General features: G+C 49.3%; 1 protein-coding gene and 2 non-coding genes across 3 annotated transcripts; 2 read left to right on the forward strand and 1 right to left on the reverse strand.

Moving 5' to 3' along the window:
• The first annotated feature begins 5,451 nt into the window (after positions 1-5,451).
• On the forward strand, positions 5,452-76,811 carry RCSD1 (RCSD domain containing 1). The gene is made up of 9 exons (XM_075540932.1): positions 5,452-5,469; positions 6,232-6,286; positions 6,661-6,809; positions 59,690-59,791; positions 60,832-60,921; positions 66,904-66,975; positions 71,435-71,638; positions 72,294-73,001; positions 76,779-76,811. Exons 1-9 carry the CDS (start codon positions 5,452-5,454, stop codon positions 76,809-76,811), a joined length of 1,431 nt encoding a protein of 476 aa, XP_075397047.1.
• Positions 76,812-93,903: 17,092 nt separating this feature from the next.
• TRNAP-CGG (transfer RNA proline (anticodon CGG)) lies at positions 93,904-93,975 on the forward strand. Its single transcript has one exon. It is a non-coding gene; the product is annotated as a tRNA-Pro (tRNA).
• Positions 93,976-94,844: 869 nt separating this feature from the next.
• On the reverse strand, positions 94,845-94,916 carry TRNAP-AGG (transfer RNA proline (anticodon AGG)). Its single transcript has one exon. It is a non-coding gene; the product is annotated as a tRNA-Pro (tRNA).
• Positions 94,917-111,560: the final 16,644 nt, after the last annotated feature.

The raw sequence follows: 111,560 nt of genomic DNA on the forward strand, positions 1-111,560 counted from the left end.
GGCAGAGCAACACTGTCTGATAGCCTGTTGGAAGATGAGTCCCGCAGGTTGGGACGCACTCAGAATAAGGCTGGGGAAGTGCTGCCTCTTCAAAGTAGAGTTGGCCTTAACTTTCAGGACCCTCATTTACTGAAGTGGCATGACTCACAATGAGAAGAAACTGCTGTGAGCATCCATTAATCATCAGAAGATAGAATATATAAAGTATGACTCAACGAATATTAGAAATTGTCAGAATGAAAGGGAGCACTTAAAGATCAATACCTCTGTCATTTAGATTTTATGTCAACTTGAACCTGGATGAAAGTGTCAGGGCGGAGTCCAACCTATCCATCAGGTCACAGCCGGATGATGTTTCATTGGGGATGTAGTCTCGTATGAGAGACAACGGGAAGCTCTCTTTTTGCCCTTCACCTTCCTCCTTGTTTAGATTCTGTGGCTGCTTCCAGGAGTGGTGTGTTAGTCTTGTTTGACTAGAGAAACAAATTCATAGACACTCATAGGTGTATAAGAAATAGTTTTATATACAAGAGCAGTTGAATATTGAGTAAACCTCCCAGCTCAGTGCAGATCAAGTCCGTAAGTCTGATATTAGCCCATATGTCTGATACCAATTTATAAAGTCCTCTTCAGACTCACGAAACACATGCAATGATGGCGAATGCAGGAAGATCACAGGCTAGTGAGTGGAAGGTCTTGTGGATCCAGTGGCTGTGTGAGACTCTCAGCGCTGGCAGGGGTCTCCACATGGCTCCTCCGGCTCCAGGGCTCTAGTGTAGCTTCACGTGTCTTGTCAACAGAAATGTCTCACAGGGAATAAGCGTGTGTTCTGCCTCCAGCGAACTATTTCTCTCTGTAGTGCCTCCAAATGAGGTCATGAAGTTACGACCGGATTTACAAGAATAGACTCCACCTCTCCACTATTAAGTCTCAAATTGACAACAGATTCTGTAACTACCACAGGTGGCCCCATGTGGGCTGTCAATCCTGGGAGCCATTGGCACCCTGCCATATTTCCACGGACCTTGGATCAATGGGACTCTGCACCCTGGCCTATGATCTTATCTCCCTGCTTCCTACTTCTGCTTCATCAGCCTGCAGCTATGAGACCCAGAAGAGGGCTCTGGCTAGCATCAAACTCATGGACTTGAGTTGGACAGGGTTGGGATGCGACCTCGATATAAAGTTCTTTCTTGATATAAAGTTCTTTCTTATGCATACATTTATGAGCGTCACTGTTTTTATTTCTCTAGACAACCCAGCCTAACACAAGATCCTAAGCATTACTAAGCTGGAGTAGACTGGTATTGGTCATTTGATTTGGACAATTATACAAATAACTCCCACTCCAATCCAACACCACAGGGTCCATTCTGAGCCTCCCCCTTCGTAGGTATGTACCTCCCTTTCCGAGCAGTGAAAAGTCGGCCTTCACTGTGCTCAACATGTTGATTTATTTGCTCGGTTCCCTGTATAGTCAGTCTCCCGATTGCTGCAGGTTACTACCCCCAAGGCTCTGAGGATAGGCTTTCTCATAAGTTCTCCAACCCTGTTGGGTGACTTCTGAGTGCAGTGCCCATTGTGTTCTTACTGCCTTCTTCCTTTGTTGGCTATCCACGTGTTCAACGAGGTAGCGCTTTGCTCTGGGTCACCTTTCACTGTGGTCCCTTAAACCCCTAGGGCACACCAGAGTTTGTGTTTTTTATGTCCGCGCCTCATCGCTGTTTCTCAATGACAGTCACTTGTGGTAGAATGAGGTGTGTGTTTTATTTTTAAAGGTTTTCTGATTTTTGCCACATACCTAGGATATAGGACTGAAGCATACATATTGTAAAGTGAGCATTTGTAGTCATGAACGAAGGTTTTCTTCTGGCTCTTAATGCCACTTATTTACTTGCTTTTATTTGGGAAGCAAACGAACAGCAACAGTGTGGCTGTGCAGGACAAGATGGTCAGTTGGTGATCTTGGGTAGTTCTGCTCGAAGATGGTGTTAGTTCAGGTGACAAGAGAAACAAATTCAGAGACATTCATAGTGTATAAGAAAGAGCTCTATATAAAAGAGCAATTGTCCCCTCGCAGAGTGGTCTAGGGGCGGAAATCAGTCAGGGTGCGATGTAGTACCGATGAAGAATACAGCTCTCCTCCAGTTCCTAAATGCTTCCTCCCCACCCAGAACTACCACAATCCGAATTCTACCTTGCAAGTCTGGATAGAGCAGAGGATGTACGCTGGTGCAGATAGGAGCTGGAGGCACAGGGAATCCAGGGCGGATGATCCCTTCAGGACCAGGGGTGTGAGGGGTGATACTGGGAGGGTAGAGGGTGAGTGGGTTGGAAAGAGGGAACTGATTACAAGGATCTACATGTGACCTCCTCCCTGGGGGATGGACAACAGAAAAGGGGGTGAAGGGAGATGCCGGACAGGGCAAGATATGACAAAATAATAAACTATAAATTATCAAGGGCTCATGAGGGAGGGGGGAGAGGGGAAGGAGGGGAAAAAGAGGACTTGATGCAAAGGGCTTAAGTGGAGAGCAAATGCTGTGAAAATGATGAGGGCAAAGAATGTACAAATGTGCTTTATACAATTGATGTATGTATGGATTCTGATAAGAGTTGTATGAGTCCCTAATAAAACGTTTTAAAATAATAAAAGAGCAATTGTATATTAAGAAAACATCCCAGCTCAGTCCAGATCAGATCAAGTCCATAAATCTGATATTAGCCCATATGTCTGATATCGTCCATAAAACCTTCTTTAGACTCATGCAGCACATACAATGATGCTGAATGCAGGAAGGTCACAGGCCGGTGGGTAGGAGGTGGCTCCAGTAGCAGTGGAAGCATCTCAGTGCTGGCACTATGTTCGCTCCCAGCTGTCTGCGGGTCTCGGCAGCAGGAAAGGAAAGCAGAGAGAGTGGGTCTGACCTACAGTGAGCTATTTATCTCTGTTGCACCTCCAAAAGAGGTCATCAAACTGCCATGTGACCTACCTGATTGACAGGCTAGCCTCCACCTCATTGCTCAAGTTGACAGATTATGTAAGTGCCATAAAAAACTAAGGAACTACTTACCATATGGCCGACTTTGATGGTCTTTTCTACCAAAGCGTCTTTTCAGCCACTGGAGCCTTGGATTTGACAAGAAGCCCTGTGGCATAGTGGGCTAAGTGCTAGACTAAGCACAGGGTCAGCGTTTAAACCCACCCTACGCTCTCTGGGAGAAAGTTAAGGCTGACTACTCCCATAGAGATTCAGCACCTTGGACACTCTCGAGCAGGTCCACTCTCTCCGAAAGGGGCACCATGCGGGCAGAATTGACTCAATGGCACTTGGATTGGTAGGCTGGTTCGTTAAAGGTATTATTGTTGTTGTTCGGTCCCTGGCATTGGTTCCAACCCAGAGTGACCCTGTGCACAACCGAGCAAAACCCTGCCTGGTTCTGGGCCATCCTCACAATTGTTCCTATGCCTGAGTCCATTGCTGCAGCCCTGGAGTCGATCCGTCTCATTGAGGTCTTCCTCCTGTTCACTACCCCTCCACTTTACCAAGCATGATGTCCTTCTCCAGGGACTGGTCTCTGCTGCCAAGATGTCCAAAGTAGGTAAGGCAAAGTCTCCCCACCCTTGCCTCTAAGGAGTGCACTGGCCGTACTTCTTCGAAGGCAGATCTGTTTGTCTTTTCAGCGATCCATGGTGCCTTCAACAGTCTTCACACTTCCAAACCATCAATTATTCTTCAGTCTTCCTTATTCAATGTCCAGCTTGTGGTGGAAGTGATTTTGCCGCAGGGTACCTCAGGCACTTCAATAAACATTTGGATGATTTAAAGGTATAGCTACAATTAATTTGCTTCATCAAAATAGTCTTCTACCATTTGTTCATCCACAAAATATTTATTGAAGGCCAACAAGCACCTGGGTCCCCAGACTATGAGGTACCAGGGTACTCCATGGTGACAGCGGATCCTCCACAAATCCCTCCCTGGTCCAGGCTGGGTCTCATGTGTTCCTCATTCTTTGCTCTGTGATGACCTCTATTTATTTCTTGGTCGGTTCTAACTACTGGGGTGTGTGTAGGGGGCGACCCAGGGTGAGAGTAAAGGAAATGGATCCTTGCAGACCAGTCAGCCCCCCCAGAAGATTAGGGGAACCAGCCACTTTCCCTTCCCCTTGGGCTATCAGTTCCTCCCAGCCAGGCACCCAGAAAATACAGGCATTTTCCCTCAGGGTTCCTGCCAATCTGAAGGGCGGGAGGGGAACATAAAGGGAGCCCACACCTGCTTATGGTTGCTCCTTTCTTCCTCTCCTTCTTCCCATTTCCTATCCCTTCTTCTCTGTGAGGTTCCGCCCACGGCCCAAAGAACTGTGTCACTGGCCCTAGCTCTGCAGGCCTTAACTCCTGGGTGAGCGCCAACAGAGTGCAGGCCAGGGCTCAAGGGTATGGCAGAGATAGGGCCTGCTTGCTTTGTGGGTCATCTGCTCTCAGCCAAGGGAAGGGCCTGGGCCGGGCGGGGCAGGGGCGGTGGGGAGCAGCTGCGTGTCACCTTGGGTGACTGTGATGCTATCTGGGCCTAACGGTTTCCTCTGGGTAGCCACTCCCACCTGCCTGGTGGTAAAGCCAGAAGCCTGCTCTGCGGCAAGCTCACTCAGCAGAAAGGGCTTAGGGAGAGAGGGGAAGGGCAAGCCTGAAGTGCGGGGTGAAAGGAGATGCTAAGGATGATGCTTTCATGGCCAGCTCAGTCCCATATCTTAATAAAAAAATCATTAAGTCATTAAAAAATATCAAGTTTGCATTGCAGGGTACCAGGAAACTGACGTTCACACTTCCAGCCCTCCCCTCGTGTTGTCACCTTTGTGGTTCTGTGGCTGGAATGGGAGGGGACTCCCCATTTTCACCTGGACCCCAGTGTGCCAAGCTCTAAACCAAAGAAATATCAGAGCCTCCAGTTATCTACAACTTGTACACGAAGCTGAAAACACCAAACTCAAAGCCACTGAGCCGATTCCGACTCATGCGCACGACCCTGTAGGACAGGGTAGAATGCCGCTGTGAGCTTAGGAGACTGTTGTTCTTTATGGGAGTAGAAAGCCCCGCCTGGCTCCCGAGATGAAGCTAAGCACGTCAAAACACCCACTTTAACCAGCGTGCCTGCTTCCACTTTATAGGTGAGGAAAATGAGGATCAGAGAGGCTAGGTGACTTGTCTAAAGCAACACAGCTGAAGGGTATCAGAGCTGAATTGCAACCTTCAGTCTGTCTGCTGTTGAAGTCCAGGGGTTGCTCCTATTTTCAGCTAAATTAACGGTGCTAGAAGCCACTCTGGTACTAGGGCTGCTTTTTAAAAGTTGTTATTAAAAGGCAAATAAAGCTTGAAGAGAAAAATCAAGTTGGGCCATAGAAGATTCTATGACAGGAAGAGTCATGTCTCCAAGGCTCCTAAGTAGAGCAGCCATGGCTGGATATCTACAGGTAGTGTTGGGCCAGTCTCCACTAATGGGAGCAAACTTGAAAATTGTTTCCTTTGCCTGGTTCCTCCATGGCTCCCTCTGGAGCACCAGCCACCTCTCATTCTAACCCTCCCTGCTGGTGAGAACTCTCCCTTCCTGGGGCTGCGAGTGGGGATGGAAGTGGTAGGGGAAAGGTACAGAGCTACACAGACCTGCCAGCCCACCCTTCCAGTCCCTGAGCTCAGAGCTCCGGCAGTGGCACATGGAACCTGCAGGCTGAGAAAGGAGGTGGACCTACTGCAGTCCCACATTCCTCCCAGGAGTCCCCTCTTCTGCAGCCTCTTGGTGCCCAGAGGGCTGGGATGGCCCCAGGGGAGGGTTGTTATGCTGAGCCTTATGGGAATCGGATGTTCAGGATCTTGCCCTTGACTCTAGTTAATAGGAACAGAGAAAGGCAAGGGTTGGAGCTGAAATTCTCATTCTCAAGTGCACCGATCAAATCCGGGGGAGAGGGGCAGATCAGCTTCTGCCGGGAGCCTGTAAAGCTTAGCTTGACGTTTTTCCAGATGAAACAGGAATGATCGTGGATGGCAGCCTGAGAGTGGTGTCCCGAAAATGTGCGGCTGGAAAGGGCTAGCGAGAACGAAGAGACAGTGAAGGGAAAGTGGGTCTGTTCCACGCAGAGCGCGTGGAAGCTTCATCCGAACAGCTGTGGGGACGGGAGAAAAGACAGAGGCAGAGGACCAGGTGGGAGTCCTCTTCGCCTCCCACCCAAACACTGCAGGACAACCAGGTCGACTTCAATGTGCTTTTCCGGAGGGAAGTGGCCTTGGAAAGCAGTAAGGCTGCAAAGTAAAAGGAGGGGGGACTCCGAATGCAAGGACCCCTCTCATTTGGGGGGCAATAAAAAGCGAGAAGGCACGTGGCACGAGGGAACGGCGAAGAGCTGAAAACGGAGCAAAGACCAGGGTCCTGCGGAAACTTAGAAAGAGGGGCAAGGCGGCTGTCCCATCCCCATGTTTGGGCATATTAATGGCGTCGCGGCTCCCTCTCTGAGTCCTGCCCTGGGAGGGACAGTATCTGTTTAGATTTGTGTCTAAATTTAAACCCTGATCGCCTGCCTCCTTCTCCTCGTCCCCACCCCTCCCCTCCCCTCCCTCCTCCCACCTCCTCCTTCCTCGTTCTCTCGAGCTGGGCCCCTGCACCCGGGCAGTCCCGCCGCCGCCCACTCGCCCGGTGCCGGTGCCCGGAGCCCGCCGCAGCCCGCGCCTGCCCGGGCGGAAGGAGCTGACCGCAGGCGTCGAGCGCGGGCCGGAGCGGGCGGCCGCGGCCGCGGGGGAGCCGGCACCTGGAGCCATGGAGGTACAGCACCAGGGCTGGGGCGCGGGGCGCGCGGCTCAGCGGACCGGCGGGGGCGGCCGCGCGGGTTCAAGGGCGTCCCCTCCTAGGCAGCCTCCCTGGCTCGTTGAAGGGGGGAGCCCGCGGCGCGTGGCCGCTGCCCAGGGGAAGGGCGACTGCCCGCTGCCCGACGCCCTCCTTTCTCCAATTCCTGGACATCGGCTCTGCCAGGGAGAACCATGGGCAGGCAGGGGGTGCCCGGGGAAGGACACAGAGGGAGAGGAGAGGGCCCAGGTACTCTGTCTGGGGACTTTAGTGCTTCACAAAGACCAGCTCTGCCTATGTTCGAAACTGCCCAGTCCGTACGTGGGCAAACGGGTGAGCACAAACTGGCGGCAAGCAGAAGCTGCCGGGCCGGAGAGAAGGGGATTGAAAACGCACCAGCTCTGGAAGCGGAGGGCCTGCCCGTGTGGGCGTGCGCGTTCCCTTTGGGCTAGCAGGTTGCCCTTTACCAAGTCCAGCGTCCTGTCCTCTTACTTCGGAGGCCCCTCATCTCGCAAAACTTTCTGAAAAGTGTCCCCTCCCCCATCACAGTCAGAAGGACCCTGTTCCCTAGAGATTGCCCTAGATGCCCCTGCCCTCTGAGAGGGTGTGTTGTGTTGGGGTGTGCTGGCCACTTCTGGGGATGCTCCCGGGGCAGGGCTGCCAGTTACAGGCTGCTGAGCGGAGTGTGTGGGGGTGGGGGGATGGGGTGGGGATTTCTGTGGCTGTCCTGCGACCTTCGGCTAGATATGTTTCCCACACTGCGCCCTGCTCCATGCTTCCTTAGAGGTCCCTTTTGACACTGGGAGGGGACGGTTAGCTCTAAGGCAGTTCGCACAGGCCCTGGGGGCTTTTGCAAGGCCTCTAAAAGAAAGCGGCACACGGTAGGGATGGTGATCCCCGCCATGATTCAAAGGGAAACTGAAGCTCCTCACTAGGCTGCGGTCAGCAAGAAGCAGAAACAAGCACCCACCCAGCTCTCTTCCCAGCGGCAGGCTCCCCTTGGTCCTGTCCTCTCTTCTAAGCCACACCAGCTGCCTGGCCTGTGAGGCTCTCTGGCTCCTCTGCAGGGGCCGTTAGTGTGGCCTGAGCAGCTCTATTCAGGCTACCTGCAAGGAACCAGAATCATCTTGGGGAAACTTGTGAAGTATGGAGGAAGCATGGGGCCCCTTAAAGTCTGAGATGGACCCCCTTTAGAATCTTGAAAGTTTACCCAGATTGAGGCTGGGGGGGAGGTGGTGTTGTGTTGTACCATTAGGGTGACTGCAACTCCTGGGTACACACGTGGGAAACCTCACGGGGTGGTGTCCCCAGTCTACCCTCAGGATGGATCTCAAAGGTGACTGAAGCACGAAACAATGGGAATATCTCAGAACTGGCTAGAGTTTCAGGCCAGCCATGGGTGATGGCTCAAGGGATGCCCGGTTTGCCAGATTGGGTGATGGGTCTACAGTGGATTCCCCTTGCTGAGAGAGTGCAGGGTGCCTTGGGCCTCCCGCTAGAGGCTCCATCTGATTTATAAGCTGCTTAATCTCCTGCAGAAACAGGTAGGAGACAGGAGGAAAAAAGTTTAGACTTAAAAGCAAGTCCCTGCTTGAGGTCCAAGTGCAAGTTTGAATTTTATTTTAAGAAGACACATACATCCTGTGTTTCTTCTCCCTCCTTTGAGGAAGGAACAGAATGTGGTAGAGGCCCTGAGTGGATCACTGGAGCAACTTCCTGTGGGGCTTGGGGGAGGCCCAGGGAAAGAGGAGGCCCTGTATAAGTAATTGGTATGGGATTCCACTAAGGGATCAAAATCAGCCTCATGCTGGGAGGGGAGGAGCAACTGAGGAGGGGACCCTCAGGACCTAGATCTGTTGGTCACCAGTGGCTGCTTCTAGAATCTCTTTGTCAAAAAGCCAGAAAAAAAAAGAAAGAAAAAGCAAAACAAAAAACGACAACTGCTAGCGTGGGTGAAGGAAATGAAGAGGAAACGAGGGGACTGAGAGCAGATGGCTTATAGCAGGAAGTAGGCTTTTGATGGGGCTGGGGTAGGGGGTTGGGCATGATACTCAGGGAGCAGGAGTGGGGAATTCCAGAAAAATCTCAGCATCACACCCTCTTTTAATAGATATGAAGGAACAGTGACATTGGAGAAGAAACTGAGTCACTTTCAAAGCAGACTCACAAGGCTTGCTGGACACTTGTTCTCTAGAACCCACTTAGCTGATGGAAGTCAGTGGAAAGTTTCCTTGTAAATCATCAAGACCACCGTTAACAACATCACTCTTTGCTTTAGGCCTCCTTAAGCCCCCTGGACCAAACATGGCAAAGATGCCACCTGACCCTGGCCTCTTAAAGGCTCTTGGTTCAATAGGGAGAATGAGGCTAGCAATTCTTTGTTCTGGTGTAATTCTCAAATGCCTCAGATCCAAATGAATGGCTGGTGCAGAATACAATCCTACAGGAGTTTGGAGTAGAGATTCCAAACAAGCCTTGAAGGACAGACAGGTAGATGACAAGGACGGGGTGCGTAAGCAAGTGGGCACAGGGCAGGCATGTCAACTTTGTTCAGAACAGTGGTCCGATGGACTGGAGAGGAGGGAGGGAGGAAGGAGGGAGATAAATGGAAGTAGTCAGACCCACCCATCCGAGTATAGTAGATGCTTGGCCAAGTGGATGAGTGAAGCCGACCTCCAGGCCAACAGGTGAGGTGACTCTCCTCATGCAGTGGCCACTTGCCTAGCTGTGTCCCCAATGGGGTGTGCTTTTCTAATTCATTCAGAGACCAGCTGCAGCCCTCAAAGGCCAGTTCATAGGTACCCTTGGATTCTGTTCCATGGGCAGAAGGAAGCTGCGGATGGTCTTAAGTTGGCAGCCGAGAGGCCGCAGGGATGCCATGGCAGACGTGAACACTTCTAGAGTGAGCAGCATGCCAGGTTTGGGACCTCCCTTGAGAGGCTAGCTGTGTCCACGTGTGTTCTGACTCCAAGAAGCAATAAGAAGGGGAAGCTTGAAAAACCTGAAGACCAGGCAGGTGTTGGAGGAGGCGTGAGAAATCACTTTCTGTGTTTGAGATCACTCGGTACCCATAGAGGGGCATTCTGTATGTAGTTGGGGAGGATGGAGGTGCCAGTGATACACCTCATCTAAGCCTTTTATAGATAGCGATCATTGGCTTCATCTTTAAGTCTCCAGGGATTCGCACAATACATAGCTTATATTCATGTCATCTCTCAATTAGATGGCTGTAATCGAGGAGTTGATAAATGAATGAACAGAAATTGGAAATCCCTTCCCTACTCCATCTGTAGCCCAACTGTCTCTGCCTACAAAAGATTCCCAGATGCCTCTCCATGCTTTGTGGTGCAAAGGGAGCACTTTGTTCAAACATCCATTAGAATACCAGGCAGCTAACCCCCCTCTTAGAGGAGCCAACAGTTCAAAACCACTAACCACTCCTTGAGAGAAGGAAGCAGCTTTCTAGTCACACAAAGAGTCCTGGAATCTCACAGGGGCAGTTCTACTCTGCCCCATGGGGTCACCCTGAGCGAGAGTCAAGTCGCTGGCATGGATTTGGGCCTCTTTCTGAAGCTCTTCAAGGGCAGGGACCATCTCATATTCAGAGGGTCTGATGGACACTCAACAAATGCTTGTTGAATGAGTGACCAGACTGTTGAAGATGAGAGAAAGATCAGATTTATAAACATCGTTGTTGAGTATGGTCTTAGTTCTCTAGCAGTACTACAGCAGACATGCCAGAAATGGGTGGGTGTAGCAGACATTTATTTTCTTGTTGCTTATGAGGCAAGACGTTTGAAGCATTATTGTCAATAGATGAATCAAGCATCTCAAAGTTGTGGTTAGATGTCATTGAGTTGATTTTGTGGGATCGAAGTCCCATGTGACAGAGTAGAACGGCTCATCAAGCTTTATGAGCTATGACTTTTAAGGGGGTGAGTCATCAGGTCTTGCTCGCTCACAGAGACTGGGTGGTTTCGAACCACCCACCTTTCGGCTGGCAGCCAAGCTCTTCGCCATCACACAACCAGGGCTCCTTATTTTGAAACCATGTGGACACCGTCAGTGAGCCCTTCTCTCTGCGGTAACTGTAAGATCTTTCCAGACACCGAGTGCCTTTTAAAAGTTCCCAGGGGCAAGAAAGAATGGAAAGATCATGGGAATTTCTCACCACCTTTAAAAAAAAATCATTTTATTGGGGGCTCCTACAGCTCTTATCACAATCCATACATCAATTGTATCAAGCATGTTTATACATATGTTGCCATCATCATTTTTGAAACATTTACTTTCTATTTGAGCCCTTGGTCTCAGCTCCTCTTTTTTACCTCCCTTCCCACCCTCCCACCCACATGACCCCTTGATGATTTATAAATTATTATTATTATTTTCATATCTTACATCGTCCGCTGTCTCCCTTCACCCACATTTCTGTTGTTCTTCCACCTGGGAGGGGGAGGGGGCCTGCAGTGGACTATTCGTGAATCATTGCAATCGGTTCCCTTGTCCTGTCCTTCCTGCCCCCCCCCCCCCACTTTCCTGGTTCGCGATTCCCATTTCTGTTCCTGAGGGGTTTCTCTGACCTGGACCCACCCTCTTTGTGAAGCCCCTCATATTGTTTGCCACTAACCCACTTGCTCAGCATTTAGTGTGCACTTACTAGATACCAGGTCATGTCATGGTAGTGCTAATGAAAAGTTTCAGAGTAGTGCACAGTAGAGAAACAGATCACTAGCATTAAGCCTCCCAAGTATTATTTTAAGATCACACCACATAGCCTGGGTAGAAGCCCCAGCAGCCCTTGCTGTTTCACCCCACCCTCCCATTAAACCATATGCTGGAGCTTGTGGGTCAGAGTTAGGGATTGAATGACCACTGGAAGCTGGGCTTTGGCTCGGGCGCTTGAATGTGTAGGCATGTCTGAATACCGCCACCAACCGCTCTCTGGCTCTCAGTGGGCCCTTGAGACCCTCGCACTGACACTTGGCCCCCATGTAGCAGACACCTCTGCTGGCTGGGCTGCGATGACAGGAGGAATTGCAAGCAGTCAGGCCTAGGGCCCCCACCTGAAGCCCCTCCAGGCCCAGGCCTATCAAGGGAGGGTGTGCGTGCATTCCTGGACTGGCGTCAGGTTTCAGAGCCTGATCCACAGCTCCGCTCCTTGTTGCGAGCCCAGCCAGAGCCTGGGCACAGTCAGTCCGTGGGAAATCTGAACGCTGGCAGCTCACGGGCTGGTAATCTTATCAGCACCGCAAGAAAAAGCATTTTGGTTCCAGAAAAATCCAAAGACGGTTCTCAGCCTTTCTCCGGGAAGAATGCTTGCAGTTCGCAGAGAGAGGCAGCCAGACCACCTAGCTCAGCTCACTGGGATCTAACAGGTCTCTCAGTGGGTGGGTTGAAACAATCTCTAAGTATCTCGGGAGCAAACCAAGGGAGAGACGCGCCTGGGGCCTGCCTGCGAGGTTGACACCGTGGGGTCTGTGGACAGTCCGGAGCCTACGCTATTTCTCTTACTTGGGGAGCAGGACAACAGTAAGCCTTGAGCAATAAGACAAAGAGGTTCCTTCTCCTGTCATCAAATTCCACCGCAAAAGCAATATCTAGTGCGTGGCTGAGCTTCCAGAGGAGCCTGCTGGCACGGAGGGGTTACGTTCTGGGCTGCTAACTGCCAGCTCAGCAGTTTGAAACCACCAGCCGCTCCGAGGGAGAGAGACAAGGCTTTCTACTCCCATGTAGAGTTTCAGTCTCAGAAACTCACAGTGGGCAGTTTTGCCATGGCCTTCAGGAGTCGACATCAACTCGATGGCAGTGGGTTATTTTGTTTTGTTTTGTTTTGGTCTGGGTCTTCAGGGCTTAGGTAGACTTTTTTTTTTTTTAATCTCTGTATGAAAGAGAATGCCGTGCAATTGCCAACGTGGCACAAAGCCTGCCACCAGCCTCCACGTCGTTGCTCTGACCCCCCAGAAGCCTGACAGCAGAGTGGGCTTGCCTGACTCGAGCCACAGAGAACACTGACCTTGTCCCTTGCCCTTGTTCTCTGACGCTTGGTCGTTTGGTCAGTGAGCTTTTCTCTCTTTCTCTCACTTTTTCACTTTTCGGTTTCCTGAATTCTTCTCTCTCTAGGAATTGTGGGGAATGACCCCTGAGTCTTCGAGGCTCACTCGGTAAAGGCATGTGGCTGGTTGGGTCCACTTCTGCAGGAGGAGGCCTCGGCCACTGCAATCCCAGATCCCGGCAGGCTCCTGGGAGCGGCAAGGTGGGCATGCAGGGGCTGTGGGGTGGTTTGTCCTGAGAAGCCATCAGAGCCTATCCTTAGTGGACAGGCTTAGGGGCCCCGTGCTGGAGGTTCTTGGATGGGAGCCTTGAGAAGGACTCTGGAGCTAGGTAACCAACCAGCCAAGAAAGGGCGGCCTGCTGGTATAGTCGTTACACATTGGGCTGTTAGCCACAAGGTCAGCTGTTCGAAACCACCTTTCACTATGAGGGAGGACAGTGAGGCTTTCTACTCCTGTAAAGGGTAACAGTCTCAGAACCCCATAGGGGCAGCTCTACCCTGTCCCATAGGGTCACTATGAGTCAGAGTGGACTCAATCGCAGTGAGTTTGGGTTGGCTTTGTGGGGCATCCAGCCCTTTGTTTTGAGCCTGTCTGCACCACATTGGTGCCACCCTCCTGCAGGACACCCATCACAACTCTTTCTGTGTTCAGCCAGCAACACTTCCCAGCTCCTCAAGTACCAGCTCTTTAATTAGGCTCAACCAGCATGCACTGAGCCCCCACTGCTTGTCAGGCACTGGGGACAGGAGAAGGAATGTGTCACCTTGTGGGTCCTTGAAGAACTCAAAGTCTAGGAGGAGAGACAGGAGCCTATGCAGATGACTGCAGGATGTGGAATGTGGAATGAGAGCGCCCTCTCCACCTCCACCCCCCCACCCCGGGAAGAACCGCTGTCCCCAGCCTGGGAGTCTGGGGATGTTTGCCATTAAGTGACTTCTGATTGAGTCTGAGGAAGCTCAGACAATTGGGGGTGGGGTGGGGAGACATCCCAAGCAGAGGGAATGACAAGAGGCAGCCCAGTATGTGCAGGGAGCTACCAGCCGCTCATTCCTGGAGGCTAAAAGAGGAGGAGGGCATTGGAGGATGGGGACTACATGGGGGTGGGGAGGACAAAGGACTCTAGGCTGCAGTTTCTGCCATAAAGAGAGCACCTTCCTATCTTCAGAAACAAGATGTAACACATGACAAGACATTGCAAACATGTACAGTACGTGATAAGCTCTACAGCGTGTGGGAGTTCAAAGACAGCTTCTCTTATGGGAGCTAGAAAGACTTCCTTCCACTGCTGGGGATACCCCACAAATGCCACTCTCCCTGGGCGCCCTGGAAGCCCCGGGGGTGCACTGCAGATGGCAACCTGATGCTGGCCACACACCCACCTGGTGCCCACACCCCAAGGCTCCTACAGAGGAGCTCCATTAGAAACAGACTCTGTGTCGCAGGGGGAGTGCCTTTGGCAAAGCTCCCCCAAAGCCACCCCCAAGGGCTTCTTCGTAGTCCCTGGGGCCACATCAGTCAGCACTGACTCTATAATGACTAACACCAACAGGGCCTTCTCAGAATCCCTGGAGGGTGCAGCGAACACTCGAGGCTATTAGCCAAAAGGATAGAGTTTTGAATCTCCCACAGGTGACTCAGAAGCAAGTCCTGGAGAGCTCCTTCTTAGAACAGTCAGCCCCGGCAGCCGTGTGGAGCACAGTTCTCTGACACCAACTAGATGGCCGGCTGGGAGTCAGAATCAGTCCCTCAGCAGTCCCGCTGCTGTTGTTCAGGCTCTCTTATCTTCTTGACAGAAAGAGGCCTCTGGGCACCAACCCCCACCCCAACCCCCTGTCCACTCGCACTTCCACCGGCAACCCTGCTTATTCCCCCCACAGCGGCCACACATCCTGCACACGCTCTCTCGAAAGCCAGCACTGGTGAGAAGAGACGCAGAGCAGGGGAGAGCCAGCATTGGCCCGGGGCGGCAGCAGCCCCCAGGCGCAGCTGAGCAGTATGGCAGAAACAAGAAGCTGAGCCGTGTGGCTGCAGTTCACAGCCCAGGCAGCCGCGCCAGAAGTCACAAAGAAGTTCCATCTCTAGTTGCCGTAGCAGGCTTCCAACCTTCTCTAGAAACCCCAGTAGTTCGTTGCAAACCTTTAAGCTCCATGAGCTCCCCCACCTGCCTCAGCCCCTGAGAAGCATTCTCAGGCCTCAGGTCCTTGGCTTGTCTGGGTCTCCATCGAGGTTTTGATAGATGACAGGAATTCCTTTCTGAGCAGCTACTCAGTTGGCTGTGCGTGCGTGCTTGCTGCTTGCGAGTCAAGGAAGTGTTGGGGATGGGGGTGGCCAGGGGGGAGGACCTAAAGCTGTTATCATGGCAGTGGCCACCACTTGCTGAAGGCCTACTAGGCACCAGCTGTTCTGCAGATACTTAGTGTTTTCAACCCTCACAGCATCATCATCGGGCGTGAATAGTCGTCTCTGCCATTAGCTGAAGGTTGGCAGCGTGAACCCCGTGGCGCTGATGCAATGACTGGTTTTCTTAACCAGGGCATGTTCACAGGCTTTGTGGGTTAGGCCTTGGATGGCTCTTTTTGTGGGCAGTGGGGCACACCATTCCGTGAGTACAGCAGGCAACATGAGGCCAGGGCCTTGGGGATTGGCCAGGGAATGCCCGGCTATTAGGCCATCCTGGGAGAGCGCCCGCCCCACGGCGCTGCCCATTCATGAGCCACAGTTCTTCCGTGAGTACCTGGTGGGTAACTGACTTCCCGCCTCTTGGGTAACCCACCTCCATGGCTGTGTTCCTACTGATGTGGGTCTGCTTCGTGAGGGAAGGGGCTGCAAGGCGTCGTGGAGCATCCCAAGGGGCTGGGGTGGTGGTTCCGGCTGGCATGGTCCCTCTCGTGTGAAATCGCTGTAGTGCTAGCAGACTGTGAGGAGCTATTCTAGCTTTCCCAGGAAAACCCCTACCTTCAGAAGTGATTGCGCCTGCCCAAGCCCACTGCCGCTGGGTCGATTCCCACACAGTGACCCCAAAGGACAGGCTAGCACGTCTCTCCAGGCTTTCTGACGCTGCAAATGGTTACAGGAGCAGACAGCCTCACCTTCCGCCCTCGGAGCAGCTGCTGGGTTCGCACTGCTGCCCAGTGGTGAACAGGCCAACTCCTCCCTCAGTGCTCCACTAGGGCTCCTACCAAAATCATACAGTCACCCTCTACATGGCCTCGCTGACGCTCTGTTCCCACGTACGAGAAACACGAACCACCAGGCCTGCTATTTCAAATGTGGTTCCAACACCCTTGCCCTGGAATCACCCTTCCCATAGATCGCACCATCGGTGGAACAGTGTAGGGCCCCGATATCCGGTGGCTCTCAAGCTGGACCCTTGTGTGCGGGTGTAGAACTGTGCTCCATAGAGCTTTCAAAGACGGATTTTCCAGAAGATCGCCAAGCCTTCCGTGCAGGGCGCTTCTGTGTGAAAGGCAGCATTCAGCCTTTCGGTTCAGTGATAGTTTGCGACAAGCCGGGCATCCATGGTAACTGGCATCTGGAAGTCTCTCTGCTACTTGTCCTCCCAGCATGGCTGAGTGATCCACAGCTAGGACACGAGGGCTTCCGGACATAGCAAACAGGACATGTATTAAGTAACACATGTGCCGTTCTTTCCCATAAGCCTTTTGTGTCTAAGAAAGGGGTGTGGAAAACTAGCCTGCCAATAACATTAGAATTCTCACTCAGTGCCATCGAATCGATTCTGTCTCATCGTGGCCCTATAGGACAGACTAGAACTACCTTCGTGGGTTTCTGAGACGTTAAATCTTTATGGGAGAAGAAAGCCTCATCTTTGTCGCACAGAGCAGCTGGTGGTTTTGAACTGCAGATCTTACAGTCAGCGGTTCAATGTGTGATTCATTACACCACCAGTATTTATTAGGCAGTGGTATTTGAAGGAAATGGTGCAACACACTGCCCTCTGCCCTCCCCTCTGCAGACCCTGAAACCTGGGTGTCCGGACCGGGCCAATGTCTAGCTAGGCTTGTAATCCTGGCCGCTTCCTCCAGCTCTACAGTTGGCACTTGCTTTCCGCACCTGAAGGAGCGCTCGTGGTGCACTAGGCTGCTAAGCGAAAGGGCCAGTTGAACCCTCTCGTTGCTCGAAGGGAGAAAGATGGGGCAGCCTGCTCCAGAAAGACTCACAGCCTTGCAAACCCGGCGAGGCAGTTCTACTCTGCCCTGCAAGGGTGCTAGTTGGCACGCAGTGGGCCTGGTGTGGGGTTTACTCTCCTTATAGGACGCTTCTGAAAATACCACAAAGGGGGAAGCGGGGAAGGGTGGGGGGAGAGGACTTGATGCAAAGGGCTTAAGTGGAGCGCAAGTGTTTTGAAAATGATGAGGGCAAAGAATGTACAGATGTGCTTTACACAATTGATGTATGTATGGATTGTGATAAGAGTTCCTAATAAAATGTTTAAAAAAAAAAAAAGAAAGAAGAGTCCACAAAGTCACAGATGGGACACATGTGACGCAAGATAATCTTTCAAAACATATGGGACAAGAGTTTGACCATTCCACAAGCCGCTGAGGGCGCCATCACTGGTGTTTATTCACCGGGAATTGCTGCGCCAACGCCGAGTGCGTCTTCCGTAGGGAAGCGCTGCTGCTCTCTTGACCTGCTGCCAGCGCGAACTGGCAGAAGGGAGTGCAGCTACGGCGGCGTTGGTGAGCAAAATGAAAGCTTCTGCAGGGGCCCAAGAGGAAGTGCACAAGACTCAGAGCGCTGCCCTGCGAATAAGGAACCACTCACACTTCTACCACGCTTCATTTCAAGCCCCTTCTCATAAGCTCCAGTCGTCTGCTCGGATAGCCCTCACAGGCCTTGGTATCCCACACTGGACACAATAGGTACTCAACATACGCAACAACAGTACTCTTTTGAATGGAAACAGGAGCATAGGTAGGCTCGACGGTGCCTCGTGTAGAAGCAGGGCACACTGGCAGCCAGGTGGCTGTGTTTGAATATTGGTTCTGCTGTAGACTAGCTTGTGACCCCGTTATGCCTTGTTTTCCTATCGATACCATGAAAAGCATAATAGTGCCTACCTGACAGGGCTATTGTGAAAAGTAAACGAGTTGTTGTTTGTGTACAGCACTTAACACAGCGCCTGACACATATTAAGCCCAAACGCACTGCCATTGCCTCAATTCGGACTCACAGAGACCCTCCACAGGGTTTCTGAGACTTTGTAACTCTTTACAGCTTGAAGGGTGACAAAGGGCCGGGCTCTATCTGGCCAGTAAGCCTGGGCTTTTCTGTGACTTTGAGGGCTTCTCCATATTGTTCTCCCACTCTGTCCACACACCTTTATGGAAGCCAAAAGCCTCAATCCTCTCTCAAAGAGAAATGCTGGATTTGGGCCATTAGCCTTGCAGTTGGCAGTCACACCTGGCCAATAGCGACCAGGGCCTGCCACGGATGAGCTGTGATACTGCATGAGTAAGTCCATGTCTTGTAGTCGTTGAGGAGACAGCTGACATCCATGGTCTTGATGCCCTTCTAACCGGGTCATAGGATGGCTGAGATGCTCCAGGGTCTCCTTGTGGCCCTCTGGGGAGCAGTGGGGCACCTAGTGCAAAATGCAAGAGTCTTGTGGACCCAATGGCGTGTGGATGCATCTCCAGGTCTCTGGCAGGTCTCTGAGTGACTCCATGGCAGCAAGGTGAAGGCAGAGAGAGGGGTAGGTTCCCAGCTCCTTCCTTATGAGGAAGGTCACCTCACAAGGAGGCACCATCAGACTGTGACCTGATTGACAGGCTAGACTCCACCCCTTCACTTCAAGTTGACCCAAAATTAACTACCACAGAGGGTGAGAGGCCAATCATTTAAGCCAGAGCCCTGGCTGCTGGTCCAGCTGCCATCATCCTGTGGGTGTCAGGAGCTGAGCACTTTCCGTGACAACTCGGTCATTCAGAGTTTCTGGTCACAACATATGCAGCATGGAGAGGGGATGAATTCACAGCAGGTTGCGCTACCTCTCCCAAAGCATTCTGATCTGGAACTCCAGAGAGAAATCTCCAGGGGCAGGGCTGTGCTCTTGGCCCCGACTTGTTAAACATTTTTGTTAATGGCTCGGATGAGAAAGAGAAAGAATCCAGATGACCCACAGCTGGGAGAGTTAATGTGATACATGATATATTCAAGTTTGAGATGATTTATAGAGGATGGAACGCTGGGCCAAAACCAACATCGTGAAATTAAACAGGGATGACTGCAAAGCCCTCTGCTCAGCTTTAGAGAAATCTCACGTGCCAGGACAGAGCAGGACCGGCTTGGGAATACGCACGATGCCCTCATTCATCTCCCCGGTCAGTCCACCAGTATTTATTGGGCCTACTGAATGAAAACTGCTGCCTGGTTGCTCACGGGGAGGGGAATATGGAGAAGATATCTCGAGAAGCTGACAATGTAGTCGTGGTGGCGAGCAACGAGGCGCTGTAGCTCCAGATCAATACAGAGCAAGCCCACAGGGCCGGAGAACGAACATTCCCGATTTGGGCAGTGGGGGAAGGCGTGATGGGAGAGGGTGATCTGATCTCAGAGTGGGCCCTGAAAACTTGGGAGAACTGGTTCTTTATTATAGTTAGCAGCTTATTCATTCACTATATTTGATAACACACTTTGGCCACGTGTGTATGATTTGAAAATTTACAGAGCAAATTGGTTTCCACTCAGCCATTCATGCGCATTTTGTTTTGTGACATTGATGGCAGTCCCCACAACCTAGCAGCACTTTCCCCACTTCCTTCCTGTGCCATTTGTCCTTCCTCCCTCCCCCTCCACCAGCCCCCATCTTGAGAGCATTACCCCTGGGGAAAGGCTACCCCCTCTATCTCATGTGGTTGACTGTTCTGAGAAGAACATCTCCCTGGTGTTGTTATTCACATTATGGGCCTGTCCCGCCGTAGGCCGGAAGTTGAGCTACATACCAGTTGAGTTTAATACCAGGCTTGAGCCTGAAGGATGACTAAGGGCCAACCTCTCAGGGCTAGTTCCAGTCTCTGTCTGACCATTAAGCCTGGCCTTTCTTGTGATTTTGAGTCTTGTGTTTCTCCCACTCTGCGCAGGGCCTCCTACCAGAACAGCGAGCACTGGAAGCTGGGCATCATCTGGTTCTTTTGGTCTCTGGGGCCGTGGAGGCTGGGCTCCTCAGGTTTTCTCCACTCCTCTTAGCTCCAGATGGGGGACCAATAGTTGCACCTTAGAAGGCAGCGCATGAGCGCTTAAGATGCGACACTACTCACCCGAGTCAGATGGAGAGCATTGTCTTTGCGGGTTATATTATGCCGTCTCCCCCTAGATGCGGTCCTGAGTGCCCAGGTCCAGTGATTCATTCTCCCAATGGGTCTGGTTATGGCGCTGAAGTTGTCATAACTTTGCCAACTGTGTGCTCTACCATCTTCGTGGACGTCCCTGTAGCACGTCGAAAGACATCCTGTAGAAATATGCTCTGCCAAATCTATGTGTGTGGCCCGTTCTCCTGCCCACCCTGTGAAGCTTGTCTCTGTGTCCATTCGTACATGTGTGCTATTGCTGAGAGGGTGCGAGTGCGTGTGCAATTTACCTCTGTGACACCGTTAGCAGGTGGCAGTAAGGAAGGGGCAAAGAAGGTGTACGGGGGAAGGTCAGTGAAGGGTGCGGCTCTGCTGTGTGGGCCTGTGTCTACATGTGCGGCTGTTCTCATGGAGATGAGGAGTAGAGAGAAGCTGCCACGAACACAGGCTGGCACCAGACTGCGTGCCACCTCGAAACCCGGATTTGATGATCTGTGCTTTTCTTCAGTTGCTAATGAAGGCCCATGTGGAGGGGACCTTCGAGGTCAAGAGTGCTGCTGCACCGTGAGGCTGGCCCCAGTGTGTAGGACGAATGGGTGGGGAGGTCCAAAAGGCCAAAATGACTGTGGATGGGTGACAGCGCCAGTGAGAGGTGGATTTGGGGTTGGCAAGGCAAGCCCCAGTGAAGAAAGCTGGGGAAAGACTCCCCAGTATTTGACATCCAGCTGGAGACTGCCCTGGGGGCTTGGGCAAGGGGGAGAGCGTCTGGAGTAACTTTGCAGTTTCAGTCCTGGACACAGGCCAGAAACTGGGGCAGGTTTGTTGGGGGAGTGCCTGAACTCAGATGAAGGAAATTCCCTGTTGGAAATTTGGACCAGAAGCTAGCCGGGTCATTGGTGCAGGTATGGCTCCGTGGTCATCTCCATGGCAGGGGTCTTTGAAGCGTGGGAGGTGAGAGATCACTGTAAGCACAGGAGCATCCCGGCAGGGGCCGTGTGGAGCATCCTCACATTGAAGGAATGCCAGAGTCTGGAGGGCTGCTGAAGGACCACCTCAAGTGTTACGCCAAGTATTCAATCAGAAACTGACATCTGTCTGACATAAACCTACCCTTTATTTGAAAAAGGAGAAGTAGGAGCGGGTTCAGGCGTTAGCTCTGCACCCCACCAGTACAGGCGTTAGTCCCCATCCTGCCCAGACGTGCTCCCTATAGCGCTCTGCTCAGATGACTCTCCTTGTGCCCCGCTAGGGAGGTTTGGGATGTGTTCACCAGCTTGTCTTCTGGGGCCCCTGGAGAAACCCTTAGGGCCTCTGAGCACTGACTGGGAAGCTGGGCCGGCAGCAGCCCAGGTGGAGACTGTGAGTGGAGGTGACAGAATTGAGAATCCACTAGACAAATGGCTTGTACGTGCTTTGAGTTGCTACCAGCTCCGGTCCCACCTAAGACAGATGTGGGCATGATCGGGATGAGCACTCTCAGTTACTCCTGTGAAAACAGACACAGCCACAACCGGGACAAAAGAAAAGCCTTCCCAGAATCGCTAGAGCTGTGTCTTCAGGCTGTTTTCTTTTGTTTCCAGTCCCATTTGAGAATGTGTGTTATTATTCCATCCGTCTTAGACACTTCTAAGGGAAAATTGTCAAAACTCATCATCTGAGCACAACTAGTCTTGTTTCTTTGCACCCTCTGATCCTCAAATCGATCCCTTTTACCATTAAAAAATAGATATGGGGGAAGAAACCGTTTCATTTATTTTATCGGGAAAAAGCACATCCGGAGGAAGTAATAGAACACAATGCAGCACTGGGCGTCTTTACTCTTTTGAGCAAAGCGCTCACATCCTGGTGATGGATGCAGACACAACTCTCTCCTTGGGCTTCTCACTGGGCATTGTTTCCACGCCAGCATCCTTGTCCTACCTAGTCATGCTTTCATTTGAAATAGCTGCGCGATCTTTTATTGTACAAAGACAGAGAGATGCTGGAGATGCTAGCGAGATCGAGATCGATGAAAGATTTCCATCTTGTTTTTCTATTGGTGACGTGGCATTTGCTCTCATTTCATCTTTTATTATAAATAACATTGTATAAGCAGTCCCTGGCTCCTGTTTCCCCGCCTCTTGAATGATTTCTTTGCAATCAATTCTCGGGAGTGAGATTATTAGGACAAGCGATATGAATGTTTTATGGCTCTCCGTGAGCATTGCCAAATTGGCCCAGGCCTTCCTTCCTTCCTTCCCCATAGCTCCCTGGGTCTGATCTACACAAGTGGCAGGCTTGGCCCAAGGTGCCAGAAAGTGAGGGCGAATCGCAGGGAGAGAGACCCACGGAGCCTGGTTCCACAAAGAGCACCTTTCCCTAGAGCCTTTGACTGGGTGCATTCAATTAATGTGCAAAGGATTTGAGAGGCTTGATTAAAGTCAAGAAGATCCTATGGGGCCATTTTACCCTTTCCTATAGGGCCGCTGTGAGCTGCAGCCAACTCGTAGGCACAGGACAGCAGGTGCCTATTAAACTGCATATGAACCAAGACTCCCCCTCCCCCCCAAGCAAACAGAGTAGACTTAAGACTAAGACGGGGAGGGAAAGGGGTGCGGACACCTTGGGTAATCCTGCAATTATCAGGGTTTCTTGCTGGAGCAGCTGGGGAGTAGGGGAAATGATGAACCAGGGAAGGCAAAGGGGGAGAGGAGGTTGAGCCTGGAGTCCCCGGCACGGAAGAAAGGGTGCAGAGGGGCAGGGCTTGGGGCTGGCCTCAGGGGAACTAGGAACGTGTCCTCTAGGAAAGCCCTGTGGCCACGGACAAGAGTGGTGTGGGCTAGGGAGGAAACACTCACTGACGTTCACATGCCCGAGTAACTAGGTAGTAAGTGCCCACTGTGTCTGTCCCCCCATGGCCGGAAGTTTGGGCCCCAAAGGGAAGACAGCTTGGACCCTACCCTCAGGGCACGCACAGTCCTGAGAGGGAGTTAGAAGGATGGAAGGCAACAGGGAGGGGGAGACTGCGGGAAGGCGGGCTTCCCTAGGGAGGTGCTTCCTGAGGATGAGGAGGACACAGGCCGCTGAAGAGTGAAGATGCCCTCGTGCAGAAAGCACACTGAGTGTCCACCTGCAGCCCCAGGAGGGGAGGTATCGTGACGGCTAGGAGTTCAGGACTGGCCTCATTTCCATCACTAGATTGCCGCGGGGTCCTGATCCAATAGCACAATAACTGGGACCTTTCCTGGGATGAAAGTGCCATTCCTGTCTGGCTCACTGGGAAGAGTAAATGAGATAATGCATGTGGGGAAACTTGGAAAAGGTTTAAAGAACTCCACAGACGCGAGGTGTTGTCACCGCTCTGTTTTGGACAGCACAGGGAAATGGAAATAAGTCGTTCCCTCGGAGAGGAGCAGGCCCTCTGGAGCCAGGGGCTGTAGAGGAGGGTGGGCCAAGCTGCCAGGCCTGGCCTCTGTTTGGGCCGCTGCTTCCTGCTCTTCTGTTGCTTCCCTTTGAAGTTCAGAAGCAGCTGTTGGGGAGGAAAAGCCAGGTGGGGCCGGGCCAGATGACTGGCTCAGAAGCAGGGGCAGTGTTAGAAGCCACGAAGAGGAAACCAGGCAGGGGGTAGCAGGACTTCCTGACTCTCTGGTTCAAGTCTATGCTTCTGGTCTGATGCCCCAGGGTCCCTGGGACCAGGAGGCCCCGGGTCTGAGGGTCTTGCCATCCAGAAAGACCTCCCACCACCATCAGGAGCTCAGCTCCGGCCATGATCAAGGTCAAAGTCCAGGAGCTAAAGGGACACTTGTCCGTTCAGTGAAACACCCTGAATTTTAGAAACAAAAGTACCTGTCGTCGAGAGAGGAAGAGGGAATGATTGGCATTCCAGTTCCCGACGTGAAGAAGTTTTGAGTAGGGAAAAGGCGGGGTGCAAGGTGATTTTACTCTCACATGGTCTTCAGCCAGAGCGTGTGTCATACAGAGGAGGTGGGAAACCTTGGAGGTATCTTCTACAAGACCAGATTCAGGGCTCCCATACCCGGACCCCCGTGTTCATTGGAGAGTGAGACAAACAAATCCCAAAGGGGGTCATCGCTTCCAACCACAGCCGCAGAGGCATAAACGCTCAACCCATGCACCCACCCTTCCACCCACGTGGCTGGGTTCCACCTTTCACGCCAGACGTGGCTACTGCTGTGTTGCCTGTCCTTGGCTGCATTCTTGAAGGAGAACCGGGGAGCAGCTGCCACGGCCACTGCCAGTGTATATATTTTCAGCCAAGCAGCCTTGGTGGAGAGCTCAGCCATTGTCAGACTGGAACTAGCTCTTCTCATCCCCAGGCACCATTCCCATCACCTCTTTTTGCCAGACAGACGTGTGTTCCTTCTCCTACCAGCACAGAGGCAGGGCATTTTCCCAAAGGCTGCCCGAAGCTCCGTTCGGCTCCATCTTCCAGAGGAGCCAGCCCTTAGGTGGTGCGAATGCTAACGTGCTCAGCTGCCCACAGAAAGGTTACAGGTGCAAGCCCACCCAGAGGTCCCTCGGAAGAAAGGCCCCTGCTCTACTTGGGAAAAACCAACCACAGAAAACCCTCTGCAGTACACAGGGCAACTCTGAGGCATGTGGATTCCAAACGACTGGTGGGCGACTTCCTGGTTCTTGGTTTTGCTGTCACTCTGCCCGCAGCACCCATCCATCGTCCTGCCCTTTGGGAAGTCAGGCCTACCCAGGCAAGATACAGGAGAATTGAGTTCAAGGTGGGGGGTGGGAGTGGGGAGCAGGGGCAGGTAGCTCACTGAGTAGGCCCACCCTTATCTGCCCCTCCATGAGGGCGTGCAGGGCAGGTAGGAGGAGGCTGCAGCTTCCCACGGTTTCTCCCAGTTGTTCCCAAGGGGAAAGGTGTTCCTCTCCACTTCAGTTCTTATCGGGGGAAGGGGGGCTCCAGATGTTTCCTCTCCCCCAGACCGTCGCCCATGCCTTCTCTCCCAGGAGGGTGGTGCTCAGTGACCCGGGCCTGGGTGGAGAGAGCTTCGCCGGGCCCTGGCTCCTGTCTCTCCTCACGCCTCATTCCTCAGGGAGCCAGAGGCTCCGCTCTTATCATCCAGACCGGAGAGGGTGGGAGTTGAAAGGCGCTGGGCCCCTTTCAAGTGGAAAGCTCTCCGTGGCCAGATCCTTGAGTGCATTTTCAGCCACGGTCTCCGTGAAGAGCCCGGCACTTGTCAGACTGGAAGGAGGCCGGCTTGCTGCAGGGGGCAGTGGGGACCTGGCATTGTCGTCCCAACTGGGAGTGCAGGTTTCCCAAGGATGAGAAACACGAACAGCTTCTCAGCTAATACGCATGGAATCCCTTCCCCAGCCTTCAGAATTCACGTCCAGGTTCAGGTCACGTACGTTCGTCACCTGTGTTTTGCCACCACTGTGTACAAAGCGCTGTGAATTTGCCGATCACTTTTTGGAGTGGTTGTTCATGTATTACTCATGCTGACGCACACCGGCCCTGTAACCAGGCCAAAGTCACTGTCCTCGAGTTCACGCCAACCTTGGCAACCCTAAATGGGACAGGGTAGAACTGTCCCTGTGGGTTTCTGAGCTGGTAATTCTTTACAGGAGTGCAAAGCCTCATCTTTCTCCTGCAGAGCAGCTGGGGGTTTCAAACTGCTGCCCTTATAGTTAGCAGCCCAAGTTGTAACCACTGTGCCACCAAAGCTCCTCATGGCCCGATACAGGACTGGGTAAAACTGCTGCTTAAGTGTTCCCAGACTAAATCTGCCCCCCAGCCGAAAACCTCATCTTTCTCCGGAGAAGCGACTGGTGGGTTTGAACTGACTTGTGGTTAGCAAGCCCACACTTAACCCACTGTGCCACCAGTGTGCCTTTTCCATGTCTGGGTGCCGCAGAAACTGGTGATTTCCAACGAGAGCCTAATGTTCCACAGTCACTGTGCTCTGGCCCAGGGCTCGCTCCGCAAACTTGTGAGGAGGAAGAGGCAATCTTGTCTCTCACACCAATTTAAGAATGACTCGAGAGCCATAAATATAATTTCACTGACAAATGAAATCACCGTGATCTGAATAATATCCTTTAAACGTTTTCAATTCTACTTCAGAGCCACATGTACACGCCGAAGGGACCACATATGGCTCCTAGCCTCAGTTGGCCAAGCTCGTTTGGGAAGCAGTGTTTCCTCAAGGGAGTGATAGAGTGTTGGAACTATCCGGAAACCAAGCCAAACTCCCTGCCATCAAGCCGATGCCTATTTAGGGAGCCTATGGGACAGGGTAGGACCGCCCTGGGTTTCTGGGGCTGTAACTCTTTAAGGGAGTAGAGAGCTTTATCTGTCTTATGGCTGGGGGTTTAAACTGCTGATCTTGCAGTTAGCAGCCCAGTGTACAACCACTACACTACTGAGGCTCCTCAGAGCGATCAGCAGCTGCACAAGCAGACCCTACGTTTTCTCTTGGATTATGGGCTATTGTACAAATGCATTTAATACAGGGGGTCCCTGAGCCATTGTTTTTCTGCAAAGGGAATAGTAGGCTGATCGGTTTGGGAACCTATCATTTAACTACCTCTAGAACTGGATATTCAGATGGCTTCTAATTTTTCGCCCGCATGTAAGTAGCATCCCTATGACATTTTTGGTTAAACTGCAGTTTCTCCTCTGCTTCCATAGAGTGCATTTTTAAAATAGCATAAAGCATTTTTGAGCTCTTGTTACATAGTTCCAAATTATTTTTTCAAAAGAAGAAAGCATCGAGCTATAGGTAATGCAAACAGCCGTTTTTAAGGAAACACCTCTCTGCAGAACACTGGCGATCTTGATTTCATCCCTGTCGCTTTCTGCCAGGCTAGTCTTTGGCCAACGCCACCTTCAAGTTTATCTCCATTTTCTCAGTTACTGTCCATGTCCTGGGTCTTCTCAAGTCATACGTCTGGGCCCGTATTTTCTCTGCTGAGTTTGGAAGTTGATCTCCCCCAGTTGCTCTCTGGTGTCTAGCTTAGATTGTACATCTATAAACAGCTCCCCTGGAAACCCTTGCCTCCACTACCTCTTCTATAGATGAAAGCGATGGATCTGCAGCGGCCACATATTCGAATCATTTGGGGAGATGATTTTTCAGTGCCCAAACTTAGGCCCCACTAAAAGCAAAGGGGGTGGGGAGAAATGGAGCAGACTACTCATCCTTGGACAGATGGAGACCCCGAGGCTCCGTGGGCGCAGACAACAGATCAAGAACCCAGAGCCATCTTTACTCAATGGCTGATGTCTTTCAGCAGACAGGTAGCTATGGCTTACCTCCTGTGTGCTGGGTATTCTGCTAAGGACAGGAGAGGGCTGGTAGAACGGCTGGTTAAACCTCTGGCCTCTGCTTTCAAGGTGTGTCATGGTTGTCTCCTCTCGTTATACTTATCCAACCTGGATGCTTAGGAAGTAATCTGAGAAGCTGGACTATAGGACAATGAACTCAGCATCAAGACTAGAGGAAGGGTTATGATATGCAGGTGACACAACCTCGCTGGCTGAAAGGGGAGAGGACGCGAAGCACTTGTTGATGAAGATCAGGATGCAGCCTTCAGTGTGGACTACAGCTCAACCAGCATCTTGTCACCTCCTCCTTGGTAGAGAAAACCCAAGTCATCACAACTGGATCCATCGATTAACATCATGATCAATGGAGACCAGATGAAAGCGGTCAGGGACCTGCTCTTGCTTGCATTCACAGACGATGCTCATGGAAGCAGCAGTCAAGAGATCAATGTGTCACATTGGTTACAGCTGCTGCCCAAGACTGCTGTTCGTGTTGGAAACAAGGGTGCCACCTTGAGGACTGAGGTGCACCTGATACAAGCCAGGGCATTTTCAGTCGCCTCATGGGATTATGAAAGCTGGGCATTGAATAAGGAAGACAGTAGAAGGATCCATGCGTTTGAATTGTGGTGCTGGCGAAGATTATTGAAAGTATCATGGGCTGCAAAAGAACGAACAGATCTGCTTGGAAGAAGTACAACCACAATGCTCTTCAGAATCAAGGATAGTGAGACTCCACCTGATGTACTTTGAGCATGTTATCAGGTGCGACGAGTCCCTGGAGAAGGAAATCATGCTTGAGGGGCAGCGAGAAAGAGGAAGAGCCTTAACAAGGCGGATTGGCACAGTGTCTGCAGCGATGAGCTCAGACATAAGAACCATTGTGCAGATGGAGGGCAGTGTGTGTTCCATTTGGACATAGGGTCACTACACATCAGAACCGACTCGGTGGCACCTAACGACAACTGCCTTGAAGAGGGTCGGCCCCTGATCAGAAGGACAGACAGACAGTGCCATGCATTCAGTGAAGTCCATGGAGTTGCTGTGAGGACACAGATCCGGAGAGAGGCTCCGCAGAGGCTCCTTGGAGGAGGTAGCAAGATGCTGGCGCTTTGACAACTAAAAAAGAATTATCCAGGTACAGGGAATCAGGTGTTTGATGGAGATGAACGGTGTGTGCGCAAAAGCAAGGGGGCATGAGAGGACAGTACAGTCTGCTCTTTTGCTTTCACTGCTGTCCCTAGGAGTGCTGAGTTATAGTCAAGGCAGGACTCGCTGCTGTCCCTAAGAGTGCTGAGTTATTGTCAAGGCAGGACCAGCCTTGTTCAGCCTCAGCTGAGATCGTGCATTCTGGGTGACTCATCGTTCCTCCCACTCTGTGCATGTTAATGTCAGATGTCCACCAAAAAAGTGCTGCAAATATTGATTTGGGTGTTAGAAATAAACTTTAGTAAGAAAATTAGCAAATACAGGGCTCATAAATAACGAGGATCGATGCCTGTTCAGTGGGCTGCCAAGGGGTCCTTGGCGGAAGAGCAGGGGACTGGCGTCAGACTGCCAAGGCTGGTATCCCAGCTCCACAGCGTTCTCATCGTCAGCAAGGTGTTAGCTCCGGTCCCACCATCTGTCTTTCAGTGGGTTGGACTGTGGTGGCTCGCATGGTGTTACGATGCTGGAAGCTGTGCTGGCCGGTTTTCAAGGACCAGCAGGGCCACATGTGGTGGACATGCTTCCATGGAGCTTCCAGAGTGAGACAGACTAGGAAGGAAGGCCTATTCATCTCCTTCTGAGCATTAGCCAATGAAATCCTATGGCTCGCAATAGAACATTGTCCATAGAGTGCTGGGAGATGAGCCCCTGGGTTGAAAGACACAGAATACCCTGTGGCCACAACAACGATTGTGGAGACAATACCAGCCAGACATGGCTTCATTCTGTTATACATGGGTGTGCTAGTCTGGGTTGACTAGAGAAACAAACCCATAGACTCTCACATGTGTATAAGAAAGAGTTTTATATAAAAGAGCAATTGTATATTGAGAAAACATCCCAGCCCACTTCAGATCAAGTCCATAAGTCTGATATTAGCCCATATGTCTGATACCAGTCTGTAAATTCCTCTTCAGACAACACATACAGGAAGATCACAGGCCAGGGGGTGGAAAGTTTTGAGGATCCAGTGGCAGTGGAAGCATCTCAATGCTGGCATGGGTCTCCACGTGGCTCCTTCAGCTCCAGGGCTCTGGCTCCATCATCGTAGCTCCATGTAGCTTGTCCACAGGAAGTCAAAACTGAGAGAGAGTCTGGCCTCCAGTGAGCTACTTATCTCCCTCGTGCTTCCAAATAAGGTCATCAGGCTTCTACCTGGTTGACACCCCTTTGAATGTTGACAGATTATGTAACTACCAGTGTGAGTTGGAGCCTACTCAACAGTAGTATCCTCAACCAACTGTAATCCCGCCACACGCACACACACACACACACACACACACACACACACACACACTATGAGCATCAATATATCTCAGAAGGCACTTGTGAGGATCAAATGAGATGATATTTGCAAAGCATTTGGCACGTGTTAAGTGTTCAATGAGTGTTGGTTGTGGTTTTTGACTTAAGCGTGCCATTTGTGGAAGACAAGGTAGTCGAGCGGGAGCTTATCTTTTGCACTAAGACATTTTCATTATGTAGTAGGTACACCAAACAAAGAATTGATTGGGCTTATATGTTAGAAAGCTTGATTGGTCAGCAGAGGAAGAGTGAGCAAGGACAATAGCGGAAGCAAAGAAACCAGTTAGGTGACCACAATCTCTCCTACTTTAAGGGAGAGGGTGCTGTCTTGAACGGTAGGGGCCACAGGGAGGATGAACAGGCTGGAGGGGGAAGTGCTATAGATGGGATGATGTGGTGGTCTTTGGAGGTGGGAAGGCAGAGGAGAGAGTGGGATTTGATGGTTCCTGCTTGTGCTCTGCCAGATCCAGCCATCCCCTGCTTTGCAAGTGGGCCCCGTCGCCCCTGCTCTTCATGGAGCCTTCCTGGGGTTGGAATGATCCCAGAGGAAGAACACAAGCGCTTCTTGTTTCCAAAGCTGGGTGGATATGAGGCCTCTCCCCAGGGAAATGAGCTCAGCTTCCTCTACCCTCTCTTTTGCAGAAGAGATCTCCAGCTTGGAGATTGGGAACCTGCCTCCGAGACCCCTCACTGACAGCCCCCTCAGGCAGCCGGGGTCTTGGGCTGGTGGATGGAGCCTGTGGTCCAGGCCCATCTCTGCCTGGGGAGGGACATGCTTCGCAGAGAGGAAATGGCTCAAACCTGATATGGCTTTGTTTGTTTTCTTTGTGAAGAAAAGGGAGCATTTCATGTTCCCCTCATTTATTTTGTCCCCATCAGACAGATATTTTTAATTCCTCTAGTTTCCTGCTGTCTACAGGTGTTTCCTATGGTGTCGCCGTCAGAAGGCACAGAACCCAGGACATCATCAGCTTTGTTCCCGAGGTTTCCAAAAATGTCCCTTGTATTGACTTACATATGCTACTTCAATTTCTCTTGGGGACAGGTGGGGATAGATCCATTATCCACCCTCCACCCTTTGTAGGGCAAGGTGGGGCTCTGCCTGAATCCCAGCTGGCAGGAGGTCTGGGCGGGAGAGAAGGTCTTTGGCCTCTAGCCATACTGTGCGGTTGGTGAGTCCCTACCTCCTGGTGCATTGATGGCAAAGCCATTAGGGAAATCCACTAAAATGACAACACCCCCGCCCCCCACCATCTCTAACCAACTGCAACAGCCTGTAAACAGAGGGGGGGGCGTGCTTGTTACTAAAAAGGCAAAATACTCAAGCATTTTCATTAAAAAGATGTTATCTGTGAACTAAGACTTTGGTGGAAGGAGGGCCAAACATTATTTCCATGACCAAAATCAACCCCAATCCTGTTGCTGCCATCAGGTCAATTCCAACCTCTGGGACAGAGTCGAACGGCCTCCGAGGGCTTCTGAGGCAGGACACCTTTATGGGGGTCCTGGGCCCCTCTTTCTCCTGCCGAGCGGATGGTGGTTCACATTGTTCATGCAGCAGCGGAGCGCTTTGGCCCCGGAGCCGCCGGAGCTCCTTTCCGCGCACCAGGCAATGCATCCTGGGATAGCCCTTTACAAAGGACAGGGGCCAGCCACCTTCCACTGGCGGCTCTACAACACACAGGCCTTTATGGGCCGCACACCAAGCTCTGGTGGCCCATGAGGTTGTTGGTTGAAACCCATTCTGAGGCAGAAAGATGAGGCTTTCTGCTGCTCACATGAAGATTTACATCCTCCTAAACCCACAGGGACAGTTCTATCCTGTCACGGTGAGTTGGAATGAACTCGATGGCCGTGGGGAAATAAAGGTGGTGGGGTGGGGTGGGGGGGCACACATCTGCCCTTTAGAAGGAGTGGAATAAGTATTTATTGAATACTTTGATGATAGTTTAGCTTTTGAGAATCTCACAACTGCTTTCTGCGGTGGTCTTTACTGACGGGGAGATCAAGGCTGTGGGGGGCAGTGTCCACCAGGGCTGTCTGTGTCGCTGAGGAGGGCCAGAGCAAGGCTGGAGCCCAGGGCGTCTCTCTCCTCCGCCTGGGGGCCGACCTACCGCAGAATCTCCCTCAGAATGTCAGGCGGAGCTAACACACTCTGGGTGCTGTTTAATATGAAGAATAATGGTACAGTGGTGTTCATATAACAATCAAATAATGCATCAACCCCACAGAGACCTAGGCATGTCTAGGAAAACGGGCAGCCTATAAAACAAAGCATTGACCCATACCTTACAGGTAGCATGTTGCTTGCTATCTGGGCAGATGCGGTGGGCAGACTTTCTCTCTCTCTTCCTTTTATGTTAGCAGAGAGGAAAACCCAATTGATTGTATGTGAGAATGGGGGCTCTTACCTTCTCTTGATAAATCAGATCATCAGTGATGCTGGGCATTGAATGCTTTTTAAAAAATAGACCCAATATTGGACACAGGCAGACAGTGGACAGAACTGAGGAGAGTGGCACCTTCGATTTGCATGGGCATAGGTCACCACACCACACCTGAACACACACACACACACACACACACACCACACCACACCACACCCGAACACACACACACACACACACACACACCCGAACACACACACACGACACCACACCACACCACACCTGAACACACCCACGCCCACACACCACACCACACCCGAACACACACACACACCACACCACACCCGAACACACACACACACACCACACCCGAACACACACACACACGCACCACACCACACCACACCCGAACACACCCATGCCCACACACCACACCACACCCGAACACACACACACCACACCACACCCGAACACACACACACACACACCACACCCGAACCCACACACACACACACATGACACCACACCACACCTGAACACACCCACACCCACACACCACACCACACCCGAACACACACACACACCACACCACACCCGAACACACACACACACACCACACCCGAACACACACACACACGCACCACACCACACCACACCCGAACACACCCATGCCCACACACCACACCACACCCGAACACACACACACCACACCACACCCGAACACACACACACACACACCACACCCGAACCCACACACACACACACATGACACCACACCACACCTGAACACACCCACACCCACACACCACACCACACCCGAACACACACACCCACACCACACCACACCCGAACACACACACACCACACCACACCCGAACACACGCACCACACCCGAACACACCCACACCCACACACCCGAACACACACACACCACACCACACCCAAACACACCCCCCCACCCGAACACACACACACACACACACTCACACACACACTCCTTTTGCCCTGCCTGCCTGCCTGGCCTCTGGAGTCTTTCCACTTGGCTGGAGGTGTAGGTGGGGAGCCATGGGAACAGGCGACAAAGATTAGCCTGGGATCAGTGTGAGTCTTGCACACGGGGAGCTCTCCATCCCACAGGCTCTAAAAGGGGTCTCAGTACCCAAGTGTCATGCTCCCTCCTCAGGACAGCCGCCCCAGGGCTCGTCAGATCCCACAGAAGACAGGACGGTGCTGTCCTCATGTCACAGTGCTGCTGTCACAGAAACACCACCAGTGGGGGCCTCTGAAGAGCAGACATCTCTTTTCTTGCCCTCAGTTCTGGAGGTTAAAAAGCCTACTTCCGGTCTTCCCTGTGGATTTCCGCCTGGCGGTAAGTAGTGCTGGGCGTTCCCGTCTTCCGTGGCTTGTAGGCAGCCCTCTCTGGGCCTCTGTCTCTCCTGTACATGTTTGCCTCGGTGTCCCTCCTGCCATTTTCATAACGCGCGTGCTTAGATGGAGGACCTACCCGAGTGCAGATGCATTTGAATTCTGGTGCCACCAAGAGTGTTCTTGAACATGCAATGAGCAGACAGACCTGTCGTGGAAGAAGTACAGCCAGAATGCTCTTTAGAGGCAAGGAGGGTGAGACTTCGTCTCGAGTGCTTTGGACATGTCAGCAGAGGTTAGTCCCTGGAAAAAGACGTCACGCTTGGTAAAGTAGAGGGACAGTGAGGAAGAGGAAGGCTCTTGAGATGGATTGACCCAGTGGCTGCACCTGCGGACTCTAACATGGGAACAATAATGCGGATGGTGGAGGGCCAGGTGTGGTTGCCTTCTATTAGATATATATAGGATCACTAGGGCTCCGACCCACACCTAACACCATGGGTACCAGTTTGACCGCAGTCCACTGGCTGATGACATTACACTCCGGCACATCACTTTACGTAACAGCACAGACGTCGGCAGAGTACATTAGGCCGCCATCACAGGCACAGGGGCTAGGATTCCAGCGCAGGTTCTTAAAGGGCGGGCAGGAAACCATTCAAGCACAAGATGTCGTTAATTAAGAGACACTGGAGTCAAGTTTTATGCCCACTACGCTCAGTGTGTCAAAACTTTTCTCGAAATGGTCTGAAATTCAGGTGGGGTGTACTCAAGGTTGTATGTTGAAGGGTTCCTGAAGGCCCTGGTGGCATCCGAGGTCGTTCATTGGGCTACCCACGGACAGTAGTTCGAACCCACCAACCGCTCCAAAGAGAAAGATTAGGCTTTCTGGGCCCATAGCGAGTTGTAGCCTCAGAAACTCCAAGGGGCGGCTCTACCCAGTGAGTTTGAATCAACTTCATGGAAGTTTGGTTTTTTGGTGGGAAGTACACCTATATTTTCTACCTCTGGAGTTTAGTGAGAAACTACTATCCCACTTTTAACGTGTATTGCCATCTGGAGGGTGTGACTATGAAGAAACGAACCTCACCCCACCAGGTCCAGCTTCAGAGACTCTGTGGAATTTATGTGCCCCACTAATTATATCAAAATTCCATAAAATCTCAAAAAAATTTTCCATTTCATTCAATAGGCTTTCCATTAATAAAATTACCTGCTTCAATAATCATTCAAAGTAAAATAATTCCATCTTGAAAGGGTTAATTTTCATCAACTTGAACTTGAATTTGCATATGGAGTAACTAATGGTTTGGTCTGAAGTCAGCCCTTGGCCTTGTTCTGACCATGATTCTGGGCTTGTCGCTTCCCACAGATGTAGTTGTGTTGAGGCGCATGTGTTCCATTGGGCTAGGTCACATGTTTAGTCCCTGTTTATGTTGTTGAGAAAAAGGTATTTCCAATGAAAAGTCATTAGTCTTGTAAAATTCTGTCTTGCGATCTCCACCTTTGTTTCTGTCACCAAAGTCTTATTTTCTGACTACTGATCTCTTTGTTTCCAATTTCCACATTTCAATCACCAATAATTATTGATGCATCTTGATTACATATTTGATCAATTTCAGATTAAAAAAAAAGATTGGTCACAATCTTCAGTCCCTTCATCTTTGACATTAGCAGTTGGTAGATAAATTGGAACAAGAGTTGTAAGAACTGCTTTTCCTTGGAAGCATATGGATATTCTCTTATCACTGACAGCACTGTATGTCAGGAGAGATCTTAAACATGTTCTTGTTGACAATGAAGGTGACATCATTCCGTCTCCTTTAGCTACTGTACATGCAGAAGCCGGCCAGTGAAGAAGGAAGACTGAAGAGGAACAGATACATTTGAATCCTTGTGTTGGTGAAGAATACGGAATATACTGCGGGTGGCCAGAACGATCAGGTCTGTCCTGGAAGAAGGACAGCCAGAACACTTCTCGGAAGCAAGGATAGTGAGACTGTGTTTGGGTCCCGGTAGAAGGGTGCCATGCTTGGTAAACTAGCGGGTCAGTGGTAAAGAAGAAGGCCCTCTACAAGGTGGATTGGCCTAGTGACTGACATTGGGCTGAAACACCGCACCACTGGTGAGGGTGGCGCGGGACCAAGCAGTGCGTCATACTGTTAGACACAGGCTCCCCAACTACACAATCGTCCAGCATGAGACCATGGAAAGCTACTTCATCGCTATGCTTGTCACGCGGGACCAACAATATCCGCTGCCTCGGGCTGTCCAATGACATGTATCTGTAGTTCGCCTTTTAGAGAGTGGGCACTCAACCAAGGGGGGCTAATGTCCTCTGTCACCCTTTCAAGACAGATGACTCCATGGCCCCTGGTGCCATACAGACTACCGACCACCAGGGATGTGCAGGAGCCTTTGTGGAGATGCTAGCAACTTGGAAACATCAGTGGGTGGGGCTAGAGGATCCACTGCTGGTTCTTTCGTTTCTTTTTCTAGGGGTCAGATGGGAACACAGAGGATAAACAAGGGTTTATCCACTAGAACTTCACATGGATCTTGATAGAGCAGGGACAGGTTTTCAAAAACTGTTTGGGGCTGCTGCCAATGGGGCAAACTCGACTAGATCTAAGTATGCCTCGTACTTCCTGAAGGCTGCTTCAATGGGCATATATTTAAACTTAACAAAATATCTTTGTGGAATTATTAGTAACTTGCCCCACCCCCTCCTTCCTTCTGGGTTTATTTTGTGCCTTGTCCCAGGAACTCAGGGCCTGGTTTGGATCTTTGAAGGACACTGGGTTATTTGTTTCCCTGTTGGACCTTGACTTTCCCAAAAGGCTGAGGGGCAGGGGGGTGGGGCAGGGAGCAACACTTGGAACGCCCATTTCATTATTTTTTTTAATGCTTATTTAATGGTTTTCATTTTACATAGCTTGGCAACTTGCTTATTTTCCCTTAAATATAGACCATGGACGGCCCTATAAACAAGCTCTAGTTTGTTTGTACAGGTATCTGTCTTTGTGCTGGCCTCTGACCACCCCACCTCCAGTTTCCAGAACACTCCTCTATGTGCCCCTTTGTGTTGTGTGCTGTCGAGGTGATCTGCATCCCACGCTCTGACCCCAGATGACAGCGGACACCTTCTTCCCCAAGGGGTCCTCTAAATGGTCACCTTGACAGGAGCAGACAGCCACCTTTCTCCAGAGGAACCACTGGGTGGGTTGGATGCCCAGAATGAAGGGGAAGGAAGAAGTGAGACTATTAACAATGCTGTAAAGATACTTTATATCCTTTCATAAGATACTACGTATCACTAAAAGTTATAATGTGCACATTTGTATCTAAACACGCTCTCTGCATTTTCCTATCTCACATGGTTTTTTCCTGCAGTTTGGTGTGCTCTGATTCATTTTTGTTGATTTGCTAATAGCTCGTTCTGTGCACGGTACACAAACTATCTCCCTTTTTAGGATATTCCCTTTGTTACTCATATTTTACCACCACAAACAAGGCTGCAGGTAGCTTCCAGAGTCCTACACTGGTGCTTCGACGTCTACTGGGCAGATGCTCAGGAGCAGGCAGGGCCTGGCTCGAAGGACGTACATGATCTCACATAAGAAATGTTGCCACATTGTGTTTTAAAAGGCTACTAGATGGACCTTTTCCCCCTCTCCCCAGCTGTGACAGTTGCTCTCCTCCTCCCTGCGGGATAAGCAGACGGAGAAACCTCAGCTCATTGGTGTTGCATTTCCCTGGCAGCTAGTACATTTGAGCATCTTTTTTGTTGCTGAACTTTTTGAATTTGCTTTCCTATGAAATACCATGTGGTACCCTCGTTACGTATTGTCCCTGTCCTTCCTGAGCATGCTCTTTACAGCCTCCATGTTTTTTGTCATCTGTGTTTTTAAAAAAAAACAAACCACAACAAACAAGCACGTTTCCAGATCTGTTGTTTTCTGTTGAATTTATCAATAGCATTTTCCCCATAGAAAGTGTTGTTTTTATAATGGGAGTCACAGTGTTTCATTCTTTTGCTTTTATGACTTTTTATGACTTCTGGAATTTGTCTTACAGAAGGAAGCATTTCATTTGAACACCTTTTTTTTTTTTTTTAACTGATCCATCCCCGGCTGCCATTTTCTAAATTCCTGCTAAGTCTTCTCCATTTTCCGTCAAGATGCTGGGAACCCCAGGGCCAAGCATGGGGACTGAGCTTCCCTCAGACCACGTGTCTCCTTTCTGGCGAGATCCTATAGCTGATACCAGTCTGGAATGCGTCTGTCTCCACCTCTGAGCCTCAATCTTCATTTCATTCCCCCACAGTCTCCTTCCCCCATTTGCTCCTTAAATGGAAGTTTTCCTTCTATTTTCCCAGGTCTTTCTCGCCGTTGACCTTCCCTCTGGTAGGAAAGATGTGGAATGCCCCTAAACCCTTCACACCCCTGCTCCAGGGCTTCCAAAGGTCTCAGGGTCCTTCCGTGCCAGCATGGCTTGACAGCCCACCCTTCCCTGAAGAGCCTCCCCTCTCTGCTGAAGGATGTAGTCAGCACTGTGGGGGCTCCACCAGCCTCTTCTTCGGTGTCTTAGTTTGCATTGTAAAAATTCAGAAAAGGTGGTTTCCCTTAAGGAGTCCTGGTGACACAGTGATTAAGTGCTTGACTGCTAACTGGAAGGTTGACAGTTCGAACCCACAGACCGCTCTATGGGAGAAAAATGAGGCAGTCTGCTTCCTCCAACATTTACATTCTTCGATTCCCTTGGAGTAGTTCTGTCCTGATTTAGAGAGGCACTATGAGTTGGAATGTGCTGAAGGCAATGGGTTTATTTGTTTGGTGGTTGGTTGGTTTGATATGTTTGATTTCCCTTACCCCTGTTGCCTTCTTATCACCCCAGGATACATTACAAATACCTGGGCTTAAGCATAATAACAGCTTGTACTAGTTGGGCCACATTCCGTGTTTGATTCTTCCATGGGTCAATGACACAAATGTTAGCATCCATTTCACAGAGGAGCTGATCCTGGTCCATGGCAACCCCGTGTGAATCGGCCATGCCCCACAGGGTTTGTAGTGGTGGGTTTTTCAGAAGGAGGTCACCAGGCCTTCTGCTGAGGTAACAAGTGGACTTGAACCTCCAGCTTCTGGTTTGCAGCCAAGTGCATGAGCCATACCATCCAGAAATTTCACCTTACAGATAAAGAAAAAAATTACTGCCCGCTAGTGATAAAGTAATGCCGGCTCATAGTGACCCTAGAGGACGGGGTAGAACTGCCCCTGTGGGTTTCCAAGATTGTGCCTCTGTAGGGAAGTAGAAAGCCCCATCTTTACAGATAGGTCCCTGAATGTATAGGTCAAGTTACTTGTCTGAAGTCATGTAGAGTGGGGATGTGGGTCAGACACTCTCTCCAGAGCACTGACGTCACCACCCTCAGAGTCTGCCTTTCTTGCCCCTCACTTCTCTCTCATTGGTGAAGCCACACAACTGCTTGCAGGCTCCTTTAAGTGATAATCATGCACACTTTGGTACATCTTCCCTTATTGCCTTCTTAATCAGAGCTCCTATCTTTGTCTACCTTTGCTTCCCATTTCCCCCGCTGCACTGCAGGTTCCAACAATGCAGGGACCGTGCATGATTCCATATCTGCGTAATCTTCCCCCAGATGCTCATCAGAAGCGCTGGTGGTGCCTTGCTTAAAGGCTTAACTGATACCTGAAAAGCTGCAAGTTTGAACCCCCGATCTCTTCCCGGAGAGGGGTGGGCCGCTGCTTCTGTAAAGACTTGCAGCTTGGAAGCCCTGCAGGGCAGCGCTACCCTGTCCTATGTGGGCGCTGAGAGTTTGGTTTCGGCTGGGCGCTTGTTAATTGATTGGTTTGGGTTTTTCAGAACTTTTTTTCTGATCTCCACCTAAATGGAATTTAACCACGATTTCCATAGGACACTGAATCTTCTTCTTCTTTTTTTTGTATGTGATAAAAATAGATACAACAGCACACATGCCAACTCAACAGATTTTATATACACAGTTCTGTGACGTCGAGTGCAGTTGTCATGTGGGACGACCATCATCGCTAGCCTTTGCTTAATTGTTAGACATGCGATCTCCTTACATTTCACTCTGCCCCTGGGAGCCTTATGGCATTCTTGACTGTGGCACAGCTTAGAATCCCAAGAGGGATCAGCTCCGGGCTAATGAACAATGCATGCTGGTTTACAAGGCACTTCCTACTCGAATTAATTCCCTGGATCTTCACAAGGACCCCCTTTCACCAGAGGGAAATGAGAGGCAGGGCAGGGTCTACAGTCTCCCCTCACACTGCGTCCTTTCCAGGCCGGCCTTGGCCATTCCTAGCACACAGCAGTCTGCCCCACGATCAGCACCATGCTGGCTGGAGGCTGCGAATGGAACCCGTTGTATTCTCTGCTTTCTGGGGATCCTTTGGCCACCGAAGGCCCTCCCAGTGAAGTTGGCTGAAAGCACTGAGTGGAGCTCGGAGGTTCTGCAGAGAAAGCCCCCCGTCTTCAAAATGCCACACAGCCTGCGGGCTCCGAGGGTGTGTGTGTGTGTGTGTGTGTGTGTGTGTGTGTGTGTGTGTGTGTGTGTGTGTGTGTGTGTAGGGGGAGTGGAAAGCCAGGTGATAAAATAAATCACTCCCTGAACTGCTCGTGTTTCCAGTGTTGATAAAGAAACCAAATCATCTTGTGAATCATCTGCCCAAATACCTACCCCAGGGACAGCTTGGCCGGTGTCCAGAGAGAGGTAGCTCATGCAGCGAAGGACAGATTCCATGATGGCAGTGGAGCAGGAGGAGGCTGGTTTATCTGTATCCTTGATCTTGCACATGCTGCTTCTGGTGGTGGGGCCCCAGTAGCTATGAGGACTCTGTTGGGTCCTAGACGACACTTCTGGGATTTCCTGTGAGGGCATACCATGCAGAGGGCCCCTAGGCGGTGTCATATAGGCTAGCTTGTACTCAGAGCCTGTGAGTCCCCCAGGGGAAGCCTGATTCTAAGAGCTGCTCCCTAAGGGGGATAGCCAAGAGTCCTGGGGGGATTGTCTCCAAGTGCTTCCCATTCTCAGGCCCCCTGGTCCCCACCTCCCTGCCTCCAGCTCTAGAACCATGCCTCTCTAAGCGGGCAGAGAGATGAGCCTGTCCCTTTGATGTCGTCCCAGGCCTGGGCCCCTGAGTTGAATCTGAATGTGTGCCAGAGTGGAACTGCATTCTATGGGGGCTTCAGTGGCTGCGACCTTCCGGCAATAGAGCGTCAGACCTTTCTTCTAAGGTTTAAACTGAGTGGATTCAAACTGCCAATCTTTTGGTTTATAAGTAGCACTAACCCAAGGACTCCCTTTCTCTTAATATAGTGAACAGTAAAAAAGAAAGGATGTGCACAGAGGGAAAGACGAAGACCTGCCACCACACATTCTGAGTACTTCCCAGAGGAGGAAACCCACCGCACGGGGCCATCGGTTCCCAGCTGGGTGGGGAGACCCAGCTTGCTCTCTCTCTCTACATTTACAGTGCACTTCTGGCCTTGCCTTCCTGCTTGACCTATGTGTAGCCTGGCTCCTCTGGGCCACTACTCTTCTGTCCAGGATCCCTCCCACTTTCTGCTTGCTTTGCAGACCCCTCCGAGGTTCCTCAAACCTTGCCAGCCTTCGCTCCCTGACCCATCCTTTCCAGAATGCTGAGCCCAGGCTGCTAACGCAGAACAAAATCTGGAAAACAAAATGGCACATTTTGTTGCCAGTTTAAGAATAGGAGCAGGCTCCATCTCCTAGAGATTTCTCTGGAAGAAGGGAGAGACTGAGGAGGGGAGGGATTCTTCCCTTGTGAAGATGGCCGAGGGGAAGGCAGGTAGGCTGCATTGCCGCAGGGTTCTGCATTTTCCCTGGTCTGTTCCTGCTGGGACTGAACTCAGAGCTGCCCGCCTGTGCTCGGTGACACAGAAAGGTAACCAACTTTCCCCCAGTTTTCTTCACAGTGCTCTTAGAGTTGACGGGGAACAGAGAGAATGATGTGGGGGGGGGGGTGCGGTGGGTGGTCAGGGCAATAAAACAACCCTCCTAACTGCTGGGTCTGTGCCCCCCCCCCCCACAGCTCCTCCAACCCACAGCCCTGGGTGGCTCAGCTCAGCTCTTCTGGGGTTTCCCTTTTGACTCTGCAGGAGAGAACACATCTGCCCCGATACTTAACTCTTTATTCCCACTGCGCGCCCCATTTGGAGACAGGCGAGGTTGTCCTGGTCCAGCTTGGATGTGCAGGGCAGGCACAGTCCTCAAGCCGGGGCCACCCTCCACCCCCACCCCACCCCCAGAGAGTGGCCCTTCCCTCTGTCCTGCCGCAGTGAGAGGCTGGGGTGAGAGAAGAAACCCTCCCCCACTGGCAGAAGTCAGAGCAGCCTTCTCTCTGCCCGCTGGTCCCTGCTCTCTTTTCTCCCATGCCATGCCTCAAGACATACGAGGGCCCCCAGTCCATGAATGGCCAAGCTATGAGTTCAGACGCTAGCGGCTGGAGTCCAGAATCGGAGCACAGAGCCTGACTGGCAACCATCTGGGGTCCTTGGGAGGAGTGCAAGGGGACCAGCTCACACCTCCCAGGTGCCAGCCAGGGTCCTAGGAGATCAGCAGCCACAGTGCCAGCCACAGTGGGAGGGAGCATGTCCTGTGCCAGGCCTGGTGCTGGGCTTCTCTTGCATCCTCTCCTTTGGGCCTTTATAAAAGCTTCTAACACCGATTTCTGAGCGTTCAGTGCAATCATACACTTCACCTTACAAGTGGGGAAACTGAGGCTCGGCAAGGTCTTACGGATCTTGCCTAAGCTCACATGTGTACTAATAGGCTAGGCTCAGATTTGGACTCGAGATGCCTGTTGTGAGGTGTCGTCCAGTCAGTTCCAACTCATAAGAACCCTTGTACTACAGGACCAAACCCCGCCCGGCCCCATGCCGTCCTCACAGTTGTCCTTATGCTTGAGCCACAGCCGTTTAACCGGGCAATGTTTCGTATCACCCCCACCCTTCAAAAGAAAGAATCTATTGCCATCAAGTTCTGACTCAGAGTAACCCTTAAGAAAACCAAAAACTCACACTGCCGGTGAGTCAACTCTGACTCATGGTCCCCCATAAGGCAGGGTAGTGCTGCCCCTGTGGGCTTCTGGGTTTCTGAGACTGCACATCTCTATGGGAGCAGAGCGCCTTGTCTTTTGCCCGCAGAGCAGCTGGTGGTTTTAAACTGCTGACCTGGAGGCCAGCAACCCCAACATGCATCCTATACCACCAGGGCTCTGCAGAGCAACCCTTTGCGAACTATTGTTATCCCAGTTCACAGATGGCACTGCAGTTACCTCTTGTCCGAACTGCAGAGTGGGATTCACACCTGGCCTTGTCCCACTTCCGAATCCGTGTGTGTTTTTGCGAGGCCCGCTGGTGCTCTGGGCTGGACAGGACTACGTGGGGCCTGCTCCTGACCGGGGCTAGCAGCCGACAACTTCCTACAGAGTGCCAGCCCCTTCTTCAGTCTGCACCCTGGGGTCTTTGGGACTGGCTTCCTGGGACTGTGAGATGCCCCTCAGCTCTTGTTAATTGCCATGGAGTCAATTCTGACCGTGGGGACCTCCCGTGTGTAGAGCAGAGCTGCTCCTAGAGTTTCCAAGGTGATGACAGCCAGGCATTTCTTTCAGGGTGCCCGTGGGTGGACTAAACTGCCAACTTCTTGACTAGTAGTCCAGCACCTAATCATGTGTGCCGCCCGGGGACTCCCCCCACCTTGGGCAAATGAAAAGACGCCTCATGTATGTCAGCAGAGCGCTGCTCGACTTTTAAGAAAACCTTAAGAGCAATTAAAAATATTTTAAAAGTCAGTTATACGATGTAAACTTACATACAATAACATCCACCCATTTGAAGAAAACAACCAACGAGTGTTGACAAAAGGAATGTACAACCACAACTTAAAAGCACAGAACAGTCCCATCACACTTAGAAACTTCCCTGGTGCTTTTTATAGTCAGTTCTCCACTCCTGCTCCAGTTCCAGGCAATCACTAAACTGCTTCCTGTCACTATAACTTGGGTTTTTAATTTAAAAAATTTTTAAACATTTTATTGTGAATCAGGTGGAGGTAAACAAAGCAAGTCAGTTTTCCATTTAAGAATTCATGCACATTTTGTATAGTGACATTGTGGTCCCTCCAGTGTAGCTGCACCTCTTCCCACTTTCCCCCTATGCTTCCCATTTCCATCCTTCCTCCCATCCAGTCCCCTTCCTCCCTTTGCAATGCCCCTGTCGTTCCGCCTTTGTAAGAAGACCATGCTAAGGGGACTGTACTGTGTGTACTCCTGTGTCTGAATTTCTTCACTCAGCATGATGTTTTTGAGATTCACCTAAGTTGTGTATACCAGGACTTTGTTCCTCATTACTGCTGACATGTAGTTCATGGTATACAAATAGTGGATACAATTTGTGTATCCACTCCCCAGTACACTGCCAGAATGGAAATTTACTTTCTCAGGGGTTTGGAGGCTTAAAAGGAGCCCTGGTGGCACTGCGAGGTCAGAGTCAGGCTGCTAGCCACAGTTCTGCAGTTCAAACCCACCAGGTACTCCGCAGGAGGAAGATGAGGCAGTTTGCTATCATAAAGCTTTATTGCCTCAGAAGCCGTGGATAAGGGTGATTTGAGTCAGAACCAACTAGATAGCAGTAGGTTTCTGAGTTTGGAGGCTGAAAGTCCAAATAAGGGTCTTATTCGTCACAATTCCTTCCTGGTAGGTAGTCTTGCATCCTTGGCTGATGGAGTCCCCTCACGATGTCTGTCTTCTCCGGCGTGAGCAGTTTCTTCATCTAATCCACTCTATTTATAACTTGGAAGGGATGCGATTTAGAACCCACCCTCATCTGGCATGACCTAATCAATACACCAAAGAAAACCCGATTTCCAAATATCTATCACATGCACGGGCACACGGGCTATGTTGTTAGGACTAGAGTCAATGGTTTGGGGTGGGTGGGGGTAGGTGGGCGTGTGCAGTTGAGCAAGTAAGAGGGCTAGTAAGAATAAAATTCCTCTGGAGATTTGGTTCAAGTCTTCATGTGGACATCAGCTTCCCTTTCTCCTGAGTAAATACCTAAGAGTGGGATTGCCGCGCAGCGTCGTAGCGCTTCAGCCTTTCCGTAGTCCCACCAGTGTTTGATAGTGTCTGTTTATTTTGTCTTAGCCATCTGGCCGGGTGTCGTGGCGTGATGTCATAGTCTCGATTCACCCTTGCCCAATGATAAGGGTGTGCACTGTGTGGTTCTTGGTCTCACCCTCACGGTCACAGAGCCAAGCGTCGTCTGCTCCTGTGCCGTGCACATGCTTTATTGGCCATTCCTGTGCATTTTGGGGGGAAATGCCTGTTTAAATCTTGTGCCCATCACTCATTGGGCTGTTTCTGTTATTATTGAATTTGGGGAGCATTTTCTACACCCCTCCCCAACATGTTAACTCACAAGTGCTCCTACTGCTGAGGCAGTGGAACCCTGGGGTTAGGCGCCCCAGGCTACAGCAGACATCTGAACACAGAGCCCCGATCTACTCTGAATAGCTGTCAAAGTCCTAGAACAATGATTGGAATTTAGTATCAGTTTTCTAGTGGGTAAACTAGTGGCGATTATGGACCCCAGCCTAAGGAGGTGTTCTGCGGACTAAGTGGGAGAATCTCAGCACGGCCCCTGGTACAGTGGACCTGCGGTACAGGAGCGGATTTATTATTTGGGAGAGCAATGCATGAGAAGAAGCTACAGTTACTGATTTGAATACAGGTTCTAAAATTAAACATCTGAACAATGGCAGCAAGGGACCCCCGCCCTAGAGTGCACTCAGGCATCGCCAGGGGCTACCTGACTGTGAGTCAGCCCCAGGTCCTCAGGTGCCCAGCGGAAAGGTCAACTCTGAAGAGAGGTCTGTCCACCTACTTGCCTCCACTGTAGGACCAAGGCCAAATACTCATCTTTCCCTGCGCTCCTACTCACACCCTGGGATGAGCAGTTTTCTGTAAAACCCAATAGAATATTCTAGTGAAGTGACTCAGCTCAGGTGGGCAGTCTTCTGTCTTACTTTGTTCCCTTCTGTTTTAAGAAGAGGGCTCATGAGAAAAAAATGGGAAGCTGATTAACGAGAAATTAGTCCAATCAAACCCCCGTGCACCGTACCAACAGGCAGCCTTCAGGAGTGGGTACATCCAGTCACATCAGGAGTCAGGTTCCTGTCACTTGCTCTCTGAGGTCTTTACATCTGTAGCGTTGTTTGACCCCTAAGGGCAATATGCTGGGACTAAAACAATAGCAGCGGTTATTGAAGAGTTGTTTCCCTTGTCCTTTGCTGAGCCCCGAGCACCTCACACGGGACCTGGAGTGCAGGGGAAGGAATCCATCAGTCCATCAGCACATTCAAGATGCCAGGAAGCAACATGAAGGAGCGACCACTTCGGTCTGGGGAGGGATGAGTGGGTGGCGGCCCAGGGCTGCTCTAAGGAGGGTTTGCTGGAAGTGACCAGGATGGAAGCGGCTCAAAGAAAACATGTTGCTTGTTGTCAGGGGGCACCCAGTAGATTCCGACCCATGTCCACGCCCTTGGCAGAGTGGAACGGCCCCGTGGGCGTTTCTTGGGCTTGTTTGTTTGTGCCGTCCTCTTTCGTGTCTAGGTCTTTCTCTCATGGGCCACTGGGCAGGCTCAAGCTATCCACCTTTCCATTAGCAACCACGTACTTAGCCATTGTCCCACCAGCACTCCTGAAAGCTGGTGGTTAGGGGTCGGTCGGGTTTCCAAACTGTGTAGCCAGGGGCCCGAAGCGTCCGCGTGGAGTTTTGTGTCACGTTGTACAGGTGTACAGTCAGATAGGTTTCTGAGTTCAGTCACGAATGAAGACGTAAGATGTATTCCTCCAACATCCTGAGTCCGGTTTTTTGTCTTTTCCTCCAAATGAGAGGGCTCCCATCACCGTGTGGGGTGCGTTCTTGTTAAGAAGCATCAAGGGAGAAGGAAGTGACTGATGCCCAGGAGAAAGTGCCGGCACATTGGTTACCCCTCAGTTGACTCCGCGACTTCAAAATCTGGGGAACTCCTGGATTCCTGGGTTACAGGGCTTTGTTTCTGGACATTTCAAGCGGCCGAGAACAGATGATAATTAGCAACTTGATCAAGTGGCTCTGCTTTGGCGGCTCATCTGTGCCTTTATGGATTAACGAGGAAAACATGGGGTTGTGCCCCTTAGTCACACTTCAGGCCTGGAATTGTATTTGGTTCTCAGCCACAAAGGGAATCGAGTGGATGACGCTCTTTCCTTCCCCCTGCCTGGTGTGCCGTCCCCTTGATCCCAGAAGCCCAGTCTGCTGGCCTCTGCCTATGTTGGCTGCCCTGGGCTGCAACCTGGGCATGCTGGAACCTCCTGGCCTCTCTCAGAAGTCACCTGGCAGAGTCAGAGTCCCCTCTGTTCTTCAACATGGCCCTTACCTGTCTATCCCCTCTCTTCAGTCCACAAGAAATGATGCCTTTGTCAGGCAGACTGTTCTAGACAGCTACGATCTTCGAGTCACCCTGGCTGATGCAACTGCCTACAGCACACAAGGAGACCCTGCCCCTCCTGTGCCCTGTGCCCTCCCTGCGAGCAGCTGAAAACCAGATTGGTGTGATCCATAGGGTTCTCCCTGGCTGATTTTTGAAAGTAGATCACCAGGCTTCTCTTCCTAGTCTAGTTTTGTGGGGACACTCCATTGAAACCCGTTCAGCATCCTGAACACAAGCTGGGTGGCTGTGATCGAGGTGCATTGGATGAGAATCGAACTCTGGTCTCCTGCACAGAGGATGCGAATCCTACCTCTAAACCACCAATCCCATAATTCCAGAATGCTTCATTGTGCTTACGTGGAACCTGTCCATGGGTCACGATGTAGCTGTGTGGACAGAACAGGGGACACTGCATGGTTTAAAGTCAGGAAAGATGAGCAGCAGGGCTGTGTCCTCTCATCATCCTTACTCCTTCTGCACGCTGAGCAAGTCATCAGAGACACGGGATGACATGAAAAGGAAGCATCCGGATCAGAGGAAGGCCTATTAACAATTTGCCGTGCGCACATGACCCAACCTGGCTTGCCGAAAGTGAGAAGGCCTTGAAGCACTTGCTGAGGAAGATCAAAGATTGCAGCTCAAAGTAAAAACAAAAGAACACAAAGCTCACAACTGGGGTGTTTGCTTGATCACTGGGTTCTAATGTCCATTGCAATGGCTCCACTGAACTCACAAACAAAATTCATCCCAGGTTGACATGCCAGGGAGAACTGCTCAGGGTTGAGTTGTTATCAAGACTTGTTACAAAGCTCCTTCAGGTCTGCTAGTAAAGGGCCAAAGGGCCCCCGGCTGTAACCTCTACCTAACTAACGGCATTCAAGCACTCCGCTCCAGAAGCCAGCTCCCAGCACAAAACCACCAAGTCTTACTCGCTCCATGGAATGGGAGTCCATCGCTCTCTTCCATGCTCTGGCTCCTGGTTCTGCTGCTGCTCTTCTGATGGTATGGCTGTCTTCTAGAGTCCTGCCCCTTGCTAGTAATCATGTCCCCCTTCCTCCCTTTTCATTTTATACATAGCAGGATGGCACTCCAGGGAATCCTGTCCACAGCTATACAAAGGTGAATCCTGTGAGCATCTTTCTGCATCTTTTCACCAGACCCATGCAGGGAAAGGTCATTTGGCTAGAAGAACTATATTAAATAACGCACTTTCTTTGCATCTGGACTAGTAGGTAACATCATAAGAAACAGAGAAAAGATGGAAGTTGTCAAGAATTTCATCTTATCTGGATCTACAATCAATGCTATTGGAACCAGCAGCCAAGAGATCAAATGATGCATTGCATCGCGTAAATCAACTGCCCAAGAGCTCGCAAAAGTGTTGACAAGGAGGAATGATCCTTTGAGAACTAAGGTATGCCTCCATATGTATGTGAAAGTTGGGCGTTGAATAAGGAAGACTGAAGAATGATGCATTCGAATGATGGCGTTGACCAAGTACTGAAATACCTTGGGCTGCTGAAAGAACTAACCAATCTGTCTTTTGGAAGAAGTACAGCCAGAATACTCCTTGGAGGCCAAGATGGTGAGACTTCATATGTGTTAGTCCGGTTCGACTAGAGAAACAAATCCAGAGACACTCACATATGTGAGAATTTTATATCAAAGAGCAAGCCCAGTCCAGATCAAGTCCACAAGTCTGATATTAGCCCATATGTCCAATGCCAGTCTATAAATCCCTCTTCAGATTCACCCAACACATACAATGATGCCTGCCAAATGCAGGAAGATCTCAGGCCAGTGGGTGAGAAGTCATGTGGATCCAGTGGCGGTGAAAGCATCTCACTGCTGGTGTGGGTCTCCACGTGGTTCCTCCAGCTCCAGGGCCCTGGCTCCATCATCGTAGCTCCATGTGGCTTGTCAACAGCAATGTCTTGCAGGGAGAGAGTGTATCTGGACTCCAGTGAGCTACATGTCCTTCGCGCCTCCCAATGAGGTCATCAAGCTGTGACTTGATTGACAGGCTAGAGTCCACCCCCTCACAAGTTGACAGGAGATTATGTAATTGCCACATCATCTCAAATCCTTTGGACATGTTGTCAAGAGAAACCAATCCCCAAAGAAGGACATCATGTGCAGTAGAGCAGAGGGGCAGCGAGAAAGGAAGGCCCTGGACAAGCTGGACCGGCACAGTGGCTACTGCCCTGGGTTCCCACGGGAGGACAGTGTGTGAGTGTGTGGAGGGCACAGGACCTGGCAGTGTCTCGCTGGGTTGGAGGCACGGTCACTATGGTTGGAACTGACTAGATGGCACCCAACTGCAGCACCTGCCCCCCACCCCCCGCCCCCATGTCCCTGTGTAAGGCAGGGAGCTCTGACTGAGAAAATACCCAGAGGGTCGGCCCCTCCACCACCCACGGTCTTTGTCACTGAGAACTAGGTCCTGCATGTCGCTGCGCCTCTGTTTCTTCAGCCAAGGAACAACTCCCTCATAGGGTCGCATTACCATGTAAATAAGGCAACATTTGTGGAAGGCTTGGCTGAGGCAGGTGCTCAGGACACGGGAGGTGCTAGAATGACTGTCATTTCTTTCATGGGTAGATGACCCGGGTCCACAAGTCATCTGTGAAAATTGTCTTCCTTGACTTCCCCACTCACTCTCAGCTGCCCCCACTTAAACCGGGGCTGGGTCCCCACTTAAACCGGGGCTGGGCCCCACCCCGCTCTCGGGGTGTGCAGTTTCAGAGGTGCTCTGTGACAGCCACTGTGAGGGGCGGGGGAGGGGAGCCGCTGTAACAGGAGAGGGTGCAGCTGACTGGGAGGCTGGCCTGGGCCCTGGGCGACTTGTTCTAATCTTAGAAGGTGTGCCTCCGCTTCCTGCTGTGGCCCGAAGGACAAATGTCCCAGACCCCAGGGCAAGCACACACTGCTCCCTGACTCCCACTGGGGAAGCCAGAGTGGCCCGTAATGAGGGGTTCTTGTGTGGGGCCCCAGGGGGGTGTGGCATACCCCAGGGCTTGTGAGGGAGAACTGTGGGCCAACCCACCCTTCCTTCCCGGGGTCCCTAGGTGGAAACCAGGGAGTTTGTGCACTTTTTCCAGGAAGGGGATGGAACAGTCATGGGTTGGCATAGGGGAGTGAGCCCCAAGGCCAGCTACGAAGGGGCGCTTCCTTCACACTCTTCTGCTTGCCCCTAAACAGCAACAATAAACCAGCCAGAGTTGTTCCAGAGCTGCCGGTTGGGCTAGGCCTGCTCCTCGGGGTCCGCGCCCTCTCTGCTGGCAGCTGAGATGAGGAAAGAGCAGGGGGCACGCACTGGCAGAGTACAGCCTGCTTGGACTAAGGATGCTCACGTCCTCTGCACCACCTTCGCAGCCCTCTCTCACCCTGCCTGCCTCCCAGTAACTCTGCTGTCACCTTGGAACAGGGGCCAAGAGACAGCTCTAGGCGTGTCTGACGCCACTGTTCCCAAGCAAGGTGCTCCAGGCTCTCTCTGTCTACTCAGCCTTTCCAGCAGTCTTCTTCCAAGCTTGCCTTCTCTCAGTTAGCTCCCCTCTTTCCTGCCTTGGGCTCCCTCCCTCTCCCCCACCTACCCAGCCCCCAGAGTTAGAAATCTGGGCAGAATCTTGACTCTTCTCCGTAGCTCCTCACCAGTCACCAACTCCAGTCAGCCTTCCTCTTATATTGCCTTTGGCACAGCGTGACATGTGGCACTGCCAACGGCAAGGTCAGCAGTTTGGAACCACTGAGGCCTTCTGCTCCTGTCAAGATGAACAGCCTCGGAAACCCCGAGGTGCATGCCTGTTTTCCTCTGTGCTATGAGTCGGAATCGACTGAATGGAGGGAAGTGAGAATTGTCTACCTGTGGTTCAGCCTACCACTTCTCTAATATCTCAAACCCTCACAGTCTGTAAAATAATAGTTCCAATATCATAGCTAGAGTCATATCTAAGGTATCTGCTAATTCCCAAGAGAAGCTGTAACGAGCTCTCTGGGTGCTGTCAGGTTAGCCTTGCAATGCTAACCAAAATATCAGAGGTTCAAACCCACCAGCCATTCCAAGGGGAAAAGATGAGGCTGTGTGTTTCCATAGAGACTGACACCCATGGAAACACTGTATGGGGTCACTAATGAGTCACAGCGGTCTCCCTGGCAGGGGGCACTAATTCCCTGGAGGAGCCCTGGGGACGGATATGCTTTGGGTCACCAGGGGTCCCAGTTCTCTGTCTCTATCTCTGTCTCTGCCCCTGCCTCCTTGTTTCTCCGTTCTCCCCTAAGTCAGTTGGACCCAAGTACTGGGGAAATGGGAATTTCATTTCTGGTCCAATCTCAAAAATTATGGACACCTTTTTAAAAAATCATTTTATTGTGGGCTCATACAATTCTTATCACAATCCTTACATCCATCCATTGTGTCAAGCACATTTGTAGGTTTGTTGTATGGACAACTTTTTGTTTAGGCATCATGGCCATAGTCGTAGGAACCAGAGTGCCCAGAATGTGCATGTTGTTTGGAGCTGCCTGCATATCACGCTTCCATTCTAATAACTGTTCAGTTAGAGCGTCTGTTGGGAGCAAAAACTTTTGAGACTCAGAGAATCCCACACCCACTCTATGTCAAAAGTAATGCTGAATCCCAGATCTGACCTTGAATTGTTGCTCTTCCCACTTAAATCATGTCTCTATGCACTCCCAACCCACCAGAGATGCAAAATAATTCTTTTCTCATACAAGTTGCTATGTTTCATTGAAAGCTCCAATCCATTACCTCCAAGACTAGTGGCATTCACAGTAAGCATTTCCCTCCCATCCCTGTTGTGCTCCCTGGTTACCTGGGCCTCCTCCCAGACAGTGCCACCAACCTGCTCGCCTCCACTCAGAGGGACCTCAAAGGCACTGATTGGAGTAGACTGGTTTGAAGGGCCAGGAGGGAAAACAGGAAGTCCTTGGCGTGACAGAGGGACATAGGATGCACAGGTCAGTGTGTGAGTAGAGTACCGTAACTGGGTTTTCCCCGGGCAAAGCTTGCAGAGGCCAAGGATGTGTCATTTTGAGATCCTTAGAGCTTTTGTGTCAGTAGGAAATGAATATTTGGGACTTTTTGCATTGTGTGAAATATTTTATAATTTTCCACACACACTCTTCTCTAATTCTTTGGTTTAAAGAGTCCTGGTGGTGCAAATGGTGATGCCTTGGGCTACTCACAAGATTGGTACTTTGAACCCCCTGTGTTAGACTGGGCCGGCTAGAGAGACATGTCCCGAGACACTCCTATGTGTATAAGAAAGAGCTTTATAGCAATTGTATATTAAGAAAGCATCCCAGCTCAGTCCAGATCAAGTCTATAAGTCCGATATTGGCCATATGTCCAATACCAATCTAAAAATTCCTCTTCAGATTCATGCAACACATGCAAAGATGCCAAATGCAGGAAGATCTCAGGCCCATGGGTGGAAAGTCTTGTGGGCCAGTGGCAGTGGAAGCTTCTCAGTGCTGGTGTGGGTCTCTCCAGCTCCAGGGCTCGGGCTGCCATCAGCGTGGCTCCAGGTGGCTTCTCTACAGGAATATGAAGCAGAGAGAGAGAGTGTATGTCCCACCTCCAGGGAGGAAGAGAGGAAAACTCCCAGAATCCTCATGAGCAGCCCTTGCCCACAGAAAGGGATTACCAGGCTGTGATCTGATAATATCCTCAAGTTGACAGGTGATTATGTTGGGCACCATACTGCCTAGGGATTCGGTGGCCGAAAGGCCTGATCTACTTCCATAGATGAGAGCCAAGCACAGCGTATGGGCTAGTTCTGCACTGTCACCTTGGATCGCTCGGGGTCCGAAATGACCCACTGGCAACTAACATTCCTCTGCTTTATTCCCTTTTGTTGTTCATCTTATTCCCATTCCCCGCACCACCACAAACCCACCTCTAAACTCCGTGAGCACAGTTAATATTACCCCGATGCAGTCTGTCTGTAGATACTCAAAATCTGCTTGTTGAGTAAATCAGCATAGATGTGGACAGGATGTTCATTGTTCTAAGGGACTCTAGAATGTCTTAGCCTCTGTCACCTAAGCCCACGAAATCTACCCTGACCCATCTCATCTGCAACCTGGCCCAAGTGTCTTAGAGGTTCCCATTGAAATCACAGGTGTAGTCCGCTCAGCTCTGAAAATGAAAACCCGCTCAGTATTGGTCAGGAGGCGGCCCCGAATGCAGCCTTTGAGCCTCTTCTCGCCCTTACTGCAATTCCTCTGACGTTCTCCAGTCCCCCAGCTTCAAATACATCTGTAGCACCCACCGCCATCGAGTCAATTCTGACTCTGTAGGTCAGAGGGGAACTGCTTTCTAGGGTTCGTCTCTACGGCTGTAAAGCTTTACAGGAGCAGAACACGTCAGCTTTCTCCCATCGGAGCCGGATACATTCCAAATGCTGGCCTTGAGGTTCACAGCTCAGTGAGCAAGTGACGACACCCTCAGGACTCCTGCGTCTCTCACCGGGGACCCATTTTGTTTCCATCCTGGACCTGCTCTGTGAAGTCCAGGCTAGAATATACCTATTCAAGTCATTCTATCACATCTCCATTTGGATCTCACGGGCACTTCAAATGTTCATGACGGAGAGAGAGCTACTCGATCCCTACCCACCTCCACCCAAATCTTCCCACAGCAAGACAACGCTCCCCGACAAGAGTGAGTCCAAACCATCACTCCTCGGGTTCCAATTCATACATGCATGGATCTATTCCAGACAGAACCTCTGGACATATGTCTCTGGAGTCAGTGAGGCTGTCGACAAGTTCTCTCTGGAAGACACACGAGTCTCACTCTTCTCTGAGCGCCTTAAATGGTCCAACCACAACAGCGGTGTCCAAGGAGATCTGCTGAACCAGTTAAATCCAAGGCACTCAGATCAACTCAGAAAGTTATGCAGCTGCTTTAGGGATGCCCAAGGGGCACTCTTGGTAGAGCTTCTGGGAAGACACAGGAGCACTGGTGAGGAAAAGGCCAGGAAAGTTGCACAGAGGAATTATTTTTTCCATCACAGCAATGAACGTGCACATTCTCCGAGAGTCGCAAGGGCTGTCCTGTGAGAATTTCCCCCCAGAAACTTGACCTCATCCACCCTACAGCCCTGATCTTGCCCCCATCATCCCCACCTCTCAGACTTCTTTTTAGTGTCAAAACTCACCGAACGTCTCAAAGGAACACGGTTTGAATCCCTGAGGAGGTCCACCTTGAGTATCCATGTGGCGTCAGTCCGAGGGTGGGGAAGTCTCTGTGGAAGGGTCCGAGAGCGGGAGCCCGGTCTCCAGAAGCGTGTCAGCGTAGGCGGAGGATACGTTGATAAGGAATAGCTTCACATTTTGCCGATTTGGTTTCGTAAATGCTTCTGCGATTACATAACAATGCTTTCTTACATACCCTCATGTGTCCAGTGGTCCAAGTACAAACCCAGGAGTTCTGCTTGAGTTCCCTTACCCCATTTCTCCTATCGATCTCCCCACGTGTAATGCCTGTGTCCCCGTAGGTAACGCCGGCTCAAGTCCTACCCTGCCCTCCATCTCCCTGACACCCGCGGCCTCTTGCTGCATGCATAACTCCTATGGCATCTCTCCTTCTTTAACCCGCCCCATGCCCAGTGCCCTTCAGTGGTGACCATTTCACTCAGAATGAAATGCCAACCGTTCCCCAGGGTTCATGAGGCCCCATGAGCTTGGCCAGACCCCCTGCCCTTCTTGAGTCTCTGTGTACATTATGCCCCAGACACACGCCTCTCTTCCCGGCCTTTAACCTTTGGTCCTTCTGTGCTGTCTGCTGGGAGCCTTTGTCACAAACTGAAAGACTAGAGGTTCGAGGCTACCCAGAGTTGCCTCAGCTGAAATGCCCAATGGTCTACGTGTGGAAAATCAGCCATGGGAAACCCCATGATCTCGCTTGTCTTCTGGACACGCATGGGCTGACCATCATCCAGAGATGGTGTGACGGCAACCGGTCTGTTCACCAGAAACAGGCAAACGGAGCCAGCCCCTCCACAAGATGTAAGGTTTGGTTGCTCTTCAGAGCACCCATGGGTCCCCACACAGCTGTGCGAGGGGCCTGAACCTCTAGTCTTTCAGTTAGCAGACAAGCGTGCTAACCAGAGACTTCATGGGAAGCAGAGGACATTGCTTTGAACCCTGGACAAGGGCCCCCAGACAGAGACTTCTCATTGCCCCTTCTTCCAAGCTGCAGGCCAGAGGCATCTTGGGTGTCTTGTTTCTTAAAATGTGGCCCAGTCCTTGGACCAAGGAGCAGGGTAGCAAAACAGAGGGAGGCCCAGGATCGTAGATAGAGCCAATCCTGACATGGACACAAAGGTTCCGCTGTGTGGACGGTGGGCGGCCACCAAATGGTATTTACTCAGTGTGGCAACTGGAGGGGAAGGGAGGGGGCGCAGTTGCATGCCACCCAGACACAGGAGGCTCTGCAGCTCCTCGGTTCCCAGAAAAATGAAAAATAAACTCCAGAGGTGATTTTCTTCTGGGCTCAGCAAAGTCGGTCAGTCACCACAGCAGCGGTTGCCAGCGCTGGCTGGCAGAGCCAGGCTGGGGCTGGGAGGGCTTGGTGAGCAAGAGGGGGGCCCAAGAAGATGGAGGTGAAGTCTGCAATTTGATCTGTAGAGAGACACTTGAACTAAGCAGGGCCTGAAGAAAGACGAGCCCAGAAAAACCAGACTAAAGGCCAGGACACTGGGCCAGGAAGAAAGGACAAGCAAGTCAAAGCAGTGACAGTGACTGACTGGGAGCAGGCTGTGGAGGGCCTGGACGCTGGATGTGGCCTGAGGGCAAGAGCTGAAGGTACCTGTGAGCTCAGGGCGAAGGTGGCCTGACCCTGAGGCTGGTGGTCTGTGCTGGCTGAGGGTGGAGGAGTCCACCCTAGCGGACTGGGTGCTGAGCACCTTAGGGCTAAGTGAGGAAGAAAGAGAGAACACTATGCTCTGAGAAGACCGAGGGGACCCAGGAAAGGCTGGAGGCTGGTGGGGACACTGAAGTCCTTTTCAGAATGACCAGGGAGGGCACAGGACCTTGCCAAGGCAGCCTCGGGCCAAGAGAGAGCTGCAGAGGAAGGCTCCCTGCACCTCCTGGCTTGGGGGCTGAAGTGGCCCATGCTGAACCCAGCAGAGGGCATCCGTAGCCAGACCTGCTGGCACAGGAGAGCTGCTCACAGAAATCAGGGTGAACAAAGTCTGCCACTCTCTGAACTCCTGGCCCCTGTCCATTCCCAGGACCACTCCTCTTCCAGTCTGCCTGTGCAGCCCAGGGGCCAATAATTGATGGTTCTCAACACACCACTCACTCACAAGTTCTGCCAGAGTTGAGATCGAGAGGATCCCTCTTCTGCTTGCTTCTGCTGTGTGACTCTGGCTAAGTCACTGGTCTCTGGGCGCCAATGTACTGGCTGGCAGAAGGCAATGCTGGCGATCAGCACACCCACGCCCACCCCACCAGCACCACCTTAGGTGGTGAGTGAGTTTGCCAGATCTACAGAAACTACGGAGCCCTTGGACAGTCTGAAGGAAGCTCATTCACTGAGCTCCAGGCAGCAAATGCGCTTGAAACCTTCCCTCAGCCCCACCGAATGCTTCCAGAAGCCTCAGAGGGCTCTCTCTCTCTTTCTCTCTCTCTCACTCCTTGCCAAGCCTGGCTTCGAGACAGAGAGGCCAGGAGGCGTTTTGGACTCGCGGACAGCTCTATTTTTAGCTGTAATGTCTCTTTCGGTGCCACCGATGATTGGCGCCTCTGCAGCCGAGGTAAAGTGCGCCGTCATCAGGCCCCGGGCAATAAATAGCAGTGACGGATCAGTTAGGTGGGCAGGAAGTCGGGCAGATGGACAGACCCATCAGCGTGGCTCACTTACTCACACACCGTCCCCAGGGCTCTAGGAGGACCAAGTGTCCACCTCCGCCACCTCCAAGACCGTGAATTCAAAGGTCAAACAGGTGTGAGGCCTGGGGAGTCTAACCGGCCATGCGAAGGGTCCCTGGCTGCCCCCAGCCTTATGGGGAAAGCTAGTGTCGTGAGTAGAGGTGGATTTTTTCCAATTTTACACAGCTGTAACGGCACTTCGTCACCATATCAAACCATCCGGTGGTTCAGGCACCTCAAGACCCGTTGTACAGTCATGGCCACAATTGTCTTAGAGGTGGACGCTTTTTAACTTGACGTGAACTCTCCGTTTGGTAGGTAGGTTGGGAAAGGGGTGGGGTTGAACGTTAGCAGGGAATAGGAAGAGTGAAGAGGGCTCTGTCTACCTTTTCCTCCAGAAGAGCCCACTCCCAGCTCCCACTCGCAGTCCCCTGCCCACATCGGTTCTTCCTCATCTCTAATCGTGGTTCTGTCACAAAGCTTTGCCTCCATTCGTTAACTTTGCCACCAGGGGCAGGGGGAGGAGGGTGTGTGTGCCTACCACTCCCCTGCTCCAAGGGGAACTGTTGGCATGTGCTTTGGACGGAGGTCACAAATAAACCTTAGAGATGCCATTAGCCAAATAGTGAGGGCCTGCAAAGTGTGTCCTACAAACAAACAAAATCCCTCAGAGCCATGGAGTTAATTCCTCTTCGTCATGACCCCGCAGCACCCGGTTTCTGAGGCTGTAATTCTTTACGGGAGTAGAAAGCCTCTTCTTTCTTCTGAGGAGCAGCTGGTGGTTTCGAACTGCTGACCTTGTGATTCACAGTCCAACGTGTGGCTCACTCTGCCACCAGAGCTCCCACAGAAGCCAGGGTGGTGAGACTTAGGACAGGCTATGAGGAGAGACCAGGGACTGGGTAAGACACCCTGCTTGGTTAAGTGGAGGGGCAGCAAATCAGAGGAAGGGCTTCAAGGCCCTCGACAAGATGGACGGACTGATGCGGTGGCTGCGGCAATAGGCTCTAGCTCAGGAACAGCGGTGAGGATGGCGCAGGCCTGGGCAGGGTTGTGTTCTGTTGGACATCGGGTCTCTGTAAGTCAGAACTGACTTGATGAGACCTAACAACCATAGCCACAGCAGGAAGCGTGGGTGTGGCTGGATGCGCGCCTGCATTCGTGGGTCTCGGAGAGCTGTGCAGGGACCCACACCTATTGCGGGTAGGGCACACGCCCGGTCTTCATAGCTGAGAGCTCCGGGCAAGGCAGAGAGATTGCTCTCAGGCAGAGTACTCCCCAGATCGTCTGAGCTGCAGAGTAGATTCGAGAAGGAAAGTGGCAGAGGGCCAGCAGTTTGTGTAAGAAAGGCCTTCTTCATGCCCAAACCCCACAGGTGTCTGATAGCTCGGCAAGTGGGTATTTAAAATAACAACAACAACACATTATCACAACCAGGGGCTGCAGAGGCCACGGAATGCCACAAAGCCCAGGGAAGGGGACTACGCCCAGCCTTCGCTGACATACGCTGTGCCGCGGTGACAAATGGCGCATGGAAGTAGGACGGTCTGCTCTCGAGACCTGTCCACTCGGGCACTGATCCACAGTCAACCCCACTGTGGACGGATCCCTGCAGTGGATGGAGAGCAGGCACATGGACAAAGCGAATGTGCGGGTTACTCTTTTAGCGCAAAGGGTGAGGAGGGGAAAGCGGCCCATCTCTCTCAGTGCCGACTCTGTGGAGGTAGCAAATGACCCTACCTAAGTCATCAGAAATGCTCTTTTAATAATGGCAACCCACCCTTACAAAGCACGTCTACACCAGGCCCTGACCCAGTACTTCTGAGTGCATCCTTTAATGTGCAGGAGATTGGTGTGCCACAAACATCCCTGCCATGACATGGAAGGGTTAAGTCATTCAGCTGAGGTTACTGACTGAACTCCGCCCGGACACAGAGCCGTCAGAGGCTGAAGCTGGCCATCAGTTCCTCCCACCCTGCTCCCTGCCCCTCCCCTCCCTCAGGCATCCGTCCTTGCAGTGCATACTCCCTCTGATACTTACAGGTGGTAAGTGACCTCCGGTGAAAAGGCTTTCCCCAGATGTGTTCTACCAGCTCCCATTGTTCCAACGCCCCACCTACACAAAAGCAAGACACTTCTACACTGACAGGTGGGGTCTTGGAGGGGCTTGTATGGCCTCTGAGACTCCTGCTGAACAGGGAACCATTTGCTTCCTCAGCAGAACCCCCCTTCCCCACCCACACACACCCAGCCCATGCCCAGGGCCATGCACGCAGCCAATAATCACAAAGCATGGTTGACTGGCATCTTTCGTTTGTCGAGATCCTTTAAGCAGGAGCCAGTTGTAAATCCTCTGGAACCCCTTCCTGGCCACATCAGTCCTGTGTGTAGCCCCACTAGGGCCTTCATGTCCCCCAGTGCCTGTCCCCAGGCTGAAAAGGCCCAGAGGACACACTTGCTGACTAACTCTGCTTCTCCTCCTCGGTTTGCCAGGAAAGATCGGCAGAGACCAACGCCAACGTGGACAGCTCCTCACCCCCTTCGGTGGCCCAGCTGGCAGGGCGCTTTAGGGAGCAGGCCGCTGCAGCCAAGGAGGTGAATCAGGGGCCCTGGGAGCCCCTCTTCTGGGAGGCGGGGCTGGAGGAAGGGGAAGTCTGGGTCAGGCCTGGGGGGAGAGAGAGGAAGCTTGGTAATTGCCAAATTAGGAAGAGAAGCCAGAAAGGGGTCCCTTTGAATGCCAGGAATGTGGCCATGGCCTCTGCCTCATGCCCAGGCCTTCCGCACAGAGCCAGGGGCCGTGAGAGGCAGCGGGGCGGGGCAAGCCCTGCCTGGCGGAGAGGGGGGGTCTGGATTTATTTCTTGAGAGGACACACACACACACACACACACACACACTCAAACTCTGTCTGTAGAGACACAGTATCTCTGTAACACAGCATTTGTTGGCAATTTGGCCGGTTTCTCACGTGCACAATCATTTAGTGGTAGCAATTACATTGTGGATTCCTTTTAAGATAAAGGCTGCTTCATCTTTATCTTCATCACCCTCACACAGCTGGGCCAGGCCTGGCTGTGTCCCGCTTGAAGAGGTTCCCTGCAAACAGAACTCAGATTCTTAAAGAAAACCAAAGAGGCCCTGGTGGGACTTACAGGCCCATGGAGACCAGAGGACCCGGGTAAAGGGCCGCAGTGTGGGACGCCCTCAGGAGCAGCCCTCCCTGTCCTGTGGGCTCGGTGCAGGGAGCTCGGATGGTTTGGGTTCCTTTCTAGATCCTGAAGAAACAGCATCAAGGGGGAAGGACCCCCTGCTGGCTGGAGGCTGGGTGTGGGGGGTGTTGGGAGATTGGGGTGCCCCCCTCAAGGTAAAGGGGCTGTGGCTGGTGCTGGCGCTGGAGAGGGAGTGGAGAGGAGAGGCTGAAAGGCAGATGGGTGGCTGTTGAGCTAAACAATTGACACGATCCAAGTGTGGTCCCCACAGCACTCAAAGCCCCCACCCCACCCTTTTTTCTCCTCCACATCTCCCTCAACATTGCCCCAACCCACTTCCACTTCCTTCCTCTTCCTCCCTGTGCCTGACACTCTTTTTCTCTTTCTCTCTCTCTCTTTCTGTATGTCTGTCTGTCGCCTCCTTCCAGACACCAGCCAGTAAGCCAACAAGAAGAAACCCACCCTGCTCTCTCCCCCTGTTCCTCCCCAAGGCAGAGCTGGGCCAGAATGGTGAGGAGGTAAGCACTGCGGGGCTTGCGGCTCACGGCTGTCCACCATCTCTCTCCTTTGTGGAAGGGCCAGACAGAGGGCTCACACAGTAGGCCCTCAAAGCTGCACAGGAACGTCTCCATTTCCCATTCAGGACTGCAACCTCCTCTTGGGGATGCTTCCTGAGTGCTCTGTTTTGAAAACGAGGCCCTCCCCTCCCTCGACAAGCCTCCTCAAGGATGGGCTCCCTGTTTCTCAAGCCAGAGCATTTTCAGCCAAGCAGCCGGGCCACATTTGAGGGGCATGCTGGACCCTGGAGCCAGCCACTTTACGTTTTCTTCGCAGGGCTGATGTGTTGGGTCTTGGGATGAGACTCACAGGGACGAGGGAGGCTCTTGTGGGAGGCAGGATGGTTCTGGGACCATCCCACGGCCCTGCAACGGCCTTGTCAAGGCTGCCCATTGTTCTGGATCATTGGAAGGGAACCAGAGCCCTGGAGGCTTCTCTGCCCTCGGATATAAATAGCCAAGGCTACCAACATAATGAGGGATCTGGTATCGTAGACCGTGGTCTGTGACAGACGTTCTGCCTGCAGGCTCATTAGTCTCCCTGCAGCCACTCCAGTGACTTCTCCACACCGACTCCAGCAGCCCCAGCCCTCGCTGTGCTCATAGAAATGAGGGTTCTTGCCCCGCTGTCCAGCTTGGGAGGGCTGGTGCCAATCCAAGCCTTCAAACCCAGGACGGATCCATTCCCAAGGTTCACTGCCACCACCTTCTCCCCTCCCTCACTCCCTTGTGGGGAGCCAGCACAGGGAATTAGGGAGTTACAGGCAAAGAGGAAGACCTTGACAACACGAATTGACACAGGGCTGCAACAGTGGGCTCAGACACAGCAGCGATTGGGCGGGGGTGCAGCCCGGAAATTGTGAGGATCTGCTGCTCACGGGCGCACTCTGAGTGGGAACTGACTTGCCATCCTGATGGTGGGCACTGGATTCCTGAGTGAGCTTGGGCAAGCCTCTCGATGCCTGCATTCCTTCATCTCGAAATCTCGAGGGTGGACGCAGATCCAGGGCAAGCTTGTAGGCAGAAACCTGTCAGATGAAATGGGTAAACTCAGAATTATTCCTGGTTGAGTTGGTGAGGGGGTTCTGAAGCCCTGCCTGCGCCAACAATACCCTCCAATCCACTGAACAGGGTCTCAGGTCTGTGCTGCAAACCCCCCAGGAGCACACGTGTAGCCCGCAGGTCTTTTCATTGGAAGCCTTCCATCTCTACCATAATTAGTGGTTTCGCGAGTTATCAGTCCTGAGCAGTGTATCAACAACTTCCCTTTGCTGAGGGTCAATGCCTCCTTGTGACTTTCACCCTCTGGTCTTTGTCTCTCCGCTGTTATGTGACAGGCTGAGGCAATAGCCCTGATGGAGCCTGTAAGGCGGGGGGGGGGGGGGGGCTGCCTCCTGATGCAGAGGCTTGGTCCAGAAACCACTGTGCCCACTGAGCCTGCTCCTTATCCGTAACAGACGGACGAGAGCACCAAGCACACAGACAGACCATGGGGGCTGGTCTGCCCTGGGAACGAAGAGGCCTGTGTTTGGCTCATGGCAGCATAACGGATGACATATTGGGGGGCTAACCTCCAGGTCAGCAGTTCAAAACCGCCTACTGTTCCTTGGGAGGAACAGATGAGGCTTTCTACTCCCATACAGATATACAGTCTTGGCAACCAACAGGGACAGTTTTGCCCTGTCCTACAGGGTCGCTAGGACTAGGAACAGACCCAACGGCAGTGAGTAAACAGCAGCAGCAGCAGCGATGCCATTTGCATCCAATGGCTCTTTTGCGTCACTCTGAGTCTGCAGGACCCCGAGTGAACTCAGTACCTGGAAAGGCTGAAGGGAAGAGGCAGGCTGCTGGCATGGAGAAAGAAGGACCCTGCCTCTGGGGATCTGGCCCTGAAATGCTCATAGAAATAGAACCCATGGGCAGCACTGTTGGACTGGGCAGGACAAGCTGCTACCCACCCATCTCCTCTGAGCCCATAGTTCAGCCTGCAGAGCCCACACCATCAGCCATGGTGAGCCTCAGGGTGGAGGGACCTAGTTAGGACGCCTCTTTGTTCCCGAAGCACAAAGCTACAAGGGAACTTGCCCTTCCTCTCCAGCCCGGTTCTCTCCCTGCACCTGCTCGAGCCTGAGAGGGTGACCAGAGAATGTAATCCCTCCCCGCAACCCAACCCAAAGCGTGTTTAACCTAGCTGCTCAGACTGGCCACTGGTTAAACATGAGGGAAAATGCTGCCACCTGCTGTCATTCACAGGCATTAGCGTTTGTCTCGGGTTTTTTTGTTTTCTTTTCCAGCTTTGCAGTTAAACTGACAGCATCCAGTCTCCCGAGCTTCAGCTGGGTCCCCAGCACTGTTCTGGGTTCAGGAACAGGGCTGACTGATGTCCACTGTCTCAGAGGACAGTGATCAATGGGGGGACAGGAGAAACTACAGTATGACAAAAAAAATTAGCTTTCCCAGCAAAATCAGGACTATAATCTCTAAAACAGTAATTTTAAAAAACACTAGCTCCAAGGAGAAAGAAAATGTTTTGAAAATGATGATGGCAACATATGTATAAATGTGCTTGACACAATGGATGGATGTATTGTGATAAGAGTTGTATGAGCCCCTAATAAAATGACTTATATATATATAAATGAAAGGTCTACATCCTACGTTGGTGCGTAGCAGTGGCGTCTTGAACACTTGTCAACAGCCATCTAAGGCACAGCAACTGGTCTGTCCCCATCAAGAGAAAAGAAGGTGACGAAGAGCAAAGATGAACAGACTGGCTAGTCCAAAGGATCAATGGACCAGTGAACCCCAGCCTCCAGCACCCTGTGACCAGAACGAGATGTGTCTAGCTACCACCATTACCTACCCTGAAAGAGCTCACAGTAGGATGCCCTCAATACAACGGAAGGAAAATAAGGAACAAAATTCAAAACCAGAAAAGAAAAAACACCCGAGAGAGAAATTGTGGTAATTGCATAATCTGTTGTCAATTTCAGACTAGCGTGTCAATCAGGTCACTGTTTGAGGACTTCATTTGGAGGCGCTAAAGCTTGCTGGAAGCGGGACACACACTCACTCCCTGAGACATTCCTGCTGACAAGACACTTGGAGCTACGCAAGAGTCCTGGAGCTGGAGGAGCCACATGGAGATGCTACCAATGTTGAGATGCTTCCACTGCCACTGGATCCATAAGACTTTCCACTGAAGGGCCTGTGATCTTCCTGCATTCGGCATCATTGCATGTGTTACATGAGTCTTGAGAGGAATTCATGGGCAAATATCAGATTCAAGGGCTAATATTGAATCATGGACTTAATCTGGACTGGGCTGGGATGTTTTATTGATGCATAATTGCTTCTTGATATAAAGCTCTCTCTCTTACACACACACACAAACACTAGCTCATGCAAATATACACTGAAAAACACAAAAATTAAGGATGACCCAACATGGCTTGGAAGCTCTTCTTACTCACTATCTACTGTGGACAAGATAAAATAAAAGTAAACAAGCCCACTACTGTCTTGCTGATGAAAATCAAAGACTAGAGCCTTTGGTATGGATTTTAACCCACAGCAAACCACAATCTGCACCGCTGGGCCAGTGGCCAACAGCTCCATAGAGGGAGGGAGGCTTGAAGTTGTTGAGAATTTTACTTTGCTGAGATGCACTATCTGGGGAAGCAGCACTCAAGAAATCACATGACACATTGTATTGGGCACGATACCTCTGTAACATGCTGAGGAGCATGAATGTCGCTCTGAGGACCAGAGTCCGCCTGATCCAGGCCACGCTGTTCCCATCCACCTCGTACGCATGGGAAAGCTGACCAAGGGCGACCGCAGGTGAATCCATGCATTTGAAATAAGGGGTTGGCCCCCAATACTGACACTATCGTGGAGTGCCAGAACAAACCGACCTGTCTTGGAGGAAGGGCAGCCAGAAGATTCCTGAGAAGCAAGGATGGTGAGACTTCATCTCGTAGGTTGGCCAGGTTCTCAGGAGGAATATCATGCTTGGTAAAGTCATCGGAAAAGAGGAGAGCCCTCAGCAAGAAGGATGGGCACAGTGGCTGCAGCAGTGGCCGAAACATCACAATTGTGAGGATGGCACGGCACGGCAGGGCTGTGTTCTGTTGTACGTCTAGTCACTGTGCGCTGGAGCCGACTATATGGTGCCCAACAACAGCAACCATACCACTGTAGAATCAGTTCCTCTTGGGAGCCCCTAGAGAATGGAGGAGAACTTCCCCACCGGCTCCCCAAGGTTGTAATTTTTTCTGGGAGCTGATGGCCACATCATTCTCCTTTGGAGTGGCTGGTGGGTTCGAACCGCTGACCTTTAGGGTTGCAGCTGAACCACTTGCACGACTAGGGCGTGTTCTCTGGGCAAGGGCTCCTTGAAAGACCACTCTAGGAATAAGGCAGGGGGCCTTAGAAGTGGCAGAGTTCTTGGAAATCCTTTACTCTACACCCCCCCCCCTTGGGTTTGGGTAGGCCACCGAAGCCAAGGCTACCCATCTGTCAAAGCTAGAATTAGAATGGGGCCTCAGATTGCCAGTTAGTGACCATCCTATGCCAGCATGGTCTCATTCGGTGTGGACCCTAAAAAGATCACAAGGAATTCAGTTGAGTAAGTCTCCCTCCTCCCAGCACTAACATGCAGTCTTCTCATTCAAGAAGTCTCTCAGACTATTTCCAGCCAAGTAGCATGCGTCTTCGGGTGATTCTGACAAATTAGTGCAGGGGGACATTGGATGAAGGGACACCGCCCTTAACTGTAGAACAACGCCACCTCTGTCTCGGCCTGCATCCAGCAACAAGAGAGTCAGCATGGATCCTGTCTTCACCTTCACTTTCATCACGATCACCACTGTCATCATTTTTACATGCTGATGATCAGTACACCCACAGAACAAGACTCAAGCTTATGGGGGCTGTAGACAGGGTAAGAAGGAGTTGATATTTTGGGGTATTATCTCCCAAAGACAGGCTTTCTGAGACACAGTCAGCACAGAAACATCTACAGTAGTATAGTACACATTCATCCAAATCAGTACCATCAAGTACACTCCAACTCATAGTGACCCCGACAGACAGGGAGAACAGGGTTTGAGACTATTGCTCTTGACAGGAGTATAAAGCCCCATCTTTCTCCCTCAGAGAGGCTGGTGGTTTTGAACTGCCACCCTAGTACTTGCAGTCCAATGCCTAACACTACTAGGCTACCAAGACTCTGGACAATATAGCATACAGATGACTAATACACATATTAGTGTGTGTGCGCGCATGTGCCTATAAGCACATTTGTATGTATACATATATGTATCTGTGTGTGCCAGCCATTGATTGTTACCATATGACCTAGAAAAATGAAATCATATCCATCTTTATCTAACTAGCACAATGCCTGGAACGTAATAGTTCCCCAATCAGTGTATGCTTCTTTAAAATGAACCGTGCTTTGGAATATTCATAATCAACACCACTGATGGGATTTCCCCAAAACATCCTGGTTTGAGGGGATTTTAAGTTTCACTCCTGATCGGTTGAGCTGTGGCAAGCAGAATGGAGGGTCATTTTCCCCCTTATCTCTGAATCCCCTTTCATTGTTGGCGAATGCTGTTGCTCATCCTGCCCTCGCACACACTCTGTTCGTTCATAAAGAGCATGAAGCCATTCTGCCAGGGTTTAGGATGCTCCCATAACACCGTCCAGCCTGGCTTTTCTGACTTACAGATTCACGTGGCCATACTGGTGTGAGGTGAGCTAGGGAGAACAGGGCAGCCCATGCACTGATGAGGCAAGTGGACCATCGGAACAAGTGATGGGATGGTAGAACAAACTGCCTCTCCTCTTCTGCTTCCCCCGTGGCCTCCAAGCCCCGGGCAGAACTGTCTCTGTATTCCTCGTTCATTTGGTTGTTTTGGTCTCTTTGCTCTGTAGAAATCAGCACCCAATGCTGGCCACCCTCCTAAGATCAAGGTGAAGAGCTCACCTCTGATAGAGAAGCTGCAGGTAAGTGTATGATTTTCTATTTTTTTAATCATTTTATTGGGGCTCATACAACACAATACATACATACATACATACACTGTCAAGCACATTTGTACATTTGTTGTCATCATCATTTTCAAAACATTTCCTTTCTATTTGAACCCTTGGTATCTGCTCTCCCCTTCCTCCCTCACGAACCTTTGATAATTTATAAATTATTATTTTTCTATGTCTTACATGGACCGATGTTTCCCGTCACCCACTTTTCTGTTGTCCGTCCCCAGGGAGAGGGTTATATGTAGATCAATTTGATTAGTTCCCCTTTTCTTTCACCCACCTACCCACCTTCCCCTTCCCCTCCTGGTATCGCTACTCTCATTATTGGTCCTGGGGGGTTTATCTTCCTGGATTCCCTGTGTTTCCAGCTCTTATCTGTACCCATGTACATGCTCTGATGTAGCTGGATTTGTAAGGTACAATTGGGATCATGATAGTTGGGGAGAGGGGAAGCATTAAAGAACTAGAAGAAAGTTGTGTGTTTCATCGGTGCTATACTGCACCCTGACTGGCTTCTCTCTTCTTTGTGACCCTTCTGCAAGGGGGTGTCCAATTGTCTAACAGATGGGCTTTGCGTCTCCACTCCGCACTCCCCCTTACTCACATTGATAAGACTTTTTCCCCTGGGTCTGTGATGCCTGATACTTGATCCCATTGACACCTCATGATCACACAGGTTGCTGTGCTTCTTCCATGTGGACTTTGTTGCTTCTCAGTTAGATGGCTGCTTGTTTACCTTCAAGCCTTTAAGACCCCAGATGCTATATCTTTTTATAGCTAGGCACCATCAGCTTTCTTCACCACATTTGCTATGCCCCCATTTTGTCTTCAGCAATCATGTCAGGAAGGTGAGCATCACAGAATGCCAGGTTATTAGAACAAAGTGTTCTTGCATTGAGGGAGTACTTGAATAGAGGCCCAATGTCTGTCCGCTACCTTGATACTTAACCTAGAAATTATGTACATAGATCTATTTCCCTATCATTATATATATACTTGCCTGTATATAGACCTCTATAAATGACCTTTGCCTCCTAGTTCTTTCCTCTATTTCCTTTTACTTTCCTCTTGTCCCACTATCATGGTCGGCCTTCATTCGGGTTTCAGTAATTCCTCTTGGTTAAGTTACCCTTGATCAATCTCTACCAGGCATCCCCAGTGCAGAATTTTCATTACCTGCTGCTACCTCTTCTCAGTCTATCAGGGAGCAGCCCCATGTCTATCAGGGAGTAGCGCCATCTGTGACACCTGGATAATTGGCCTCTGATAACCACCTAATGATCAAACTCTCCCAAAAGATAAGGATCTCACAGTCCTCTACTTGTTTGCTAAGGGCTAAGCAAAGACTCAGATCAAACAGGGTCTCATGCAATTAACTCCCAATGATGGTTGGTGGCTGCTCAATAACAAGATTCTTCAAGAGTCTTCTGGAAAAGGGACTAGATAGCTGTGGGAAATCACCCAGGCATTGCCAAACTCTCTCCCCCACAGTGTTAATGCAGCTCAGGCCATCCCGTGCCTAGAGCTGAAATCCAGCTGCTGCACATTGCACTGGTTTGTCCAAATCCATTGTTAGGAAAGCATTCTGTCCTACCTCCCTCCAATCACCCTGTGTGCGCCAAGCCCCTGCCAACTGCACATGGCTGGGCTGGATTTCTCAGGGGTCTAAGTGAAGTGTGGCTGGCTGAGTCTGAACTCCCAATCTGCGGGTGACAGAGAGTCACACCTGATACAACAAAGGAGGATGAAGAGGAGTGTTCTACGTTGTATATGACTGCTGTAGGCCAAGGTTTTCAACTTCAACACTATTGACATTTCAGGATTTCGGAAGGGGTCCTGGAATTCCAGAATGCCACCTAGCCCCTACCTCTGCCTCCCTGTGGCCCACCACAACCGTCACCCAGATGCAGCCCCATTTCTCATGCCCTGCCCTCAAGCTCAGACCCCTCTCCAGTCACTGGTGAACCCCTTGAAGGGACACAGGACCCTGACGGCATCGTTGGTTAGGTGTGGTGCTGCTGTCCATAGGGGCAGCAGTTCAAACCCACCAGCTGTCCCATGGCAGAACAAGAAGGCTGTCTGCTCTGTGAAAGATTGAGTGCCTTGGGAGTTCTATACAGGGTTGCCATGCGTCGGAATCAACCCAATGGCAGGGACAGAGCAATTTGGCAATGAGGTTTTGATCTCTAATCATTTTAGCTCAAAACCAAAGCTCCTTAAGAATGTCAGCAACGTATGACGATTTGGCCAAATCCCCTCCAAAACGTATTTGGGGCTGGGGAGGGTGCATGTAAGGCAAAAACACGAAGATACACATCAGTTAGCTCTCAGATTTTCCTCCTACGTATTTTACAAGATGAGTCCTGAGCTATGCTCCCCCCCCACCCCTCCACGCCCCGCCTTCTTCAGCGTCCTCTAGTGTATAAAGCTCCAGTTGTCAGATGGCTGCTAAGAACCATTTTATTGGCAAGCTTTCTTAGGAGGGAATTCCCCAGCTGGACATGTGGTGTGGAAACTCCCTCCATCAGGAAGCCCCTGAGGCATCATCCCAGCATGTGTGGCCCCACCCCTGACCTCAGGCTCACCCCGTTCTGTATGTATAGATACGATTTACTTTATGTCAGTGTTGGTGAAAATGTACACACAGAACGCACAGCAGTCCGACGAGTTCTCCAGGTGCGAGCCTCTATGCCACTGATGACAGTCCTCAAGTTCGAAACCGCTCACATTCCTTCTCCGAAGGGTTCCTGCCCCATCCGCAGAAACTCCCTGGCCCTGCGCAGCTCACGAGCCTGGCCAGTTGCTGCTGTCAGTTTGAACCCAGCCGCCGGCTGCCTTTTGCCCTGACGTGGGCTGACAGGGGGGTCATTTGAATGCCACGCTGTGAATTGTTTACTCTGGCTTAGTCTTGTCGGTCACGGTCACAAGTACTCTACTTAAAAGAACGATGTTACTAAAACCTCCTAAGCTTGTGCCATGCTGCGTCACCTGCAAGCCCTCCAGCTTGGATAGGAACTCTCCAGACCCAGAATCCTCTGACTGGTAGGAAGGCGGTGCCTGGGGGAGTCTGAGAGGAGGTGGTGTGAGGCAGGCCAGTGACAGGAGACTGTAAACCGATCTGGAGGTTGGGCTGAGGCCTTTGGACAAGGCTGTTGGAGTCAGTGAAGGTCACAGGGCTCTTCGGCAAAGGAGCTAGAGTCAGGTCTGTGGGTGTGAGGAATCTACCTTTCATTGCCCCATCCCCTCCAGCCCCGCGTTTCCTCTGTGAGGGACCCCTGCCTCTCTGCAGCGCTGGCACCACCCCACGGTCTGAGAGATCAAGAGGGTACCACCAGCCAAGCTGATGGCATCAAGTCAACTCTGGCTCAGGGTGACCAAGGTGTGTGTGTCAGCGTACCGCTGTGTTGTCAATGGCTGTTTTTCCAGAAGCCGCCTGGCTGGCCCATCTTTCTCTCGGAGAGCTCAAACCACCCACGTCTAGGTTTGCAGTCCAGCACTGTGACCCTCTACACTGCCTCTGGGACTCACCGGGGCAGTTCTACTCTGCCCTGCGCGGCCACCATGAGTCAGAATCGATTTGATGGCGGTGAGTTGAGGGAGTCTTCCTCACGCTGTCCTCAGTGCCATGGGGAAAGTCATAGATCAGGGCTTGACGATGCGGAGGGCCAGAGGAGGGACGATACCCCTAGATGGCGCTAGAGACACTTGACCACTCTTGTATGGTGGTGATTTCGAACCTCTGACCTTGAGGTTAATAACCATTAAGCTCCAGGGGTAGTGGTAGCTATTGCAGTGTGTCCTACCCCCACCCTGGCCCCCGGCCTAAAAGAGCTTAGCAGTCTATTGCGTCCACCACTTTGACCAGCAGCCAAGAGGGAACCTGGCACGTTGAACTTGAGGGACAAGTACTCTGGCTTGAGTCCCCGGGGGGCGGGTTCCTCAGCCCTTTGCTCACTCATGCAGCGAGCACAATGCTGAACAGCGGAGCTTGTTGTGAGAGGAAAGCAGACAGGGGTGGCCCCCTGCCTGTGGGCATCCTGCAAGCAGCCCTGTGGCGGGCTGTTTGAGGAAGGCGGCAGCGTGGGATCCTGTGACCGACGGGTGCCTGCTGGTCGCTGTTTTGACCTCTTGGTCCATAACTCGGAGGGCTGGCCTGGGAGGGCATTTGGTGGTTCCACGTCGGCGAGGCCTGGGTGTTGTGGGATGCAGCTCCCTACAAACCAGGGGGCAGGAGGTGGACTGAGTGCGCAGTGCTTCTGGGAGGAGGGCCTGGCGAGACCATGAACAGCTGGCTAGGAAGTGACACGAAACGTTTTATGTCACCTGGTTTCAGCCAGTTCCGAGACCAGGTAACTAGCAAGTTAAGCAGAAGTTCCCCTCTCCTCTCCACCCCTACTTGAGATTTCTTCTCTTTTCTCGACAGGCCAATTTAGTCTTTGACCCAACAGCCCTGCTGCCTGGGGCCTCACCCAAGAGTCCCGGACTCAAAGCGGCCGTGTCACCTTTTCACAGCCCGCCTTCCACTCCCAGCAGCCCCGGCGTGCGGTCTCGGTCCAGCGAGCCAGAGGAGGTGCCGGTCAGCTTCGACCAGCCTCCTGAAGGCAGTCATCTGCCCTGTTACAACAAGGTGAAGTCTGGGTCTGAAGCACAGTGGGGTGTTCGTGGAGGTGGAGGGACTGGGCAGTCCCCGTGTCCTGACCTGTGGCCCTGCTGGAGAAAGGAGGGAAGCCTTAGACCTGGGCTTGGGGCGGCTTTTTGAACAGAGGTGAAATGTATTTGCTTCTTTCTAAATTTTCCCAGGACTCGAATCACCTTCCTCTGTCACTTTTGTCCCATGATCATTCTCAACGAGTTATACAGATTTTATTCAGCTCATCAATTTGTGAAGAAACCTGGAAGTTGATAAAACTGATTGAAAAAGCACCCAAGGAGCAGTTATATAGGCGATTGAACGGATCGAATGAGAGTTAAATTCACCTAATGAATATGAATTCTGTTACTCTCTGTTAATGTTTAACAGAGTAAATGCATACATAGTGACTGTTTGTTTGTCTGTTTCTGGACAGAAAGCCCTTTCATCTTCATGAGACAAAACCCCACAGGTTGACATGTAATTTCGGTTTCACGGGGCTAAGTAGCCAGTGATGGTACATTCGATTAGCACATTCAGGCCTCCCTGGGTGGGCTCTCTCAACGCCTTTCAGCCGGCATGGAAAGGCCATCGATCTCCGTGGCTGTGTTTCACGGATGTGAAATGACTTTCCCCTCACACTTTCTTCCAGGTGAGGACACGGGGCTCCATCAAAAGGCGTCCTCCTTCCAGGCGGTTCCGAAGGTCTCAGTCCGACTGCGGGGACCTTAGGGACTTCCGGGCCCCAGAGTCATCTCAGGAGAATGGAGCCAAGGAAGAGAATGGGGATGAAGTGTTCACATCCAAGGGCAAGGCCCCAGGAAGCCCTCCACGCAGCGATGGGGCTGTGGGAAAGGAAGCAAGGCGAAGCCTGGGGTCGGAGAAGCCCCCTCTCAGGAGGACGTCCAGCAGAACAGAGACGCTGAAGGAGAAGGGCAGGGCGGCCGAAGAGGAGCCGCAGAGCCCAGCCCAGGGGGAGGCCACAGCACCCTCCCCAACCTCCAGCCCAAAGGCCGAGAAGGGGTGTGGGGCGCCCCCGGAGGAAACCACAGCTGGAGAGGCAGCAGAGACGGAAAAGGCTCTCGCGGCGAAGGAGGACAAAGCAGGGAATGAGGAGGATACACCAGGGCCAAAAAGCCAAGAGGCCAACAAGTTGGAGGAGAGAGCTGTGGGGGGAGAGGCCTCCCCAAGTCCCTCTGGAGAAATGGAGGGTGCCAATACGTCAGAGCAGGAGAAAGACAAGGAAAAGCCGAAGGACGGGGGTGGAGTTCCTGAGACAAGATGCCACCCTGAGGCTGGCCCTGCCCAGATGGAAACAAGCAGCGAAGCCCTGGGTGGCGGAGCAGACCCCACAGCAGAGGTAAGGGGACCTGGCTTGTTCACACGGGAGGGCAGTGCTTCCTTGGCCTTGGCCATGTGACTCGCTCCTCACAGTCCCTTCGCCCACCAGCTCCGTGGGCGGTCACTGTGGCACCAGCCTCCCGCCTCGTGCCACGCCAGGTTGATTCTGACCTGGCAGAATCAGGCAGGCTGACTCTGACCTGAGAGGGAGCAAAAGGTGTCTCACGGGGTCTTCGGGACACAGAGTCCGACAAGCTCCTGGACGGGTCTGGGTAAGCAACACTTGGCAGTGTGCAGCGACTTAGCACGACTGAAGGCCTACTAAGTGCAGCCTCCAGCTGGAGACTGGTCCGGGGAGAAAGGGTTGCTCCTTCGCAGACAAAGCTGGCAATCTAGCAGGAGTTCCGCAGCCCGGCTCGGTGTGGTTGTTAACCGCTTCCCATCCACGACCCCCGCGCACAAAGCAATCAGATCACTGTGACACATAGCGATTGACCTTGACCGGCTGCTTTTCAGGTTATCGCCAGGCCCAACTGTCTTAGTCTGCCTTTCTTCTCCCCTGACCCCTGCTCCGCATCCTAGCGACACATGCGTTTCCATTGACAGCGTTTCCATGGCCAGCGATCTAACCTGCTCTCCCTCATGGAGGACGCGTGTTGTACCACTGAGCGCCCCTGCCCTCCAGCAGACTCGTAGGCACCCTGTTGGGCAGAGCCGACCTGCCCCAGGGTTTCCTGGGCCAGAATTGTGACCGGAGCAGGTCCGTCCACCCTGGCTTTGCTCCTTTGAGTTGGCAATCTGGCACTCGGCACCAGGGTTCCATCGTGGGCAGCCGGGCGGGCACTAGTCCTTAGGAAGCCAAAGCACAAGGTCAAGATAACTAAGGCCCTGCCCTCCTGTCTGGGCCCCACTTGTTGAACCTTCCCCTTTAATGCGTCTCCTCGCCACCGGGTCCCACCCATGCATGCTGGGGAAGCAGAGGCTGCCCCAGAGACGCAGAAGCTCTGTAAGAAAATCTGGGTCTTCCTATGGCCCTCACCACTCATCACCGCTGTCACCCTCAAGTGCTGGTCCCGTCAGGTCACCGTCAACTTCCTTACTGTCTTAATATGAGTCTGTTATGGCATCTTGCTTCCTTCTCTAGACTACTTTCTGTACAAAAACCAAGGGGTTGTTTGGGACGTTTTAGATCCCACTCCTTGTCTTAGAATGATTCTATAGGACAGGGTAGAACTTCCCCTCTGTGTTTCTGAGACTAACTGTACACTCCCCTAAGAGGACAGCTTCTTAGTCCCCTAATTAATCCGCATCTTGTTTCTTGATTGGTAGAAATGACATGATCTGATAAACCCATTCTGCTTTCATCCATCCAATCAGCATAAACCAAGCCCTCATCAGCCCAGGCACTTGGAGAGAAACCAGGGACCCGAAGATGAAAATCACAGGGGTATAAATCAATATACATGAGGCAGAAGAATAAATGTGGATCTGCCTGGGAACATCCTGTGTGAAGCACAAACGATGAAGAAACTAATTTTTCAAAAGAAAGCGGTAGCAAGTTTCATGGACAGACCAAAGGGCTGTGAATTTGCTATCAAGCTTTCACACCTATTCTGCAGCAGGGGGCTCACGCATAAGAACAATTTTGAGGATGGTATAGGACTGGGCAGTATTTCATTCCGTTGTACAAAGAATCACTATGAGCTAGAACCCACTCAATGGCACCGAACAATGACAACAAGCTATGATATTGCTCATCACAAATGCCTAACAATTCAGGCTTAAAAAACGAGCCACCTGGGGAAGGTCCATCATGGGATAGGCTGGACGTACCCCATCAGAACACTTAGGGTTGTCCTTATAAACTAGACCCTGCAAAGAGGGTACTGAACAAGACCCAACTTTGAATACATTTCTTTCAGTAGATTTCCCAGGTGCTTCTAACACGCAGGTCAGTCCCATGTCGGGCACTCAGGTCTGCCAAAGACAAACGTATCGAAAGCCAGTGGAGATGCCTGGGCTTCATCTCAGAAAAGTCATTGTCCGTAACAGTATGTGCCGGTTTCCTAATGGCTCCATTCAACGGCTCTTCCAAGTCAGTCTCCTTGGTTTCACAACATTTGACTTGAAATGGGTGTCTCCCTCCGCTGATCATCTGCAGCCTTTTCTTGAGACTCAGACACAACTTGCCTTTGTAACTAGCTAGTGTTTATGTTTACCCCTCCCCGTTCACGAGGCAGCTCCCCCAGACCGAGTTCTCCGTCCTCCCGCCTTCTCAATCCTTAGAGCCACCCTCGTCTGCACCCCCACCTCAGCCCTCCTTTAGCCTGTGAACTGTTCTCCCATCATGCTCCTGGAGTCCTCTGTCTTCTGCCCCGCCCAGACCTCACGGAAATGCTCTTTCTGCACTTAAAAAATATCATTTCATTAGAATCCATCCATCCATCCATTGTGGCAAGCACCTTTGTACATATGTTGCCATCATCACTCTCAAAACATTGTCTTTCTACTTGAGCCCTTGGTATCAGCTCATTTTCCCCCCTCCACCAGCCTCTCTCCCTCCCTCATAATTTATAAGTTATTTCCCCCCATGTCTTACATTGACCAATGTCTTTCTGCATTTTAATATCCCTCTTGCTTTGGTCCTTATATCTCTCCACCGTAATGCCCCAAAGTAAGTCACTCTCTCACGCCCACTGCCTTTGCCAAGATCTGGGAGTATTACTAGTGAAATTCACAAGCCTAAGGTGCCTGGATCTATTATCAATGATGACCAATCCATTTGGGCTGGCTCTATCCATCACTGCTACCTGGAAATCCACTCACTGCATCTCTGGTATTCTCACTTCTCACCTCAGGCTTCTCAAACAACCTCACCTCCCACTTGATGGCAAGGAAACCCTCCCAGTTCTCAATGTTTCCATGCCCCTTGGCTCAGAGGAAATCCCCCTCCTCCTTGATAAGATAACTCTTGGGTCTGCTGTGCTCTCGCCTCCACCCCTACTGCCCTTTTCTGGACACATGTGTGGTGGGTGTGTGTGCGTGCATTGCTTTACAGTGTATTTGTGTGGGTTGAGTGGGGGGTGCATTGAAAGTGAGGAGCTAAATTAAATAGTCCCAATTCATTTATTCTTCTGTACGTCTTGCTTCTCTTTAGCACATTCCTGCTTAAATCCTGACCCTACCACTTACTAGCTATGTGACTCACGGGAAGTCACTTACCCCCTGTGTCTAAATTACCTCACCTATGAAACGACGTGCATAGAAGTATCCAACTCTCGCTGGTCTCGAGTGCATGAGTGCTCACTGTCATGGTGACTACCGGTCTGTGCTGCTGAGCAAGTCAATCCCCACTTAGAGTAACCTCAAGTGACAAGAGTAGAACCAACAGCCTCATAGGGGGTTCTTGCTTATATTCTTCACGGGAATAGGTCACCAGGTCTTCTCCTCAGAACCACTACCAACCCCCCCCCCCAACAAACAAACAAACAAACCTCACTGTCATAGAGTCCTGTGGGTTTCCAAGATGAACTATTTATAGGAGTAGAAAGTCCAGTTTTTCTCCACAGGAGCTGCTTGCTGGTGGGTTTGAACCACTGACCACATGGATTGCAGCCCACCATGTAACCACTACATCACCCGTGGGCTAGCCCAGTGCTGCACCCAAGGGCTCTCTGCTACAACCATTTCTACTGTCATAGCTGTCATCTGACCCAGCAGTCTCCAAGCAGATATGCCAAGTGCCAAGATTTCCCCCAGCCTCTTCCTGACCTGTTCTGTCTTTCTCTGTTGGCAGGATGACTCCTCTGACCAGGACACTAAAATGTGAAGAAGAGCGTCTTGCGCCCTGGGGTTGAAGCTGCTCGGGAGATCTCTTTAGAAGTAGCAGCCACCCCTGCAGCACCAGCCAATGGAGCCATCACAGAAGCTGACTCTGTTGTGCTCCAGTCACCAGTCAGCCTGAAGATACAGCGCCCCCTCGTGGGTGGAGACTGACTGAGGGCAGCAGACTGACTCTTACCAGCTAAAGTGTGGATCAGGGTGTCACTGGATGGACTTGCTATAGAACAAACAGAAAAAGAAATGTATTTAGAATCATATACTACGGTGACAACTACCCAGGGCAGTCTGTAGGCAGCCTGTGGGGTCCCAGGTACCTCTCCCTGCAGCTGACCTCTGAACAGGGCTCTGACTTAGCATCTCGGAGTGTGCGTCTTCTGCTAGCCATTCTAGCTCTCCTAGCATTCTCCCAGTTCTCCCACTGTACGCCCAAACTAACTCCAGGGGGACTGCAAATGGCCATACAGATCCTCCTGAGTGTCAGGAGACCTTACATGGCACCGAGACTCTCGGGGCCGCCTTCCAGCTTTGTTCCAGTTGCAACTGGTCAGACCAATTTGAACACATTGGGCTAGAGGAGATAATGATTGAAACATGGAAATCCTGGTGTGTCCATTCCCTCTTGTAGTTTTCTAGTTGATGGTGCCCACAGGAGGTGACTGTCCCCACTCCCTCCCTGTCGCACCTTTGGGAAGTCTGTAGAGGCAGGGACTTCCCAGGCTGCCCAAGTCTGCCCAGGGACAGGCAGACAAGTCAAGAGGTTTCAGTGCCCTGCAGCATGTGCCCATCGTGAAAGCACAGCAGTAGATAGAAGCTGCCCTCTGATTGCTCCTGAGGATACGTCTTCTGCTTCTAGGTTACCCTTGAGCATGGAGTAGATCTTTCCTGGCAGGTGCTTAGAGCACACCATGGTGTGCACGCGATGTAATGCTCCCTGGCATCCCTGGGAAGCGTTCCTTAAATCTCAGGAGCAGCGAATGGGGTCTTCAGTCAGTTCTCACTGAGCAGCTCTTTCGGGTTCTGTGTGAAGAGTGCAAGAGCTTTCACAAGGACCAGTGGGCCCGACTGCCCCTTCCTTGACTTCCATCTCCTGCCCTCTTCCTGAAAGGAACCCCTTGTCCTTGAGGCTGGTCTGGCTCATCGTGATCACGTGACAAGGTTTCCAAGACCGTAACTCTTTACGGGAGCAGATGGCCCTATCTTCCTCCTAGCTGGTGGGTTTGAACTGCTAGCCTCGCAGTTGAGCTGCCAAATGCTTCTCCGACAGCACCGAATTGCTCCTCCAAATACATGTCTGAGCAGTAGGGTTGGTCCTCATGCTGATTTGACTCTGTCGGTGTCTCAGTGTGCTAGTTTGTTATGTAAAACAGTTATTTTCCTGGAGGCCTGTTAAGACCACACTTTACAGTGAATTAAAAAAGGAAACCAAACAACAACCATAGATGAGAAGGTCTTACGTCACCCTGGATACCTCAGTTTTCTCATCCTACTTGCAGTTTTTCTAACTCCAGGATAGTGTTTATATTGATGATATATATATATATTTTTTCAAAACTATTTTAAAACATTATGCATTTTTAAGACTTGTTATTCAATTGAGATGGGCATCTTCCTAGCTATAATAAGCTTTGATTTTTTAGCAGAATTTGGGAAAGGTGTGTGTCAGATATTTTGTGGTCTGTGTAGTATTTCTCTATCTTTTTGATAGACATGCATACCCCCTAAGGAATACATGGTATTATTTATGCATATCTTTGAACTGTTTATACATTTATGTACATTCAGGCAAGAGTTGTGTGGCTGTGTCCAAGATCATGAATGTACGCAATGAAAGGGGTATTTACTACTTTCTCTTACTTGAAAAAAAAAGAAAGAAATGGAACAGAAAGGTATCTATTTGAAAATAAACCTGCTTTGTTTTGGAAGGTCTATGCATTATGAACTTTGACCCGGGTAGCACAAACTATTGGTTAAGTGTTCTACCGCTAACTGACAGGTTGGCAGTTTGAACCTTCCCAGAGGAACTTTGGGACAAACTCCTGGTGATCCGCTTCTGAAGGATCACAGCTCTGACCATCCTCAGGGGCAGGCCACAATGACAATATTCTAGATCCTGCTTTGGAAAGTCGGGGTTGTGGACTTAAAAGCTGGGGAGCAGCCATCTAAGGTGCAACTATTAGTTTCTCTACATCTGGAGTGAAGAAAGAGTAAAGTTAACCAAAGACACATTTGACCCGTGATCATGAGACCAAAAGAACTAGATGGTGCCCAGCTACACCGTCATCCACTCTGAAAGGGGTCACATTAAATGTCCCTGGATGGAGTGAGAGAGAAACGTGGAACAAAGCGTAAAAATCATAAAGAAGACTAGGCTTACTAATCTGATAGAGACCTCCAAGACGATGCCCCCCCCCACCCCCATTGTGGTTCAACTTCCAGCCAAACAATAGCCAGGCCAATAAGGTAAACAGTAACAACACCAGAAAAGTATACACTTCTTAGAACAATCAACTTTGTGGGGCAGCAGAGACAGCATCTGCCTAGGGAGGACTCTCGGGAGGCAGGAAGGGAAGAGGACAGGAGGACAAATGGAAAGGGGAAACAAAAGAGAACTGCGCAGAGTGCTGCTACATGGTGAGGACTGCAGCCAGTGCCACAAGCAAAACACCTATGAATGGTGGGCTTGCCCTGTAAGATTTCCGTCTAATCGTGAAAGGAAGGGCAGTTCTATCCTGCCACACATGGATTGTGATGAGTCAGAATTGACCTGATGGTAACCGGTTTGTTCGGGGTTGGTCTTGTTGGTTTTTAATATACTTGTGGTTGCAAATGAGAAGGGAGCAATGCAAAAAGGCAAACATACGCTGCTAAAGATGCATGTTAAATAGTGTCAGCAAAGCCTTCGATTCCCCTAGACACCTGTTAGCTGCGTGACTTGATCTACATTGGGAAAAACAAAACAAACCAGAGGAACCATATCCAGGGCTAAGTGATGCTCTTAGCAGGGCATTCATGAAATGAAAGGACCGTATCTTGTTGATGCTAAAGTGTGAGTGCTTATAGCTCTCCTTTCCTGAAGCAATCTTGATTGAGTGCTGATAGCAACCAAGGTTGATAGGAATGCTTGTTTTCTGTCTTTCTTAGGAACTACTTCAGTAGACTTGAGAGAAAACACTGGTCCTTCACAGCTAAAAAGCTAACAGGAAGGGTCAGAATCATCCTTTCACTGCCTTTATAGTCTAGCTTGAATTTCAAGTCTTGTCCTGCCTTCCCTCAAAGAGGAAGCAAGAAGACCTGGATGCTCTAAAGGGATAGACCAATATGTTTAGAGGGGCTATGATGTGGTTTCAGCTGCCTGTGAAAGTAGATAGCCAGATGACAGAACTCCAGTCCTCACTGAGGTCACCTTGAACAAAACCAAGTTTGCCACGCCAGTTGGGCATGTGACCATTAGACTACATGCGCAAGAAATAAATATGTCTAATAAAAGATTGAGTGAATGTCCAGGCAACACATATTCTTTTGATTCTACTGTGAAGCAGCACCAGTGATGAGTATTTGTGGGCATGTATCAAGAAAATGGCTCACACAGTTGCAGAAGCAGTCAGGTTCATGTCCAGGTAGGTACCTAGTCTGTGGTCAGAGGTTAGGCTGGAGGAGTCTCTTGATCATGTAGCTGCAGGGACTGATGAACCAAAGATAGACAGGAAGGCAATAGGCTGTTGACTGCAGAGGCAAATGAATTCAAAGTGGACAAGTCAGGTGGCACACCACTGAAGACTCCCGGGGTAGGTAAGCATTATGGCAGGCCATTGACTCAACTCCAAAGAACTCGATGTTGATGAGGTGGGATCCAGACCCAGCAAGAAGCAAACCAAGATTTTCCACAGTGTCTACTTATGTAGGACATTGGACACATCCCCAAGGAATCTTCCTTTCAATGGCATCAGGACTGTGACCTGAGTAAGGAGGCTTCATTCCACCCCAATCTTCTTACAACTGCTTGGCTGCTCACAGCACATCCCATCATGGAGTTGATTACATTAGGTTAGGTCACTCTGGGGGATTATTAGGCTTCACTGAGCATCCTGGCACAACCACGTTGGCACAAAAGTCAACTAGCCCAAGTACTCTCAAGAGTATAAACGTTTTGTGTTAGTCCGGGTAGACCAGAGAAACCAATCCATAGGCACTCATGTGTATAAGAGAGAACTTTATATCAAAGAGTAATTGTACATTAAGAGAACATGCCAGCCCAGTCCAGATCAAGCCCATAAATCCTATATTAGTCCATATATCCGTTGCCAGTCTATAAATTCTTCTTCAGATTCATGCAGCATATGTAATAACATCAGGCGCAGGAACAAAGATCACAGGTGGAAAATCTTGTGGATCCAGTGGCAGCACTGGTGTGGGTCTCCACATGGCTCCTCCAGCTCCCAAGGTTCTGGCTGCATCAGTGTAGCTCCATGTGGCTTCTCAACAGGAACGTCTCAAAGGAAGTGTCTGTCTGTTCCACCTCTAGCGAGCTATTTATCTCCTGAGCGCCTCCCAATGAGGTCATCAAGCTGCAACCTGATTGATAAGCTAAACTCTATTCCTTCACTCTTAAGTCTCAAATTGACAACAGATTATGTAACTACCACATGTTTAATAAAGCCAAATGAGTGATGATGCTCACATCCTGGTAACATTGGTCAAACTCAAATTTGCCAATGAAGAAAAAGAACTATATATATATGAATCATTCTTTCTCTCTTCCCCCTCTCTCATCTATTGAACTAGCCATCTAGTTTAGAACTAAAAAAAAAGTTGCTAAACCCCAAAGCCCACTGCCGTCTTGTTAATTCCAGTTCATAGTGACCATGTAGGACAGGATGAAAGTGCCTCTTAGGGTTTCAAGGTTTTAGTCGATGGAAGTAGATGACCAGTCTTCTCAATCAGCAGCCAAGCTCTTACTCACTGCACCAAGAGGGGTCCTTTAATAGCCATTCAAGCAATACCAGGAACCTCTCTTTCTCTTTCTCTTTCACTCTGTCTTCCTCTCACTCTCTTTCTGCCCTGGTCATCCACTTTGCCTTCCCTGAGTTGGCCTCACTCTCAGGCTTTTCTGAGCCTGCAAGCCAAATGGAAAGAGGTTACTCTTTCCCAATAACTGGGGTGGGGGTGGGAAGAAATTCTGCAAACATATCTAATAAGCCCCTGTGTAGCTCATACGCCCACCTTGTGTGATCATCTGCACCGTAATTGTGGCGAAGAGATGCAGGAATCTGATTGGCCAGGCCTACATTTTATGCCCTCTCTGGAGTTAGAAGCCAGATCAAATTAACCCCATTCAACCTACAAGGACTATGAATAGGAGCAAGGTGGTGTCTTAAAGTGAAATCAGTGTGTGACACACACGCACGCACACACACACGATGGGCTAGACAGACAAAAAACAATGAATGTCCTCAATAGGTCAATGCCTGCAGTATTAAACTACTATTGCTTTGACTTCCAACTGTTGTTCCCAGGTTCTGTCGAGTCAGCTCAGAAACAGAACCAAGCACTTCCCGAACCTGCACCAGCCTCACCATCGTCTGTTTAAACCCATTGTTGCCGCCACGGTAACCATCCATCTCATGGAGCTCTTCTTTTTTCCCCGACTCTGCGCTTGATCAGGAATGCTGGCCTTTTGAAAGAGACTGGTCTCTGCTGACAATGTGTCCAAAGCACACGAGACAAACTCTTGCTATCAACACTTCTAAGGAACAGTCCGACTGAATATGCTCCACGACAGTGTCTTTGGTTTTCTGGCAGTCCGTGGAACTTTCAGTCCTCTGTGCCCATAATTCAAACTCACCAATTTGTCTCTGATCTTTTTTATTCATGACTGAGCTTTCACATGCACTGAAGCCATTGAGAGTACCGTAGCTCGAGGCAAGCACATCTAGTTCTCAAAGTGATCTCATTGTACTTTAACACTTGAACACAACCTTGGGCAGCAGATTTGGCCAATGCAATATGTCATTTTGTTTTGTTTTGTTTTTATTGCTGCTTCCATGATCATGGATTTTTGTCCAAGTAAAATGAAACTCTTGACAACTTCAATCTTCTTTCCGTTTATCATGTTGTTGAGCTATGGTCAATTAATATGGCTCTTCTACCTTATATGTTTGTTATACTATGGTTCTCGATTTTACTCTCCGGTGGCTATTCCCTTTTGGAGAGCATGTTCTACTAGTCTGATGGACAGGAGGGGGTGGAACTTTGAGGCTTGACCTTCGTGGACAGTGTGGGTTGGGCCATACCCTTTGTTTCCTTGGGAACACGTTGAAGGTCCCACCTTCGTTGTTGTTGTTGTTCTTGGTGTTACCAACATGATGCTTTTCTCCAAGGACTGATCTTTCCTCACATGTCCAAAGTATGTAAGAGGAAGTCTCGCCATCCTTGCTTCTAAGGAGAATTCTAGCTGTCCCTCTTCCTGCAAGATTGATGTGTTCTGACAGTTCACTATCCTTTCAGCATTCTTGGCCAGTACCATATTTCAAATGCATATTTCAGTACCATATGTCAATTTCTCTGCAGTTTCCCTTATCCACCATTCAGCAGCACATGAGCTGACTGGAAATACCACAACCTGGATCAGGTGGACCTTAGTCCCCAAAGTGACATTCTTGTCTCCAACACTTTAACGAGATCTTGTGCCCAATACAATACGCAATGTGGTTTCGTGACTGCTGCTCCCAAGAGCATTGATTGTGGATCCAAGCAAAATAAAATCTTTGGCAACTTCAATCTTTTCTCCACTTATTATGATGTTACCTATTGGTCCAGTTGTGAGGATTTTGGTTTTCTTTTTACATTTTTTATTGGCACCTAATCCACACATCATGCAATTAATTCAATAATTCAATCATATCAAGAAGAATTGTACAATCATCACCACAATCAATGTTAGACCCCCTTCCCACCCCATGGTCAAGTCACCTTTGAAATGAGTTGTGTAATCACAATCAGTTCTAGTGCTCCCTCCCCCTCCCAACTTCATTGTTCACTCCCCAAATCCCCTCACCCTCCCTGTCTCACACCTTCCACCTCTACATCCCCTGTGAACCCTTACATCAGTTATTATCTCTCTGCATCCACTCCTTCTGTGCTTCACACACTGGCAGAGCCAATAGAAACAATAAAAAACAAAATCAAAATAAAGTGGTGAGGATAAAATAATTAGTAATACAAAGACAAAAGTACAAACAATAAGTAAGAAAGAAAAGACCACCCTCAGAATTCAAAAAGCCAGGGAAGAAATTTTTGTCATGGAGCATGCAAGAGATACTTGCAGCCAGAACAAATGCAGGTCGGATCAATAGGGAAGTCAGCTGACCAATTATCGAATTCAATTCAGCACAATCAAGATTACAAGGACCTCTGTCTGATAGTAAGGCTGTTGGAGACCCTTGCCTGTGGCCACTGGGAATCCGCCCGGGGCTTAATCTAACTAGCTACTCTGCAGATGGGTTTCGGGCTGCACTCCCCTCCATAGCATTCTACAAATGGGGTTCCCAAGTTAGGCTTGGATGTTTGAATTTTGTTATTGTCGTCATTGGATCACACATGCTGGTGTGCCTTTTCCATGTGGACTGAATGGACTCTTCGCTTAGATGGCTGCTTGTTTGAACACAAGTCTTTCAGACCCAAGACACTATTCCAATTGATCCCCAAGCACCATCTGCTTTTTCACCACACCCTTATCTTCAGTGATCATTTCACTGCTCTCTTTACATTGAATTGTAATCCATACAGTTGCCATCCTTGGTCTTCTTCAGCAAGGACTTCAAGGTTTCCTCTTTCAGTAAGCCAGGTTGTATCATCTGCATATTAAAGGTTGTTAATAAGCCTTCCTCTAATCCTGATGCCACACTCTTCTTTGCATAATCCAGCCTCTCTGATTCCTTGCTGAGCATACAGACAGAATCAGTATGGTGAGAGGATGCACCCTGACGCACACCTTTCTTCATTTTAAACCATAAACTAGGCTCTTGTTCTGTTTGTACAACTGCCTCGTGATCCATGTGCGGGTGCCGCCTCAGTGAAATTCTGGAATTTTCATTCTCCTCAAGGCTATCCATAGTTTGTTAAGATCCACACAGTAGAAAGCCTTTGCATAGCCAATGAAACACAAGGAGACATCTTTCTGGTACTCTCTGCTTACAGCCAAGATCCATCTGTCCTCAGCAATGATGTCCTTTGTTCCAGCCTGAACCACTGGCAGCTCTCTGTCCCTGTATTACTGCAGCTGTTGTTAAATGATCGTCATCAAAATTTAACATAATTAATGATACTGCTCAATAATTTCCACATTCGATTGGTCACCTTTCTTTTCAATTGGCACACATATAGATCTCTTCCAGTCAGTTGTTCAAGTAGCTGTCTTCCAAATTTCTCGGCATGGATGAATAGGTGCTTTCAGTACTACACCAGCTTAAAGAAACATTTCAATGGCTACTCCATCAACCCTGGAGCCTGGTTTTTGGCTGATGCTTTCAGTGCAACGTGGACTTCTTCCTTCAGTGCACTGGCTTCTTGCTCATGTGTTACTTCTTGAAATGGATGAATGTCAACTAGTTCTTTCTGCTACAGAGACACTGTGCTTTTTCCATCTTCTTTGGAGGCTTCCTGCTTCGTTCCATGTTTAGGCGGAGTTTCATAGGTAAACAAAAGCAGTGACATATAGCTATAAGAAATAACGTTATATCAAGAAAGCAGCCCTGCCCAGTCCAACTCAAGGCCACGGGTCAGAAGCTAGCGGGAGAGTCTCAGACTCCCACAGCTGCATCAGATGAAGCAGGAAAGCGAAGCAGGAACCTGGAAGATCACAGGCTGGTGGACCAGTAAGCCAGGTCAACATCCAAGGTCAACAGGTCCGTGTCAGGGCCCTGACAACGCCCATGGTGTAGGCCACACAGGCTGCCAATCCCAGAGCCAGATGTGCAAGCAGGAAGGCAAAAGGGGGCAAGCGGGAGAGAATTGTTTCTCTTAGAAGAAGGCCACCAGGCTGCACTCTGATTTATGGGCTAGACTCCACGCCGGCCTCCACACATGTATCATTACGTTGACATAAAATCTAACCATCACATGGCTCAATATGTCCTCATCTTCGGCAAGCACGGTTGCGTCTGCACATCATAGTCGTTGTAATGAGCCTTCCTTCAGCCCCATTGCTGGATTCTTCACGTAGGCGTGTCTTGGGTCACCTGTTCAGCATACAAGTTGGATAAGTGTGGTGAAAGAATAAAGCCTCTGAGGCACACCAAATACAAAATTTGAAGCACACCTTTCCCTTCCTATTTTAAACCACGCAGTACTCCCTTGTTCTGTCTGCACAACTGCCTCTGCCTCTGCTCTTCTTGAAATTGTTGACTTCTTCGTACATTCCTTCCATCTTCTTTTGACGCTTCCCCTATCGTTCAATATTTTCCTCACAGAATCCTGAAAATGCTCCACTAGAGACCTGACCTTTCCCTCCGTTTCTTAGGTTTGTGGGGCGGAATGTGTCCTTCTGTTTTGGTTGTCTAACTCCAGGCCCTTGTGCAGTTCCTTACAATGCTTTACTTTGTCACAGAGCTGCCCTTCGCTATTTTCTGTCCGGCTCGTTTACTCCATCATTTCTTCAATCGCTTCAGCTACTCTGTGCTCTAGAGCACCTTTAGCAGTGTTTGATGATATCTACTTTAATCCTTTCTCCCTTGCCTGTCTTTTGAATGGCGCTGTGCTTTCTTCGGGCGTGATGTTCGTAATGTCGTTCTATAACTCCTGTGGTGTGGTGCCTGATCATTAGAGCTCCTGGCAGCAAATCTGCTCTTGAGATGGTGTCTAAAGTCAGGTGGCTTATATTCAAGGTTATATTTCGGCTCTCAAACCACAAGAAAACCAAAGTCATTCTTGAATCGATTCCAACTCATGGCAATCCTATAAGACAGGCTAGAACTGTCCCCGTGGGCCTCTGAGACTGTACATCTTCACAGAAGTAGAAAGTCTCGTCTTCCTCCCCTGGACTTGTTTCAGTTTTCTTCAACTTCAACTTAAATAAAAGTAATTTATGGTATATGCTCCAGGAGCCCTGGCCTTGAATTGGCTGATGATATTAAACTTCTCCCTGTTCCCTTTCCAGAGATGTAGTCAATCTGATTCCTCTGGGTTCCTCTGATGAGGTCCACATGTGTAAACACCGTTCATGCTTCTGAAAACTATTTGCAACAAAGAAGTTGTTTGTTTTGCAGAATTCCATCACGTTCTCGTCAGCTTTATTTCTATCACCAAGGTTGTATTTTTCCAACTACTGATTCTTCCTTTTTGTTTAAAACTTTCTCATCCCAACCCCCAGTTATTACCAACACATCTTAACTGCATGTATGGCCAATGTCAAATTGAATATTGGTAAAATTCTTCAGTTTCTTTAGCATTGACTTTAGTGGTTGCTACATGATTTTGAGTAAGAGTTGCTTTAACTAGTCTTCCTTGTAGGCATATAGATACGATCTAATCACAGACAGCATTGAAATATTCTTTCTGACCGTGAATATGACACCATCCCTCTTGGATTTGTCATTCCCTGCAAAGTAAACCATGAGATTGTCTGATTCAAATGACCAATACCAGTCCACTTTAGCTTACTAATGCCTAGCCTATTGGTCCTCATGCATTCGTTCCATTTCATTTTTGATGACTTCCACTTTGCCTAGATTTATATACTACATATAAATCTATTATGAATGGATGTTTGCATCTGTGACTTTTCATTTTAATGTGCTCCATCAGCAGATGAAGGTCCTGAAAGCTCTGCTCCATCGTATTATTGGGTCAGCTCAACACTGAGGGGCTGCTCTGCCCAGTTGTATTTTGAGTGCCTTCCAACTGGAGGGGCTAGTCTTTGAGCAGTATAGCCACGTTCACAAGGCTTTCAGTGGCGAATCCCCCCTTCTTCAGTTTCTTCATCGTTTCAGTGGCTAATCCCCCTTCTGCAAGCTCAACTGGAACCTGAAATCCAAGGTTCGCCCTGGTGCCATTTGAAATATCAGTGCTATTGCTTCCAGCGACACACAAGCCGCCACAGTACGACAAACTAACCGGCAAGTGGCGGTGAAGTCCAATTAGTTTTCATTGATTTTATGCTCTCTGGACCAGGTGAAAATAGTACAAACAGAATATCTTTATATGATGTAGGAACAGTGATGTTTCAATGTAAGCATCAAGCAAAATGCAAGTGCTAATCAAATAAAATTCTACTCTAAGGCCGATATGAGTTGGAATTGATGAACTTATGGCAGTGGATTTGAGTAATCAGTCTTTCTTCATCTGGATATTGTCTAGCATAGTTTCTTTAGGTATAATTTTCTAGTTTTAATAAGACCACATACATTTATTAAATTTCAAATAATACAGAAATGCGAAAAGCAAATAAGCGCAAACTCACAATCCACAAACAATGAAGGTTGAAATTTTGTGAACATAGTTCCAGATACCTCCCTATAAATAAACAGATAGAAATCAGGTTTAAAAAAGTTTGGAAAAAGAATGAAATCATACAGTACAAACAATGCCATCAAGTCGATGGCAACTCACAGCAACCCTATAGGACAGTATTAAAATTTCTGTGACTGTTATCCAGGTAGATTGGAGTCCCTAGAAACTCTGATGTGTATAAGAGAGCGTTTTATATAAAGGGTAATCATACATTAAGAAAGTATCCCAACCCAGCCTAGTTCAAGCCCATAAGTCCGATGTTAGTCCATATGTCCGATACCAATCTACAAAGTCCTCTTCAGACTCTCAAAACACATGCAATGATGCCAAATGCAGAATGATCACAGGCCAGTGAGTAGAAAGTCTTTGGATCCAGCGGCAGTGTAAGCTCTCAGTGCTGGCAGGGGTCCCTCTGTGGCTTCTCCAGCCAAGGGCACTAGCGTAGTTTCATGTGTCTTGTCAGTATAGTGTCTTCCAGAGAGTGCATAGAGAGTGTGCCTTCTGCCTCCAAGGAGGAAATACCAGAGTTCCCAGAATTCTCAGAAGGCCATGCCCACAGAGGCCTCATTGGCTATGATCCTATTGATAGGCTAGACTCCACCCTACACTCATAATCCCCTCAAATTTACACCAGATTATGTAACTACCACAGAGACTGTAGACTATCTATGGGAGAAGACCCGTCTTTCTCTCAAGGAGCATCTGGTAGTTTTAAACTGCTGACCTTGAGGGTCTCAGCCCAATGCATAACCACTATACTACCATGGCTCCTTCATGCAGTACCAGTAACTTAAAATAAGAAGCATGTCTTAAAACACACACAGGAAAGGCTTTAAAGGTTCATGGAAAAATGGAATTGAAAGGTGATGGACTTTTTCCACCAGGTTTTTGATATATGTGTGTGTGTGTATATATATGCTTGTTGGGTATCCATGCACACACATAGATATACACATGTATGGACAGAGAGTGATTGATTGACTAAAAGGAAGTGGCTTCCACAGTTGTGGTGCGCTGACAACTCCAACATCTGTAGGTGAGCCCGAGGCTGAACACTCTTGCACAACATTCCTCTCAAAATCTGCGGGTCGGCTGGAGGGGAGCGCAGAGCGTGGTGTTCTGGCGTAATGTGTGTTTACAGTCGAGAGACCGGGAAAACATGGGGGCGGGGGGACTCTCTCTTTGCTCTTCAGGCCTGTCCACATCATAAATGGCAATCCTCTTTACCTGAGGCCAACCGAGTTAACCCTGTGTGCACCCATGAGTTTATCCACCACTCACCTGCCATTTGTTGTACTGTGGTGGCGTGGGCGTTGCCGCGATGCTGGAAGCTATACCACCAATATTCCGAATACCAGCAAGGTCACCCAGGATGGACGGGTCCCAAGGGAGCTGCCAGACGAAGTGAGATGGGGAAGAAGGACCTGAAGATGTATTTCTGAAAAGCCTGGCCTGTAAGCCCGTATGACCAGCAGTGGGGCACACAGAGGGCCAGAAGAGAAGTCCCTCAGGATGGCCCCAAATCAAACCAAACCAAACCCACGGCCATGAGACAATCCGGACTCACTGTGACCCCACTCAGTGGTCCTCACGCCGTAGATCTCTATGCCAGTGGGCAGCTTCACCTTTCTTCTTCAGAGCAGCTGGTGAGTTTGAATTGCAAGCTTCTTTTTAAGGTGGAAAATAAAAAACCGAACTCATTGCCATCAACTCGATTCTAAGCCACAGTGACTCTCTAAGACAGACTAGACCTGCCCCTGTGGGTTTCTGAGACTGTAATTCTTTGTGGGAGTAGAAAACCTGGTCTCTCTACTGGCTAGTGGTTTCAAATTGCTGACCTTGCTGTTAACAACCCAACATGTACCACGACACCACCAGCGCTCCACTCACAGGATGGGAAGGCACTTGAAACAGGGCCTCCTCAAAAGTAGATGTGACCCTGATGGGGGTGAAGCAAAGCTTGCAGCTGGGGCACAACTCAAAATGAAATAAAAAAACAAAACCAGCTTCAAACATCCAGGAATAATCAGAACATTGAATGTATTAAGGTAAGAATGTAGAAAACTCTCTACTCGCTGCCATTGAGTCGATTCTAATTCATACAGCCCTGAAGGACAAGGTTGGCCTGCCCTTATGGGTTTCTGAGACCAGGTGGTGCGGTGATTATATGTTGGGCTGCTAACTACCAATGGTTAGTAGTTCAAAACCACCAGCTCATTTAGAGAAAGATAGGCTTTCTGCTTCTGTGAAGCGTTCATGTCAGAAACTCACGGGGGCAGTTCTACCCTGTCTTACAGGGTCGCTATGAGTCAGCACTGACTGTGAGTTTAGTTTGGTTGCTCTTTAAAGGAGTACAAGCTCATCTTTCTCCCAAGGAGCCGGGGGTGGTTTCAATCTGCAGAGCGTGTGGTTAGCAGACCAACTCATAACCACTATGCCATGGGGGGCAAGTTGGAAAATGGAAGGTCACCAAAAAAGAAGCGGAATGCATACAGATCCACTTAGGTATAGTGAGGGAGTGAATGGATTAGCACTGGCCATTTTGAGTCACTCGTATTGCCTTCTAGGCCAGAAAGGTCAAATTAAAGAACACTTCAAGGTCTATCCTGTCAGTGATTGAATAGTACTGCTGAAAAGGAAAACAGTTATTATGACAATTAGCACCAACCACTAAGGCCGAAGATGAAGGAACTGATGACTTTTACCAATTTCTTTGATTTAAAACCAATCAAATGTCCAATCAACATGCATCGACAAGTACTGGCCATTAGAACATAGAAAGAATAAGGATCAGTGGTTGAAGAATGACCTGATGATAGAAAAACTCAGGATAGGAATTTTGCAAGGCCAATATTCGATTGATTGGAAATAACTTTTTCAACAACATAAATGGTGCTGGTGGACCTTCCTACCTAGAGCACCCAGGAATTTAACCAATTACATGTGTGGAGAGATAATGGAGAAGCTCAATACCTTTAGTCAGATTGATGCCAAACTAGCAACTATTCAGGTGCAAGTTCAAGATGAAGCTGGGAGGCCTGCTAGCGCAGGAGAGCTAAAATATGCCACCTAGTGTGTCCTACCTGAAGAATCCATTTGACATGTTGAGGACTAATGACTCAATCAGATGAGTTGTGGGAAGGCATCATACATGAAACTAAAAGTCCTTAAAAACACCCCAAAAGATAAAACTATGTTTAAAGAGATTCCTAACCTTTCCTTGCACAGAGTTATCTAAAGCAATGAAAAGAAACGATGACGTAAAAGAGCTGAGCAAAATAAACCAAAATAAGGGGGCTTAAGAAGGACATTCTTGGCATTTTTCAAGCTGGGAGAACTGAAGAAAAAATTCAAGCTTTGAGTTGCACAAAAACGGAGTGATCATGTGGAGATGAAAGGAGTACACAGAGGTTCTGTACCAAAAAGAACTGGTCGATGTTCAACCCCCTCACGAGGCAGCATCTGATGAAGAGCTGATGGTACTGAAGGAAGAAGTCCCAGTTGTACTGAAGCACTGGGAAAACGAGGCCCGGAAGTGATGAAATACCAACTGAGATGTTTTACCAAACTGATGCAACATTAAGCACTCACTCATTTATGTCAAGAAAGTGGGAAGACAGCTGCCTGGCCAATCGGTTTGAAGAGATCTATGTTTCTGCTCATTCTAAAGAAGGTGTTCAAGCAGAGTGCAGATAGTTCAAAAGTAGTATGGGTAGTACATCAACAGGAAACTGCCAAAAGTCCAAGTTAGATTTATAGGATGTGGAATGAGGAATATTGTTTCTGATGTCAGATGGTTTGCGGCTGAAAGCAAAAACACCAGAAAGAGATTTGCCTGTGTTTAATTGACTTATGCAATGGCATTTGACTCCGTGGAGCATAACAGTGTCATCCTTAAATTATGGATAACAGTTCAAAGAATGGGGATCCCAGCACCTTTAATCACGCCCATGAGGACCTGCACATAGACCAAGAGACACATTCAACAGAATAAGGGAGCAAAAGGTTCGTGTCGAGGCTGTGTTCTTTCACCACGCTTATTCAAAACATATATTGAGTCCAAGAGGCTGGACCGTTGGAGGAGAAGGCCTCATGGAGTTTGGAGGAGGACCAATTCACCACCTGCATTATGCAGGTGACAGAACCTTACTGAGAAACCGAGAGGACTTGATTAATTACTGAGGAAGCTCCAAGACTATGACCTTCAACCTAAAGAAAACAACCCCCCCCCCCCAAACTGGGATGCCCAGGAACATCACGACAAGCAGAGACAAGATGGAAGTTTTCAGCGAGTTACTCAGCTCCACCATCAACGGCCAAGAAACCAAAGGACGTCCTGGGCTTAGTGCATTAGACAAATCTGCTGCAAAAGTGTCAAAACGCAAAGATGTCACTGAGGATTTCGATGGACCTGACCAAGCCATGGTATTTTTCAACTGACTCATACTCGTATGCATTCAAAAGCGGAACATGTAAGATCTCAGAATGGATGCATGTGAATGAATTAGGTGATAGCGAACATATAAATCATGTACTCAGAAGAACAAACAAATCTTGGAAGCTATAAGCTACTTAAAAGGGACATGTTCCCAAGAGGGCCCAGTCCCTGGAGAAGGCCATCCTACGAGGTAAATCAGAGGGTCCGTCAAAATGAGGAAGGTCCCTGAGGAGAGGTTCTGACCCAGCGGCTGCCACAATGGACTCAGACAGAACACCAGTTCTAGAAGGGTGCCGGCGCCCGTGGGCTTCATTCTGTGGGGCATGGCGTCGCTGTGAGTGGCACCTAACCACGAGAGCCAAGGTTTCAGAAATCAGATGTCGCTGCAAGTGGCACGCAGCTGCGCGGGGCACGCTGATCGCAGACTCACCTCTGCGGAGCCGAACGCCCCAGGTGCGCGCCACCTGCGCTGGGCCTGGCGCGCCCGCCCGGCCATCCCAGTCCCTCCGAATCCCCCTCCTTCCTCCGCCTCCCCGGGACCCGTCCCGGACCTGCGCCACCACTTCTGGGCCTCCGTGTCCCATCGCATCACCCCGACTAGGGGCGACTTCCTCCCCGCAGAGCAGCTGCAGGGAATAGACCCGGGCCCCAGGCGGGGAGCCCCGCGGCCGCAGGACGCGCACCGGGGTCCGGGCCGACCGGAGCGCACGGCGGTGGCCCGAACGCGCGGAGGCACGAACTCCGAGAAGGAGCCAGAACTCGCCGCGAGAAGTCCCAGGCACCGGGCACCAGGCACCAGGCCGTCGGCAGAGTTCCGCGACCCGGAGCCCCCCAGCTGGTCCCCGCGACTGCGCTGCGCGGAGGACGGAGCCCGGATCGCGGATCGCGGAGCCCGGAAAGCGGCTTCCGGACGTGTGTGAGGCCGAGACCCGGCGCGGCGCTGAGCAGAGCGAGCGTCCGCCCCGGGTCCCCGTCGGGTCGCCTCTGCACAGCCCAAAGGGCTGCGGACTCCGAGCCCGGCGCTGCCGGGGCCCAGCTGGCCCAGGGAAGGTCACCGGACGCGGTTGGGGCAGGACGCGCGGCGAGGGGCGGGGCGAGGCTGAAGGGAGCTGCCGCGAGCGCCTCTGCCGAGAGCGGCTCGTTGGTCTAGGGGTATGATTCTCGCTTCGGGTGCGAGAGGTCCCGGGTTCAAATCCCGGACGAGCCCAGGTCTCTGTTTTTCCCCTCTTTTTCTTCCTACCTAAAATAAAAGGGTTCTATTTTGGGCCTCCGTTCAGTTCATTTAGAAGCGTCAATGACATCCAACACTCATGCTAGTTTCTTTTAATTTTGCAAAGCAAGGGGCCCGGCGAGATCGGCGCGTGCAATGCATGGTGACTGAACGTCCGAAGAGAAGACATCACACTTGTTTTGTACCGTGTAAAACACTCGCGCTTGGAAAATAGAGAATGCGTGTACCCAATCCCGGACACCTCTCTGAATTGAATGTCTCGAAATCTGAGCAATCAGTATCCTGTACTAGCGGCTTAGGAAGTTCTCCTAAGGACGGAGGGGGTGCACCCCTTCTCCTCCAGAAGACGCCCCAGACCCGCTCTCCAGGTGGCCTTGCACGGGCTCGGCGCGTTTCGCCCGCGTCTGGGCCAACTGACTCCGTGGCAGCCGGTGGGTCCGACGGGCAACTCGACGGCTACGAACAGAAGGCAAACGGGGCAGAAACCCATCAAGGGCCGACAGCTGGAAATCCACGGAAATGAGGGCGCCGCTTGCATAGAAAGTAGTACGCACATTGTGTTGGAATATGTAAACATCTTCACAGGGCCCCTTTTAAGAGAATTTTAATGTGAAGTGTGCTGTAAGTCACGCCCCGCCTCCAAAAAAATTTCTGAATTGTGTGTTGTACCTATTACGTTTATTGGTCTAGTCTAAGATGTAAAATCTTGGAAATCCGGAGGAGCGGTTCTGTTCTATAGAGTCGCTATAAATCGGAATCGACTGGCTGGCAGTGGGTTGGTTTTATTGTTATTCTAAAAATAATTCATTATGAGTTTGTAAATGACAACCAATTAAATAAAACAAGGGCTCGTCCGGGATTTGAACCCGGGACCTCTCGCACCCTAAGCGAGAATCATACCCCTAGACCAACGAGCCAGTGTGACAATTGCCGCCTCGCTCTGGTAAAGGGATGACCGGACTATTACTTAGTCGCGCGCCTCCAAGTGGTTCTTTGTATGTTGTATTTATAATCTTCGGTTGGTTTTGCATCCTATAACTATTTGATCCTCCCGTCTTTGCTCCTTGAAAAATAGCCACCCAGAAAAAAGCAACCGTGTTATCCCTAGGGCAACATTCTCTTCTCACTTAGGAAACTCTAGTGCTTGCTTGTATTCATGGCTAACAAGTTGCACTGATTGTGCGTTCCTAGGGCCACTTCTGTGTTCTAGATGCTGCGTTCATCCGCTCTCGGCTTTACAACAAACACAAAATAGTTTCTGGATATTGTTGGTGTCCTAGCAAAGCCCCACTTTTTAAGCCTTGCCAATCCCCATATCTGCCTTTACGCAAATCGTTCTCTTCTGCTGGAAAGCCTATTTCCTTTCGGATATGTATGTCCCAAATCTCTAACCTTCCCAGAGATCCTTACACTGGTTCTCAGCCTGTGGGTCGTGACCCCTTTGGAGGTCGAACGACAGTTTCACAGAGGTCGCCCGATTCATAACAGTAACAAAATTGTAGCTATGACGTAGAAACTAAAATAATTTATGGTTGGGTGGGGTTACCACAACATGAGTAACTGTATTAAATAAAGGTTGAGAAGGTTAACACATCAATACCAAATTGTCTGTGGTATGTAAGTGAGGTACAGTCTTGGCTCCCATAATGCAATGTCATGGTGGGCAAGACACCAGTAGTAACGGAATTCTACTGTGTTGATGCCCAATTCTTCCAATATTTCCAATTGGATATCATTTCTTTACTACAGGAGGTAGTTATTTTATTGTGCCAACCTGGCCGATAAACACATATGGGATTAATTGAATGGCAGAGAGATAAATGGCTCAGTGAGCCTCGCCTTTCTTGTCTCTTGCTCCTTCATCATCGGACCAGCCTTGCTTGTTCTGTGCCTCAATTTGCAAACTACACTACCTGTGGGACACCTAACCCGTGGACTGTGTTGCTGTAATTTGAGGTTCCTTCAAGACTTGCTTCACCACATCATTGAAATTTACATCTCTTGAGCTGGGGACTGTCGGACCCTGTCATCTGGCTGACTGTTTGTAACCTGCCTTGCTGTTTGCTGCCTGTGCCCGGATAGCCTGAATTGCTCTACAGAGGACTACTCGGCGGCCCTCAAGATTTGAAGGACTGCCAGTGTCTCACAGGAGTGAGTTGTACTGAGCCATTTGTACTGCTTTATAGATTGTTTATTTCTTATGTTATCTATCTGTATAAATATATATAATTATTAGCATTCTGGTTTTGTTTCTCTAGAGAACCCTGTCTAACAAAGGTGCAGTGCTTATTATTAAGGATCCCTCTGGCCCCCAAAAGTCTTTAGTCCACCCAAGGGGGTATTTTTTTCTTGGCTTGTTTTTTCTTTAGTATTTTCTCAGCTTGTGTGATACTATTTTTAATGCAGATTTCTAATTAAATAAAGTTGGCCTGACTCATTCTAAAAAAAAAAAAAAAGTCTTTAGTCCACAAGAGGCCATCCTGGGTGTTCTTGCCATTCAGAATGTTCTTTGGTTGGGTTGTGGTGTGGGAGCCAAAAATATAGGGACTTAAGGAAAGGAGAGGATAAAGTAAGCTTTGATGATTCTATTCAGAAAAGGTTTGCCTCTGATGATCACAAGGCGAATTGCTAGTAAGCCGTTAAGAAGGTATGCTTGTCTCCTTTAACCCTTTATCTGGAAGGAGGGTTGATGGCAGGGAAAAGGCAAAGCGGCAAAAGGCTGAGTGTGTACTGTGACTACAATCCCATGCCGAGGATACCGTTATTGTAAGTGGGGCTACAGGTTGTGAGTTTATATCACATTGGTTCCTGTGCCTCCTGCAGGGTAGTTTCATGACGTAAAAGAATGACTCAGAATTCGATAGAGAAAACCGTTTCAGTGCATGGAGCCCTTTCCACACCCGTTGCCAGCTTCATCTCGACATCACTGGCATGTCTGTACTTTTGTTTCTATTCATTTTAATTTTCTCTTTGTCTTTCTACACTTGTACTCCAAATTGCCAACTCTTCCACTGCAGTGCATCAGAAAGTCTGTCCAGGTAAGCCCACTTCAGGGAAGTCTTCTATTGACACAAAGTCAGCCTTCTGGACCTCACAAGAAAATGGTTGATTGAGGTTCTGCCCACCACCCTGTGCTCTACTGTTTGGTATCCTGTCACTTCCCTGGGTATGAGAAAGAATACTACGCTATGAGAGATAGAAAGAGAGATATATGGAGCTATATAAGTAGATAGATGGATAGATAGATAGATAGATAGATAGATAGATAGATAGATAGATAGATAGATAGATAGATAGATGAACTCAACGAGACAGAAAGAGATAGAGAAAGTAAAGATTTGTGCTAGGAAGTCCACAAGCAAATGTATGGAGAAGAATCTGAGCTGAATAAAGGTCTCCATCAAACCACCATTGGCATAGCATTTCCATATCATAGTGGCTCCTTTGGTTCTAGGCAGAAGTAGGAAATGGCTTCAACATATGAAGATTCATCTTTAATCGCTCAAGGAACTAAATTAAGGGTGTTAGATACTATATTGAGTAACACTACAGTGTGAGAAATTAACACACATACCCCCCAAAAGGTTGATATTTTTGTTATTGATGTTTGTGATAGTTAGGTTTATTGTGCTATCCTGGTCAATAGGAACATGTGGGATTAATTAGGTCTCAGTTTGATTGGAGGGCAAAGAGATGAATGGCTCTGTAAGGCCCATCCCCATCTCTCTTGCTCTCTGGACCAGTGTGCTACCTCAACCTGTGTGCTATACTCCCTGTGGGCCAAGCCAACCCATGTCTTGTGCTAGAGCTTACGGCTCCATTGAGACCTACTTCACCATGCTGCTAGTGTGGACATATGTGAGCTTGAGGCTGGTTGATTCTGTCACCTTGCTTTACTTGAATTCAATAGCCCATCCCGGCCTGTTTCACTAAGCTCCTGAGTTACTACTATTGCTGACCCACCCTGCTGTTTGCTGCCTGCAGGCAGACTCTGCCGACCTTGCCCGAAGGAGGACTCCACTGTCTGCTTCCTTGACCTTGGACCCAGCAGCTCACATGAGTCGAAAGACTTCCAGTATATTAACTGTTCCATGGAAGTGAGTTGAACTGAGCCCTCTGTACTGCTGTGTGGACTAATTAGCTGTTAGATTCCTTCTCAATGTATACACCTATCCTCATATATATGAAATCATAAGCGTCCTGGTTTTGTTTCTCTAGAGAACCCTGCCTGTTAAAACAAACAAAACAATTTTTGTATGAATTTTACCAAAAGAATTGAAGGTAAGCATTTATCAGAATACTCAGTAGGCTTGGAAGTTTGGGATCTCTGACATTCTTATAGAAAATACAGAGAGAAGTACTTTTAATTTGAAGCTTAGCATGGAATACAACTGATATTAAATCAGATGCCTGTGTTTTGGTTATGCTATTATAACTAATAAGGTGCCCTAGTGGTGTAGTGGCTTACATGTTGGCGGGCTAACTACAAGGTCAGAGGTTCAAAACCACTAACTGCTCTGAGGAGAATGATGAGAGTGTTTACTCCTATAAAGTGTTACACTCTTGAAATGTAGGGTTAAAGCACTCTAGAGAATTTGGCCAGCTACAGCTTTTCCCTGAGGAGGTGTTCGCTTCGGGAAATGATTACATAAAAGAAAAGAATGCCAGTGTTCTGGGGAAGAAGTGTTCACAGTCTTATTCCAGGGAGCTGTATGCAGTGAGGGAACTAGGGACTGTGAAGTTAATTTGCCAGGATCACATCATCACTTAGTGATATAATTGGGGCAAGAATTCCGGTTTGTTGGCTGCACTTTCTCTATCACAACATTAGACCCCTTGTTATGTCTGTCTTATCTCTCTCAGAATAAATCTTAAGTACATCAATCTAAGTTAGATCATAAATGGAAATAGAGCTGTGTATGACAGTAGAACAGGAATGAGCTCTAAAGAAGCATTGGAAATGTTTTCTTCTGCCTTTAAAGAATGAAATGCTAAGGGAATTACCCTCATGCAGAAAATATAATAACTATTATATATTTATATGTAACATCATGTATTTTATAGAATAATTATAATATATCTATTCATCCTGACTCGAGACCAGGTCACTTTGGAAAATTCATATTATGCAACAATTGGCACTAGAAGAAGATTATGATGGGCACATTGAATTGTAAAATGGAGCTGGCTATATCACTGCCTAACTGCCGAACCACTGAGCATCAAGGTCCAGCCAAGATGACACATAACTTTACCATTAGCCGGCATTACTCTCATCTAGCACTCTGGCATTCATTATTGTGAGACACACAGTTAATACACAAAATAATTGATAATGGGTTTTTTTTGTTTTTACAAATGTTGTAAATGCATAATATCTGATAAGGTAGTGATGATTATATTTATATATCTCACTAATCCTGGTTTCATTCATATATATTATATGATGTATATGCCTATATATGAATAAGACCGTGAGTGATTTTCAGCATTAGAAACCACCCCGCACAATGTTGTGACTCCTGAAAGAAGGGAAATAAGACCGTTTGAACATGATTGTCCCAGTTGATTGCCCTGAAGCAGTGTCCAGATCACAGTGCAGAAGGTTAAGCAGAAACAGAGCTGATTATCTCACTGAATTGAAGAGGCATACATCAAGAATTTGAGGAGGCCGGCATGGCTAGGATTTATGAGGCACAGTACCAGATAGGAAGAAGCTACAGAGAAGGAGAACTTCAGAGATGCTTACTGGATCTCCTTGGGTTTTACCTGAGAGCAGATTTGAGCAGACAGGGAGAAAACCCCTCTTTGAAACTAGGGAAAGAAACCCTTGAAAAACAGAAGCCGCACTATGGACTAGGAATAGTTTGTGTTTCTACAAGCCAAATTGGAGAGACCTCACAATACATAAGATATTTTTACATCTTAGTAGTAGGGCTAAATACTTACCTTAATAAAGGTTTATATGAACTCACCATGAACAAAGTGCAAAAGGAAGCCTTCAAAGAACAAAGCACCCGCCCACATTCCATACAAAAAAACAGCACGTTGCCAGCATGCAGCGTTGTAAAAGTCACAATGTCCTACACTAGTCAAAAATCACCAGATACAAAGGAAAAGGGGGGAAGGGGTGGGTGGGAAAATAATAGAATCAGGAGGAGGAGATTCTGAATGACAGGGATGGTGGAATTCATAGACAAAGACCTTAAAACAGCTCATATACATCTTATATGTAATCTTAAAAAGTTAGAAGAATATTTGAACATAGTAAGGAGAGAACTAGAAATTTTTTTTAAAAGACCAAAATGACATTTCTAAAAGTGAAAATACATCCAATGACATTTACAGCAGATTAGGCATTGTAGCAGCTCAGTATTCTCTGCTCTGTTTCTGGAATGTATCGATCCATTGTCACTCAGTCCTAGTCTTTGAAGTACATCACGTGACACCCTGGCAGATTTGTCTTTGTGTTTTTGTGTTGTGTAGCTTTGCTTCTACTGGCTGTGCCAACTTTCGTTAGGCAAAATCATCCAAGCCTGAGAAAACTTGCTCCAGATTCTTCACAAAATTCCTAAGCTCCATAGAGTGTCAAAGGTGACTATCCTGAATGATCTGACTCACCGCCACACAGCTGCGTTCACCTCACGTACCTGAGGCGGCTCTCCTTTAGACTGCCAGAGCATTGTGTCGACCTTGTTCTCACCTGAATTTTTATGACATGCTCATCTTCAGTTTGTTCAAACTGAGGTTAAAAACAGTTTCAGAACAATGTGCTTACTATTACTCTTCAGTGGCTTTACTGATAAGGGACTTCCTGACTCACCAGAAGTTCCAAGGCAGGATTCTTCTAGATTCATTAGTTTAGTGGCCCAACAATATCATAATGGTGCAAGCTCTTTCACCTTTGGATATTAGGCTCCTCCCACCCCACTCCCTTGGCGTCAACATATTTGGACATGAAAGCCGGCAGCTGGAGGAAGAATAGGATCTCCCCCGTGCAGTTTTCATTAGGGAAGGGAATCTTCAACAACTCCCCCTGGTCCCCATTGACCAAGAATGTGTCACATGCTGATACTTATCCCAGTGATGTTCAAGGTAGCAGAATTCTGACCCGTTAGAGAGATTCCCTTCCCACCACTTGGCTGTCAGTTTGTTGTACTGTGATGGCTTGTATGTTGCTGAGAGGCTGGAAGCCATGCGTTGGTATTTCACACAGAACTTAAAAGGGAAACAGGTTTCAGAGGAGCTTTCCAAACTAAGAGCAGACTATGAAGAAGGAATCCGCTGCCCACTTTGGGGAAAGCAACCGGAGAAAACTTTCCATAACACCAAAATATTGTCAGAGACTGAGGGCCTAATGAACAGAAGTGGAATGTTGTCTGAAACAGCGCCAGAGGCCGGGCCCTGGAGTCTGAAGGCACTGGCAGCGTGCCTGAGGCGGAGACGCAGCGTCCAGTAAACCTGCATGGTGGTGTGGAGGCGGTGTCAGCAGCAGCACGGCCTGAGGGCACAACCCAAAGTGAGAAGAAACAGCTGCAGGCATCGAATCGTCTGAGCTGGGAAGCTATGAAGCATGAATCTAGGAAAACTTGAAGTCGTCCAAAATGAAATGGAATGCATGAAGGCACGAGTGAGCGGAAATGGACCGCTATGGCCAGTTGGAATCAGAGGATCAAAGGATTCGTTATGCCAGGAACAAGACAATGAAGAGGAATGGGGCCGCATTCATTGTCAAAAACAGCAGTTCAAGGTCTGTCTGTGACAGGAATATAGCTGTCTGCTTTCAGGAAACCCAGTCCATAAAACTATTACTCAAATCTATGCACCAACCACCAAAGCTGCTGGTAGGTCCATCAAGTTGGTGCCAACTCATACCGACCCTGAGCACCACAGAATAAAACACCGCCCGGCCCTGCGTCAGCTTCTCAATAGTTCTGATGCCTGAGCCCATTGTGCAGCCACTTTACCAATCCATCTCTTGGGGGCCTTCCTCTACAGTGCCCCTCTGCTTTATGAGCATGGTGTCCTTCTCCAGGGACTGCTCTCTCCTGACAACACGTCCAGAGTTTGTGAGATGAAGCCAGCAAAGCTAGTGAGGAAGAAATTTAGGGAATCTACCAATATCTTCCATCTGAAATAGATGAAAATGTGTTGGTAATTATTAGATATTAGAATACAACTATTTTAAACAAAGGGGAAAGAGCAATAGTTGGAAAAATATGGTCTTGGTGATAGAAACAAAGCTGGAGCTCAAATAATAGAATTTTGCAAGACCAACAATTGTTCATAGCAAATACCTTTATTCCACAACATAATTGGTGACTTACACATAGTCTTCCCCAGATGGAATCCACAGAAATCCAATCGACTATATCTGTGGGAAGAGATGATGGAGAAGCTCAGCATCAGTAGCTGAAACCAGGCCAGGGGCCGACATTGGAATGTCTGCTTACATGGAGATTCACGTGGAAGATGAAGAGAATGAAGACACACACAAAATGCGACCAGAATCTCGCCCACCTAATTTTTGACAATATTTTAAGAACAGATTTGGTACACTGAACCCTAGTGACTGAAGACCTGATGAGCTGTGGGATGACATACATGAAGAAAGAAAAAGGTTATTTAAAAGACAGGAAAGAAAGAAAAGATTAAAGTGGAGGGCCAAAGAGACTCTGAAACTTACTCCTAATCATAAAATAGCTCAGGAAAATGGAAGAAATGGTAAAGTCTGAGTCGACCAGAAAATTTCAAAGGTCAATTCGAGAAGATAAAGTAGAATGAAATGCAAAAAACTTAGAGTTAGCAAACCAAAAAGGAAGAACCCACTCAGCACATCTTAAACTGAAAGAACTCGAGAAAAAAAATCCAAGCCTTGAGTTGCAATATTAAAGATTCTATTCGCAACATAGAAGCCCCAGTGGCATAGTGGTTACACGTTGGGCTGCTAAATGCAAGGTCAACAGTTCAAAACCACCAGCCCCTACACGGGAGAAAGACAGGGCTTTCTAATCCCATAAGGAGTTAAAGTCTTAGAAACTATAGGGGCAATTCTTCTCTGCCCTACAGAATCTTCTATGAGTTAGAATCTGCTCGATGGCAGTGAGTTGAGTTGAGGTGTGGGCAAAATATTGAATGATGCAGGAAGCATCCAAAGAACATGGAAGGAATAAACAGTCAATGTACCAAAAAGAACTAGTCGCTATCTCACCATTTTAGGAGGTACCAAATAAGCAAGAACCAATGGTACTGAAGGAAGAAGTTCAAGCTGCACTGAAACCATTAGCCAAAAACAAGGCTCTAGGATTTGATGGAATATTAATTGAAATGTTTCAACAAACTGATGAAGCACTGGAAGTTCTTTGGAGACTTGGAAGACAGCTACTTGGTCAACTGGCTGGAAGAGATCCATATTTGTACCCATTCAAAAGAAAGGTGATCTAATAGAACACAAATTATAGAAAACTATTGATATCACACGCAAGGAAAACTTTGCTGCAGATCATTCAGCAACAGTTGCAGCAGTATATTGACAGGGAGCTGTCAAAGCTTCTGGGTGGATTCAGAAGAGGACATGGAACACGGGATATTATTGTCGATGACAGATGGATCTTGACTAAAAGCAGAGAATACTAGAAAGATGGTTCCTTGTGTTTTATTGGCTATGCAAAGGCATTCAATTGTTGAATCATGACAAACTATAGAGAACTTAGAGAAGAAAGGGAATTCCACATTTCATTCTGCTCCTTTGGAACTTGTACATGGATCAAGAGGCTGTAATGTGAGCAGAACAAGGGAATACCGCATGGATTAAAATCAGGATAGGTGTGCATCTTACACCATCTGCTGTCTCCCTTCACTCATGTTCTGTTGTTCATCCCCCTGGGGCCGGGGGATGTTATTTGTTGATTCTTGCCATCGGTTTCCTCTTTCTCCAATCACCATGCTTATTCAATCTATGTGCTGAGCAAATCATTAGAGAAGCTGGATTACATGAAGAAGAATGAAGCATCAGGACTGCAGGGACGCTCATTAACAACCCGTGATATGCAACCCTGCTTGTTGAAAGCGAGGCGGACTTGCAGGACATGCTGATGAAGATCAAAGATTGCAGCCTCCGGGATGGATTACAACTAGGTGTAAAGAAAGCTAGAACCTCCCAAGTGGACCAATAGGTAGCATTGTTGTGTCTTGCTTGGATCCACAATCAATGCTCCTGGAAACAGCAACAACGAGGTCAAAGACTCGCTGCACTAGGTCAGACGGCTGCATAAGAGCACGTTAGAGCATTGAAAAGTAAGGGTGTTACTTTGAGGACAAAGGTGGGTCTGATCCAAGCCACAGCATTCTCAATGGCCTCAGATGCATGTGAAAGTCGGAAGACCAAAGAAGAATGGATGCATTTACACTGTGTTGGTGGTGAAGAACATGGAAAGTTTCATGGACTGCCAAAAGGACAGACAAATCTGTCATGGTAGAAACATGACCAGAGTGGTCCTCACAGGCAAACATGGTGAGATTTCATCTTACGTGCTTGGGATATGTTGTCAGGAGAGATCAGTTCCTGGAGAAAGACATCATTCTTGGTAGAAGAGAGGGACAGTGAAATAAATGATGGCCCTCAATGAGATGGATCGACACGGTGGCTGTAACAATGAGCTCAAGTGCAGGGACAATAGTGAGGGTGGCACAGGGCAAGGCAGTGTTTGTCTGTTGGGCATAGGGTTGCTATGGGTCAGAACCAACTTGACAGCACCTACCAACAACAACAGATTCAGCGTTGACTGTAGAGTAAGGCAGGCATTGTGCAGCTCTACTTTTCAAGGGAGTCTTTCCCTGCGTGAAGAGATGGTGAACCAGAACCACGTTAGTCTCTTCCAGCAAAGCGACATGCAGAAATTAGTTTGGTAAGGCTCTTAATTGGGCACTATCCAGAATTGGTATCATCTGATACTGAGCAAAAATGTAAGCAAAAAGCTCTGTGAAGCTTAATTTTGACTAAGATTGATTTGAAAGATTTTATGAGTCGGCATCAATTCAATGGCAGTGAGAAGTTGTTTTTTATCATTTACATAATTAATTTCATAGATTCTTTTCTGAAAATGGTTCATGTGTTAGAAGCAAAAGACAGCTAAATTTTATAGAACAATTATAGAATGGACTGCTTATGCATTTGTCAATTATGAAGTGATAGTTCAAGAAGTGCATTATTGTATTTTTATTATTTTACAGTATTACAATATTTTATTTTAATTTTCAATGAATTATTAATTTGGAGTTATTACATATATCACTCCATAGTTCAATCACATCAAGCAGAGTTGTACAATTGCTACCACTCTCAGTTTCCAAGCATTATTTTTCTTTCTGGACTCCTTGACATCAGCTCCCTTTTACCACCCCCACCCCTTACCGCTGTACCCCCTGCCCCAATACCCTTATTCTACTTGCTGCCCCTATACGACCATCAATCCTGGGTTCACATACCGCAAAACATAGGACACAACTCCAGGAGTATGACTTCCAAAGACATGACTCCTCTAAGATCCACCCTAATACAAAAGTTACAATGTTTTTTTTTTAATTTTAACAATTTATTAGGGGCTCATACAATTCTTATCACAGTTCATACATATACATACATCAATTGTATAAAGCACATCTGTACAGTCTTTGCCCTAATCATTTTTTTCTCCTCTTTTCTTTTTTTACATTTTATTAGGGACTCATACAACTCTTATCACCATCCATACATATACATACATCAATTGTATAAAGCACATCCATACATTCCCTGCCCCAATCATTCTCAAGGCATTTGCTCTCCACTTAAGCCCCTTGCATCAGGTCCTCTTTTTTTTCCCCCCTCCCTCCCCTTTCCCCCCTCCCTCATGTGCCCTTGGTAATTTATACCTCATTATTTTGTCATATCTTGCCCTATCCGGAGTCTCCCTTCCCCCCTTCTCTGCTGTCCCTCTCCCAGGGAAGAGGTCACATGTGAATCCTTGTAGTCAGTTCCCCCTTTCCAAACCACTCACCCTCCACTCTCCCAGCATGGTCCCTCACACCCTTGGTCCTGAAGGTATCATCCACCCTGGATTCCCTGTACCTCCAGCCCTCATATGTACCAGTGTACAGCCTCTGTCCTATCCAGGCCTGCAAGGTAGAATTCAGATCATGGTAGTTGGGGGGAGGAAGCATCCAGGATCTGGGGGAAAGCTGTGTTCTTCATCGGTACTACCTCGCACCCTAATTAACCCATCTCCTCTCCTAAACGCCTCTATGAGGGGATCTCCATTGGCCGACACTTGGGCCTTGGGTCTCCACTCTGCACTTCCCCCTTAATTTAATATGGTATACATATACATATACACATACATACACACACTTATATCGTTGTTGTTTTTTTTTTGCATGATGCCTTATACCGGGTCCCTTGGCACCTCGTGATCGCACTGGCCGGTGTGCTTCTTCCATGTGGGCTTATTTGCTTCTGAGCTTGATGGCCGCTTGTTCACCTTCAAGCCTTTAAGACCCCAGACACTATCTCTTTTGATAGCCGGGCACCATCAGCTTTCTTCACCACATTTGCTTATGCACCCATTTGTCTTCAGCGATCCTATCGTGGAGGTGTGCAGTCAATGATATGATTTTTTTGTTCTTTGATGCCTGATAACTGATCACTTCGGGACCACTCACTCACTCAGGCTGGTGTGTTCTTCCATGTGGACTTTGTTGCTTCTGAGCTAGATGGCCGCTTGTTTATCTTCAAGCCTTTAAGACCCCAGTCACTATCTCTTTTGATAGCCGGGCACCATCAGCTTTCTTCACTACATTTACTTGTTTACCCACTTTGGCTCCAGCCGTTGTGTCGGGAGAGTGAGCATCATAGAGTTCCAATTTAATAAAAGAAGGTATTCATGCATTGAGGGAGTGTTTGAGTAGAGGCCCAAGGTCCTTCCACCACCTTAATACTTGACCTATAAATATAGACACATCGATCTATTTCCCCATCCTCCTATATATATTTGCATGTACATGTCTTTGTCTAGACCTCCATGAATGCCCTTTGACTCCTAGCTCTTTCCTCCATCTCCCTTGACTTTCCTCCTGCCCTACTACCATGCTTCATCGCCACCTGGGCTAGAGTATACCTCTTCTCTAAGCAACCTTACCCTTGATCATTTCCCACCATGCCTGCCACTCCCCCTTCTCTACCATTTGGGGTCCCATGTTTTTCCCTTGTCCCTGGGTTTGTTAACATCACTTCCTTACCCCCCCTATCCCCCACCCCAAATCCCCCCGGAACTGTCAGTCCCGTTGTTTTTCCTCCAGATAGTTCATCCAGCCTGTCCTATTCAGACAGACCTGTGGAGTCACTAACATGCACGAAAACAAGACAGAGGAAAACAAAGCAACAGTATACAACCAGACAACAAAACAACAAAAACAAACCACTGACAAAGAACAGAACAAAACAGTTCACAAGAGAAAAGCTTGTAGTTAGTTCAGGGATCGTTTGCTGGACCTTAGGAGCGTTTTCCAGTCCAGTCTGTTGGGGCACCACGCCCTGGCCCCAAAGTCCACTTTCAGCATTCCCTGGGGACCTTGCCACTCCATTCCCTTGCTGTTCCGCTGCACTCCCCCAGTGATTTGCCTCGGTGTGGTGGGATCAGGTCAGGTGCAGTTCCCACACTGTGTCTCCGGTGCTGTCCCCTGTATCGCCCTTAGTCACTGAGGGGCATCATGTCTCATAGTAGGGCCAGCCATGTTGTTCTCTCTGTGGACTGGCTGCTCTACTCAGGAACATCATCATCACGGCCTGGTGGGCCAGGCTGTGCTCCACTCTCTCCTCCTGCCCCTTCGTCTGCTCCCGTGTGCTCTGATCAGATATGTCCATCTCCCGGAGCTGCAGAGTCAATGTCGTCCTTTGGAACAAATTCTTTTTGGGGGAGGGGGAGGAATCCACTTAATTTATGGTGCTGGGGCCAGCCTCCCAGACCTCTCCACCGGTTCCCTCCTCCACGCCGGGATATTGCATTCACACCTTGCGACACTGGGTTGAAGTCTGGTCCCACTTTCCCTGTGGAGATATAAACAATACCCTCCCCTTGGGTGGATTAATGCCCCATGCCCCCACTCCCCTTTTCTTCCTTATATTCATCCTTTTGTTTTCCTTTCCCCACCTCCTCCATCATTGTCTACCATGTACATCCCTGGTTTTGGTCTGGTCTCTGCCATACTACACAGTCTTCACCCCTAGTTACAATGTTTTAATGACAACATAAATTCACATTTAATGAACCCTTTGTGGGAAACATTTTGATTCTTTTTCATTCTTATCAGTTGCAACTGAACTATGGTGAATAGTGTTTAAATTTTTGTATAATTTTTAATTTCTTTCACATACTTTCTTAAGTAGTTAATGGATTGATTAATGAGGATGTGTATTTTTATATCGTTTAATCTACACTTTCAAATTGCCATCCAAAATAATTCTACAATTTAGATATCTATTCACAGCATGTAATTTTTCTTGTTTTCTTGCATTCCCATCATCATCAAATAATCCTGACCTCAGGTGTTTTGTTTTTTTAAAGATCATGCTATTTGGGGCTCTTACAACTCTTAAAACAATCCATACATCAATTTTATCAAGCATATGTTGCCATATGTTGTACATATGTTGTACATATGTTGCCATCATTATTTTCAAAACATTTTCTTTCCACTTGAGCCCTTGGAATCAGATTCTCCCTCCTTGTGAACCCTCGCAAATTATACATTATTGTTTTCATATCTTACACCATCTGTTGTCTCCCTTCACTCATGTTCTGTTGTTCATCCCCTTGGGGTCTGGGGATGTTATATGTTGATTCTTATAATCGGTTTCCTTTTTCTCCCTCTTCTCCCACCTTCCCTCTACCCTTATGGTATCTCTACTCCCATTACTGCTCCGGAGGGGTTTATCCGTCCTGGATTCTGTGTGTGGAGAGCTCTTATCTGTACCAGTGTACATGCTCCAGTCTAGCCAGAACTGAAAGGCAGGATTGGGGTCATGAGAGGGGGGAGGAGGAACCATTAAAGAACAAGAGGAATGTTGTTGTGTGTTTCATAGGTGCTACACTGCACACTGACTGGCACATCCCTTCTACAGATGGGCTTTGGGTAGCCACTCCGACCCAACTCATTCACATCGGTATGATTGTTTTGAATCTTCTGATGCCTGATACCTGATCCTGTTGGCACTTTGTGATCACACAGGCTGGTGTGTTTCTTCCATTTGGGCTTTGTCAAGAAGGGTGTGATTACATGCCTTATTTCATTTAGTCCTCACAACGGACCTTTGTAGTAATTATTTTCCAGTCCTCAATTCACACATACTCGTTAGAGTGTTAAATATTCCTTAGAGTATTGAAAAGCAAAAATGTTACTTTGAGGACTAAGGTGCATGCAGTCCAAGCCACAGGATTTTCCGTGGCCTCATACGCACGTGAAAGTTGTACATTGAATAAGAAAGACTGAAGAAGAAGAATCAATGCGTTTGAATTGTGGTGCTGGAGAGGAATATTGAAAATGTCATGGACCTCCAAGAGGACAAACAGATCTGCCATGGAGGAAGTACGGCCAGCATGCTCCTTAGAGGCAAGGATGGTGAGGCTTGGTCTTACCAACTTTAGACATGTTGTTAGGAGAGACCAGTCCCTAGAAACGGACGTCATGCTTGGTGAAATAGAGGGGGCAGTGAGGAAGGGGCAGGCCGGCCTTCCTTGGGATGGGTGGACACAGCAGCTGCACCAATGGGCTCCAGCATGAGAACAATCGTGAGGATGGCGGGACTGGGCAGTGTTTCTGCCGTGCGCGTGGTCCCGGTGGGTCAGAACCGACCTCGTGGTGCCCAAGAACAACAACAGTCTTCACGTGAAGAAAGTGAAGCGTAGTGGAGATTGAATTCCTTGTTTGAAGTCAGTAATTCGTGGTGGAGCTAATGTCATAACCACATCTGTCTGATTCTATGCCTTTTCCAAATATTCTATCCCGTTTCCAAGTATTTTCAGCTATGTTTTGATAATGATCAGCATTACTGTATTTCAGAAAGAGTCATCATAATATAGTTGAGTTTCACATTTTTCTTTATTTCGGCTTTTAAAAAGTTGTGACGTAAATACTGAAAAGATGTGTTGTCAACAATGAGCACGTGGCAGAAGCAGTTGTTCTTGATGTGAAACTCCCAGCAAAGAGGAAGGAGTCAGTCCTAGGATGCTTTGGGAGCCCATTTAGATAAGCCTTGGGCTAACGAGACTCTGGAACGTCCACTGTTGGAAGTAACCTAATGACTTCTGAGTACTATGTATTTATACCCACCCATTCTAGAACTCTTTTCTCTCACCTTCAAGACTTGTGCTTTCCTACTTGAATACATTTGAGAAAAGTAGAATGCAGGTGTTATTTTATTGTCTAGTTGCACCTAAAAATATATACCCAGGTCAAACAATTCATTTCTTGGAACATTTTGATTAGTTGAGGTCCGTTTTCACTTGTCAAGATAGTTTGTGACGGTGTCAAGAAAGGGAGGGGTGGGGCAGTGGGGAGAGAAAGAGAATCCACAGGAGGCTGCCTCAGGTCTAAGTTTGGACTGTGCACAGTGTCAATGTCACAGGGCCAGTCCTGATTCGAGAGGTGAGAAACAGCTTGCTCCTTTTGCTGGGAGATCAGCAACATTATATTAAGTCCACTTTCAGCTGCATCCTTATTTAGCTCTCACGGCGAACTGGCTTTGTCCCCGTTGGCAGGTCTTTTGTACAAGCGTTAGTCCTTGAGCTCCACAGGATCCCACCTTGCACATTCCAGCATGCAGGAGGTTGAAATTCCGCGATGGGGTTCAGGACATGCACTTCAAGCCGCAGGCAGGCTCTCGGCAGTGGGGCTTGACTTCAGAGTTGAAAGCTTAAGTACGATGTTAGAACTTTGAGGGAGAGTTTCCTTGCATTGGGAGAAACGCTGCCTTTGGGTTGTATTAATATAGTCTTTGAATACCAACCAGCCTTCTTTCTGATTTTTGCATTTATTTTACAATGACAGAATCTGTCCATTGAAAACGCCATCAAGTAAACTGGCTGTCTGATGTTTGCACCCACAGCCCAGCCTTTGCAGTCCAGGGCTCACTAACCCACCCCTGTGCCTGTCCGCTGGGACTTTTAACCGCTGAGGCTAAGAAGAGGATCTTTCCTGTTTAATCTACTTTGGGGTGTCTTTATCTTGTTAGCTAGTGATTGTGGCTTTTTGTTTTTCTTTTTAACTTTATTTCAAAACAGACCCCTTCCCCCCCCCCAAAAAAAAAAAAAAAAACAATCCCAGCAGCAATGTTTTTGTTTGGATGTAATCCTTTAAAAAGAATTGTGCCAGAGAAGTAGCTGAAGAACAGCTGAAAGGAACACCTGAAATATCTGTTGTAAAATTAGACCCCTTCCCGTTGGGTGTCTTTGAGGTGGTCCTGGGAGCCCTGGCTGTGATCTGAATGGGAAGTTTGAAACCACCAACAGACTGGGAGCCCCCGGGGG

This window comes from Tenrec ecaudatus, chromosome 1, assembly GCF_050624435.1.
Source record: "Tenrec ecaudatus isolate mTenEca1 chromosome 1, mTenEca1.hap1, whole genome shotgun sequence".
NCBI classification, from domain to species: domain Eukaryota; kingdom Metazoa; phylum Chordata; class Mammalia; order Afrosoricida; family Tenrecidae; genus Tenrec; species Tenrec ecaudatus.

Excerpts from the sequence above, each read along its gene's own strand:
- RCSD1 (XM_075540932.1), top strand. Across the intron at positions 66,976-71,434 it reads CTCTGATAGAGAAGCTGCAG|GCCAATTTAGTCTTTGACCC; the intron begins GTAAGTGTATGA and ends TTTTCTCGACAG. Across the intron at positions 73,002-76,778 it reads GAGCAGACCCCACAGCAGAG|GATGACTCCTCTGACCAGGA; the intron begins GTAAGGGGACCT and ends CTCTGTTGGCAG.